The sequence below is a fragment of the Glandiceps talaboti genome, chromosome 16, assembly GCF_964340395.1.
Source record: "Glandiceps talaboti chromosome 16, keGlaTala1.1, whole genome shotgun sequence".
Lineage (NCBI taxonomy): Eukaryota > Metazoa > Hemichordata > Enteropneusta > Spengelidae > Glandiceps > Glandiceps talaboti.
The window spans coordinates 3,224,528-3,368,706 of record NC_135564.1 but is presented as its reverse complement, the minus strand read 5'-3'; the positions used below and the strand labels follow the sequence as shown (position 1 = coordinate 3,368,706).

At 34.3% G+C, this 144,179-nt stretch overlaps 2 protein-coding genes across 3 annotated transcripts in view; one reads left to right on the top strand and one right to left on the bottom strand.

Moving 5' to 3' along the window:
- The window catches only part of LOC144447671 (molybdenum cofactor sulfurase-like), a 28,221-nt gene extending 3,218 nt beyond the window's left edge, over positions 1 to 25,003 (bottom strand). Inside the window, exons 1-10 of the mRNA XM_078137748.1 lie at positions 24,895 to 25,003; positions 17,621 to 17,777; positions 14,244 to 14,891; positions 10,840 to 10,916; positions 8,326 to 8,525; positions 6,468 to 6,584; positions 5,423 to 5,893; positions 3,880 to 4,042; positions 2,125 to 2,221; positions 1,245 to 1,363 (exon numbers count right to left, since the gene is read on the bottom strand). Of these exons, the coding sequence (XP_077993874.1) occupies positions 1,245 to 1,363; positions 2,125 to 2,221; positions 3,880 to 4,042; positions 5,423 to 5,893; positions 6,468 to 6,584; positions 8,326 to 8,525; positions 10,840 to 10,916; positions 14,244 to 14,891; positions 17,621 to 17,777; positions 24,895 to 25,003 (2,158 nt within the window). The remainder of the gene's footprint in view (positions 1 to 1,244; positions 1,364 to 2,124; positions 2,222 to 3,879; positions 4,043 to 5,422; positions 5,894 to 6,467; positions 6,585 to 8,325; positions 8,526 to 10,839; positions 10,917 to 14,243; positions 14,892 to 17,620; positions 17,778 to 24,894) is intronic.
- A 6,342-nt stretch (positions 25,004 to 31,345) lies between these two features.
- LOC144447812 (poly(rC)-binding protein 3-like) lies at positions 31,346 to 139,476 on the top strand. 2 transcript variants are annotated; one of them, XM_078137902.1, is made up of 17 exons: positions 31,346 to 31,439; positions 31,719 to 31,757; positions 53,002 to 53,112; positions 76,262 to 76,330; positions 110,660 to 110,794; positions 115,169 to 115,192; positions 116,665 to 116,697; positions 117,144 to 117,260; positions 120,297 to 120,425; positions 122,778 to 122,906; positions 123,747 to 123,833; positions 125,446 to 125,487; positions 126,164 to 126,236; positions 126,936 to 127,021; positions 127,758 to 127,807; positions 131,339 to 131,458; positions 134,606 to 139,476. In XM_078137902.1, exons 5-17 carry the CDS (start codon positions 110,714 to 110,716, stop codon positions 134,640 to 134,642), a joined length of 1,008 nt encoding a protein of 335 aa, XP_077994028.1. In that variant the 5' UTR covers positions 31,346 to 31,439; positions 31,719 to 31,757; positions 53,002 to 53,112; positions 76,262 to 76,330; positions 110,660 to 110,713; the 3' UTR covers positions 134,643 to 139,476. The 2 variants fall into 2 exon arrangements, with proteins under 2 accessions (XP_077994028.1, XP_077994027.1); XM_078137901.1 differs by having other exon boundaries at positions 132,962 to 139,476.
- Positions 139,477 to 144,179: the final 4,703 nt, after the last annotated feature.

Below are 144,179 nucleotides of genomic sequence, written 5' to 3'. Positions count from 1 at the left end.
ATCCTTGACACCATATATGAGAACTAGTTTGCGCACTAACAACATTTTGTAATCTAAGTTCATGATGTAGCTAATTTTAAAAGTAGCTAGTCAAATGTGAAAAGTAGGTTGCAATATCTATGGATGAGCCCATGAATGAATCTGCCCATCAATGGAAATATATTGGTTGACAAAGAATTTTTTAATCAAATTCTTGATAAAGTAGCCAGCAAAATGTTTCCAAGTAGTCAGTTGTTTTTGCTGCTACCAGCTCCGGGCTACATCGCTGCTATATTTAGTCAGAAATTTTCTACATTGATGATTATTTTTCATCACCATCATCATCATCATCATCATCATCATCATCATCATCATCACCATCATCATCATCACCACCACCACCACCACCACCACCACCACCACCATCATCATTATCATCATCATATAATGTGTACAGGATGCCATTGACATTTCAACTATTGAAATATTACACATTACTGAAATCTTGTGACTGCAAAAGTAAACCTTTAATCTGCACACAGTGGACTTGTTAGCCAATCTGATGAGCTGGGTTGATCACATGACTCATCACTAAAATCACCTCCACAGTGAGTGGATGAAAAAAATCTGAATTCACACAATTTTAACAGTGCATTTCAATAGTGAAAATTTCAATGTTGATATGAATGCATGATAAATATGTGTTGTATTGTCATATATACTGGTATATACAAAATGAAATGTGTATTGATTTTGCATGCATTGAAAAGTTTACAAAAGCAATATTAATATCAGTAGTGTACACAGACAGCTTACTTTAACATAATACTAGATATGCAGTCAGTATATGTAACAAAATACTTCCACTTCAAAAAAAAAAAACTTTCCTAGTAAAATATTTTTGATAAAACATGGCCCAAAGTAATGAAAAAGTCACGTAACTAGAAGAACAAATGATAAAATTGATGATAACCGGCAAATATACCCAGACGCAATTTAATTTCAACATGTAAACAGATACTTCTATTGACACAAGTCTTCATTTTCTCTATCCATAAATTCAATATAACATATCTCTGATAACTTTCATTTTGGGGTCACTGAATTTCAGGTTATAATGATAACAGTTTTCATAAAAACAAAATTCCATTAACTTTCCTTTGACAGAAATAAAATACAAATGGAATATTTGAATGGTGGCATTATTACCATAGATCAAATCTCAAGATAAAGTCCTCCATCTTGGAATTGATCGATTTACTTACTAGATTTTAATTTGGATATTCTGTTGTGTTCCATATCTTGTTGGATCAGTCGGCATGATCGTTGTAAAATGGATGACACCCACTCGGCTGCCAGACTACCACAATCCATTCCATGGACTCTGAATGTAGAAAATGACTATTGTAACAAAGTGAAACTTGAATGGCACAAAAGTCTACAGAAGTTTGAAAATTGAAATCTGTGAAAAAAATAACTGCATTCAGTTGATGTTATACTTAAAGAGGAACTGTCTAGAATTTTATAATTTTAAATAATTATTCACATATTACCTCAAGTTCCTAAAGAGCATTGTTGTAAAACAATCAACTATTACTGTTAACAGTCAAGAGTCAAATTCTACCAAAAATTTGAAACTGAAATTCCTTGGGGGGGGGGGGGGGGGGGGGGTCAAGAGAAATAAAGATAACATGGATGAATGATTTCCAGAGTTTGTCAGAATTAAGAGTTATTGCAGTAGTATATTATGCTTCTTGCAATATTTGCTACTTTTCTTACAAAATAAACTATTAAAAGCCAGTGGAAAAGAGCAAAGTTGTGGATAATATCACTTTAATACCTCTAGATTTGAAAGGTTTACACTTTCTCTATAAATCATTTTTTCCTTAAGTACATCACTAATCCTGGAGAAAAGGGTAAACTGAATTTTTCAAAAGAACTGACATTTTTGAACTCCAGACAGTTAATCCTACAAGACAAAGGTACAACTTTGTCATAATAACATTTCCATTACCCTCTCCATTCTTTCATCTACACCCTCACTAGTCTACAAGACATGAGATATCATTTCACCCTATAGCACTGAGAAGCCGATTTTGGGCAAAACGACAGTATCTTACAGTTTGTCTACGCTATCACCCTCACCTGTCTCCACAGACTTTACTTTGACAGGCTGAGAACTCCCTAGCCTCTTCACTTTCTGCAGCATGTATAAATATTGGTATTCTTAGAGGGTCCATCCCTGCAAGATAAATTGAACAAGCTGATAACTTAACACCTCTGATGGCTAAGAATAGCCGAAGTACCCCCCTAAGGGCTAAATATATTGACACTTCCTTACTCACTGTCACTGCTAATCATGTACATGTAAGTGCACAAATTATGGTTGTCTCTGCATTTCTTGTGAGAAGTGTGTCACACTCCTTGTTTGTCAGCTCATTATGACTCTTCAAATTCTTTGGGGAGGGCACAATGCAGTCTGGAAGAGTGTCCCCTCTAATGATAGCCAAATTATGTTGTTGTGGGTCAAAGTGATAAACACTAGCACTTCTTGTGAGTCACCACATAGGGAAGAGATAGGGGAACACCAAATTTTGGTGTGTCACTAAAAATTGTGTGCGTCAGTGGCGCGTCAAATTGGCTTCAAGGGCACACTGGTCTTGAAAGACACTAGGTATGCACAGCTATAGTTTTCAATTGATTACACCAATTTTATATTGGGTATTAAAACCAATCATTTCACCAACAATATAAGTATGTACTCTGAAACCCCTCAAATATTACATACTAATGTCACCTTCATTTTACCAATTTACCTATACAAAATATATAGTGTTTACCACATGTAAATATTTCAAAAGTTTAGAATATTTGTGAGCAATATCACTTTAAAATGTTTAGAAAATGTCTAAAAATTACAGTATATAAACAACTTATTATATAAATATGTCATAAACAACAGAACTATGCTGAATTGCTAACACTCAGTTAACATCACCAATTTCAGTTCTTTTTCGATGAAGTTTGTTCATAATTTTCACTCCATAATTTTGCCTAGAATGTCTATCACCAGAAATGACACATGAAACAATAAGCAACATTATAACCTAATATTAAAATTTTCATCAAGACAACTGACACGTGTACACAAGCTGTAAACCTATGTTGAAACATTTAACTTTGTCAAGCTGTCGTCAGAAGGCACACTCGGCTGCCATGTACATTCAACATCTGTATACTCAAAATTGAATGTCTTGATAAATTATCAACTTTACGGAGGTTGTGATGTCACTTTTTTTCTCATGCATGCTCAGTCTCTAAGGTACAACATGTCATGCCACATCTATCAGCTGGTACTCACAGGGTTGGTCAATGTGTGATTGTGCTGTGTCACAGCATAACCTCACATACTAATACTCAGCGTACACACTAGTTTTGTCATTGTGCATAGATTCCATTTGTAAATGAAAGTAGACAAAATAAACAGAATGAAGAACTTTTTTTTTCTGGACTTTAGCTTGTGAGCTTCAAAATTCAGGTTACTGAACCCATTCCCTGTATGCAATATGGAACAAAGTAAATAGAACAGGAGAATTCGTGAGCTTTAAAATTCAGGTTATTGAACCCATACCTGTTCCATTCCCTTATGGAACAAAATAAACAAAACGAAGAACTCTTTATTCTGGACTTAAGTTGGTGAGTTTTAAAATTCAGGTTACTGAACCTGTTCCCTTTATGCAACAGAACAACATTTTTGCTTGGCGTTAGGAAGTCGTCTCTAATTGACAACAGTGCCAGGTTACCTAGCTATAAAGTTAACTTAATTCAACAAACAAACAATCTCCATCAGTGTTATTCCCAATTCATGTTTAAATTTGACACTACATTACATGTTTGTACCTTTAGCTTGAAGAATTAACTGTCTGGAGTTCAAGTCAACTTTAGGTTTGATTAAACACATTTTCAGTTCTCTCTTCTGACTCAAACAAACTCCGTTCTCGTTTACTATCATCCAAGATCTATCATACAGCAATCCCCGGGGTCCGCACTGCCATTCTGTTACCTAGGAAACAAGGACAAATCGCAAATGTCAGTTTCATCAAAGTGTTCATGATGACTTATCCGTTATCTGTTTAGGGGTTCTCACACAAAGGCTTGACATTTCAGTTAACTATTATACACAAGCAATATCAAAGGTTTGATTGACATTTTCACCATAATAACACTTGAAATTTGAACACAGATTTATGCTATGTCTATCGCTGTCAAAATCTGGAATATAATATTAGATATTACATTTCATTTAATAACACGCTGATGGCAATATCAAAGACAATGATGATGTTTTTATACATAACAGTCTTCCTCCAGTTTTATATATTCAGTATCACTTCCAATATAATTAAACGGAGAGCATGTGCATCGAAACTGAATAATTTTCCATATCACAACTTTGCCAAAATATGGCAAGTGTGCTTATTGATATTTATTCGTTCGGTGACTTTTTCTCAACATCTTTACAATTTTTTAGTAGAAAATAATGTTTTCACTATCAATTTATGTGATTATGTGATTCAAATGATGTTTCTGTGCCACTACATAGGGTATACAATAAAACCATTATGGTCCAGATATGGGTATCATGGAGCTCGGTTTTGGGGAGCTCTTAAAGTTGAGCCCTAATCTCAGCTGTACAACCTCAGTTCACAAAACTCATATCTGGGTCATAAAGATAATTATATTATGCTGTTTTATGAAATAAACAAAAACTGAAACCAGAAATCATGATAATGTGTTCAAAGACAGAAGTGATTTTAAAGGTATCCTATATCAGATATTATACCATGCACGCACCAAGATGAACAAAAAATATGGCATATATACTCTAGTCATTCTATCTCATGACAACGTGTGTCTACTCATTGTTCTGCTGTGTTTGAAATATGAGTCAAAATGCTCAAGACTGCCAATACTTTCCCATATTTAAAAAAAATATTACTGGCATAATTATATTATTCTCCAATATTTTTCTTCATTCAGCCGGAAAATACTTGTGACCTAAGGGTTGTCACTACTCGTCTAGGGAGTCGTAGTGACAAGGGCCCCTTATGTCACTTTACTTGTATTTCCCTTGGCTGAAAAATATTGGGGAATAATATCTAATTGTCCTTGCCAATTTATTTATATTAGAAATTCAAATCATACTACCATGCAATAATACAATCACACCCAACTTTCCACTTCCATAATCTATTATTATATTAGACTCAATATTAAATATTTTACACAAACTCAATATTCAAGTCATTAAAGTGAAACAAGTACTTAATTCAAAACAAATATTGCAATATATTTTTACCTAGAAAGCCATAGTGATAATGTCTCCTGTCATGTGTAATACTCACATGATGATTTTTGTGACTAAATCAAATTGACTGCTTACCTCCATAGCAGCACATGATTTGATAGGATATAAACAGATATTGGTGACTTTAATAGTTGTATTCTTATCACTGTTCATCATATTCTCTTGGAGTAGCAGTTCTTGTGTGGGGAAATATTCTTTATTTTCCATATTTTCAGAAGTGACTTTTTCTACTTCTAGTTCACAAGATTCCATGCTTTTTCCTCGTGGAAAATTACCAGATGCTTGTTCCTCCTCATTTCCTCCACTATCTTCAGTTTCCAAGGCAACAAGAGTTTTTCTGATGATCTCCATGTTGGATATTTCATTATTTTCTGATGGTACCGGACAGGGAACATTTTGGCAGTCTTTGACAATGAAACACTCTTCAATCAAATCTAAGAATCTTGTAGCGTCTTGATATGTGGACATGTAGCCGAAAGATATGCGTACAGAACCTGTTGGATGGCCATCTATGAGATCAAAGTCATCACCACAAATATGTCCAGCCTGGAAACAGAGATGAATGCATTGAAAGACCACAAAGATATAAAAGCTAGTACTTGAGCCAAATTCATGTCTTACATTTTTATCTAAACATTACATAAAACTTGAATAGTTTCCTTTTCATGTTAATTTGTGTCTTGAAGTAAGTACAGAATCATCTTATAGCATAATTTTTGAGCGAGAATCAGTATTTTAAAATGTTGGGTTCATCTTAAACCATATATGTTGGAGACCATAAAATAATGCTATTCACAAAGTTATAAAATTATTGTGAATAATCCTAAACAATCAACCCAGCTATATAATTGAGGACCTGGTAGGACAGGGGCTGCTATGTGAAGGATATCATTCTATGCAAGCTTACAGAGGCTGCAATGGGTTGTATGCTCCAAAGGGAGTTGAAGTTATCTAAGGCTTTTGTGTCATTATGGGTCCATACTGAGGCTAATACACTGTAATAGTACAGTACTGTGATTATGACATCCAATATGGAATGGGAGTGCTTTAAATATGAATACCATTACTATTACCACAACTCATACAAATCAAATGTCTAAGCTTTGACCATGTTCCTCACCTCAAAGTTCTCTTTCAGTTCATCAGTACTCATACCAAGAAACCTCTGACATGCACCAGTGTTGCAAAAACAACCAGTCCTTAGATGAATATCATGCAGACTTGCTAATTTATCAACCTGTAACCATGACAACAGAATGAATACATTATCAGATAATAATTAATATATACATGATGTGATAATTTGGTGAATAATGACAATCATTATTTCTTCCATTAATTCTTACCTTGTAATCTAGCACTATCACATGTTCTACACTACATATAGTACATTATACCATGCACAAGCAAAGTTGAACAAAAAATATGGAATTTATACCCTGGTTGTTCTATGTCACGACAATGTGCAGCTATGTCACAACAACGTGTGTCTACATCACTGGTTCTGCTATATTCAAAGAGTCAAAACGTTCAAAATTGCCATTACTTTCCCTGATTTTTACTTTGATTTTACTGGCTCTGGTATGTTATTTGCCACCAGAAAATTCTTGTGACCTTAGGTCGCTCGTATTTTCCTTGGCTGAACGAAGAAAAATGTTGGGAATAACATCTAAATGTATTTGTCTAAGTTCACTGAAATGGCAAGTACTGTAAAGTGTACACTGTAAAATCAACCATTTTGACACTAAATCTTAGAACCCTGGTAAACAGAGACATACAGTGAGTTGGACAAACTATATAAAATATCTATACATCACTGAATAATGTGTGTTCATATGTGTCACATTGCGAGTGAAATATTTGACAACTGGTATGTGGGTGTATTTGTCTGTGTGTAGCAGGGTATATGTGTTTGAATTACTATTGTGTGTGTGTGTGTGTGTGTGTGTGTGTGTGTGTGTGTGTGTGCGTGCGTGTGCGTGCGTGTGTGCATGCATACGTGTGTGTGTGTGTGTGTGTGTGTGTCTGTGTGTGTGTGTGTGTGTGTGTGTGTGTGTGTGTGTGTGTGTGTGTGTGTGTGCGCGCGTGCGTGTGCATGTGCATGGTTGAAGGGAAAAATTGAAGGAGAGGACATCCAATGATGAGGTGATCTGATGGCATCAAGGAAGTTACCAAATTGAGGCTGAAAGATCTCAGAACTATGGCACTGAATAAAACTAGTTGGTATGGCTTTATATAAAGGAGGGTCAGCCATGATTGAAAATGGTCAACTGACTGATTTTATGTGTCAATATACGTGTCTCCCCAAATGTCACCAAGTTTATGCATCAGCCCATGTCTGTGTGTGGTTATGTGTGTTGGTGACATGTGGTTATGGGTATGTGGTGCCTATTTGTTTGGGTATACATGTATGAGTCAATGTGTGCAACTGGGGCATATACCGGTATGTTGTGTGTAAAGATTAAAAGTGAAAGCATGAGTGCGGCATGTCTTTGTGTACGTGTATCTGTTCATGCAGGCATATCTTTGTGTGTGTGTGTGTGTGTGTGTGTGTGTGTGTGTGTGTGTGTGTGTGTGTGTCTGTGTGTCTGTGTGTCTGTTCATGCAGGCATATCTTTGTTTGTGTGCATGTAGTGTGTCTGCATATACGTTTGTGTATGTACCCATTTCCTTGATCATGTACATGAGTGTGTGACAATGAATATCTATGGACACACATTCATCATGCAATGGTTAATCAGACACATATCCAGTATAAGATACTTTTACTGCTAAAGTTTGTCATTAATGTTATATTTTGCACATTTTTATTCTATAATTATCTGTCCATTTCAGTTTTTAGTACAAACCATCAACACTTTGCCTAAAAGTGTCATCATAACTCAATCCCATCCCTCGTGTGACACATTACAGACAAAAATACAGCACACACAGGATGTTCACAACATATGTAGCTTCATTGTCATGGTAACACTTACTTCAGCATAGCCAACATAATCCCCATTGGGCTTAATGATATTAAAATTAATGATTGGTCCCTGAGTTGATTTATCCGTGAAATCTGTATCGTGATAGAGCTTGGCAACAGGAGCACCGTTACCATGGTGATAAGAAGCCATCTTCTGGAAGACATAACTTGCTATTGTAAAGACATGATCTGAGATGGCAGCCATACCTCCTGTAATGATGAAAGGTGAATAAAATTAGATGGATGTTACATTAAAAAATAAAATTTTGATAACGCTTGCATATGACAAGAATAATGTTTATTTCACAAGATTTCATATACTTGTAGGCACAAACTAAAATATGCATTAGTCAAAATTAAAATTGCACTGCATCCACAAAATAGGAGAGACTTTAAAGTATCCAGATGTTTAACAGAAACGTCATGGTGCATGGTTGAAATAGCCAGGTGAACAGAGAAAACACACAGGAATACAAGGAAAACATCCAGAGGTACGGAAGAAACTTCAGAGTGCACATTTTAATTTTCCTGGTGAACTGATGAAACAGCCAAGTATATAAGAAAGAAAAATCTGGTGTATGGTGAAAATTAAGATCCAGGTGAACAGAGGAAAAACTCAGAGGTACAATGGGCACACCCAGGTGTACAGTGGCAACATCCAGGTGTACAGTGGCAACATATATATATACACTGGAGACCCACCGATGAAGAGGAGCTCAGTCTCTTAAAAATATTTGGGTTAGTACTGTATGGTTCATGATATTATTTATATACAGAACCTCAGTGTAAAGTTTTATATATATATATATATATATATATATATATATATATATATATATATATATATATATATATATATATATATATATATATATATATATATATATATATATATATATATATATATATATATATATATATATATATATATCGCCATCTATCAAAATCGTTTTTTGACATTTTTTGTATATCTACAAGAACTTGACCTTATCTGAAAGTATCTATGTAATAATATACTTATCCTCTCTACATAAATGCAAAAATAATGACGCTTTTCTAGAGAAGGTAAATCAACAAAAAAACTTCATTTTCATTCAATACATCCGGTACCTTGTTCATTTCTTATAGAACCAAATGTGTTTTCAAAAAGGTGACAATAGGATGTAAGTTGAATCAGTTAGAGCTGACAAGCCAGCCTTAACTTAAGGGTCACATCTTTCATTCCTAACACTGATTGACATGCAACAAATTGCCATATTTTCTGACTTTTTGTTCAACACTGAATTATCAACGTTGGTTGTTAAAATTTCACTGCTGTGTTTTTCAGTGAGTCCACAAAACAGTTCTAAATGACATCAATCAACTATTTTGTAGTGATGCACTAAAAACGAGCTGTCAATCACTTTTTTACACGGATAAATCTAATTACTGCAAGGAATTTGATATTTTGGAGGACATTTCTGTGTATTATCAGTGTCTTCATTAGGAACTCTTTACAAGAAGCGACTATAATGAAACCATACAAGTACATATAGATCCAATTATAACGAAACCACAAGTACATATATGCTCAATCCTAATAGTATAAACTGGAGAAGAGAACACACGAACTATCACTTCACTCTCAGAACCATCAAATACAATGTAACCTCTATTTTCAATTGGTTTTGTTACAAGCTTTGAGACGATTGACTTTGATACAACTACTACATGCAGCAATGAACTTCCTATTTCCTTCTGTCTCAAAAACAGTTTACAAGTAGAGTCTTTAAAATATTCTTTCACTGTGCAAACAAGAGGTGACTAACAAGTTCTGAAAATAAGCTGTAACACATACACTGTATTACAATTGTGTGTGTTAATGTATACAAAATGATACAATGTATCTAAACATCAGTTATAATTGTTCTTATAGCCTGATTAGTATCTAATGGTTGTCAGATGCCCCCTCAAAGAGTATGTGTATTGAAATGGTCCATTACTGGTAAACTGAAACAAGCAAATGGCATTCAAAAAGCTACTGTGCCAATAGTATATGATAGTATGTGTTCTAATTAGATGCTAGTCCCCAATATTGTTCTTCGTTCAGCCAAGGAAAAATACGAGTGACCTAAGAGGCCTTTGTCACTATGAGTCGCTAGACAAGCAGTGACAACCCTTGAGTCACAAGTATTTTCTGGCTGAATGAAGAAAAAGATTGGAGAATAACATAATTATACCAGCACCAGTACCAGTAATATCAAAGGAAAATGTGTGAAAGTAATGGCAATTTTGAATGTTTTGACTTATTTTTTGAACACAGCAGAACCAGTTGATATAGAAATGTGTTGTCATATGACACAGACATGCGTTGTCATGACGTAGAACGACCAGAGTATATATATACCATATTTTTTGTTCAACTTGGCTTGTGCTTGGTATAATCTCTGTAATCATGTGAGTTTTAATGTCTGATTGGATCTGTTTGATGATGGGACGAGTGGACAGTTGAGAGCTTTCAACCAAAGTATGTATTCTAATTTACCTGTTAGTCTAGTCAAGACATCAAAACCATGTCGTAAAGCAATTATATCCAGAAAAGCCACTGTGCCATCCTCAAATCTGGAAGGGAACAAATACAGAAAATAAGTTATGTGAATTTACGATGGTATATTTAGCAATTGACAACTTATTGTGGTCTTCTCTACAAAACGGTTGAGTCAGCAGAAATTTGCATGACACTGCCCTGTTTTATTACAATGTAAATCTATCTATTTCATTTTTAAGATATTACTGTGTAATCATACCCTGAGTACAACCCTGTTTCTATTATTTCATTAATTTATCATCAGCTGGTAAACAAGTTTCACCAAATATTTTTGTCAGAAAACAGTCTTGTAGGATACAATACCGATAGGAAATAAAATAACAGAAAAGTTTGTTTCGTAGTCAGTAAGTCTTGCAGCATGATTTTAACATTATGCTTCACTTCAATTGTCAACAGAGAAACTTGAAACTTTCTCTCTGTTACATTGAACTTATCAAACACCACAGCCAATAGGATTTCGCAGTTTGTTACCCAGTCGTCATCTTTAAAACCCCAATATTTGAATCCCACACTCTCAGATTACTACTATCTTCTCAATGGAGCCATAAGGATTTAGTCTAGCTCTAAACTGGTCCAGTGTATTATGTATTAAAAACTTCATTACACTTTTCCAGTCTAGTCAAGACGGTTGTTCGAACACATATATCTGTTCTCCCCAACCATGTTCACATAAACATGATGACATCATTGCGTCCCACGTGATTTTAGTTTAAACAGACTGGAGGTGGAGTTCTGGTTGGACATTAGCATATCAGTGCGGTCCTAGAAACGTTAGAAAAATAAAAAACACTGCTGTATCAAATGAATATTAATGAGCGATGGCGACAGCCTGTCAGTTTGTGATGGATTATTACTGATATGTGCCCTTTGCCCTTCCCTCACTCCAGGGGAGCACCACAATTTAACACCTTTTGTAACGGCCTTGACTAGACTGTTTAGAGATAGACTATAAGGATTAGATAGAATCATTCCTTTGTTCTGGATCAACTTTTTCAAAAGCTCTACCAGACAACTGTTTTTTATATCCAAATTTCAATTGTTTCAACATGGATATTCTACTATGGCAATGTACATCCTTACATGATCAAGGTCCAAAGTAGACAGATCAAAAATGTCACATTATTTCAAACAAACCATTCCAAAGTAACTACATTTAACTGGTTTTAATATACATCTTAGTAGCCAAGGCCACTTGTGTATAGAAAATGTTGTACCTGCAAATGTAAATGAAGTAAAGGGATAAAACCACTAATTGAGTATAAAACTGGCTATGATTCCTACACTGGCATCCCCTTTTTTGATAGTTCCCATACATGTCAAAACTTGAAAGCCTTTGCTCAGAAACTTGAACCAATACAGACATCACAACTAAATAGTCACTGGTTTATATCCAGACATTCTATGGAACTTTGAAGTGGTTTTTATACATTCTACTGATAACAATTGTTTGATGTTACATACAACAAGTTAAGACTGTTTAAATCTACAAAATGTCTGTTTAGGGATTAGATTGTAATGTGACCTAAAATTAGACAGACTAGACATTTACATCAAGCCAGTAACAAAATGTTTGATTTGTATCAGTCTAATTGTCTGGTTATCATCTTTTGGCCATTAGTATCCCCCCATTTATGAACCAAACATATGCCCCTGTACAGAAAGAAAAAAATGGCAGAGATAAAACAATGGAATCTTTTAAGAGCAGACCAGATGTGAACACACATCGCAAAGTGGAAAATGAGAGATTGAATAATGGTAAAACCATGGTAGATAAACAAAAAACCATTAAAAAGTCTGAGATGACATTTGGTATTGATGAGACGTTACAATTCACTTTTAGTTAATACATCAATCATGTGTAATGATCTACATTACATGCGTCAACCAAGTAATGGACGTCTTTTGCGATTTCGTTTTTTATCTTTAGTTTACTCGTGAATGTGGGATTATATGCAAACATGTCAATGGTACTTACTACATAGAAGAAGCTATTGAAACATGAAATATACCAAATTGTCCAAGTATCATATTTGATGTGTATTTGCTAGTAAGGACAGTAACGAGATAAAATCTACCTAAGTTTTAGAATTGTGTTTAATACTAAGGCCAAATAAAAAAAGTTGTTTGGTTCCGGTTACCAGACCCCACCTAGTTTTTCATGCCGACCCTAAACTTTTTTTTTTACGTATTCAAGAAAAATAATTATAAAATCGCAAAAATCGTGAAGTCTCACAAGAAATAGTGCGTGCAGAAACTGACATCAACTTAAAAAGACAATATAAAACTATTCTTCCAATCTGTAATGGCTGTACATCTGATAGGAAGAAATAAACAACACAGAGACCATTTGGAAAACAATGGAAAACCTGAACTAGACACTCACACAGAAAAAAATCTATAATAACATAAATTTTAAAATCTACCTACCCCACCTATTTTAAACTTGAATGTAATCATAAAACTATAACGGTGTAACATATGGAAAACCATGCAAGTTTTACTTTGCTTCAAAATGCTAGTCTTCATTTGAATTTCAACAGTTTAATTAGTCTAAGACAGAGTTTTGACTTGGGGTTTGGTACACTACTCTAAACAAAAAATATTGCCATTACAAGTGTACAACAACACTGCAGCAACCTTAGTCTGGATGCCAAGGTGGTATGGAATCATCTCTAAAGAGACATCTCAAGATTCGATGAAGGAGATCACTAGACTAAAACAACCTAAACCATGCGCAGGTGGAGACACAATCAGATATATGCTAGCTCTAACTTTTCCAGACTCAGCAAAATTATACAAGCTAATAGGTTGTAGAAATGTGCAGCTGCCAGAACTCAACTTTTCTTCACAACATTTAAGAAATGTTTACTGTTAGCTCACGGCAAATCAACTTTGCTGCCCCATGCTTTGGGCACATGGGATTACGTTCCTAAGACCAGCTGAATAGGTTTGATAAGAAACTTTAGTCTTGAAAGAATCGCTCATATCTCAACACAGAAATTATATTTAAAAACATAACTTTTCAACCGAAGATGATTCTCCACCAAAGTTTCTTTAAAACATTTGATCACAGTATATTTTTTTTACCATAAAAGTGGTGTTCCATTCCTAATTTAAGGTGGATCTGAGCTTGCAAAGTATGGAATACACTTCGATACTTTGTTAAAAGAATCTTGGTATCACCACTGACTATTTTCTACTGTTGTCAAATTTGCACTTCTCATGTAACGACTTTCATATGGCAAAGTATAAAATTTCAGAAAAAAAGTTTGTGTTTTATCACCCAGTACATCAATATTGACCTTTGAACTCTGTATGTTTGTACTTTAAAGTAATCTTACTTGTCGTGCAGTACTGTTCTTGGTTCGTGAAATCTCTCTCTACTGATAGAGACCAGCACTGTACCACCTCCAAAGTAAGACTTAGTCAACATATCTGATGATTCGTTTCTTACAATCAAGGCACCAAGACCAGTGGGGAAGCCAAACATCTTGTAGAATGAAATGGTCACAAAATCAGCTTTGCAGCTTCTTAAATCTAATGGTGATGTCGTCACAAGAGATGCAGCATCTAAAACTACAAACCAGTTACCATGGCAACCGTTAGGCTTGAAATGTCGATTTTTGACCAATTTTGTCCACTCTAAAGGATTTTTGCGACCAGAAAAATTACACTGTGCAGCATATGCAAACAGACAGTTAGGTACATCTTGGTATGTTGGTTGCCTTGGCGAGTTGTGTTGCTCTGATTGCAACGATGTTGCAAATTCCTCTAAAGTCTGACAAATGATTTTGGCTCCTTTCTCTGCAGCAATCTCCCTCATACCAATTACAGATGTATGGTTGTCTTCTAGGTAACACAGGCAACTAGCATCACCATGGCGACTGGACCAGTCAAAACTTTCAGCCAATAACTTCAGAGAACCAGTGCAGCCAGATGTAAATATAACAGAATGCGTCTCTGGGGTTACATTGAAATATTGCAGTACCCTGTGGAGGAGTAAAAAGATAGAATTTTATTATAAAATATGCAATCATGATTTTATTCCAACATTCAAATGAAATACTACATAACATTGAAATTTGCAAAAGCGAAAAGTCCACACCTTCAGATTTCAAAATTTTCACCATTCTGAAGTTCTAGGTTGGTCACTTTACTCAAATAATTTATTTTTTTTGTTTGTGTCTGTTTAAAACTGTATGATATGTCTGCAATGGTACTTCATTACTATCCTCTATCAGTGAATTATTACAACAGCAAGAAGTGTCATCGCAAATACATGTATCCCTAACAGGCTATATTCAAAGCAGGTGAGAATCTACCTGAGCTCCTCTGCAAGTTTACTGGGGTTTTTTGATAAACACACATCACATTAATGTCAGTACACCAGAGTTTTTTTATCTTTAGATTTCACATAATCTCAAATTTTTATATCAGATTTCGTGAGATTGTGTGTTTGGTTTTAGTTTTATATGATATGTTCACAGTTAGCAATTATTTTCTCTTTCTAAGAAACATCAAGGTAATGAGAGGCTTGCTATTTCTATCTGATATCAAATTTCAACTGATTTCAACATTTAGAAGATTGCAGTCAATATGGCCGACTCTCTCTCTCTCTCTCATTAAATCACAAGATAATCATTAACAGTAATTTGTGTCTCAATCACAGTAAGATTACATTTGGGTCACTTTTATGTCATCTTTATATAGAATTCACTTTTTGGGAGTTATAAAACCAATCAAGGAACACAGATATGAACATATTTCCGTCCTATTTTTGTCAAACCTACACCAGCTGTAACTGGTGAGTATTATTTTTTCAATCATACAACCAGCAATACATTCACTGAAAATTGTTTAAAATATCACTAATTAATCATTGTATATGTTAATCATGGGTTGACTGTATCCATAAGTTGTACAGCAATGGTGATTTGCTTTGTGGTGCTTATTTTAGGGTGCAGACCCATAATCAATTTGATTTATTTTACCATATTATGTGTACAGCTACATGACTACATGAAATTCAAAATAAACAATTTGGAATTTCTCAGGGTCAGAGGTCAAGGGCAACTGACTGACACAGAACACACATCACTTTATATATCTACTATCTACTTGTGTAAGGGCATAGACCCTACACAAAAGGGTCTATGGTAAGGGGAGGCTTAACTCAAAACTTCCAGTCACTTTAGTAGTTTTGGAGGGTATTTTCAATAACTTTTCAATTTTTTAAAAAGTACATGACCATGTAGATGTGTGTCACCTGAAACAACCAATCCTGGTTTCCACAAATCTCTGTATTGTCACTTTTACTTACTTCAGATATATCACATATGGGTTGGCAGGGCTGTATCCTTCAATACTAATGATTGACACCTGTGAGCGTCATGATACATTTATATTCAATGTCCATTTGATGTAAACCTGTACCACATAACCCCAGGATGGACTTGGAGCACACAGCTGGGGGCACACAGTGGCTAATTGTTGTGGAATCTTTGCAATGCATTTTGTCGTTCTATATTCAATGACATTAGCAATGATTGAAAGTTCTACAATACAACCCACAATCAAATCATGGATACTAGTTTTGGGTACAAACCTGGAAATTAAAATTTTACACAAACCCTCCATTCAGTATGAAATAGGGTTACTATAAGCCAGTTTATGGCACTTTTGCTTTAATCTGTTATCTTTCCTTTATAGAGCAAGAGTTATCAGAGTCAGTCATTCAGCACTGTTAGGTTTTCATACACACAATTTTGAAAAAAAAACTATCCTCAAAGCAATGGTCTTCTGAGGATATTTTGATCAGAATAGTATTTCAAAAGGATAGGGAACACATATATCCATGGAATTATTCACATGGAAAAGATTAGCTTGAAGATATATGTCAGTTTTTAACAAAACCGGAACCAAAACTCTGATAACTGGAACCAATAACTTTCTGTAAAAGAGATTATGTCCCTTTTACTGCCTCATAAGTGTCCACATTGGCTATTACTTTCACAAATCAGATTTGTAAAATGAAACACTCTGTACAAATGTACAATAACTACTGTTTAGGATTTATGAAGTAGCTGACCATTCTGTTTGTATTCAACATAACTACCAGGATGAGAGCCTCTTCATGTCACATGTTGATGTGGACCACCCATGAAGTGTTCATATTATCAAGTGATTGGTAGTGACATGTTTAAATCAACCATTTCTAATTCTGTTTTCTTAACCTTCCAGTTGACTTTCTCAAGTTTTATTCCCTGTACAAGTAATATAATTGACATGTGTATTACTGCTTGCTTATTTTCTCATACTGAGCCTTCAGAGTGTGTGGTTGGTAGGAACATATGAAAAAATGCAAACTTGAAGAAAGGGTTCTCACCATATCACCAAGGGAGTGCTGGTAGACCCTTTGTTTTACAATTCAGATCATACCCATATCTTTCCCTTGTTAAAACCCTCCAAACACTCACAATACTTTTTAAAGTTACAAACCCCTCAAGAACTGTATCATCTCTACATACATGTTAAAATTAACCCCTATGTTTACATACCCTCACCCCTAATATATTTTACATACTACCCTCCTAAGTGTTACAACTACTCCAAATCAAATCACTTCCGGTGTGCCCTCCATAAGTATCATAACTCCCTTAATACTTAAACTTTTACACTCCATAAGTATTATCCCCCCCCCCCCTCCCCTCACATTTACCTGTATCTGATTTGTTCTATAGTATCCGTGGTAAGCCGACTGCTAGCACTGTGACTGTGTGGATTGCCATAGATGTTCTCAGACAAATCCTTGTGGTAGGCATTCAACTGACTTTGTGCATACAGTGTTGTCCCCGCATGGTCCAAATATGTTACCCCTAGAAATCAAAAGAAACAAGAAAAATATATGACGTTATTTTTTAATAATTCCAAGCATGGTACAATGTTCTTTGACAATGAACTTTTGACAGATTACTCAGTTGTCATGAAAACACAGTTTGCAGTGAAAGTTTTTGTGTCCTATCAAATTGACCCAATCAAAACAAAAACATTTCTGTTTTAAGTGTCATATATGTCATTGATCTTTCATGCTAAGATATCAAGAAGCACAACTGCTCAAACTGTAGATTCTTGTTGTACCATATGAGGGCAGTCTTCAAGAGGGGTTGTGACCATGAGGTTTTCTTTTGACTGACCACATGGAGAGTTCTATTGATAAGACAAATTGAGGGATAACACCCCTCTGACCTTGATATGATGTCAAATTGAGGGGTAACAACCCTCCTCATCTACAATACCATGTCAAATTGAGGGGTAACAACCCTCCTCATCTAGAATACCATGTCAAATTGAGGGGTAACAACCCTCCTCATCTACAATACCATGTCAAATTGAGGGGTAACAACCCTCCTCATCTACAATACCATGTCAAATTGAGGGGTAACAACCCTCCTCATCTACAATACCATGTCAAAATGAGGGGTAACAGCCCTTCTCATCTAGAATACCATGTCAAATTGAGGGGTAACAACCCTCCTCATCTACAATACCATGTCAAATTGAGGGGTAACAACCCTCCTCATCTACAATACCATGTCAAATTGAGGGGTAACAACCCTCCTCATCTACAATACCATGTCAAATTGAGGGGTAACAACCCTCCTCATCTACAATACCATGTCAAATTGAGGGGTAACAACCCTCCTCATCTACAATACCATGTCAAATTGAGGGCTCACACTCCATCTGATGTAGAATATCATTACACAATTAAAATACCTGTAAAATGCTCAATGACAAGTTCAATTTACCAATATATCAATTATTGATAAGTTTCCTGTTTTTCATAGAAAAAATAAAGATTGACAATAGAATGACACAAAGGGATCTACTTTATGATAAATCCTTATCACATCGACATACTTTGAAAAAAAAATTCATTCCCAGGGAGCCTGTTCATGGCTGCATACAAAACCCCTGTTTCCTGTAGGCTATAATAACTGCAAATTAGGCATTCCCTATTCGTGTCTTTCATTCCGTTGAGAATTTTGGTGATGCATGTAACACTAAAATAAAGGCAATTATACTTTGTCAAAAATCCTTGTAAGTTGTTAATTACTATGGAACATGAAAATTTCACAACAAAGCTATTTTTTGCCTATATTTTGATCTCTCTAAATATCATTAATGAAATCCCACTGGAAGTAGCCTTTAGGATGACTCTCAATAACGCCTATGGCAATTAACAAGATCAAAAAAAGATAAGTATAGATTTTCAAAAGGAAAACAAATTATGAGACTTTTTGTCTAGAAATTGACTCTTTTGATAAAATGTACCATTTACATAAACTTCCAATTAGCCGTATATGACAACTAAAAATAATAATTATTATTATTATTAATCCAGTGAAAAAAGCTTTTATCAGAGTTTTTATATACAATTCAATCACCTGATAATACACAGAAAACTAGTACTCCCTGTACTATCTTTATAATTGATATCATAAACAGGCAAAATTGTACACATTCAAACAAAAATATATGGGATTTATACTTTGGTTATTCTACATCAATGTCATTCATTCAGTGATATTCAAGTTATGCAAATCATCATTACTTTTCCCAATTTTTCATAAATTATGCTAGTGCAAATATAATTACATTATTCCCCAATATTTTTTTTCAGTCGGCCGAAAAACACTCAAAAATCAAAAGGTTTTTTTTATGTGCATTTTTTCTGCAATCCTCATATTATTCATAATATTTGGGCATACCCAAAAATTCAGTCATCGAATTCTTCATTTATTTGCCTAACTGCTACAGATCTCACAATTAGTCAAATCGAGATGAGTAGATATGTTTATAACCACAATACAATAACATGTGTAATGAAACAAAACAAAACAAAGATAAAATTTAAGATTTTCAGATCTGGCCCATATCCCTTTAACATTGTTGGTCATTGCTCTCGTTTCAGAGAACTTTGACATGGCTATGCAAATGGACAAATAGCAGTGGACAGTAGATTTTCAATCATTGGGAAATATTTTCACTGTCCCCTGTCAGTCAACATAGAGTTTTGAACTCCTGACCTATACTAATACATTGTGTAGATGTATTTACATTCCACTTAATGCAATTACATCTGTACAGAATTACATGGTACTTGGAAAATTTATACTGAGATGATGTCACGCAAGACGTACATGAGATACATTAGGATGGCCTTATTCTTATCCTACTATCTTCAAAATCTTTCAAACGATAAGTTGGTTCGTTGGTAAAAAAAAGGAAAGAAAAGAAAAAACCATGTAAGTCTGTGTGTACATTTTGGTAATGGTTTTAATTCAGTATTGTAATTTTGACAGTCTTGATGCCTAGAAATGATCATTAGAGTTGGAAGTACACGACAATCACTTGCTTTAATAGCTTGCACAGCAGCCGCACAACGGCCGTGTAGTGACTCAATGACTAGTATGCATGCGCGTCCTATATACTATGCGATTTTGTTTGGGTGGTCTTACCCAAGGATGCGTTGCGGTGCAATGACTATGCATGCGCATTCTATATGTCATACGCATTCTTCATGCGGAGGGCACTATCTACAATATCATTGCGAGGCAGCCCAGGCAGCCGGTCACAAATGAATCTACCCTGTGCAAGCTTATGGGCTTTACTTAGTTATGATATTATCAAATTTTCACCAAGATATGTACTTGTGGTGGTGTTGTTATCTTAGGCCTAACAAAAAAAATTGTGTGGTTCCGATTACGTTCAATTTCAGAATAGGTGGGGTAGGTAGATTATTTATTTTATTTTTTATATATACATGTATATTTTTTTCATATGTGAGTGTCTAATTCAATATTCAATATATTGTGTATATGTGTTTACATTCTACCAATAAGTCTGTACAGAATTATGACAGAACCCCATGACACGTGAGTGCAAGTGTGGCATACTTGGGAGTATAATTTTGCATGAGTACTTGAGGTGCTTTCTATGGCCATACATTTGTGAGTGCAGCAAGTGAAAATGCTGCAGAAAACAATGCAGGCACTCGTGTAAATACCCCTTTAAGTACCCACACTGGCACTCACGTGGCATAGAATTCTGTTATTATTACATATCTCTATCCCAAAAGCAAACTGTTATAAAATAATATTGTGCGATCACATGCTTTCGTGTACAACAAATGATTGTGTCCTCATTTGCATATCATTTGCATTCATGTATTCAATAATATTTTTGGTATTGCGCTGCAGCAAATACCACTAGAATGTATTTATTGTATGCTCCCCAGGGAGTTGAAATATAAAGGGCTGTTGCGCTGCTATAGATCCAAGCCAGGGGTAATAATTGTAAAGCGCTTTGAACACAGAGTGGGAAAGCGCTATATAAAAACCAACATTACTATTAATGATTATTATGGCACTGATGCAAGTAATCTCTAGTACATATGTAATAATACATGGTACTTGGAGAATCATGGTGAGATAATAATGAATGAAACATTGAAATGAATAACAGCACCCACAACAATTGATGGCTGACATGATATTTGATAGCCCACTTTATGAACTACATTGCTGATTAAAATATAATTTTGGAGAAGAAATAATCTTTTTTTATTTTCTTCTTTTCATTTGTACTCAGCCTAGTGCTTTTTCTCTGTGTCTACTTTTGTATTTACAGTGAGTTTCCAGAGCAAGCAAAGTGTAAACAGGAAAGAGAATGCAAAGGAAAAACACGGATGAAGTGAAATACCAAATATAGAATAGAATAGAATCTTTATTGCATATAGAACAAACTGAGTCACATCTGATTAATTGTCAACAATGTGTGCTGATCTCCAGATATAACACAAAACATTGCATGACAACAAAACACAATGTGCAAGTCTGTGACATAAACCATGTCTGCATGTCAATGACACAATCAAATTAAACTTTACAACTCTTGTGAATTTTAATCAAAAGTTAACTACCCCCTAGACAACATATCTACTTGTTTTGACTTTAGTATTAAAGTTAAGGCAGCAAAAATGACAGTTTGCAGGTCAGTCACATAGGTTTTGTTGAGATATTCCTGGCAGGCATTCAACTGACAATACATGTATCTGAATCTAAACACACACACAGTGTCTTGTCTTGTTCTTCAGCTAATTTGCATATCCTGACCAGATAATATATTAATTAATGTTTGCAATTGAGTTTTTCTTTAAAACATGAAGCACAAGGATACATTTTGAATGATTCCAACTAACATTATATGTTTTCTACCTCAAATGGCAACTCTATATCTTGATAATACTATTCAGATATATCATGTATTTCATATGTTACTAATATGTGTTCAATAAAATCACCAACCAGGGCTTGAAATCATTACATAATCAGTAGTAGCCTGAGTAGGCTACTAGCTACAAATTATGGTAGCCACATGACAAGAATTGGTAGTCTGTGGACACTGGCCTACTGTTTATTTCAAGCCCTGTATACATTGCTTTTTTGAATAAATTAATCCTCTTTTCCCCTACCAGGGGGTATTTGTTTGTGCACAACTAAAAACAAATTGGGAGAAAGAAGATTAAATAGCTATATTTCTGAAGATGACAAGTCCATAAACACCTAGAACATACATGAGATCATTATTTAGATTGGGTATAATTTGTATCATGTGATATAATATATAAAGACTATTTTAAAAATTGAGGAGATCTGAAACTTATAACCTTCTTCTATTTTCTCTCTTCTTTTAAAAAAAAAAGTTATTTGGATCAAGTCTCAAAATGTTCAGGCAGGGAGAAAATATTATATTAATGATCTTAAATTTTGTTTATGAAAGCTAACTAGTAGTCAACCCTCTCCATGAAAACAATTGTTATAAGAGGTAGTCTGAATGCTAATGTGGTTTCTAACTAAACCACCAGTGGAGGTGTAAATCATAACGATATTGTATAGGAACTAGACTAAGACTATCTAGGTGTGATGCCAACATGGTTTCTAACTAAACCACCAGTGGAGGTGTAAATCATAATTATATTGTATAGGAACTAGACTATATAAGAGGGCATAGAGACCAGATACTAGTACACCACTTGTAGTTGTTATTGGGAATGAAATATTTCAGCTGTGATGATTCTTTTGATAATGTTTCCATACAATTACAGGTTCTGTAAATGTGATTTTTAGTGTAAAATTTCAGTTTATCATGAGGTGCTAACTGTAAGAAATTCCAAGAGGGCTTGACACACTATTATATTTCATTCAGGGAGAACAGTGGACTATAAGTACAACAGAACCAAATGATATGTGACTCAGCATAATCAGGATATTTATATGAGTGTTTGTGGTATTCTCAGTGGTTATACTACTTCAAACAAATTATCTTGTGAATATTGTCCAGGCCAGACTGCTTGTTTGCATAAAGCTATGCAATAATGATTTCGGTATTGTACTGTGATGCAAATACCATAGCTATGCGTGTACACACACACACACACACACACACACACACACACACACACACACACACACACACACACACACACACACACACACACACACACACACACACAGATACAATCAGTGGTACAACGGTATGATGCACTTTCACTTCTGATGACAACATTACTACTCATTTGCATATATAGTCCTCTATGTGCAAAAACACTGCATGTTCTCAATAAACAAAATGCTCATGTCATGTTATTGTTTCCCACTGTACTGAATCTAATGCAGAATTTCTAGTTACCAAAACATCATTGTTGGTTGTTTTTTCAAATGAACTACTAGTATTAAAAATATCAGCTGTGCATGGACAATCGACCAGTTATACAACACAGACAAACAATTTACTGTTCAATTGTTCTACATGTGGATATTTAGCATTAGAAATATGATACGTTATAAATAACTGTGTAAAACAGATTTTAAAAAATTAATCTCTGTGAAAAAGTAAGGCCATGTAGTATGGCTACAATTTCATGTGGTATGAACTGAGGCTGGTTTGAGAAAATAATGTCTTCTCTAATATGTTGTTATGGAACTCGATTTTTTCCTTTTATTTCAGTTTTGACAATGGAAAGGGGTGAGTGAAAACCGAATGAATGACACGGAAGTGCTGTCACAATGCAAACAAGTTTCTACCTGCCCAACTCTTACCTAAACGGAAATAGACGATGCATACTTTTATAACATGTCCTAGTAACAAATGCGATTATGTATGAAAAATGAAATAGGTGAAAGTCTTACATGAAACATTCGATCTGGATGGAAAGGTTTTTTGCGAGTTAAAATATTGACATGTAACGATTTAAAGGTTAATACGACCTTCACATTTACACATAGACCCTACACGAAACGTGTATACTCTATTTAATATTTACTGGGGACAATTCAACAAGTTATTTTTCTATCTTGGTGAGTAAACTGACATGACATTGACAATAAATCAGAGCAGATCGCGAAAGTGAAGACAAATCAAACTTGTTGATAAAGCCAAGGGATACGTACGAAACTAGTCGAAGGTTGAAATCGTTTGTGTACTCAACTTACACTGAAAAACAATGACTCTACTGTAACATTACAAAAGACCAGCAACAATGACAAAGCCGAACAATGACAAATGCATACAATTTTCTTCCGATAAAACTAGTAACTGTTACGTTACATACTGTATCCGATTGGACTTTCATCCCAATACTTTGGGTACTCCAACATTCATTGTACATAGCTTTATGGAAAATCTTGTCATACAACAGAAATTTCAAAATATTCATTGATATGTATGTAATAAAACAGAATCCATAATTTACAGCATATGTAAGCTTTTAAAACTTTTTTCCATGATATATTACATTTCAAGCTCACGACTTCATTGAGTGACTACATGTTCGAACGATCGGTACACTACTGCGCAGAGCTGAATGCATTCGCAGTTCGTAAACTTACGGTACAAACACTTTACACCACACACAATCAGATTTTTTACCGTCTAGTCTTGCAAATTCCGTTCTTCTTATATGTTCGATTGTCCCTTTATAACCGTAATGTTGCCAATCAAACTCAATCCCCGAGGAGTCTTCTTTCCTGCCTGCCATTTTGACCGAATAACCTTTTGACCCCGAGTCAGGTGATTTCGATCAGCTGACTAGTTTGTTTGTCAACAGAAATGTCAGAATTACACGTGCTTGAAGGGAGTTGTCCCCATTTGCCAGGACTAAACACCTGTAAGATATATGATGTGATCTGTTGATTGTTATTCGTTTGTGTTCATTTGTTACAGTGATCGGTTGGTTTGTGTATTTCAAATGTTGGAATAAATATTGCCAAAGAACCACAGTCACTTGTGGGCTAGGCGCTTGCTGAGAGTCAATTCATGGCTGTGTTAGTACAAACTAAAATTTAAGTAGCTTTTTCAGAACATTCATAAAACATCGCCCCCTGTAACTGAAACAGGTTTACATTAACATTAACATTTATTCGAACACATAATAATTCACGAAGGAAACATTAAAGGTTATAAAGCTCTGATGAAATAAAGAAAAGAAAAGAAAATTGGGGTAAAAATTGTTATTTGAGAGATAAGAAAAAGAAAAGAAAGTCTATTGCATCAAATTGAAAGATGCTAATTAATTAAATGAACAACCCAGTGACTATTTTCAGAGGCCGGTTTTAATATCAAAACCAGTAACATATTTTAATAACTAACTTAGTACAGTGCGATACTGTCTACCCAAAGCAGACCTTTTAAAGCATGATTTCATAATAAGGAAGTGTCTTGAATGAAAAGTAAATCGACCTCCGCATTCAAGTCACGAGAAATGCAGGATGGGAATGTAACTGACAAACTGTAAACTAATGTGATGGGGATGTTGTATTACTCCTGAAGGTCGCACCATTCGCTACCACAGGAACTTGTAGTATTGCTTTGTAAAAGCCTTGTTGATATTGCAGTATTACATGGTATTATTCAGAAAAGAAACATTATTGGGCTATGAAGTTGACGTACCCATAGACTAAATGTATATGATAATGCATATGATCAAGATATCGACTTTCTCCATATATATAAGCATCTTGCTGACGTTTTGAATTTCAATGTCTACATTTGCAACTAGTCAGCTGCAGTAGTACTGTTATTAAAAGGTGTTACTAGTATACAATGTAGGTCCAAGTCATCTCTTTTCTTATGTTTTCAACAAGATTCAAGTATAATTCATACTAACGGTAAAATTAGACAGTTACCTAATAGGTTGTACATCTTTAAAAACTACAACTATCTCAAGCAGATACCATTCTCGCAAACGAGAGCTGTTATTTCTTCCGCGACATTGCGACATAACGGTGTGTCTAGGACAATGTGTCGTGAAATACGACGATGACAAAGATGTGAAAATCTTATAGTCCATACACTGTCCGCCGGGATTCTCTTACGCTGGATTGGGGGCTGTAGGGGGGGGGGGCACTGTACAATATCACAGGGGCGTGTAATATTTCTTAGATTGTTGTTTTCCTAGTCTACAGGCTAAATATAACAACCTTTTGACTATATATTCTTACCTGTAAGGAAATAGTGTTGTTTCTACTAGTACAGATATTGATACATTTCTAGCAGTAGGATTCATACAATATTTTCTTAAGAAAATGGCAATCTAAGCAATAATAATCACGCACACTCCAACTAGTATATAGTGCACTGTAGTAAATTGTAAAAAAAAAAATATAGTACATACCACCTGTTTCGTGACCACTTCTCTCCAATTGCCGCCACTTCGTCATTTTTCGTCTCAATGGACTGTTGTCGTGTACCAGTAAATTGATATTCTGAATACACTGGACAATGTTCAAAGCTAATCGCAGTTTCCATATATCTTTTCTGTTGAATATTTAATTATTAACTAATTATCAACACATCAAAAGATAACTTTGGCAAGAGCGATATCATCAATGGCAAATACTATACATCATTTGAAATTTTCTGTTTCGATTGGTAAATGGGTCAATCATTATAATTACTGAGATGTTATACTTTTCGGGGAGGGCAGTGGGAGGGAGGGGAGGGTGGGAGGGAAGGTGGTTTAATGCAAAACCAACATAGAAAGAAGATGACGAAGCATTCATTGTCACACCCCTTGTAAACTAAAATAGATAGTGATATGACTGCCACAACTGGTCACGCACGAAATTGAACTCCCTTGGGCCCCAGCTAGCAATGCAACATCCACATTTTCGACTCTTTAGTAGATTTTGTCCACGTTTGTCTGTTCATAAATGGCAGATAAACTGCAACGTGCGTGTTGGATAATATACATAGCTTTTCTTTATTTTTCTTTAGTGGTGGTTATAGATGGGGTAACTTTAATTTCGTCACAATTTGGAGGATTTGGCAACACATGTACAGTCTGTAGAAAGGAGAAATTACTCGCAGAAACTGAATCTTATAAGGAAACTATAGACTACATTTGTAGTTCCATCTGCAAAACATGGCCATTGACAAACAGTACGAAAATACCAGCCAAAGATATGTCTGTCTGTCTGTCTGTCTGTCTGTCTGTCTGTCTGTCTGTCTGTCTGTCTGTCTGTCTGTCTGTCTGTCTGTCTGTCTCTATCTATCTATCCCATCTATCTATCTATCTATCTATCTATCTATCTATCTATCTATCTATCTATCTATCTATCTATCTATCTATCTATCTATCTACCTACCTACCTACCTACCTACCTACCTACCTACCTAGCTAGCTAGCTAGCTAGCTAGCTATCCATCAATCTACCCGTGTATCTGTTTATTATCCGTCTATTTAAAGTTGTCTCTATATCTCTGTCTGTCTGTCTGTCTGTCTGTCTGTCTGTCTGTCTGTCTGTCTGTCTGTCTTTCTGGGTTTTTTTATATCTTTTTCCTGGACTATACGCAAACTTGGTCTACAATTTCTGTGAAGCTATAATAATTGTGCATATGTTTTACGTGTACTAGGTAGGACTAACACAGATGGCGAGACTATAAAATGATAGAACGCCAGCATAGCGAGAGCAGAATGGGAAAAAATCAATTTAATTTTCAATTTACTGATTTCATGGCCTTTGAATAGACGATGTCTTATGAGATTATCGTAAGTACAAAAACAATTGAAGATTATACTTCGACCATATGTGTGCTTTATTTTACAAAACACAATGCATGAATGATATCGTGGAGAATGGAGCTCAAACCAGTAAATATGCTATGTGAAGGGTAATCATGATAGCAACGTACAACTTAAATGCCCAGATCGTATTGGGGTTAACATTTTCATGAGAGAAACATTCTGGCAGAGGTAGCGAAAAAATTTGGCCCAGAACAAAAAGAATTACATAGTGTTCATCATTCTCATAGCCCAACTGATACAACAATACTAGTGCGAGGACCTGGGATTGAATCGCTACAGAACAAAGTCACGGCGTTAGTTTATGCTTCATACCATTACATATATTTATTATGAGTTTATACGTATTTGATTATTTGTTATCGCAGATTAGAAATCAACTATTATCGCATAGTAGTAGTAGTAGTAGTACAATTTATTTGAAAACAGATAAAGTAGTCAGGAAACAAAACTAGGTGATTTCCACTTGGGCACATGTTACTGTATCAATCAAAAACTTACATACAATCAGAATAAGTGGAAAGAAACAATCAAGAAAATGAAAACCACAATTTCAAGAGAAAATTGAGACAAAACAACCCAGTAATATTCTTGAAGTCATCTTCTCTAATGGCGTGTGTATTAAAAGTATTACATGTAATTGTTTGTTTGTTTGATAGACTGTTTCACCTAACAGTGACCCATATACTGTAATTTCATGAATTCACTATGTCAGTTTCTTATATGAAACATCTATCTAATATTTCCTACATAAACCTGACTGACGCGTGTTTAACGAATACGATTAAAGAATCACAGTTGTAACGTTAACTGGTTACCGACTTTTGAATAACAGACAAAGAACTTGAGACAGTTCTCTTTCTTTGTCTGTGCATAGACAATAAAAAAAGTCCCCACTTCTTTTGTCTACTTACGAGTACTTAGACCATTAGGACCTTTCTTTGTCTGTGTTGAGACTATTGTAGTGTTACTTGGTGGTCTGAGCTTGTGTCGTTCTCAAAAGTGGGCGAATTTGAATGTTTGTACAATTTACACTATTTTGATTAAAAGTTCTGTAGAGGTTTCCGGAATTGTATAATTGGTCCCAGAAGGAAGACGTGGTAGTATTTTATTTCAAAACATTCTAGGATTTTCCCTAATCTGCAAATCGATGTACAGTTCTGAGTCCACCAAAACACATACAGGAGGTGTCTTCCTTGTCTATGAACAAAACAAACTACAACGTTGAGTTACTGTACATATATGCTACATATCCATCGAAAATCAAATCTGGTTCATTAACATACAACTTACAGACTTATTAATGGGAGACTTACTTTGTTAACAGAAATGTAACAATAAGTAATAATATACTCGGTTATATACAACTCTAGCTAAATTGTATACTATAGCAGCATTAGTTTTGAGTTTGATTTTGTTTGTTTCTCAAGTTGTTTTTAGCTTTTTAGTTATTTTTCGTTCAACGAAAACTAATGTTAATTTTGCGTTTAAACTCCGGAACTAAAAAAACTCAAAAAGAAAATCGAAACTACGCTACAATTATTGCAACTAGGTAAACTGTAGGAGTATGTTCATAGTTGCATATCTGTTATACCCTATGACCAGACTTGTAATTTCACATCAAATTTACGTGTATAGTTTTATACAATTCGCAAGACAAGTTTCAATATAAACACGTGCACGTATTTCGCAATCCGTAGTGTAAATTAGGTATACATCAAATATTGGTTCCATTATGTAAATATTATTTAGTTACAAGCCCATTCACAAGCCTACAAGCTACTGTGGACAAACTTTTATAGGTGTACAGGTGAAGACTACTGATGCAGATTCTCTAATTGAGATATTTGCAAGTATTATCATGATACCCGAAAGTTTGGAACAGCTCGGCACGGTTCTAAAAATACATTGCTCGGTGTTCACAACCAGTACCCAAGAGACCAAATATTACATGTGTAACCCGGGGTGTATCAGATCTGGTGCAAGTCTACCAGGTGTGTTCAACTGTCCGCACAATATATAAATATATGTTCAGACATGACAGAGCAATACCCACTGGCACACATGTAATTCGTTAACATGTTATGATTATGCAACATAATTTCTTTCTTCCTCAATATTTTCTATCTACAACTTTCAATTTAATTTTGATTTGCTGTATATGTTATTTTTATTTGAGTTTTGTAACCGTCTCACTGTCTCAGGAACTGTTACATGTTCAAATAGATTAGCTGTAGCGACGATGCATGATCTAGCGACGATGCATGATTTACAATATTGTAAAAACCGTGTATATTGTCAGGTTTAAACATTAAAATACAAATAAAACAAAATATGATAATGAAATATATGATTTCAAAGAAGAATCTAGACTTGAAAACGTGTTAGATTTATATTGACCGTTTTGATAATATTTGTTCAGTAGTTTTCAAAATGACACCTTAGGGAAATGCTATATTATATGCATTTTTCATCCTCGGGATCAAGACATTTACATGTACTTGTACTTGTTTACCTTCATGTTTTCTATGGATGCTGATGAAAACATCGAATATGAACAATTACAAGGAAATACCATAACAGACCCCATGCGAAACTATCTTTCAAGGCAACAATCTGTGTCAGTCAGGTTTGTTTTTTTCTGCAAGTGCGAAGAGCACAGACAAACGTGTTCCACCTTTCCTTTATCGTTCCAAAATCACAAGTATGTGTGAAGATTCCAAGACAATGGATTGTCATCCTTTCTGTCTTCGAGGAATCGGGATATTTTCACACGTATTTGTGTTTCTACGCAACCTTGTGTCAACACTTGCACAAGCTTACCCTCAGCGCGAACACTGGACTGACCTTCCTGATGTAAATGAGACGGAGAAATGTACTACCAAATGAACAAATTAATGAAGGTTAAGTGCTTATATTACAATAAGCTTTCATAAGACAGAGAAGTTTTCTGGGATATTTTATATAGATGTGTTTTTCAGTTTTGTTACTGATTTTGTGATGATAAATCTGAGAGTGCGCAGTATTAACACAGTCAGCTCCAAATTTGATATACCTCCGCATACACAAACAAGTTCTGAAAGTGCTGTCATAATATTCACCGATTTCTTGTAATTTTCACTTAAAATATGCCGTGTAATTTCTAAAAGAGTAATCAAACGACAAATTCGCGCGATCCCAACCAGCCATGTTGAGTTTCGAGATCACCGACACAAGCCAAGGCGGAGGAATATAAACAGAGTTCACTTAGTAGTGCGCCCTATGGTAGATTTCTCATCAATGCTGTTCCTTTCTCACCCCGAAGACCTTCCCCGAATAAATCAGCTCGAAGCTCTCAGCTGTCCAGCGATACCCACTGCAACCAAACAGATAGCTGACTCCAAAGAGCAAGGTAAGCACTAAGAGAAACCAGCTTCCATTATGTGTATTCGCAGTGTGTTTTACGTTTAATGATATGAGCGAGATTGTTAATTTTTAAATCACACGCCGTTTTTCTTTCTCCGTTTCATTCAATTGACCGTCGAGTAGCGTTTAGCGGTGCTATGATTTGTAAGCGTGTGTGATCGTTGATGAGTGACCAGCGCAGCGCTTTGTACCGTTGCCAGTACCCGCAGTAAACCAGTCCGTTTTTTTTCTATTATTTCTCTCTCTATTCTTACTTTTTCGGTAGACGTTGGTACCACTATATTCGAAATAAAGGGACCAGCAGGTAAATAAAATTACATCATTTTCATATGTAGCTGGTAGTTGTTATAGATGTAACGTTATTGTCTCAGCACACAGTGTGCTGTTGAACGGTGATTATTATGCGTGTAAACTGATACGATTGAATTGCATGCCACGCGTAGTAGCTTTTTCCACGCACTTCTTACATACTCTCATCAGTCATAACACACATAGATGTTATCGCACTTCACAAAAAAAGAAAACTAGATATATCATGCCGTTCTTTTTATTTTTGTATATAATGTATTAGTACTAATAGAAGCAGCAGTAGAAATAACCTAGTGATGACGTGATTGCGTCGTCCACTGAAACAGTGTCCATCCAATCATACACGTTACCAAGCATCCAACGGCGACAACTTACGCTGCATCATACATGACATATTAATATTTCATACCCCTACAACCAGTTCGCCAGACTCAGACTTATAAATATAGAAAGAAAAGGAAATGTCTAATTTTGAAAAAAGAAAAGGCAAACAAGCAATGGCGGCATATATATTATTTATTGATGGTTGGCATATGGGTTAATGTTCGGAAACGACTATCATAAATTGTAGAGAGGTTTTAGTGAAATTTTCAAAACGTTGTAATTAAGAACTTGCCAGCCATTAACATTAAATATTGAATAACTCTGATGAGGAAAATCAGTGAAGTGTAACCAGTATACGTTAGCTTATATTATTTAGATCTGGTGTTAATTAAAAGTGTCTGTAAACACACTGTACTGGATTTCCAGCTTTTGTTGAAAATAAAATCATTGCGAATGCATAGAGGAAAGAAAATTATTCAGTATGATGTGATGTGGCAACCAAGCGCTCACAGCTGTGCCCTGCGTACTCAGTGATGTGAATGGCTATTGAATACATAGGGAAAACGCAAGCAATACAATGCCATTGTTGCATGCCACCAACAAAAGACGAACATGCTGTTTTTCTTTGGCAATATTGATCTTGTACTCTGGAAAAAGTGAACAAATATTTAAGCTTCTGAGTGCAGATCATTTAAAAAAAAAAAGAAGCCTGCAATAATTAAATGATCACGTCCTGTAATTAATTCCATACAAATTATTCAATACGTCATGATTAATACGACATTCCAAGAAATTTAATTTTGAAAATCTTACCACAAATTAATTCAGCATGTTATTTTATTAATTTTGCAAAGTAGAATAATCGATTGGAAATTAGTTTGTCTTTGTATTTCTAAAAATAGAGGCCATCAGGGATATAATACTCATTAACTTGTGTCTTTTGAGCTGAAACGCTTATCAGTAAGTAGTAGAGAAATTTACCATCCCTGATGAAATTGACACAGGAAATTATTTAGATTCCTGTATGATCAAAATGTCAGGAAACGTTTATGTATTATTTACATTTTGAAGAATAGCAAAAAAAATATGTAATTTAGATATTAGTCTTTTAAACCAGGTCATTTTGTAAAATCACATGTAAGGAAATGTTGTTTTTTAACTGATTGAGATATTATGATTTTAATTCTGAATTTATAAATTAAATGAGGCCAGTGTATTTCATGCTAACAGAATATTAATTGTCTTGGTTATCGTAACCATGACAACATTTTTGATCTGTTCAAATGTGTGAAATAAATGTAGAGAAATTTTATCAATTCAGTGTACTTCAATATGGTACACTAGACTAGAGAAAATCGTCCATTGTTGGGATTTTTAGAAAAAAAATATTTTGCCTCACTTGATGTACAGGCTGTACACATTCATCTCTAGCTATTAAATACATTTACTAAAGGGATGAAGAGGATTATAATAGGAGACATTTCATTGGTTAAAATGAGGGGTTTAGAAAGAGGTGAGCTTATTGGTCAATATCATTTGTTTTTGTCCTTTACAGGATCAGACAGATGTTAGGTCTAGTGTTTGCCAGTCAATAACTGTGTGCGTGTCAATAATATGGACAAAGCTTACATTTTATTAAATTCCTCTGGTTCTCAAATAGATTTAGAAGAAAAAGATACATTGAGAAATAATGTTAACATTGTTTGTTGACAAAACATAGTTGAAATGCCATATTGGGTGGCAATGTACAGACAACTAGGCATTTCCATCATATAAGTAATTTCGAGGTATTTCAACTTTTTGATCGGATGATTTAAAAAATTTTGAGCAAAATTTTGTGACAAGTTTTGATTTATTTTACCATGGCTATATTTAGTAATATGATGGCTTAAAAATATAATATTTAGTTTCCATATACTGGTAATATTAATGTGAGTCTGTTTTTGTTTGTTTTGTACTTGACCTTTTGTATCAGCAGGAGTACATATTCATAGTCATACCAGTATTTTACGAGACCCATAATTCCCAATAATACATTAAAAAGATTGCATTCTAATATTATGTGGACAGCAATGACCTTGGATTCCCAGCAGTATTTAAGTACATTTGGTATGTTTCTAGTTTTATCCTGCTGTAGTATTAGTAATTGTATAAACAGTAGCAACAGTGGAACTGAAAATAAATGAAGTAATAAAAATATTTGAGGAACTAGATATGTGTCTAACCGAGGCGTTCTAATTTAAAGCAGGACTGGACTTGTCTGGATATTTTAAGGTATGCAGGGATTTATTCAAAGTTGAGCTTTATTAGATTATTTTTGGCGAGGTCAGGATAGGATTTGTATGAGAGAAAAGTGTTTAATTTATGTGTTGTAGTGATATTGTCGGTTAAAGTGCACTGACATGTGACATGGGTAATTGTATTCATAACATATGCACTGACGTCAGAATACTTCTTTTTGATATCCTACTTTCAAAAAAAAATATACCAGAATGGATGTATCGCTGCTTGAAGTATTTGTACATTCCATTCATCTGCAACTTGCTCTTTGAAATCCCTCCCTTGCTTTAATTTAGAAATTAAATGAATCCAATAGTGAACCTTTCAAATATCATTTTCATTCGTTTGCCTGAGCTATATTCTTTGACCCCCTAACTTGTGTACAAATTGGCCAACCATACCCCCAAGGTATGTGCAAATTGGATAAATGTGCAAGAAAAGAGTCAAAGACTGGGACATGTTGCCATTAGCGATGTGAAAAGGACGGCTATTTAATTTCTGAGTGGAACAATAGAAGATGTCATTTAGAATATTGTCCCTGGGGTCATTTAAGGGATGCAATATTTACGCAGGTCAACAGCTGAGAATTAATCACAGAAAATCCAGTTGCGAAATTCAATAAATGGGTCACTTTTAAACGAAAGCACACATTTCTACATGTAATGTCAAGAAGAGTATATTCCACAATTTACATATATAGACCAAAAATCTGCATTTCTATTATTTTATCTGTTTTGTTATAAATTGTGTAATACTAATACTGTCTAGATTTGCCATTTATAAATCACTGTGTCAATATATATACTTGCATTTATTTGTTTAATTAAATGTCACAAGGTCACGAAATGGACATTATTAATCCCAAAGCTTGTTGATTGCATTGACTCAAAATAAACGTTTATTTTATTGCTATGAATTGTCTGCCATTGAAGTATTAAACAAAAAGTTTGTACCTTTGATATTTAAAAGAAACGATTTAGAAATTATGTCAACTGGTTTTCAGTTGGTTTGACATTCAAGTAGTCATAGCAACATTATCTCTGAGATATTGTTCAGTACTTATTCTTGAGAGGCAGCTGGTTACATCGATTGCAAGAAATGTGTTGTTTTGTGATCAAACAGTTTAAAGTTCCGCTGAATGGAATCAACATAAAACTGTAATTTACTTCTGACTGACTTACGGTGTTTTGTGTAGTCTGTCTACTTGCTGAATCTGTGACTCCACTATCCTCATTCACTGTATGAATAGTGAAAGAGTGTAGCAGGGTCACAGACCCATTGAGTAGACAGGCTACTTAATGTGGTACAAAATGACTTAATGTATGATATTCAGAACTATTGCAAATTTGAATTTTGTACTGAGAATGTTTGATTAATGATTAGGTTATTGCACCATGTTTGATTCCTCAACCAATCAAAATTGAGGTTGCAGACTTTGTCAGTTTCACTCATTAGAATATGATGTTCTTTATACTGGAAACATGGAAATTTTCACTAAAGATTTATTTTCGCTTATTTCTCTGGAATACAAAAACACAAAAAACAAGTAGTGACTAAAATGCACAATGCACATTTGAGAACTAGCTGAAAAGTGGAAAACAGCAAAATTATCTAGTGGCGGAAGTTACACAATATAAGTATTCCTACCATATGGCAATGTATTTTAAATGGCAAAACTTGTAAATATGCAAATCTTGACTACAAAACCAAATCCTGATTTCAAATGTAGAACCTGAAAGTGAAGTGTCGGCTAAACTTGTCTGTTTGGCATTCAAGGGTATTTGTATACATTATTGTCATTTCCAGATTCCTATGCAAAAATATGTATTTATTATTTATTGATTGATTTTTTATAATTTTTTTTTTTTGGGGGGGGGGGGGGGTGGGGGGGGTGAAAGAAGGTGTTTAGGAAATTGTAATATTTGGATTTCTAATTTATATGGAAGAGTGGGGTATCAAGCTACCAGTTGTTGTATATGACTGGATTTTAAATAATCATGGAATCATATAATTAGATTTGCATCAATAGGATTCTGATTACAAAGTATAAGGTACTTCAAATATATTGCAGACAAAATTATCTGAAGTTGTATATTTCGTTGGACAGTACACACTTATGAACAACTTTCCAGCAAGTGATGTAGTAGTTATTCTTTTGTCAAATCTCATTTCCAAAGTATGGCTAATCCCTTGATATGCCAAAAAATATAGATTATTTGATTTCTTCCCTTCTCAGTGATTTGCAGTAAATAGAACTGATAATAAACATATCTACTTTAGAAGTAAATATTGAGCCTGTAGAGTATTTTGTGATCTCCGGGATTTCGTTTCAGTATCCATGAAAATGGTGAGAATAAGTCCCATGTGAAAATGAAGTTTTCCTAAGTAGTAGCAGATTGTGGAATACTGAAGGGTTAGCATTGTATGGTAGTTTTGGGAAAAGCACAATAAAACAAGTTTTAATGGCTACAGAATGTGTAATAATGGATGGAAAGTCTCCTTTCTAATGTCTGCCAGCTTTGTCATGGTACATTTAGCCTGCACACATGCAGCCTGTGGAGCCATTAGAAGTTAACTCATAACATCCATTAATGTTTAGCCTTGTATATTTCACTGTCACAGTCTGGGAGAATAGTTGTTCGGGTTTTCATTCTTAAACATAGGAGGTATAAGGGTTTGTCAGTACAGGTTAAAATATACAATGGCAATGCAGCAGTGATGGGCTGAGGAAGTACACATATTACGCAGGTAGTTGTACTTTTAGACCAATGGACAAGTAATTTAATTAGAGCATGAAGTATGTTCTGTTCCAGTTTGTAGTTTATGCATGGTATGGAAGGGTACATACAAGCAGAGCAATAAAATGGGACAACAAAAGTGCATATACTGGACACTTTGAAATCTTAGACAAAACACAGAACAGGCATTTTCGCTGGTGCTTATAAGTATGTTCTGGTTGAAATTATACACACAAGGTCATCAGAAGAGATAGGTTGAAATGGTATATGTACAGTGGCAGGGAAAATACGAAAGTTGCATGTACGTAGAGGAGAGTTTAGACAAACTACTAAACAGTCAATCATGTTGGCATGAAGGGTATGCTTCCATGCCTGTGTTGTTTAAAAGTGTTTTAAAAAAACAGAATTACCAGACAGAGTTGATAGGACTTGTTTGGCCACTAGAGAGGGAAGCCATCATGTACATGTACACATGCAAGATGTGTACATCTTTGTAGTCTGCCACCCACTAGGAAAGCAATCAGAAACCCTCCTAAGGTCACATCAGGAGTGGTCACTATGGTAACTGAAGGTCATAAGTAGAGGAGAACAGAGGATGGGCCATGTTAACTGGTCTCACAAAGGTCACTCTAATCATCAAAATGTGAAGCCTATATGTAAGCATAGCCTTGGGGGTCTTATCACGAACCAGTTTAAGTTGTGGTCTATTTCATAATAAATCAGTTTTCCAATATGCCATCAATTTCAAGAGAAAGATAAAGAAAATTTATACTGGCTACTCACAGGGAGTTACACCACTGACTAGATATCATTGATGATATACAAGTCTATTATAACATAGTATAGGTCATCGTGTGGCAAGGGGTTCATGGTTTATCATAAAGTGTGAGTAAAACTGACAACACAAATAAACCTTTTTGTGTTTTGGTGATACCAGTACAGCAATTTGAGAATACCCAATAAAAGATTATGTGGACATCAATGTATGTTTCCATATGGTATTACAAACTCATCATCCAAGTCATTCCAAATTCTATTTCAGTGAAACATATTATTTTTTAAAGAAAGAAATGACCTCTACCACAGATTCTAATCTTTGGTTTATTTGACCTGTGTTTTCTCTTCTTCATAGAACAGTCAACCGACTCAGAGAGATTAGCTTGATGCATTCCACACAGACAAAACACATCAAAATAAAAAATGAATAGTGAGCACAGAAATAAGATACATCATGAAAAATATTCTATAGTAATTTGTCTTAGGCCAAATAAAATAAAATAGTGTGTTTCCAATAACTAAACTGACCCTAGTTAAGCCCCTACCGTAAAAAAGTTTTTTTTGCATGCAGGCAGGTAAAATGGAAACAATTTAATTCTGTTTCTGTGTACATCTTCATGCCTTTGCCTCATCTAAAAATTATCGGAAACAAACATTTTTGTGTATTTGGCCTTGTGTAAAATGGATAGTCTTTGTGGTGGTATGAAAAATTATAAATACAAATTCAAATTTCATTATTCTGTTTCCTATGTGACATCTGTTCATTTGGAATTAACATTTTGTGATATTGTTCAGATAGATTCAGAGGTAATTGTGCAGATGATTTGATTAAATCAGGGGCTAAGAATAAATGAAAATATTAAATCTTTTATGTTATCAGTGAAAAGACTACACCAGGCAGCTTAGGTTATGAAAGAATGATATTTTAAATTCTACCAAAATCTCTGAAGATTTGGTTTTATACTATGTAGTGCATTGGGTATTGAAAAGTTAATCTTCATTCTGGATGGTATTGCAAGGAAATTATGAAATCAACATAGAAATATCTTTACTTTAAAATCTGAAATAATGAAATCGACAAATTATGAAATTAACATATATTATTAAGTTAGTTATGAAAAAAAAATTGATAAAAGTTATGATGTCAAGTTGAGAAATAATGAAATTAACATACATGAGATGCAGTAAATGATGAAATCAACATACATCATGTAGATGCAGTAAGTGACGAAATCAGCATCACTCAGTAAAACTTTAAATGACCCTTGGTATGTTCTTTGTTCATGAACACAACAAATGAACAATGATAAATACTGTGTGAACTCTATGAGAAAATAGAAGATAGTTGATTTCCTTGCAAACATGACGATGAACCCCAATATCAAAAGGATCGGAAGGAAATGTCCATATAGCCAAAGTTGGGAGAAATTTTATGAACTTCGATTTTCAGTAAAATTCATCCCAGAGGCACTAGGGTGCATATTCTACAATACAATGTAACTGTAAATAGCAGTCATTTAGAAAGTACTTGTTATCTTCACATGGATTACAACTTCTAAGTTATAAAGACAAAAGAGTGAAGCCCACACAAAGTAAAAGTGAGGAATGTCAAATAGTTTTACAAAGTTTAACAAGCTGGGTGGCAAACGTTTATTTGTGGGTAGCCAGTGTTATTGTGAAAGTATATGTACCGTCTATGCAGGAAATCAGTAGGCTTATATTAAAACAGTCCCTGCATATGTTTAAAATGACCTCTATGACATGATAAAGAGATAACTCTGATGTTTATTTCACTAATTCTACTCCGCCCCCATTGTGTGATGACATAGTTCATGTGTAATACAATAGATAGGGTGTGTCAAATTCCTAGAAATAATCCCTTAATTATGGAGATAGATGAGTTGAGGTTGAGAGTACCCTTTACAAAAGAAAATAGCTGACTTGTATTTTGCTAAAAATGGCATTTTGAACATGGGGCAATTAGAATAGTAACAAAAATGTCAGAGAGGAACGAGGGGACTCTCCGGTTTCAGTCCAGTGTTTTTACATACAACAGAGGTAATGTTACTTCATGCATCATTAACAAAGGTGAACAAATAACTTGCTGCAAGCCTTATGCCTACCTGGATTAGTAGGTCAGTTGGCTGACAAAAAACTGAAAAACTTTTGGTGCACATAAATTGAATTTATAATGTTCTGTTCAGATTAGGATTGGGAGTTAGGTGTAAAAGAAAGGGTTTCACTGGAAGAGCTGAAGAACAAGTAGGTCCTGAGAAGGAGTGATCCTATGCTCCGCTGCTAAGGTAGTACTAATGTGAGACCCTGGGATTGAAACCCTGGCCTTTAATTACTAATGTGAGACCCTGGGATTTAAACCCTGGCCTTTAATTACTGACTACAAATGCTGACAAATACAAAGTTAGTTCAGTGCTTTTACTGGGATTGTACCTCATCATAATTTCGTTACTCGCAAAAGCAGACCCTGTTTTAAAGTGAATACTTTTCCAGAAATGTGATGAAATGATATTTGGAGGTCTAGTTACCTCAAAATGTTAATAAAATCTACAACTGAAGAATGATAAAAAAGTTGAATTTTTCCTAAATTGAAAATAGAAATCAAAAGTAGGGTCAAACTGAACATCACCCTTATGTATATATCTAGTTGATATTAAACCAAACTCAGTCAGCACCAGGCAGGTTCGAACCCAGACTGCAGTAGTAAGAGGCGTACAAGCTACATGTAACTGGCTTAGGTACTGATGACCCTATTATGAAAATAAGAATTTCTGAAATGTCGGGGTTCATAGATGCTTTTCAGCTTTGATTTAATCTGTGTTCTTCACCATATTTAAAGCGACAGAAAAGATTTTTTCAGCAGAAAAAGTGTTCAGTGTTTTGTTAGATACATGTATGTAATTAAGTAGCATAGTTACCATCGACTCGTAGAAATTCATATCATGTTCGATAGTGTAGGCATTTATAGTAGCAAATCGGTTGACAACAGAATTGGTATTCACTTCTGATTGTAAAACCATTAGTGTGTTTCACCAAACCAGCTGCTTCTCCTACGCCACTATTTCTGTTAAAACAGCCACAAATTAAGTGATCTCCTTCTGGAGCAAATGGATAACTTGCATTACAAGTTTCCGATCTTGAAGAGCCTGATTTTCCCTGTTATAAATTTTAGATGGACATAGTATGAATAAATGATGAGAACTGCAGATGAGTTCTTTCATTCGTAACTAACTTGTAGGATGTTGTGAAACCATGGCAACATAATATGTAAATTAAAAAAAATTGAACCCTAAGTAAATTTTGGGAAAATTAAGCTACTGTGTACTATAAACTATGGATGTTTTGTGAGCTGATATATGTACATGTGGAAAATATGAAGTTTATTTGAAAATGATCAAAACAAATTTGCGGTGTGAATTGTACATTGTCAGTTTTGCTATGCTGGCTAGAAAATATGTAGTCCTACAAATTAATGAAGTAACATTTGGGTCAGTACAGATGAAAAAAATTCATATTTTAGGAAAATTTAGAAATATAATAAAGAAATCCTGGGCTACAACAAAGTTTGGCTCAACATCATTGCTAAAGTTAGATTGATACACATTAACAATGATATGATATGAAATATATTTGCTCCTGACCCAGCTAGTCAATTTTACCAATGTAAATTTTATGTAGTGAGTCATGTATTGAACTGACCATTTGTGATATGGTATGCATATTATAATGCAAATTTTATGAATGTTAATGAATCATATGTGACTGGTAATGATCTGACCACCCAGACACTTTATGCAAATTGCAATGTTGGTTTTGTGCATGTTAATGAGTTACATATGACTGGTAATGATCTGACCACCCGTGATACCTTATGCAAATTACAATGTAAGTTTATGCATGTTAATGAGTTATATATGACTGGTAATGATCTGATCACCTGTGATGCCTTATGCAAATTACAATGATGGCTTTATGCATTTTAATAAGTTATATATGACAGGTAATGATCTCATCACCTGTGATACCTTATGCAAATGCCGATGTAAGTTTATGCATCTTAATGAGTTATATATGAGTTTATGGTGATGACCTGACCACCTGTGATTTGGTATGCAAATTACAATGTAAATTGTAGCAGTTTAATGGGTCATATATGACTGGTAATGATCTGACCACCTGTGATTTGGTATGCAATTTACCATGTAAATTATACAGGTTTACTTGGTCGTACATATATATGACTTTGGTAATGATCTTGCCACCTGAGCTAGGAAAGATATTAGTCATTGAGTGAGAACAAGTTCACAGGGAATTAACATTCAAGTGGCACATTGCTGATGGTTCAATGTTGTACAAAATTCTGTTTGCATATCAAGGGCTCTGTTTCCTAATTGTGTTTTGAAATGAAATTCATGCAATGGATACAAACTGTGATGGACTATTTCATGTACATAGATTCATTGCAGTGTGTTTTTCTCTCTTTGAAAAGGGAGAAAAGTATTTTATGTGGAATTTGTTTGTTTTCTTGTTTGCTTATAAATGCATGACTACTGAGGTCCTTCATGTAACCCTGGGCAACAATTAGTAGTCGTGATATCTGACATCTCTATTGTGTTAAGTCTTCAGTTAGATGCCGCTGTGCTCTCTCTAGAGAAACTGTATTCTGTAAGTGTCTGTGCATGGAACTCATTCAGTTGAAGAAAAATGTGTCTGATAGCTAAATCTGTCATCTCGATTGCCATGCTTACGTTTAATGTACAACTGGTTTGTGTCTGCATTATGAATAGTGTCTCTGTTCTCTAGTTGCTATGACTGCCTCGTTTGGGTCTGAAAAAAATAAAAATTCAGTTTAAAAAACCTCCATGTTTTTGAAAGTCAGAGAGTGTGTAGAATGTGCATGAATTACTTAGATGTTATTCCCCAGTATATTTCTTTGTCAGCTAAGGAAAATACGAGTGACCTAAGGGGGCTTTGTCACTACTAGTCGCTAGATGAGTAGTGACAAAACCCATTGGTGATGAGTGTTTTCTGGCTGAATGAATAAATATATTGGAAAATAACATAATCATACCATCAGAACCATCATGTAGACACATGTAATGTCATGACATAAACATGCCTTGTCATGACATAGAACAATAGTATATATTCCATATTTTTTGTTCAAATCGGCTCGTGTATCAAATTGACTTTAGAGAGATTATTGGCCTTCATTGAGTTACCTTGCAAACATAATTTACTATCTAAAGTTATTGGAAACTTTTAATAACAATTCCTTGATCTGTTTTGTAAGGGTTCAGGAATCATTGTTCTTATATATTGCAATATAAATTTAGGTGTTGGTGTATATAATTCACTTTCTTTGTACCTCGTCCTTTGTCATTAGAAAATGAAATGGTGCCAAGAAATGACTCTAATTGATATCTTTGTTAACGAGTCCTTTCAATAAAAAATGACAAGTTTTATTGAGCTATAAGTCCACTTAGGTGATGAAATTTAACAGGTCAGCAAACCATGTCCTTGTGTTTATAGTTCTATTCATGGATCAATGAATGACCTTGTTTGTCTTCTGGGATGTAAATTCCATCTTCTTTGTTTGTGTATACTTGAAGAGTCCATTCATTCAACTTTTTTCTCTGACCAATTTCTTAGAGTCACTCAACCCTTGGTGTTGGTGCAGTGGTTTGTAAATCCAGTAGAACTGATTTTTTCCTGGGTGTTTTATAAGATTCTTTACAAAATCATCCTTATGACATATGTTTACATACTTTGGTTCGCAATTTCACCTTGCCTCAGAAATTCTGACCTGTTTTACATTATAATGCAAACAATGGCCCTTAAGTACTAAAACTGCTATAAAAGCAGCCAGTGACTAGTTATATTATTTCTTTGGTAATCTGTAAGCTTGAGGTTTCCATCAGATACTTATCCTGTCTGTCCAAATTTATATTATATCCATGCCTTGATTTGCTTGAGTGATTGTCACCTTACATGCAGAGTCAGAACAACGCCTCTAGCTATAATGTTCTGTTTTTTGTCGTCTTGTTTTGTGCCACTGTCCTATCAAAGAAGGTGATCTCGGTAGCATAGTATACCCATTCTTGTTCTATATTGATTTATATTGTTTAAATTATCAACATTGCCAAAAAGGGAGTGTGAAAAGTTATAGTGTTTGGTGATATTCATTATCTCGTTGAAAGTATACCTTGTTGCTGAGAGCCCCGTCACATCAAAAGAGAAATTTGTTAGTGGAGTCATCAATCAAACAAGAAGAAAGGGGATTCTTTCCAACTGAATGGTTCCAAAAACAAGAGGTGTTACCCCACCTCACAATACCATGTGGCCACTTTCTCCTTTGTTCACCATATCAAATACTTTATGTACAGACATTGCCTAGTTGCAATAGTCAATAATATAAGCACGTATTGCAGACAGTTCGTTCTTTTATAAAACAAGTGAGCAACCAAATTATATGCTTGTGCTCTTAGACAAATGTGTGAAATGAATGAATGTTGATGATCATTGGCAAGTAAGGTCATAGTTGAAGATTTCCGAAAGGTAAGCTAAATTGTCCGGGCTTTTGTTGTCGGATTACAGCTTTCTTGAATGGTAGGATTTATTGTTGTGTATTGAACTGTAAAACGGAATGTTAAAGACGACACACAGAGATAGTGCGATCACCAATACAGTTATTGTACATCGCCGAACAAAGGCGAATGGGGACAGCAGATAGTCAAAACGTACATGTGCTTAGAAGGTCACTGCTAACCAGTTACATATTGATTTATGATCAGAAGGGTATTGTAAAAGGGATCAGAAGTTTCATTTTGTGGTGATTTGAGGCCAAGGTTGGTTGAAGAAGTAATCTGACAAGGTACAGTTGAATACTAGTATGTTGATCCTGTGAATGTGTGCCCAGGTAACAATCTTCTTTATTGAGTATTTGCTTACAAATGGTGACCAGAGGTTTTATAAATGGAGGGTATTACAAGTTATTTGCTCTATCTGTATTGTCAGTAATTCTGTCTTGTGATCGTAGGCTAATTAACTTTGTGTAGTTCACTTAGTTGCAATAATAATGTCCTGATAAGACTTCAAAGTGTCACAGGAACATGTATGGCATGTTATTTTGTGAGAGGTTTTGATAGGGTATTGTTGGGTGATGGTCAACAGGCTATGTACACACAAGTGTTTGGTCTTTGTAGATCAATTTGTACAATAGCAACTATAGGAGTGATCTAACTCTTCACCAAAATTTCAGTTTGAAGACTTTAGTTATGTGAAAAATTTGAAATAATAACGATTTAATAATGTAACCAGATTTAGTTAAGGTATTAGTCAACATACAAGTAAGATTTGTGTAGAAATACTACAAAATTTCCGTGCTGCGTTTGAACCATATGAAGGTAACAGTTCGTATCTCAAAGATTCAAGCACATACACATGTAATACCCATGTTCAGTATCTGTCATTTGGGCCTATTTCTGCTTTGCTGTTCAGGGGAGAGAACAGTCCAGAAAAAGTGCAGCTTTCTTTGAATCTCAACAAAAATGTTGAATTTGAAGGATTGGGGAATGATTCATGTAAAAATCTAGTCATGGTTTCTAACTAAGTAGAGGTGTATACGATATAGGAACTACATGTAGCTAGACTGAGTGGAGGTGTAAATGGTAATGATACTGTATAGGAACTAGACTAAGTGGAGGTGTAAATGGTAATGATACTGTATAGGAACTAGACTAAGTGGAGGTGTAAATGGTAACGATACTGTATAGGAACTAGAGTGTGAGTGGAGGTGTAAATGGTGAAGATACTGTATAGGAACTAGACTGTGAGTGGAGGTGTAAATGGTGAAGATACTGTATAGGAACTAGACTGTGAGTGGAGGTGTAAATGGTGAAGATACTGTATAGGAACTAGACTGTGAGTGGAGGTGTAAATGGTAACGATACTGTATAGGAACTAGACTGTGAGTGGAGGTGTAAATGGTAATGATACTGTATAGGAACTAGACTAGTAAAAATCAGGTGAACCTGAAAGTGAAAAATAAAGCTGAAGAACACATAACATTGAAATTGTAATGTAAATGTGAAGACAACAAAATATTGATTTTAGAAAAAAATAGAAATACAGAAGAGCACTCAGAGATTTTATAGATACACTAGTGGTAGTAACTCACCTAGCATACCCTATGTAGTAAGTGTGTCCTAGTTTGTAAAAGTCAGAGCTAATCTGAAACGCTACACCTCAACATATATGTGTGTTACCTATACCCACACACTGGAGGTTGTCTTAGGTGATTATAACACCTTATAGATAAAATACATGCAATTTGTATTAATCAGGTATTTCTTCACCCATCACAACTCCTTCAAGTTCAAGGCCTGTTGACCTGTTTTATAGAGTCAAATATTTGACATTTTGTACCTTTCCATGTTACATGTGAAGTCTGTACAGTGTTTTTTCCTCATGTAGTGAGATACACCTCTAGGTGAGTTCCCCACATTCCTACTAGGGTCCTTCCACTGAAATTCTGGTCTGGTAGAAATGTCAAGGATAAACAAAATATTTGTGTTACCAATACTACTACTGGTGATGGACAAGCTTCAACTGAGCTAGCATGTATAACATGACCTAGTAATTCTCTGGTATAGCGTACATACATGTATGTATGTATGTATGTACATATGTATGATACTCATACTCTGAGGACCTACCTGTGAGAATAATATGTGTTTACTATCACAGAGTTATAAATGTGATATATTATGTTGTTTATATACAAAGGGTTTGTTGATTATATATATACTAGTTTCATTGGCTGGTTTTAGCCCAAAGCATATCAAGTCCTGTACAGCTTCTTCAGTGCATACAGAATAGCCTTGGAAAGTAGAGTTGGTTCAATGTGCAGCTTTCTCACTCATAATTTATGAAAATGGCTGAGAAATTTTGGTTTGTTCTTCAAAAAAAAGATTTTTAGTGTTTGACTGTATAGCGTAATCATGTGTGTGTCTAACTATGCACATGACCAGAAAACATGATTTTACAATGGTTTTAAATGAAAAATGTGTTCCTTGGTTGCAAATTGTTGTGTCATCTAAAATAATTGTCAGTTTGTTTGATATCTTTGAGTTTAAGTTGTCTAACAGACCTCTCTGTCTATACTCACACTTTGCACGAGTTTGAAATTTCTTGTTTTCAAAATGGCAATCAAAAATGTCTGTCAGGCACAAGGTTGAAAATCTCTGTAATCGCGGCTTAGTTTGGAATCCATGCTTATTTACTACAGGGAGAATTGTTACCTTTGTATCTTAGTGTAGAACCACAACGCCAATGTTTCAATTTGAGACTTGTAAATTGTCAAATATTTGAATTCTATTGAGGGTTGTTTCTTGCAAGTATGTGTCTTACAAATTTTGAGTACCAATCATAGCCCAGAAACTTGGCTGTGTGGCAAGTCAAACTGGCGCATGTTCGGGCTAACGACACAAGCTGGATAGCCAAGTCTCTTTCAATGGTTCTGTAGAAAAGTTGTTGTAATGTGCATGTAGCCCAGAGACTTGACTATCGAACAATGCTGTTTGGCCCAGAATATAATATGGCCAAAAAGCATTAGTATTTTCGAGCTATATAGTCAAGTTGCAGGGCTGTGTGAATGTGATGTGTTGTTTGTGGATCTTGGAGGTTGCTATGCTGTGAAGTTACCAGTAGCCAAAGGAACAACCAGTTCAGTCAGGTCAAGTGCTGGTACAAGCATAAACATATCCCTATCATACATTTTTTGTATAATACAATACATTGTTTGGTGATAGTGATATCATTGCATTCACCTTCCCATGGTGTTTGACAAACCTTGTCTGTGTGCATGCAGCGATGTGACCCTACACTTATTCATGAAGAATGCTATACCGAAAACTCAGATTTCATGCACATGTACCTAAAACTCTGATTTTGTAACATGTATGGAAAGTAAATTCTGGTTTAGTAATTTCTGTAATTACTGCACTATAATTAAAATGGGTGTAAGGAGCTGTCACATTTCATAAATTATCCTGTTTAAGAAGTGTGGTAAGTCAATATGTTGACTACACTGTGTATGTTTACTTTACCCACTCACTTAAAAGTGTATATTTGAGAGTTAATAGAGGGTTGGTCAACCGTTCCTTGTAGACAAACTATCTCCTTGTAGGCTTGAGAGAGAGAGCGACAAACTGTTTACGACATTTTAGCACAATGTTGCAACCAGGCAATGCATAAACACCAACTTGATACCCATGTTAAAAGTACCAGTAGACAGTACGATATATGGTGTTGTTCAGCCTATCAGGCTTCTCAAGTGAGTGCTGGCTGATAGCGTGGCACATGAATGTCTGTATATCTTACAGACTAAAGTACCAGCAGTCATTTATAATGGACGTCTGTGTATGCTGGCACCATGTACTTGATCGATTTTCGCTGATGTTTCATAAACTTTTATGGACACTTGCAAGTTTAATGCCACTTTTCAACACATGTATATTACATGAACTTGATAGGTAGTTATATATATGTAAATGGTAGTATACAAACTGTGGTAGTGAGAAAGGTCATGTTTAACACTGCAAAATGTTGTTGTCTCAGTAAAATACGGTTGTAAATTTGATTTAGAGATTTAAGCTTAACCCCTTCAATACTGAAAACATTCCCGCCAAAATTGTTTGGACAAAATTCTTGTTTTATGTAAGTAAGTTTTTGGCATATATCAACTTCATTTTAGACTGGAATTTAAGATATGTTACTTCCTAATAAAGTAATATTATTGTAATTATGAAAATATTCATATAAATTGGGTCCCCATATTATTTAAAACTCGTCTCTAGTCATGAAAGGGTTAATCACGTAATCAGGGAGTATGCAGGTTTATGGAAATTGAGTTGAGAGCACAGATTCCCAATATAGCTGTAACCTATAAAATGCATATATAAATTCCCCGTCACTATAGCCAACATAATGGATATATACCGGTAAATCTGGACAAAAAACGGTATGCGATTTGTTGTTGCTGATTTCGAACTGAATAATTTTGGTGATAAAATTTGCTTTTCTCAGTTTTGTTTTTTAGTATATACACGACTTCCCAGAGATCCTAGGGCTTCCGTACATTTATCCCTCTGTATAATGGCTAACTATAATAGTACAGGAAATATTAGAATTCATCATACTTGCACCTACTGTGCATGTCACCAAGGTCCATAGTACCGGTATCTTGAATCATTAGGTGCGCTGTGTTAGCAAACAGACTCAAACAGAATAACAAGTACTAATAACAATGTTCCATAAAACAAAATGATGAAAAAATTGGTATGAATTACTCATATTTTTCTTGTGATATAATCATCAATTTAAAATTAATTTTGTTATTATTACGACATGGGAAAGCAACCGTTAATTTATGTGTTTTGATCTAGTTTTATGCTTGCTGTGATTTCATTTCAAAACTATAATTGTGTATCATGAATAATAGAATCTAAGAAATTTAAAATGAAATTTTTTCAGTAAACAGTGCCAGAGAGAAAATGACGAAACACCCTTGAGGAATATAAGTATTGGAAAACACACTATATAATATAGCCGTGGTTATTTTTAACATCTACCATTGCATTTCAATTGTTCACACTTTCCTAGTTTTGTTATCAATAAATCTGCAATCAAGCAAAGAGGCTGAAAACTAAGCCATTTTAAGTCTCAACGAGATTGCATGAATTAAATTCATATAGCATCCAACTTAACCTATGATGAATATAGTAATAACACCATGGGGGTCCCCCAACCATACTTAAGTGGATTCTACAGAAAATCATGGAAACTGCAAAATGAAATTTAATTTGTGGCAGCCATACTGGTGTCCAAAAATGCCATAATTACCACTTAAGCTTGTCACATTAATCCAGTTTCCATGACGACCATACAAAAGAAATCGATAAGGGTGCATTTGCTGCCTGCATTAAAATTATAGATTCGATTAATATACTGTATTATTGACAATTGCAATGCAGTATTGACTAGTTGTTTAACAAAGTAGGAAGATCTTGTCTAACCTAGTATGCCTTTCTATTGACAGTTGAACGATGGAATTTCTTTGAAATGACGTGTGTGTTGGTATGGTATTGTGACGATGAAAACTGAAATATGTCACGATTGGCATCATTACTATATACATGTGATTCTTTTCAAATCCTAGAAATTATGTTTTTTAACATATATTGTTCATGTTTCTTTTCAAGACTTGAATCAAAAGAGTATTTGTGAAATACAAAGGTTGTGAGATCATTGACTGTTGGTCAATTAATATGAGATGGTTTTTGTAAAATAAAGGTGTTGTCATCTCTATGAAGCATTGTGTCTGTATACGATTTCCTCCCACTAATCCATTCTGGCATTGATGCTATTGCCAACATCGTCATTTTCTTTCCATCTTCACCAACATCCTCTTCTTCCTCATCATCATCAGCTGCATGATCATCATCATCATCATTGTCCTCTACCTCATCATCATCATCATCATCATAGTCATCATCATCATCATCATCATCATCATCATCATCATCATCATCATCATTATTGTTATTGTTATTATTAATTATTTCATCACCGTCATACTATCATCATCATTATCATTATCATCAACGTCATCATTACCACCACCACCATCACCACCACCACCACCACCACCTTCACCATCACCATCACCATCATTATCATCATTAATATTTTCATCATCATTACCAGTATGATGATGTTACAATCAATCAGTTACTGCATTCCTTATAGATACATGTATTTAACTATACAGCTATAAACTACATCAAATCAATTACGTCTAACATTGTACATTATATCGTTAAACATGTATTTGTGAATATCAGAAAACATAGCCAATTAATATGACTGTGCATACTTCATAATACATGGTTTATATCTTAGATTCTAAAATATCATTTCTCTTAATTAATTCCTGGATGTGTGTAATTTATGTGTAGGTTTCAGTCAGTTCTAGGAATGTATCATAGTCTTATGTTGATTCAAGGCAAAGTTGATATGATATATGTACACTTGTGTAAATGATATGTACAAATACACAAAGATACATGTATGCAGAACTGTATATCAGGATGTTTGATATGCACAGAAGCTGTGTACTTTTTTGTGACATACACAGAAGCTGTGTACTTATATTACTTTTATTAATATTAGTGCGACTTGCAGAAGCTGTGTACTTTTTAGTGACATGTACAGAAGCTGTGTTCATGTATCTATATCATATATGTATTGATCACTATGATATACAGGTGTGTAATGTATGTACCGGGGTATATATGACATGTTCATATATACAGAAACTGTGTACATATACTTACATGTAAATATGTTACATTGTACATATATGATATACCATGGAAGTATATACTTCCATGCATTTACAAAAGCTGTGTACTTTTGTATGACGTGCAGAATCTGTATTTCTGACATACACAAAAGCTGTGTACTTACATGTTCATATATGGGCATAGAAGCTGTGGATTTACATGTAATATTATATATATATATGCAAAATTTTGTGCACTGAACTTGTGTAACATTAAGTTCAATATAGTGCACAGAATGAATTTTTATTTAGTATGTATATATGTATACTTTTACATATCCTTTCTAAAATACCAGGATTTCAATTCATATGGAGATAGCAATGTTAGGAGGGAGCTGTTGATATGGACTTCCAACAACAGCAAAAAAAATTTTATAAATAAAAATAAGACTACTTCATGTTGACTACCAGTTTCGTATGAACTTGATACGAGTTGTGACATTAAACATCACTGTACAGTTATATTGATATCCTGATCACCTCTGTATTGTTGACCAGTAGACCATGGCGTATTAATTATATACATATTATATATTATGTTTGAATATGAATCAGTCTGCATGCTATAGCAGCAATATTGATGAAGTGTTTGTTATATTGTTATTTTAATTACTTAACCATATGGTGTCTTTCTCCCATCATTAATTCCTTTGTACCACCCATAAAATGATAATTCTATAACAATGGCGTATATTTTTCTAATTTATTTTCTATTGCCTGGCACTCTGACCTCCTCATTGTTGTATCGGCATCACAGCTGTGAAATTTACGTAATATCTTTTTTATATTAAATTTTTAGAATTTATATTGCAATTCTGGTTGGTTTTTGGGTGTGCGTGTTTAATATTAGATAAATGCTTGCTATTTATTTTGTTGTACCCTGGCAACGGAATTTCATATCGTTGGTTGCCATCAAAGATTTTATCTTATTGTTAATTATGAATGTGCTGTATTTTTTGATTATCATGGATGGTTGGTTGGAAAAGGAACAGTGATCAGTTTTAAAAAATGGCATAGAGGGTGTTAATTATCAGAAACACGTATATATTGGGAAAGATATTTATTTATTTTCTGCATCCCTTTTATATCAGGGGCTCACTAAAAACAACAAGATATAATATCTGTAAACTTTGATGTACGCATACTGGATTATTAACAGCCACTATAAGCAATAAGTATTGGCTTGTTTAAGTGAACTAGTGAGTGCATATGTCCTCTAGGTGGATGCCAGTATCTGATACATGCAACAGAATATCAGTCATTATAGTCATATATATATAGCACCATGTAAATGAAATCTGATCAATACTCTGAAATATGGAAGAAAATCACCCCTTGTAGCAGTACATGTATATAGCATTGATATGAATTAATTAACATTGTAATATATTACATTGTACCATTGCATTGTGTACTTCATTAATCTCACCTGTATTATATGTAAATTGAGTTCTAAAAACAAGATGGCTGAATGTTGTGTTTGCAATGAACAAAACAAAATATAATATACAAAATGAACATTTTGAAAAAAAAACCAACAACATGGATTTTTGTGGATTTGTAAATTGACACTATTTGCTTTTTCTGTTGAAATTTTGGACAGAATTGGCATTATAGGGCAGTAAGATCAAATATTATGATTATGATTTTTTGTGAATTTTTATATTGAGTATTTTTTTTGTTTGTTTTTTTGTTCACAGGAATCTGATAAGAAAGTGCTGACTCAGCAGTTATCCAGATAATTCTATCCAAGATTCTTTACCAGTCAGGATCCGAAGATCTGAGACTCCAGAGGTTTATCTACAATTCAGGTATCTATATTGTACATGGGTATAATATAATCCCTTAAGTCACCGCAAGATCTTCCTATATTTTTTAGGTATTTAATGAGCCGCCTCCTTGCGAATGTAGGTGTTTGCATACGTTTAAGTAGGCATGCCCAGAATGCCTTTGAATTAAAAGAATTTACAAGCACTTCAACAAAACTTTATGTGCGGCAGCAACTCAAGTCAATAATGGCTGAGGTTAAGAATTTCAAAAAGCCATAACACTGGGACAAGAAATTTATGTGGTGGACTTTAGAACTGTAATGTGCTAATTCTGTATGTGAACAGACAAGACAGAGAAGTGGGCAGTGTTGATACAAGTTTTCGAAGACTGGTGACTGCGTTCTAGTTTTTGGTCGGCTTGCTGTATACAAATGTTATGTTGCTTCTGTGTCAGTGCATTTAACCCTGTTATGCTGCAGGGTGCAGTCAGTAACGTACTCAACTACTGACCCGTAGAAAGAATTCTCACTGAGTCGCTATTGTTCATTTAACAGTCTTAAACGAAAGGTCAGTACTGTTCACTTGCAGCCACTTCTACTAGTGCAGAAAGAAAGCTTCAACAATCTCCAGGTTAGAAAAACTCTACAGAATGGCAAACATCTTTTGTGGTGTTGTGGATGACTTTATGTCTTCACATTCCACAAAATGAAAATATAGGGCATAATATCATATGTGTGTGTTTAAATTAACTGGGTGTGGTTCACCTTACATGTACATGACCAACATAAATTTGGTGTTGAAAATTACAAGTATGTATGACAAACAGCCAACTGTAAATAGTATGTAGGAATAGTTTGTAATTTTCAAAAAACAATCTACAGTAATTTCAGAAAGGTGTACAAAAAATTAACAATACAGGTAAATCTGATGAGTGAGGTTTACTGATTAACAGATAGTAAAATAAGACTGTAAACAACAGCCTTGAATCAAGGTCAACTCTTTCCTAAAATCAGATCCTGTCTACATAGCGTGAAAATTACAACGACTGTACAAGCATGTCAAATCAAAATACTTGGTCAATTTGTTTTGGGTGATGTACATACATTATTTGGTTAGGCAGAGCAAACATTGCGAATATATCTACAGTACCAAAGGATAACCTATGAGTAACACAAAATATGGGTCAACAGGGGAGTAGTTGTAATCTTGTATGTATCTATACTTTATTGTTTATCTGTTTACATTTCATTGACCCTGTACAGTAATCTAGAAGGGTAAACAATCGTGTTTTAGATTTACAGATTTCAATCAGAGAACTGAATTCAATTTATTATTTTCAATCAGTGCACTATTGGAACTTGGTCGTATGATGGATCTGTTACGTTTCTGAGTAACAATTCTATGTGCAGCTATGTGATGTTGTACAGTAGGTGTGCTAAGGTCAGAGGTTGCCACAGATCTTGCCTATTCTGTTCAATGGCAACATTTTGATAAGATTACAGAATCACACACATGTAAATAAACAATGTACACAGTGTGTTGACATTTGGTGTTATTATGGTTTCCAGTGTTTGTATTGACAGTGCTTTAGAGCTGATTTTAATGGGTCATGACTGAAACTCCAGTTTAAAACCCTTTCATTCCTAGAGACGACATTGGAATAAATAGAAACTTGATTGTAAGAACATTTTCTAAAATTTAAGAATATTACTTCATTGGGAAGTAATATTTCTTGAATTCTGATCTAAAATAAAGTTGATCTTTTTCCAAAAATTACTGAGAAACAAGAATTTTTGTTCAAAAATTTTGGCGTGAAAGTTTCTAGTTCTGAAAGGGTTAACAACAACTCCAAATCTTAGGTAGTCCTGCTGCTAGACCCCTTTGGCTATTCTGCTGAGGTGTAAAAACAATGTGTGTGGTTCCGATTACATTCAATTTTAGAATAGGTGGGGTAGGTGGATTTTTTATTTTAATTTTTTTTTTCATATGTGAGTGTCTAGTTCAGGTAGTTATGTTTTCCATTGTTTTCCACGGTCCCTGTGTTATTGGTTTCTTCTCATCAGATGTACAGCCATTACAAATTGGAAGAACAGTTGTCTTTTTAAGTTGATGTCAGTTTCTGCATCCACTATTTCTTTCAAGAATTCACGATTTTTATGATTTTAATATTTCTTCTCTGGGATACCCAAAAAAAGGTTTAGGATCAGCAGTGAAAAACTAGGTGGGGTCGGGTAACCGGGACCAAATGACTTTTTTAATTAGGCCTTACCTTTCTGTGAAGGCGACCGATGGTCATTTCCACCCTCATATCTATGAGAAGAAAGCCCAAGGCCTATCAGCTAGACTAAATCTTAGGCTGCAAGGTAAAATATGTTATATGTCATTCAGTCTTTGAACCTACAGGCTTCTCTTACTGATGCTTTTAGACTATGGCACTTCAAATGAAATACTGTATAATAAAAATTTTATACAGAAAGTCAAAGATTTTTGTTGAAGCTTCACTTGGAATTCGCTTGCAAGAAATTTTTTGATGCTCTGATTAGAATTTTTTATTAGTATGAACCTATGGAGTCTATTACATGTAACATTCATTCTCACAAAATACACTGTGTTGTTCAACCTTTAACCAATCTTATACTGAACATATACAGACTACAATTTACAATTCATGATGTAAAAATTGAATCTGAAAATATTGAACTCATCAAATTTTGGTAGAAAATATGTTGGGCGTTGGGACAATGTTGAAATTTTATCTTATAACCTTATCAGTTTATTAGTTTGGTCAGAGAATTGGTTATTTTGATAGTTTCATTTCGATGTATGTTTCCTTACACTTCATGGATTTAGGCTCAAGATATAGTAATATTAGTAATATTGATGTAATCTCATTGTGAACAATGTCTGGTGAGGTCATAGCACCAACCTGAATGTCAAAGGTCAAATCGTTCTTGATACCTGGGTGATAATATTGAAGCAGTGCCAATCAAATTACACACACTTCGTAGCTAAATCCTCAGCAAATGTTATAGTATTGAACTTGAATTGAAGCCTTCAGGTACTCACACATCAGAGAGTTTAAAATATTATCTCCTAGTTGTTGGATTGCATTTGTATCTCATGCCCCAATAGACATCTTGTCAAATGATGTAATGGTAATAGTACAGGATAGAATGCTATCAAAGGAATAAATGAAATCTCTACATATGCAAGATACCTACATGTTGTAAGTGATATTACTAGATTTATATCAACTTTAGATCAACAGTAGCTGTAGCTTATACTGGTATTAACTGTACGCTGACAATTATTACATGAAATGTTACCATGGCAACATACACATTAGTCTTACTGCTAGACCCCTTGGGCTATTCTCTGCTCACTGTGAAGATGACCAAAGGTCGCTAGTGAGGGCGATAGCCTGAATTTCAGAAGAAAGCCAGAGGTCTAGCAGGTAGACTACATTCACATTTGAAAAAAAATTGTACTGATGAATTTCTTTTCCTGAAATCTTGTGTCTAGAAGCTTTTTTAAGCAATGGACATGAAGTAGTTGTAGTCTTAATATGAGGTCTGACGTCAGTGGATGTTTCATCCTTACAGCGGCAAAAAACAACAACACAATTTATGGAGCAATACGTGTAGAAACATAGTGACATAAGCATGTGGTGACACATATGCACGCACATATAATCCATATGTCAAACTGAAAACCTTTGGTATAATTTTAAGCGTATCATAAGTATGCACATAAACCACAAATACGTCATCATTAATACTCTAAATTTTATCCAGTTTGACGTGAAACATGATAGGTCTAAATTGGATTCGTATAATACTCAAACGACATGTTTGAGGCTAATATTAACATTAATAACAAACATAACATAATTTCCCTTGATAGATGTAAATCACTTCGTTTTATGATTTCTATTTTAAATTATTCATAATAGAATCACTAGAAAGTAATACTCTGAACTTAGAGTGATATTTGTTTATTATTAAGTTACCCTTAGTAATATTTATTTTTCAATCATATTTGTTTTTTTCATGAATGTGCATTCATATTTAAAACTAATATTGGTATGTAATATTAATCTACTATTAGTAGTAGGTAAGTTAGTCTAGTGCGGTCCTTCACCAAATCTTGAGATCTCTCTTTAGAGATGATCCCATACGACTTTGGCATCCAGGAGATAGATAGTAAAGAGTGGAATTTATTTTCCCCATCAAAAAATTGTGTAATAAGGTTTAGAAAATGATAATTTATTGTTTGGACATGTTTCTTTGAGTCTTTATTAGTTTACAGTGTAGCCCAGAGACCTGTCTTGGGTTTACTATCGCACAGGCTTTCCAACCTCAGCAAGTCTGTGGGCATATGGAGATGTTATCCAGGCCTTTCCAAAATTTGCCATGGTGGTGCTCTACTTCCTGTCTGTGTGTACTTTGGGGGTATACATGGTATAGGTTACTCAGTTAATCATAGAGCACTGCTGCTTTCCATGATGTCTGAACAATACGAAAAAAAAACATCCCTGATTTACACTTCTATAGAATACCAAGGGACAAAGCTCTCTTGAAATGATACAAAGGGGTGATGATACCCCCAATTTGAGCGAGGGCGCTGTTTTACAATTTCCTGTTTGTAGTCTGCAATGGCCTATTAAGGGATATTAAAGGTTTGTAACACAGGACAGCAAGGTCATCATTTGTTTTCTACAAATTGAATTGCAAATGATTCAAAAAATCATCCTTGTTATAAAATTTTGCAAAGTATTATTCTAGATCACAACCATATTTCCCCTACTCTATGACAGAGGTTTGAAAACGGTAGCAAAAAAAACTTACAACATTTCTACCCACTATCCAGTAATCTAGAACTGCATATGTGTATTCCAAAACACTTTAGTCTCTGTCTGTTAAATGGATAGTGTAAGAATAGAAAAACATGGATTTCAATCTAAAATTAGCTTGGCAGCAAATAAAATGATTTATTTGAGTACAGAAATGGTGTTACTGGGCCAGCTTAATAGGTAGTGCAGTGGAAGTCGCTTTGATTCATACCACATGTACAAAATCTACATTCCACACTAAGACCTTTATGTAACCGATGTCATCCTTATTTCTGCTCATACCACACATACTTGAGAAAATCTTAGTCGGTTCTTATTACATAACATAAGTCTCGGATTAACCCTAGCGTGAACTTTCCTGATTCAGTCACCGAAATGCTGGTACGCATCAGTTATTTTTTAGTTAGGGAATACTAAAATAGCGTGCTTTTCTAGGTGTCCATGCACCCGTTCCTGGAAAGGGGAACATGGATACGTACTTTCATGCTAAGCTTTGGTTGTTGTCATGGTAACAAAGACGTCATGGTGAAATGAGAACTTTGTATCCTCAAAGGTTGATTCATGTTAATGGACAAAGTGTTCTGATATCATATTTTCCAATAATGTTGGCCACCATAAATGATTTATTTTTATAAGACAAAATTAACAATTAATGAGATTAGCGTGGCTAAGCGTTGCAGCTGTGGGAAAAGGCCAAGAATGTTCAAAATTTAGTATGTTGATGGCCTGAAACCATATGTAGATGTGATAAAACTTCAAGTTGTGATAGTCACATCCTCGGTGCAAAAATGGTGAAAACATGATTTGATACAGAATGTGTAGTAATAGTTTAAGGACTGATAAAAAAAAAATGTAAAAAAACCCCCAAAAAACCTTTTTTGATATCGAGAATATATTGTTCATGGTTGGTTCCAAGAATCAATAGATCAATGTCTGTCCTATTTTAAAAAAAATATATTCTGTGAATTTTTAGTAGTAACGGTAGCAATGATTACGAGAAATGTTTTTGTGTGATTATCAATTTCAAATTTGAATCTACCCAGGAACATTTAATGTATGCTACATTTCTGTAGCATATTATTTTGTATTGTGATTTTAAAAAATGAGCCGACATGTGTCAACCCAAACAGAATTGAAACCATTGTCACGAGAGGACTTATTGAGTAGAAGTGTTATAGCATAACGTGTCAGCTTGTATTTTGTCCCGCTAAGTGTCATTCATGTCATTTGCATAGCAATGTGAAACCATCCCATAATATTATGAACTTGTATGTATATGAACCTGATTGTAAATTTCTTGTGGAGGAGTAGCTTTTATGATTCAGGCATTACTTTCACTTATGGGATAGCAAGTGGTTACATAAGTGACCAACGACTGGACCTTTCAGACTGTTGAGGAGTTGTAGTTCAGCAAACAGAGTCAGAAGCATTGTAGTGTCAAGAGTCATCAGGAGTAACCTTATACTTAGAATGGTATGTCTAGCGTTAATCCCCAGGAGCTAGTGAACAGCTAAACTAAACACAGAATGTTCAGTAAGATATGTATTCAGGTAAACTCTGACTTGGTTCGTGTTATGACTAAAAACAGTCAACATTTTGAGGCTATAGTTTGGTTTCAGGGTACATGTATCAATAAATAGACAAGGAAAGCTATAAAAGAAACCATACACCTAAAACCTTTGTCAAAAAGAAACACCCTATAGAACTATACTTACTAGAAAGTGTTTGTTTTAAACGCAGTGAACTGATATGTGTTTGCCGCTAATACTTTCAATGGGTTGTTCAGAAGATTTGTGTTTTACCAATGGGCTATTGGAGTTTATCACCAACCATTACAAAATACACATATCTGGTTTTATACACAAACAAAGACCCTTCTCTGCCTTACAGTTGTTCACAAGTACTGTAATTGGTGATACAAGAGGCTGGTTGAAATCTAATCCATGGCTGGCATGTCAGCTGTGGATGGCTGTAACCACACTAATAAGGGAATGGAGGCAAACCATTCATATTACATCTCCAATTAGATTGGACACACGTAAAGGAGTCAGCATTCAAAGGCCCTAGTGAATTCTCGTCATGAACTGTACACATTAATAACATTGTTGTTAAGTGCTTCCAATAGAAATTCAACATTCCATCACAAAAACACAATAAGACAGAAAAGCAAGTGCTAAAATTACATTTTCAGACAAAAGAAAGATAAGAACCCATTAAGGTGACTGCAGATATATATTATCTATTCAGGGTTTATTTTTGTAGTGCTTTCTTGGGGGAAGAGAAATCACTTGACATGCGATTGATGCGGCATCGTCGTTGTATGCGCTACATTTTCTTGATGTGTACACATTTTAATAGTGGTCCTTAATTTAGTTCCATATGGATGGAGAAAATATGTTCATTTCCATCAAAAGTAAATTACACCCCCAGAAAAAAATGGTTTGGCTTTATTTGCATAACAACAGAAATAATTGTAATATATTCACTGTTCTCCCTGTGAATAATGGTACAGCTAGGTTAATTTGAATATCAAAAAAAGAAATGTATAAATTTAATTAGGTAATCAGGTAGAACCACTTCTAAAGGGGGGGAGGCAGGCATACAAGGTAAGTTTGAAATAAAATTGAAAGAAGTAAGAAATCATATATTTCTTGTGAAAAATGAAATGTGTAAGACATTTCATCATTATTTGAGACTTGGAGTATCAAAATGGTGTGTGTGTGTGTGTCTGTGTGTGTGTGTGTGTGAAGGTGTGTGTGAAGGTGGGGAGGGAGGGGGTATTGAATTATATTCATTAGAATGAAAACAAAATTAGAAGAAAAGAAACATTCTCCTTTGTAGATTAGTTTACAAATATAGTCACTTTATAAAAGTAAGGTCGAAAATATTGCAATATTTTGATTTGTCTAGCACACTACATATATCTAATCCGTAATCCTGCACTCTGTCAGCAAGTCTTAGTACACACAGCCTAAATGCTTTTCAATCTCACAGACAACAATATCTTAGAAAAAATTATTCTTGTAGCAAAATAGTAAGATTATTCTTAGCAATGTTGAAATTTGAACGGTGTGATATTTATGTATTTGACATTTGAGATGAGAGATGGATTATAATCTAGAGTCAGGCTAATATGTTAGTATGTCTATTCGAATCCACTGTGGTGTATACAGTGTAATGTATACCCCTTACTTAAAGACTGACACCAAAGATAGAATGTTCATCTCCAGTAGCTCTTTATGTTTCTAATAAGGACATGAACCTATTGATTCTTTTGTTACACCCAGTCTGAGCGTTACATTAGGTACTGAGGATTATACATGTACATAACATATTCATATTTAGATTAAAACATCAACACTGAAATTAGGAAAACTATCAAGTTATGTCCAGCTGGATCAAGTTATTGTATGAATTTGAGGTTTACATTTGAATGTGCATTTAATCACAGAAGTATGGTTGAAGAGGGGACTGGGAGGCGAGGGGGGGGGGGGGGAAGAAGCTGCCGCAAAAGTGCATGAGGATGGGTGCCAGCCAACCTGATAAATTCCTTGTTCGAAATGTCTCACATGTGACCTGTAACAGCCAGGATTATAGAAGAAATTGCTTTCTGAAATTGTGATATCTCATGAAATAATAATGACTACAGCATGGACGAGGCTTCTTGGAAGTTTTTTCTCAGGTAGATTTATATAAAAGTTTGCTTTATTATATTGCTGACTCTTCCATGCTCAAGTGTAGTATATTCCAGAGTTCGGATACAGTACATTATATGTACACGACGTTCAGTGTTCTCCACAGGACAGATGGCAAGGATGGCTAATTTACATAATCATTTACATAACATGATAATTTGCATAATTATCAGCATATAATATGATCTTCATGTCTTCAACATTGAAACATACTCTTGACATATTTATATTTAATAACATGTAGTTTGGGATCAGCCATTTCTCTTCATGTGAAAGTATTATATAGTATAGTGGTAAGGATGGTGTTAGCATTTTGCTTTCTCTATAGTGGGGAGAACGTGTGAATTGTGCCATGGATGCATTTTCATGACATATAATGATATATTCCCAGTGAAGTATCATGGTACTGTACATGTATCTACCATATCTCTGACTCAAATCTGAAGAGAGATACCAGAATGTTTCAGTATTCTCCTTTAAATTTGAAGTCTGCCCTCTAAAATTCAAGTCACATGATGCTAGTTCTGTTAGGTTGAATAGCATTTATCAGGTGATTATCTCAGCGGCTGACAGCCAATCAGGTTTCATTTGAAAATTGTTCCACAAATTAAATTAATTGTTTTGCAGGTTAATAAATTAAGCAATTTTGAAGCCAGTGACAATATCATTTTTAGACAAATTAATGAAATGCTTTGTGTCTTCCTAAAATAATTAATCCCGGATAGAAAATATGATATTTTGTAATATGTATCTCAAGAGCATAATGAACGTCCATTTTTTTCATGCTAACTCTAAATCATGATTTCATGATTAAACAAAAACATCCAAGTTTACTAAAATATAATGATTACATGTAAACCGTTATTAATGTGAAATATTTAGCCTATACTGAAAATTAATAAAAAAGAAACAAAACAAAAATGAAAATGATATGTGTTTCAGGCTTTATAGAGAATTGAGTTCGTGACTATGATTTGTTGAAGAATGATAGAAACATAGTGTAACGCTATAAATATACCATGTCCATTATTTTTGTGGATATAAAATGTAATTCTCCCTATCAAAATTATGGAGAAGATGAGTAGTAGTCGTTCTGATGATTCTAAAATATCAAAGTTCAAATGCAAAGACAAATTTTGCCTTGTACTAGTTCTGGTTTTGGCTTTATTGCTCATGCGTGCAGACAAGTGAAGTAAAATAAAGAAAATGCATGTTTTTTTTTCTTGTTTAGAATGGCAATAATACGATGAATCCACTAGACATTAGAACATCAATACAGAACACTTGATTGGTCACTGAACTGGAAATGTTAATTCTATTAGAAATTATCTGCGGTGCTTTGAACAGTACGATTTTTTAGACAAAGAGAAAATGTATGTGTATGTCATATTTGAACGTCAAGACTTAAATGTAGCGTAAGATCAATGGAAAGACATTTACTGTGTAAATAATACATAGAAATTATGTTAGTATTGGAATTTTGCCTAATTTCAGAAAAAGTAGTAGGTCACTCGATATATTTCTATTTTCGTTTTAGTCCTTGTACAGTACAGTATTGATTATCTTGTAGTATCAATAACTGGATGTTTAGTTTGAGGATACTGTATGTACGTGCTCAATTATGTGTGATGTTCAGGGAACTGGTTGGTTGAACTTTTCGTTGGGTTTGATTATACCTGGGGTGATTGTCAAATTGTGAAAGTGAGGGTATTTTACATGCACCAAACACAAGCCAGATTGAAAACGTTGAAACAAAAATACGGTTTTTATACTGTAGATGTACTGCATCACAACAACTCGTATCTATGTCACTGGTTCTGCAGTGCTTAGATTATCCCAGCATCAATTTAATGTTCCAAATCACCATTATTTTTCTAAATTTGTCATAAAATTGGCTTGAGGTAGTCTAGTTCCTATACGGTATCGTACGTCCGTGTGAGAGACCACATTGTCATCCAGTCTATGCTTGAGGAGGTATAAATGTATTCCCCAGTTTACGTCATTCAGCCGGAAAATACTTGTGACCCATGTATTTGTTACTACAAGTCTAGCGAGTCGTGAGTGATAGTGATAAGGCCCTTGGGTCACTCAGTGAAACTTAAAAAAATATTGGGGAGTAATATCTAGTTCAACAGGATATAGAGAGAGGAAGGGAGGGGGAGGGAGAGAGTGAGTTTAAGTCAACCTATATTTACAGTTGTTGTCTTACTGGAATGGCGGCATATTATCAGTGTCCGACATAATTATTATATTTTAGTTGTGTTTGTTAATTGTGAATCAATGTTTTAATCATTACAATTTGTATAATGATATAAAATGTAGTATTTCATTACATGTAGGAATCTGTATTTAGAAGCATTTTCAGGTTTATGTAAAATTTGACTGGAAGACACTATTGGTGCCTTGAGTAGGTACTAGTATTTACTACTATAAATCTCTGCTAATGATGCAAAATGATCTCCCAAATGTATTTTTACTGTCTGCAACACCAAAAGGTAAAAAGCAGCCCATTGTACATGTGCTACAATGACCTTTCCGTCTTCAGATTTGAACATGCTATAATATTTCTTCAAAGCTTATGTACGAAATTTCATTTGTGTGTGGTTTTTTGTTGTTTTTTGTTTTTGTTTTTTTTGGGTGGAGATGGGTGGGTGTACAGTGTTCATGTGCATCATTTTTCTGTTTGTACATACACATACTTTTGTTTTACACATTTGCTATCGCTGTTTACTCTTTCCACTCTACTAGCCAAGTAGAATAAAGTTTGCTGCTTGACATGTTTTGGAGGGTTTTGTGCCAACTTTACTACGTCACGTCTTTTATGACTTGTGACCAGAAGAACACTAAAACAAGTTACTATAAATTCAGTCTACTGGGGTAGTGCTATCTGATACAGGATCTTTCTTTACTTTGATACCACACCTAAACATCTAGACCAGTATACATGTAAATCAGACCATAGTATGGAAAATATGTCAAAGAATTACAAGATTACACCAAATAAAAAAATGTGTGGTTCCGATTACGCTCAATTTTGGAATTAGTTCTTGCGAGACTTCAAGATTTTCGCGATTTTATTATTATTTAAGTGATGCGCACGCTGACCAGAAATAAATATTTTTTTTATCTAATGGCAATATATTGGTTTAATATCTGTTATGGAATATACACACATATATAGCTTGTAAAAATTGGTGGTTACATAAAAACATACACTCTATGTGTGTTATCTTGTCTGTAGAATTAGAAATAAACACAGTTCAAGAGATAGGCAAAGCTGTTAAACAGAGAACGATATTTTCTGGTAGATTTCCTGAACAATTACTGGTTTCTGATGTCAGCTTATAACGCAGTAAAACTTTACTTAGAAATATCCGGCTATAATTTCAATCTCTGCTGATTAATCCCCTAGCCATTATCATGATTTTCAAATCGACAATCGCAATTCCCCGGGGATGAGAAAAAAAAGGAATAAAATCATTTATCGGTGACCAATGTACAAGTAAATGTCATCGTAACTGATGTAGAAAGATCAATGACAGTTTAAAGTCGGAGAAGGAGTAAATGTCAAAGTGGCGAATGATTAATTGTTTCTCTACTAATATTTATCTTCAACCTAGCCATTGGAAAGACAGCTGCTTCAAAGCTTTCTTTTCGTTTTCTTTTCAATATGCATGAGTACTTTAAAATCAATTTGGTCAAAACCTTAATGGATATGTTACGAGAGTTGAATGTCCATATCTTGGACCATTGTGCGTGTATCCATGGTGATGTGGATTTTGTCAGGAATCAGCAGTAACACAAAAATAAAGCTGTGATAATACATTTCCATAAAAATGGGTAAAATTAAGACATTTTCACTAAAGATGGAAGTGAAAGATGACTTTGTTATAATGTCACAACGAAATCATGAATGTTAATTACTCCACTGGTCAAGTTAAAGATGATGAATCAACAACAACTAAAAATTAAAACCTTTTCTTAATGCATTCCCTAAAAATGTGTAAAATGATTGATGTTTCAAGTCTAGATATTTTTTCTAAAGATGGCAGTTATGATGAAAGGATGAAAGATATAGATCAGAGTGAAAAGAGAAGTTTAGAGAGAAAGACAAAATGGAGAGAGAAAAATAAAGGGAGAGAGAAAGACGGACAGAGACAGACAGATAGAAAGCACGAGACAGTGATAGAGAGAGAGACAGAAAGAGACAGAGACAGAGATAGACAGACAGAGACAGAGAGAGACAGGCAGACAAACAGATACAGAGACAGACAGACAGAATAACTGAACATGAAACTTGCATCTTGAAGATATGAATCAATTATAACGTTCAAGAAATGATAACTTATAATGATTATATTAGATTTGTAACTTCAAAACATCAATTATGCAAGTAGCAATTTATTTCATAAAGTAGATGTAAAGTATAAGATAAACATCGTAAATTTCAACTTTTCCACATTTGTAATTCTTAATGGCAAACTTTAATTCTCATTATCTTCTTTGAGAGTAGTTCATCAAATCTAAGTGCGGTGCAAGACAAAGAGGTTTGCCAGCAATACCAAAGAAGACTCATCTCTTGACCACGATGTGGCAAAGATTTAAAAAAAATGAATTTTATTAATGAGATATGGATTATCATGTTGAAACCAAGTCAAGACCTTGTCAGTTTCCATGACAACAGGTGAAGTTTTGTCATTTTGAACCCATTATGGTCTATTTTAGAAGGCGACCTACGTAATCTATTTTCCTTGATGATTCTTATATCTCCGTGATCACATTTATGAGAGAGAAATCTCCACTGATTAACTTTGATTAGATCTATCAAGTGGAAGGCAAACAAATTGCTCCTGGATTGGCTGTACACCTAAAAGCCATCTCCTTCAACATCCTGTTATCCCCAACGTTAATCGAAAAGTTGTGCCACTTATTTCATAGATATGACTGACAGTTCAAAGACAGCAATAAAATAGAACTAAAAAAATGCAGATCTGGCAAGATATTGAAAGAAATCTACAGGAGAGTTGTAATCTTAGATTGTAATTCCAATTTGATGGATCTTTTGGTCGTAAATTGCCCCTTCTTGGCTTCCTAAAGTTTATCTTCTACAATTTACCAAAGATAGCATAAGTCATATATTAGGTTTATTTTGTGCAATTGCGTCATGATGATCTCATATTGTGGAAATTACTTGAGTTTTAGTCAAGTACTTTTGGTAAGATCACTTCTTTCATTTGTAATCAGGGAGAAATAGTCTACGTAAGCTGGTACTAATATATTTTAGTTTAGAATTGTAGTTACTTTCTGATCTCAAAGTAGGTGTACGGGATGAGATTTGGCATAGTAAAACATTCTCACTTTTTTTTCATTAAAGGAAAATCTAGTAAGACTTATGCTTGCTTTTAGTGTACTTGTATTGGTTACTTCTGCCAACTTGCAAACTCATTGCATTTCTCAAGACAAACAAAGAGAACAGGATATTAAAATGTGATGTTATCAACTGAGGTTGCCCATAAGCCCTCGCACAATATAGCCGACTTGAATACAAGTCAAGTACAGTATGCCTTTTTTTGCAAGATTTGAAAGTTAAATAATTTACACAGGTACAACTTTATCCCCCAAATATATAAGTTGATAGCAGTAATCAATAGAAGTGTACTAAAGGTAGAAATAAGTCTGACTGGACTTTTCATCTAAGTTGATAGCAGTTATCAATACAAATGTACTAAAGACAGAAATAAGTCTGACTGGGCAAAGTGTGTCTCAACACAGAATTGTTTGTCAAAATTACTAAAAACATGACAAATAACTTTCATGCCCTCACAGCAACACAAAGTATAATGTTTATGTCAGGAAATCAACAACTAAAATGAGGAAAACAAGACAGGTTTGGCACTAATTTCTCTATATCTACATTGATTATGCATTCATGGCATACGATAGTTATTTTAAAAACAGGCTCCACTGTTATCATGATATGCGCCATTAAAACAATTTACATGATTGGTATGCATAGATGAGTTCTTGGTCTACCATTTCACTTTTGGACAATCTCAGAGAATATCAGCAGGCAGAGATTGTGGTACGAAAAATGAGAGTTGAATGTTAAAGTGGTTCATGTCCCTCTAAGGAAATGGTCTAGGAATCAAACTAAAGATGGTGATATGTTTGAAACACGATTACATAGCTAGCTGATCCCTTTTCGGATCAGTTTGATCTGACAGATACTCCTGGGAAAATTACATAAATGTACATGATTTTGTTAGTGAAGTTGAAGATATAAAAAAGTTAGCTTCTTTGGAAATGTTAGATTGTGATCTGAGATCCAAAGTACCAATGATTATCTCATTTGCATGTAATTTGCATTGCAAATGACTTAAACCCAGGAATTATTTGTGATCTTACTTTGGTAAAAACTTTTTCCTTGAACATCACTGCAAGTTCAACATGTTTGTCTTTTTCCGACATAAAACGTTGAAAGTCTATAGAATTCTTGTATCTGTAATAAAGCGAGAAATGAAACAAGAACAGCAAGATAACAGAAAACAGATTGCTCTAAGGCTAGATTCATTGCTGTTTGCATTCTACATTGATGTTAACTTTTGCAGACCTGATTTGTTACAACAAGAATTTGTCACAGAATGGATTGACTACAGTATTAATCATTCCGTTAATGCATCAACCACGCAATGTGAGGTACTGCATACAACGACAAATCAACAGTGTGGGTTGACCACAACAAATATTTCAGGCTATGTTAAGGCAGACTTCAAAAGATAATATATGATTAATTGTTCACCACCAGTAGTTCCAAGTTGAGTCATTCCAAAAAAATTATCATCAAATGAAATTTGATCAGGATGGAAAAAAGCAACAACAGAGCATAGAATGTTACACCATTGTCTACACTACAACAGGAAAAGCAGTATGGTCTGGTTCTAATTTTTTGTACAAACCATTTTCCAAATCAATTACCCTATGAATCATTGATGTAGAATGAATTTGGTAACTAGTAAGGCAAAACACCCACTTGGTTTGAGAATTGACATTCTAATTTCACTGGGAAAACGATTCCTCACAGATATTCCCTCACCTTTTCACACGGATGATTTTCAGATCAGTAGAGTAGCTTTGGAGAATATTCTTGTTTTACTCAGAAATTTATAGCTGTGTATCTTTTCTGTAATGGACTGTAGAGTCTAGATTTTACCAACTTTACCTTTCCAAATGCAAGCGTCAGGTTAAAAAATGCCAAGGTTTTCACCAAACATAAATTATTTACTACAAAAATCATATAACATCAAATGAACATTTCACACTTTCTACAGCTTTGAGATTTAAACTCGGCAAATAGCTTCTACTATTTGATACCCCAGTTGTGGTTTATCATTTGAAGAAATAACATATGCATCTAATTTTATCATGGAATTTCAGTTTCTGTTCAAACAAAACAGAAAGAAAAATAGAGATTTGGGTTATGGTCAGTTACAGACTCATGGAATGTTTGCAAATTCTTCGTAGTCACAGTATAGTAACATCATGGACAAAATAAGCCATTATGACTGTATTACTGGAATCTAATGTATGCATTTCCCGATGTCACTATTTCAACAGGTAAAAGACTGCAGAATGATTGTCCCAAAATTGTGCAGTAGCATTATCAACTTTTTGCTTTTATAATCATAAAATTTAGTATTATCTGATAGTAATTATGGAAATACTAGATTGTTTGTATTTGCAGATGAAAGTCAATTCCACCATTTTGGCAATAACGTTTGATTCAAAGAGATAAAAATTATTCAAAATGTGGGGAAATTTGGAATGAACAGTGAGACATTCTGACTTTTGATTTGGTAAAGTGTGCAAATTTTGAGTGAAAAATGAGAGATATTCTTACTTTGTTCATGTACATCACTGCCAGGAGAGGTGAGCATAAAGGGAGAAGGAATAAACTATCAAATTTCATTTTGTGTTCCTTTTCAATAATAGTACACGTATGAAATTACATACAATTCAGAACGATTTCACCAATATTCTTTGAGTTGACAGCTGAATAGTTGTTACGTGAAAGGTCAACAAAGGTCAAGGTCATAGTCTTGATTTGAATGTTAACATTTCATAAGCTTTTTTGAAACTTTTCATCCATTCTAAAATGTCATCTTAAATTGTTTTAATATCTCCCAAAATATTTTGCCGTAATAAAGAGATAGCTTGATTTATCATTAGCTAGTGAACTTTTTTTTGCCCGGAAATTCAAAGATTTCTCAGGGTTGTTTTTAAAATTTGCATAAAAAGCCCCCAAAACTGCATGTCTTTCAGAAATGGCAGGCAAGTACTGATCATATGAGTGGCTATATAGATGTCACTAATGGAAATTTCTACTCACAGATTCAAAAAAATTTCTTTGAAGCAAAATCCAAAATTTGATATGAAATTTTAATTTTAATTTAATGTAGATTTGGTATAAATGTCATTTCATTTTTTTGTACCAAAATGTGGCGCATAATGAATTTTGCTAATTTTGAAATTAAAATTGTTTCTTTAGAAAGTATTCATTAGTCATAATATCTGGTAATGTTTGACGTTTTACCTTAAGTTACGATTATGTAAAATCCTGTACCATAGTACATCAAATATAGTTGGCGTAGTGTTATGTAGTGTTTAAACACGTTTGGTTTATGCAGGACAAAATTTTCTGTTATTTACTGAACTTTTGTTATTTTTGTTCTCATTAACGTATGCTATGAAAGGATAATTCTAATACTAACCCCATATACCATATGTCTCTATCGGATATATTAAGAAAAATACAAAGAAACGCCGGCTTGTAGTTGTTTTCAAAAAATTACCTTCGAAATTGAAGTCCACATCAGTTGCCATGGTAACTATGGAGTTCTTCCTCTTCATTTAACACAAGAGAGCCTGGAGTATTGGAAATAGTCTGAAAAAGGAGGACTAGGAAAGTGAAAATGATGCCTTGAGTTCTAAAGAGGACGGTGTCAGATGTCTGAAAGAAAAATATATAAAGTAGAATTGTATACCTTAGCGAAGGGAAAGGTATTAAGAGATGGGGTTATAGCCATGTTATATTACACATGTACAGTACCACAAGATGAGAATTTCGTGAACATGTCTGACGGGAGTAATTTTGGTAAATACCAAGTAATAGCTTATAAGTATATGACAATACCTATACATTATAAATATTTTGCAAGGCGCATATTATGATATACATTGGGTATATGACCTTTGACCTTTGTTGATAGATATAAAAGTGAATAGTGATCTGAAAGGAGAAAATTATCTCGTTAAGATTATTATTCCACATTAATTCAAAATCAAAACACATAACTAAAAAAATGTAGGAGTATTTTATATAAACCATCATACTTATCAAAGTTTCTTTTAGTGTAATGATGAATTAGACTCAGCTGTCAGCAGTCTTGCCTTTCACTTACAACTGTAATATATAAATACACATACATTTATATTACGTCATACAGTATGTACGGAGATAAACCCTTCTTTATGGCAAGGCTTTCCACTCAAAGAATGAGAAGTACAAAATGTAAGTTTGACTTTCGATTTACTTCTCATCTTTTCATTGTTTTTGAATGTATGGAAAAAGGGGAAGGGGAAGCAGAGAGACAAGAGTAGATGAGATAGAATGAGAGGGACAGAGTGGGGGAGGGGGTTTAAGAGATGAGATAAGAAAAAGAGGTCTAGGAGTTGGGGAAGAAGTTAGGAAGAACGAGGGGTAGGATTGAGTGAAACAGAACAGTGGGAAATGACAAAGACTTTATTTATACATAGAAATAAGAACTAGTACTAGAATATCGTTGAGGTCAACTTATTTGCTGAAGGAACATACATGTAGTAAATGTATACTGAAGTGTGTGCACACTTGGGCCACGGCAAAACATTTAGCAAGCTGGTACAGTACTGAACATATATTAGTAATGATACAGTATTTTGTAAATTAAAAAAAAAATTGCCTTCAGGATTTCTGTACACTTATGTAAAACATAACCTTGGGGTAGGTTATACCATATTGTGTATTGTAGGAGTTGGGTTATACCATTATTGTATATCGTAGGGGTATGGTTATACATGTACAGGTACCATATTATGGATCCTAGGAGTTGGGTTATACCATTATTGTGGATCCTAGGGGTTGGGTTATACCAGTATTGTGGATCCTCGGGGTTCAGTTATACTGTTATGGTGGATATTGCATGCTTTTGTGTGGTTTCTAAATGGTACAAAATTTGACATGTTTTGTAAGAGAAATTCTGATATTTGAGACTTGGCAAATATACTTCTTTAAATTGTGTGGTGAAACTAGTTAATATACTCCTAGCCAAAGAATAAAGAATGGTTTCAAACGAAGTGATGTTATTGTTGAAAATGAGAATCTGAGATTGGAGTGTTCACTGATCTACGGAGATTACAGAGATTCACTGCATTGTGTAAAATATTGTTCCTGAAGAATAAAACAAATGAGTTGGGTCAGTAAGGTTAACAGGCTTATGTTGCTTACAAATTTGTTAAATAAGTGAAACGTGGCTCAAATAACGATTCGGATGTCATTGGACCTTGTCCAAGCTAGTCTGACAGATGTTAAATTTGGATGTTGCGTGTACACGATGTATTTCATAGGTGTGACTGTGCATTCCAGCTAATTTCTAGTTTGAACTCTTACTGCATAGTTAGATTACTTAATTACATAATTCGATAACATAGATATTGTATTATGTATTTGAAATGTTTTCATCAGACTTCATATTGTAGAAATGTGGAAATTAAGGGTATATTAAAATTTGTAAGTTTATACATGTAGAGCATACTGAGTTACTAAGTCTATTAACAACATTTCATTTGGTTGGTTTACCGTGATTTTATTACAGTCTCATATCCAAGAAATTATACATTTTGTCAAATGCATTACACAATATTTTATATTGTCAACATGACAATTTGGAGTCCAGATTTAGTAGACTTACTTGGGCTAGTTTTACTTTCAATTTTTGAGATATTTTTTATCTCTTGTCCAAAAAAAACGCACATCTTTCATTTTAATCTGACTTCAAAGCTCTGCAAATCAGCAGATAACCATAATTGATCAATTTGTTTACATTTATATTTTAGTAATGATGCAAAATGAAAAAATAATAATATAATTTTAGATGACATGGATTTGAGATGGATTTATCATTTTCTAGGATTGAAGAGGTTCAGTTACACAGATCTGAAAAGTAAGTTTTAACGGATTTAAAAAAGTACAACATGGTAATACCATCGGATTACTAAAAATAGTTCTGAAAAGATGAAATTGTAGCTGGGTTGATAAGATCATGTTTTTATACAACATATAACTGATTGTCAAGTGGCCAAATATCCTGAATGTCAAAGAGAATTAACTCATGGTAATTGTCAAAAAACCTTGCTGGTGGCCCTTTTCATCTTGACTCCTAAGTCATTAAAGGTCTTTTCCTGTTGTGGTATTATGATGTTCATAGTGGCTTTAACCTCTGCACAATATTAATCCAATTAGACTAGCCTGGTCATAGCTGTCGGTATTGTGTATAAAAACCAGCTATACGTAGAGTGTAGTATCAAATTGAAAAGATGTGTATTGTAAGCGAGGCCACTAATGGACTTACTTGTTTTGTGTGTATCACCAATCGGAAGCAGGAAAATTACAGGTTTTAGTTGCTTTGCTCTTACATTTCCTAGACCAGCTCATTTATTACTTTTGAAATTAGTGACTTTGTTTCGGCTTTTGGATGGAAAGGCGTAAACTCAAAAACTACACACAGCAGATTCGTGTGCAATTTGGAATGATTCCTAGAATTTCTAGGAAGATGAAGGTTTATGCAAGAGATGACGTAAGAAGTATGATTTTGTGATGAAGTTGATGAAATTGATACAAAATTTTGTGCAGATGTTTGCAAAGTATATTGGTTATTTCTTGTATTGTATCTGAAAGGATATCAGTATTGTCAATTTTGCTGCAATGTCAGTTGTAATATTCTTTATAAACATTTTGTAATTTTCTTGTTCAATAAATCAAATAATTTTTAGAATTTTTGAAGACCGAATTGACAACTTGTCAATCATTCTTTATCAATAAGGGATAGAGTCTTAGATTGTGATATCACATTTCCAATAACTTCAAATACAGATTTTCTGATAACTCCTCAAGATCATGGGTGAGTAGTGTCTCACTGCCAAGATTCCAGCTACAAATGACAGGTTGAAAGATGTCGTCAGACATGGAAACATCCATCTTCTGATTAAGCCAACATTTCAACTGATTCTTCTCATACTTTACCCTAGTATAGGTTGTGTGATATGTCACTGTGGATTTAATCGTGTGTTTTCTCTTTAAAGAAACTGATGTTTATGTCAAATTAATGAATGTTGTTTGTTCACTGTGTACATGTTACGTTCCCAAGTCCAATCTTCACATCAATGGCTTATTGATGTTCCAGTTGTGCCAGTATGGTGATGTGTACACGTTATGTTCCCAAGTCCAATCTTAACATCAATAGCTTGTTGATGTTCTAGTTGAGCCAGTATGTTGATGTCGCAATAAATTGTTGTTTTTTTCACCTCATTCATAGTCTAAATAATTTTACCACTAAATCGCCATAGTGTTCATATTTAATATAAATCAATGTGAGAGCATACAATTTTTGCAAAATGTGTGTTACTTGCATGTAAAACAAAAGTTTTTCTGAATACTACCAAAATGAACCCGTAGTTTTGTCCCAATATACCTATTTCCACAAGTGCATATATTTATTTGGCTATTATAAGAATAGAGCTAAACATTCTAAAACAGTAGTTTTTGCAGCTTGAATAGAGTTTTGCTTTAAATTCAAGTTCGATACCAAAATAGTATGTATCCAACAATTATAGCCTCATAGTTTTATACAACATTAAAAAAGTGAATAGTGTGTTATCAAGCTGCAAAGCCAAAACATGCAAATAGCTTTGTAAACTTTCTGCAACAATCACGTAAATTTCTGTTCCAATTGTTGTTTTTGCAGTTTGTAAACTTTTTACATGTTTTTTAGTATCGAATGAAGGGAAGAATTTTGTTAACACAGGTTACTATTTAGGGATCATGTCATAGGTCATAGGTCATAGGTCATAGGTCATAGGTCATAGATGTCATGACATGATATAAACCTCTCTATTCCAATTTTTTGTTGGATCAATGTTTGCAAAGCATTCTGGGAAAGTGTGTTCCATCTTATACTGGTACTTGTGGACACAAACGAGACTGATTGATATGGGGGATTTTAATTACATATTTATGTAACTGAATTGTACAGTCAGTCACCATGGTAATGGGTAAAGTTGTCGTATGAGAAACCTTGCAAGGAAGTCAAAACTCTCAAGTCGCTGTTAATTGCAATGTTTTGTTCAAGCTGGCAGGTGAATAAAGTTTTCCAGAGTGTTCCCAAGTTCTCTGTGTTTTGTCTATTTTTCCCTTCCCAAAAATGTTAGGAGAAATGTGGGGAAATGGTAAAATGTTATGGAGAATTGAATTGCCAGATTGAATCTTCTTACTGTTCTTCAACAAAAACAAGGAGTGTATATTATGCAATCACGTAAATAATAATTAATCTTTGTATAATACTATCTGATTACTGATCACATTACTACTGGACTGTTTTGTTTATTCTTTATCTCTTTTCTCCAGTGCAATTTCTCTTGCTGAATTTGTGTTTGTGTTTAGTTTAAAAATAAGCATGATGAAAGTTTCCAATTCATTTACTCTCTGAGATCAAATTGTAAGTGAGAAAAGTAGCAGGTGTTCGCTTTTTATGAAAGTAGAGCAAGTGGAGTGAGTGTGTGTGTGTGTGTCAGACGGTGAAAGTAAATGAGCTGGTCTCATTTCCCAGTACCAACTTTTCAATTCTGACGTATACTGATATGTTTTGTAAAGTAAATAATCCATTATTTTGCTTTTGTGCAAAGTATCTCAATGGAAATATTATTGAAAAATGAATTCATTTCAGTGAAATCAACATATGTACATTTGTCACCATAATTAGCTCTATCTATATTTTATGTTCTCTTATGTACTATTACATGATTTGGTTCCTTTTGTTTGTATATATCATCATTTTAACCTCACTTTGTTTATTCATAAAACCACTTATTGCGAATTCATTGAATAATAAATGAGGCAATCGTCCAGGAATCAGTGTCTTCTTATCCCACTGAATGCCATAATGGAAAAATATCTGGTCACAGTCGGATAAATAAATGCGCTTTTGTCATAAACGTCATAAAACTTCAGTCAGTCACCGCCTAACAGGAAATTAGTGGCTGCAGACGCTTATATTTGAGCAGTCACCGTGGTTACAATGTCTCCAAGAGTTCTGGTGGCCAAGCGGTTATCCATTATATCAATAAATAATTAATAAGTGAAATGACTGTCCAAGTAATATATGTCTTTGTGTCCATTAACCTATCAGGAAGCCCAGAATTGAAAAAAAAAATTGATGTATAAGACCAGCTTTGAGAACATTCTTAACAGACAGTACCAGGTAACAGCTGCTGTTGAGACGACTAACAGAGTTGAAGTGACATTCGCAGTCTTACCTCGTTTTTTTTTTCCTTCCAGACTTTGAACCAACCAATTCCCGTACCAATCCCTTCCACCACTGCTGAACTGGTCCACCACGCTTTCCAGGTAAAGAATGAATCCTATCTCATTCAGATCTGAAATCCTTTCATATATTGTCGTATTCTGTTTAGATAACTTTTTTTTTTGCAGGTGTTGATTTTTAGTATAAATTTTCCCACTGTGTGTATATTACATACTTCAAATGTATTTTGAGAGTCATTAGTAGTAGAATCCACACAAAAATATAATTCCAGAGGAATCGTATTTCAAGTGACAATCACTCATTTTTCTCATCAAATATATTCTGAATTGAACCTTTTTTTTTTTACCAATATTTAAGTATATAACAATGAATTTTGTATCCAAGGAAACGGGAACCGTAATGTTTAAGGCATTAGATTTGTCAGGTGCAGCCAACGAAACTCTTCGAACACAATATTTCGCTTGGGTAAGGGGGATTGAGGAAAGATGTCGGCAATGCATGAAGTAAATTTAGAAGAGGGGAAATTGATAAAAAATTTAATGTCATATTCAGCGTTATTTATTGGTGATTTTTATGGCAAATATAATTTGGAGAGAAGATGAAACTGAATACTTGAGAGAGGACTGTGGGGAATGTGCTGATACATGTATATGGGGAGGGGAGGGGGAAAAGGGAGATGGACACATGATATTGAGCAATGAACAAGTAGATTCAGTGGAAAGGCATGACATGAAATGCTGCCTTGTGAGGGTAAATACGAACTGCTTTCACCCTTCCCTTTAATCAGCAATATAACTAAAGCCAGTGTCCACATAGTTCATTCACTTTTTTAGGGGCTTTTTTTGAATGAATTCAGAAAATTGATTCAATGGCTGTCTTGATTTGTATAATTCTGTCCTTGCATTACTCCCATACATAAATGTAGCCGCAAGAAATCATAACCAGTATAGTATAGTATGTCCCAAATTGTGCAATTTGTTGAGTCTTAGCAAATGCGTAACCGTTATACTGTACACTAGTCCCATGCAAAGTTAGTCTGGAATCTATGCTCTCCATGTGTCTGTAAGTGAGAGTTTTGAAAGAATAGCTGTTAGTCAGGAAACCCTTTTGTCATGACAGTTTGAGAACAGCTGTGGTCGGTGCAAAGCTAGCGCAAATATGCAAGATGGAGTTGAAGCTAATGTGCAATATGTATGATACGTCAAACATTGAACGTGACTGACTGACTTGCTGGAGTGAGGTACTTTGCACTAAACAAATGTCATGAAATGATAATGACTGTGGTTGAAGAAACAGAGCACCATAATTTGCCTTTCATTTGAAAACAAATGCATGTATGACAGGAAGATGTATTTGTATTTCAGGAAGTTATGGAATATAAGTTTTAAAGCAGAAATAATAGAAAGCGATTCATGGAGTGCGATGACATGATTACAATGCCTTCAGGGTGTATGTGAATGTCAATGTGTTGTTATGAATAGTTGTGAAAGTACATCAGTGTTTATTTATGAATGTATACATATGCACGTGTGTGTGTGTGTGTGTGTGTGTGTGTGTGTGTGTGTGTGAGTATGTATGTATGTATGTATGTATGTATGTATGTATGTATGTATGTATGTATGTATGTATGTATGTATGTATGTATGTATGTATGTATGTATGTATGTATGTATGTATGTATGTATGTATGTATGTATGTATGTATGTGCATCTGTGTACATGTATGTGTACTAATACATGTATAAATAAATAAATAAATGGATGGATGTACTTTTCTCTTCATCTAATCTACTAATTCCTATGTATGGTCTGTGTTTTCTACATAAATGTATCATTATAGTGATTGAGTTGGTAATCTAAATCAGCGTATTTGGGTAATATTCACTTCATTTCATGGTGCGATAATTAATGGTCATTAGTACTTATGGAGGTGTGAATCAATGCACCCCCCCAAGATAATTACATCAGTACCCACTGAGTACTCACTAATTGCAGTAACAAGGAACCCCCTGAGACAAAACTTTGTCTTACTACTGGGTTTTCATTTTAATGATGATACCTATTAGAATGAGTAAAGATATAATTGCATTGTTAATTCTCTTCGGTGGGTCACTTCATAAAATCTGTGCATGCAGGGATAGGGATTCTAAGTGGATGAAAATATCATCAATAGTTGTAGTGATTTATTAATGAAGTTAGTCAGCGGAGAAAATGTGTGCTGCTCAAAAGGTCAGAGTCAAATGAAACGCTCCAGTGCTTATTGAATTTTTATGAAATGATGGTTTTAGTACTATGACAACAGAACTGTAGTTTAGTCATGCATATCAGTGTCAGAGTATTGAACTAGTTCAGACTAATAAATACTACAGTGGCAACCAAGCTTTCGTGTACTAAGGTAGATACAAACTAAAACTATTATAATAATGATAATAATAAATATATAAATATAATAATGGTTTATTTCCAAGCGTTGTGACCTAATGGTCAAATTACGATTGTTACATTACTTTTTAAAACACATGAAGGACAACGATACTGCTGGTAACTAAAAAGTGTGAAGTAACATTACAATTTAATACAAATTACAATGATGAGACACACTAGAGACGTTGTAGTACAATATGGTAGATTATACAAGTCTCTGCCTCTGTTATGTGGATATAATCACCCTGTAATCAACATTGTGTCTATATTGGAAGTCCCCAAAAATGTATGCTGCAAGATCTTGGAAGTCATCAGAAAGGCCACCCTACTGTGAGTACAATAAAGCAAACATCCATTCAATAGCTTATATCAGTGTATAGCTTATAAATCAACAATAGTTTTAGTTTGTAGTCGGCCAAAACTCTGATTGCCACTGTCATATCCATTATCATGGCCAGAATGAAATAGCAATTGTGCTGTTGCTCGGAGATACTGTCAGAGATTGAATTGAACAATGTTGTACAATACATAAAAATACATACAAAAACAGGATTTTAAATCAAGTAGAACTTAAAAAAGACAAACTGACATATATACACGTGAACAAATACAAACATTTTATTTGGTGCTTGATTGCACTGTCACCATGTATGGGGTCTGTCAAAGTATAACCCAAGTAAGAATGTTCATGAATAATAAGTCAATGTTTTAGATTCTGTATGATGAGTAAACAAACATTACTATGGCTCAAGAATTATGCTTTTTTCATTAGAGTAGAAAATTATTTTTTGACAGACTTGGCGTCAACATGGAATTATTATTGTGAAATTTGGGTCAGTTTCTTAGGTTATGGAGATATAATTATAACATGTATTGACTACATATAAAATCAATCTGTAATCCACGTACATCAATCAATTGCGTAATTTGGTATCAGGAAAGCCTGGTTGTACTTGTTTTATAGTGTAGAAGAACTGGGTGAATACCAAGGTTGATTTAGGTATCTACAAAGCTGTTAGTAAAGGACAGATTATGTAATCTGGATTAGATTGTTGTGTTTGAAATTTGTTCAAATCGGATCTATCTTATTTATGGAATGTATTTAGGTTGTTTAATGTATCAGGGTTGATAGAAGGGAATTCTAACATAATTGCTTGTGAGGGTTAATAATCTTTGTTGGGAGATTGGGTGGGCTCATGAAACAATCATGGTGGAGGGGGGGGGGGGGGTCTAAAATAATTATAAAGTGACTTGTAAAACAATTATGATGGAAGGATGGACTCAAAATTGAGGTGAGAATCATCAAATTATCCTGAGGGTAGACTCATAAAAATGGTCATGAGTGGAAGACTTGTAAATAATTGTTGGGAGGGGGTACTTCTAAAAAACACTCATATACATACAAGGGCTCTTAAAACAGTTGTACACAGGAATTGAATTCCATGTCAGTTAGACTTATTTGAAATCCTTACTCCTATTTACATACACATGTATCAATATTACATTGTCAGACAAACAAACAGCTGGGATGTCACAAATTTTAAAAAGTAGCATGTGAAGTGTGAAAAATACAAAAATGTAAGTGGTGATATTTACCAGTGATAACCATGAATCTGCCAAATTATCAGTGGAAATATAGTGGTTGAAACATAATAATTTATAAACAAGTAGACAAGAAGGAATTGCGGAGTAGTTGGTTTGGGTTTGCTGGCTACTGCCCCTTGTCTACATCCCTGAGTAGCTGGTTTGGGTTTGCTGGCTACCACCCCTCGTCTACATCCCTGAGTAGCTGGTTTGGGTTTGCTGGCTACCACCCCTCGTCTACATCCCTGAGTAGCTGGTTTGGGTTTGCTGGCTACCACCCCTTGTCTATATCCCTGAGTAGCTGGTTTGGGTTTGCTGGCTACCACCCCTCGTCTACATCCCTGAGTAGCTGGTTTGGGTTTGCTGACTACCACCCCTCGTCTACATCCCTGAGTAGCTGGTTTGGGTTTGCTGGCTACCACCCCTTGTCTATATCCCTGAGTAGCTGGTTTGGGTTTGCTGGCTACCACCCCTCGTCTACATCCCTGAACAGACACACAGACAGGTAGGACTTGAACACACTTGCTGTAAAGTTTTCAAATTATAATTAGCTACAGTATGATTGAAAGTACCTCATGCTTGTCTTAGAGGAATGATTGACGAGATGATTATAGTAAACTCATGTTCATAAATATTAGTTGCTGTCACGGTTATAAAACCAAGGACTAACATACTTTGCTTTAACAAACGTAGCAATGCACCAAGGAATTTGTACCAATATATCCATCAGTTATTGATTTACAACTCTCAATTCATCGACCAAAACATGTTAAAACTACTCATCATAGCCATTTAGACTCTGTCTGAACATATAAAAAGGCAATGCGACTACTGAACAGTGAGTTATTTTCCAACAAAAGGGCACTTATACTTACAGGTCGAGTAACACAGAAACTGTTTTATTCTAATATTGACATATATTGACGTACAAGTTGTGAAATGTACATGCAACATATGGTGTTATGGAGGGTTTTCTATTCGTCCTTCCTTTCATCTAGAATGACTGTTTTATAGTAGTTTGTAAATGTCACATCAGATGTCTTATCAATGTTTCCAATACTTAGCCTCGCTGATGCCAAACATCGATAAAAAACGACTATATGTGCGAGAGCATTAGAGAGATTTGTTTTTTTAGACGGCAATCGGTGCAGCCCAGTGCTAATGGACATTTTGCTAATGACCACTGCATTTCAATTTCATTTCACAATCTACTGGACCCCTTAACAAGGAAAATTTGCCAGATACCGCAATCTTTTTTGAGTTCAGATGAACACAAACACCCCTCTTAAAATAGTAGAACAATCTAGGTAGACTCTTCTAAAGCTGATATGCTGGAGATTTTATCTTGTATGAACTACGTTTTCCTATATGTATTTTTTTTTATGTACATGGGGATTTATGATGTGTACAATTGAAATGAAGAGATAGCTTTGAAAGCTGTCCCACCTTTTGTGAAAGTTGGTGTACAATTGATAATAAAAATATAATAGTTGTATCACTACAACCTAACAGTTCAATTACTTGCATTTCATGTGCAAACACCCCTTTATTGAAATGGAACATTCCATTGAATCAGCAGAGGTAGCATCTGATTTTTGTTTTCATTATGAAGTGCACACCTCAGAGAGGCATCGCTGTTTGAAATTTTACCACTAGCGACTCAGCAGGATTCAAACAGAGCCGTAAATTGGTTTAATTAGGTCCCTCCTGTGAGTTCAGAGGAAATTATCAATTCCCAGTGGGTTGAGGACAGGAAAAATCTCAGGTAATGTTTCATTTATCAGTAATGCATATTATATCCATGAGGTGTAACGAAGCACACAGCTTTACAGAGTGTACTTCAGTTTGACCAGTATTTCAAAGAATATTATACATAATATTAATATTGAATGTTACATTGTAAATGCAGTACTTTACATTTTCATAATTTTTTTTTTAATTTGAAAATTTATTGAAATTTCAAAATTTTCCCCGATACTGTTTGTATAATTGTGAATGGTAGTCAAAGAACAGTTTGTTGTAATTCACAACTGTATTTTCTTGGTTAATGAATTTTTCCTACGTTGTTGTGTTTTTTCATTTTTTTATTAAATGTATTAATCAGGATGTTATGAAATAAAAAAATCAGAAATCTGAATATTGCTTCGGACAAAATTCATTTTGTTTCAAAGTTAGTGGGTTTAGGATAATAATGAACATTCTCCAAGTGATATTAGTTGTGATGATGTGATGAAAAACATAGTATTGTCGCCAAAAAAGTTGCTTTCATGTTTTGTTGACGCTGTTATTTTGAGCTAGTTTAAATCTCCTATTGATTAGTATTGACAACCAGTCTTTGTCTCTAAGAGCAAAGCTTGCGTTACCTGCTGGCATCATAATGATATTTTTTCGCCACCCAAGTGAATTGGGAATCACAGTTACCATGGCAATTACAGAGTGTTGGAAGAGATTCAATCATAATTGTTGTGACATTTACAGTACCAAGGTTCAGCTAGACTAACTAGACTAGAGTACAGATGTGAACCTTGTAACAATCACAAGTGACAACATCTCTAATGATTCTCATTTTTCATGTCAATATTAGTGTTTTGCAAAAGACTTTACATCGAAAAAACAATGATTTTATACTATACTTTAAAACGTTGGTTTTGTCTTTGGGATTGATAAAGGAATATATATATTTTATTGTTTATTGCGTTTGGACAATGTACATGTAATATAAGTGCATATGTATTATCTCCTTGACATGCCGTGGATTGATTGGATCAATTCTTAAAGTAGGAACGAACATATCAGTCATTATTTCAATTCATTACTATAAAACACCACCATTGGTATTCAATGTAAGGCCCATTTATACTTGACACTTGTTTGTGTATGTACACCCACATCTATATTTGCAATAGCCCAATTCATTTACGCAAGTGCCTCAGGCTGAATGAATTTGCATATCGATGACTCAATTTGCATACTTTCATTCTGGTATAATGTTATTTGCTTAATTGCTTTCAAGGAAATCATATTCAGAGCATGGTAGCAAATTCTTTTATTATATGTTGTAACCCACTTTTGAAAGTCATTCCATTTATGTTCTTATTTTAGGCTTTTGCATTTTGAATGTGAAAAACCAAAGTCTGTATTTTGTAACTTGATATTTATAAATTGCTTTGATAGACTATAAATAGAAACAACTTTCTGTTTTAATACCTGATGTTGCCAGACAGCATATCTTTGCTTTTATATTTTTTAAATGAACTCTTCTCATAAAACTGTTCCAAATCTATTTTTATCGCTATTGTATCAGATGCATAACTAGACTTGCATATTGATGAGTTAATTTGCATAACCAGTTGATGAAATATGCATGATCAGACCAGACCAGTACTTGTTCAGAAATATACTAGTAGTACCTATAAGAGTTTGATACAAGGCTATACATAACCTTTCTGTCCTTGTCACCCTTGTCACCAGTGTCTGATCGTATCCATATACCACAACTCTGTGAAATTGAAAATTTACGATATAAAGTTTTGATTACGAGGCACCACGAAAGATGAATATGTTACTTGTCTAAGCCCAATAACTATCATGATTCTAAATTTTATTGTAAAAATTTACTCAAACGACCAAGAGATGCTTTTTGATATGAAAATTTTGAATGCCCTAGGAAAGATAAATCTGCTGTGTTTCCATGGAAACCAGTGCAGGGACCTGCATTTACCTGTGGCTGTCTGACGAGTATCTGTGTTTGATGTGATGCAAGGTGGTGTTATCAGGAAAAGCATGAAAGAGTCTCCAGGCGCTATCCATTGACGTAATTGAAGATACAAATATCCCTCTTAAAATATGAAATTTTTGTTCACAGTTTTCTGACAAACACACCTGGGAAAATATAAATACTGTAAATTAGTTGAATATATAAGAAAACTTGCACACATGCGAGTCTATAATGTGGAGAATTTTTTGAAGAAAAAAACCCACCCACACAAAAATGATGAATTGAATATTACACTGAAATAACCAGTTTACTGAAGACACAAGAAATCAGCAACTTTAGAAAGAGGTAATTATTGCAACATGTATGGTCGGTTTGAATAAGGGAATGAACCTTTTAAGCAAATTGTCCTTAGTAATATCCGATAAGGAAAGCAAATTTAGCAACTTTTCTGTCGGTGTGTTTAGTTAACAAGAAGGATGAGCAAGAGATCACTGTGTTACATGTATTACCCTATTAGCTTGTGATAGCAATGAGCCGCACTGTGACATTGACCTCTGACATGGTCACAAGGTAAAGGTCAACATGGCTGCTGTTGTCATTTACAATATTATTGTCTTGTTAAAAAATCTCATGGAAATGTTAGGTTCCACTACTACATTTAATTCCTAAATATGATTTACTCATTTCTGAATACTTGTATTCATTGTGTATGCTAGTATTATGATTAAAAACATGCTATTCCTGCCCAAGCCCCATTTTGTAGGTGTTTATGTTAAACATGTGTTATGTTGCACATTTTAGGCAATCGTCTCTTCTCATTTTCCAGGGCTTTTGCAAAAAGCAACTACACAGATAAATATAATTTTGTCAACATGAAATGTTAAATACTGCCCTCAAGTGGTTAAGCTTTTGTTAGTCATTGTGCAGCACTCTATAGTATAGAGAGGTCTGGATAAGGTAAAGAAAATTGGTTGCAAGGTACAATTTGTTTTGAATATAAGAACGGATTAATATTTGATATGCAAGACATACCTGGGTCCCTGGAGTACTTCCTTCACTTCTTGGCTTTTGTTACTGGCGCCCCAAACACCATCGTTTTTGTACATGTCGAAAATCACTGTAATGTTCAGAGTTAGCTGCTGGAAGTCAAAATAATAGTATACAGCTCCATATATTAATGCAGTTTTCTTTTAAAGTTTGGTAACCATGGTTAAAAACCCGAAAATCTAGTAAAATTTGTATTTTTCTTTATCTTGTGCCATAATTTTGGTGAGGAACCCTGCTAAAAGTATCTAGGTATAAACTTTATCTATTGTGCTTCCAAAATACCCTGCTGTTTAACTTTGTCGGATGGGTACAACCACCCAGAATTCTATGAATGTTTGTTGTTGATGCAAGTGGTGAAACACATAAAAGTGGCATTTTTTGTTATCTTGTACCATAATTTTAGTGAATAACTGTGCTCACTGGGGAATATACCTACTTTTACCTGTACTAGAAATACCCTGCTGTTGATTTAGAATTCTGTTGATATTGTGTGAAACAGTCACAATCCAATCAGTTGTAGCTTAAGCCTTCAATTCACTAAATTTGTGTGTTGTCAATGTATGCGAGCAGACACACTTCGCAAAGTTACCTCAGTTGCGGTAACTTCCCGTAGTCTGCAGAGAAGTAGAGTTACAATGGTCAGATGGGTACAACCACCCAGAATTCTATGAATGTTTGTTGACTGTGGTCCTTATCAGGTCCTTATCAGTAACAGCATGACAGTTGTTTACAAGAAAACCATTGATTTGTTGATCATTCTTCTTGACCCTTGGTGGATTAACTCCCCTGTGGTATGTTGTTATCAGACTAGGACAGCCATTATAACCATCACTTGACCTCATAATGGTGGCAGTTATGGCAGTACAAGTATTTTCATCTGTCCTGGTGAACAGTGTAAGATTTTTATCAACTCTTTGGATACTAATGTGTTGGTTATCAGTGAGGTCCTCTACTTCAGTTATTGTTTGACCTTATGATGATGTTAATAGCAGTGAATAAGTATTTCTGTCTGTCTGTCTGTCTGTCTGTCTGTCTGTCTGTCTGTCTGTCTGTCTGTCTGTCTGTCTGTCTGTCTGTCTGTGTGGTTTCTGATGTGACTTTCTTGTCAGAGCAAGATTTTCATGTGCCATTACTTGCTTTAGAGTTTCTTATCAAAGCTATAACGCTAACCCGTTTTGACAACATGACATATGTCAGAGAGAGAGAGAGAGAGAGAGAGAGAGAGAGAGAGAGAGAGAGAGAGAGAGAGAGAGAGAGAGAGAGAGAGAGAGAGAGAGAGAGAGAGAGAGAGAGAGAGACAGACAGACAGACAGACAGATACAGACAGACAGATACAGACAGACAGATACAGACAGACAGACAGCACAGAAACTGACTCAACATACTGGCTTGACAACTCTGGTGAATGACATTTTGGATTGGGGAGTACATTTTTTGTACCTGGTAGAACACAGTGGCATAAAGTCTGTATAAGTTAGGCCACATGTCTTTTTGGCTAAATTCAGTATACATGTACATAATGTACATACATAATGCATACTAAAGCCAAGATGATTTAGTTCATAAAACAATAAAGATCATGTCAAATTGAACTTGTTCACAGAGAATGTAGACTGTACTCCTGTCATCATGTAAGAAAATGAATTTGACTGATGTGTTGTAGGACCAGGGTCTCTTCAGATCACATACTTCTATGTCATTACATACTAAGTACCATCATTTTAAAATCATAAATCGTCCTCCCCAGACATACTATTCAGAAATCTAAAGCTGAAACTCGATCAGAAAGGATGAAATTCGATCAGAAAGGATGAAATTCAATACTTCATCATCAAATTTCAATACTTGCAATCTTATTTTGTAAATTGAGTCAATTGCAGAGGCGGTTCTCAGAAATGTGTTGAATGTACAGCGATATCTTGTATTGTACATTATTATTGATGGACCACTTAGACCAAGGGACTCTGGGACCATTGTCAGATTGACTTTTAAAAGGAACTCTTCAAGATAAAACTCTGAAAAGGGCAAAGAATTCGTCAAATACATCTGCGATCAGCACAAAAGATGCTTTCTAATAAGAGTTCTTGAGATTCTGTAATTGCTTCCACTTGAAATCGGTGTACAAATAAAAGTTTGTCTGATGAAAAGATGAAAAATTTACTGTTTTACAGATTCTAATTTCTCAATATCTAGATATTCATTACTGATTACATTCAAAATTTTCCTTTTTAGACACAGATAAGAACAAATCTGTTTACAGAAAAATTCCAACTTTCTAAAATGTAGATATTCATCTTTGAAAACAAGTAGTATCCTGTCTTCTAAATTCTTTTAGTTTGGTGGTGCCACCCGTGGGGAAGGGGAGGAGAGTGGTTTGAACCATTTTAGTCTCGTTTGATAAAGACAAATTTTTATTTTTATGGAATTTTTATTGTGCCCTTAAATACAAATATTTCTTTAAAAAAAATGTCAAATTGAGAAATGGAATAATTTTCATTATACACAAATATGGTACATGGCACTAAAGTACATGTTAAGTGAACCAAGGGCTTTGTACTCTCAGTAATAAGATCTACCGGTATGACCGTGGATAAAAAATATCAAACTGTTGCCTTAAATTGAAAGATAAAAATAGCCCACTGTACTACTTATATGTCCACAAGTACTTTTCTTCATCATCGTTCCATTCACAGTCTTACTTCATCATACTTCAGAAAATCTCTAAGGCTAACCTTTCAAATGTTCAATATTAAGTTTTGTTGCCACCAAGAAAGTATGTACAATCGCTGAATGATGTCAATAACAGAGTTCTCATTTGCTTCCCATCATTTCATGAAATGCGTTATGTCAAATACAAATAGTGACTGTACTTCATTCTGTATACAATCTTATTCATATGACAACCTTTGGTCTATTTTGCTCTACTCTTTGTTGTAGATGTGTTGGAAGCAATTAATACCAAGTGTAGGTTACGGGTATAATAATTTGACTCCACTAAATGTATTATTTCAGAACATATATGAATGATTCTTTTTGCAACTTGAATGGGTGTTGCGGTCACCAATATGATGGTGATGATGAAGAGTTGCAACAGAATGTATTATATTTCAAAGGTAAAACTGTTCGGGCTGTACTTCTGCAGTATATGTCACTGAAGTGTAACAGTGCTGTAACAGGGATGTGACAACAAAGGAGTTACAGCAATGTGACAGTAGTGTATCAGTTATGGAACAAGAAAGTTACAGTGCTGAACCAATAGATCTCTAGTTACACTGCTGCTACAGCCCTGCAACAACCCAGTTATGTAACAGCATTGTAAACATTTGGCTGTTTAACTCTCTGGCAAGACTGGACAGAGGAAAAGAGTGAAGGCACTACACAAATTATTCAAATAAAACCCATCAACATTATAAAATATAAGTAAAAACATTTCTTACCATACAATTTACAAATGTACACTTACTCTTTAATAGATATGATATCTATATTGTCTTTTAAAATTAAAAACGATATTGATTTCTAGTATGTGAAGCCGAACATTTAATTAAATGACGTTACATCAAATACTATGACAGAACTTATTGATGTCAAGTGCAAATGTGGCATCCTCAAGGTATTAGCACAAGTGCTTTCACTGTTCTCTGTTGTACTTTCACAAATGTAGCAAGTGAAAGTGCAGCCAGAAATATTGCAAGTACGAGTGCAAATACCCATGAGTATACGTACTGGCACTCACATGACATGTATACATTGTAGTTCAGTTGTTATTTCATGTTTTCTAAAACAGCAAATTTCTGTGAAAATCATTTGTGCAATCATGAGATTTGCACAAAGAACGATTGATTGCTCATTTGCATATCATTTGCATGTAGATATGTAAAATGATTTCACTATTGTACAATGTACTGCTGTGCAATATTACTAGTGTGTACATGCACCAGTGCAAGTAATCACCGCTACATATGTAGTAATTCACATGCTTAATGTAGTTTAGACAGACATAGTCCTACAACATCTGTTTGAGGACAAATTCTTGTATGTGTGGAATGCTTAGAAATGATTAGGCAATCTGAATGTGTAAATAAATGATACATCAAAAATCCACTCTCAGAGAAACAGTTTTGAAATTAATGAACCATAACATGCTTTTCAATTACATGCAATGAAACAATAGTTCCTGAGATAACGTCCCTGATGATTTAAATTCAATTTGTCGATTATAATTAACTATGGAAACTCATGAATCGGGAAACAAAATAAGTAAAAAAATAACTTGAAATTAATAAACCATAATGCACGTTTTGAAACTGTTTTGTTAAATATAATGATTTCTTGTAATATCGTACACTCTGAAAAGTCAAACGAAACAAATAATATATGAGATAATATATGAAATAAGGTCCATTATGTTGGGAATTCCATTTGTTGTTTATCATGCAGTTATGGAAACTCTCAAAATTAATGAAATGGTAACAAGATATTTAAAATGACATGAAATTAACAAACCATAATGTACATTTCATAGTTTGGTATTAGATTTATTGTACCATGTTATGTATACTGCTACACAAATATGTTTACCCACAGGTGATTCAATACTGTTCAGGGTGTGAAATATTACAAGTCATTATATCTTAACAAAACAGTTTCAAAAGACATTCTAGTTGTAGCATTAACATGAAGTGAAACAATATAGTGTCTGAGATTGCATCCGCTATGACGTCAATTTCATTTGCTTCATTTCGCGCTCTCATGAAAATCAATACAAGTCATTTTCATCATTCAATATTTTAATTCATAACTGCTGTCACTTGTCTAGTGATGAAAGATGACAATGCTGGCACAGATTAATTAGGCTAAGTGACAAGGAACGGATTGTTGTATTGTATGCGACATGAGATGATCGATATGTGAATCTTCTGCTGTTACAATCACGTTTTGTTAACTGTGTACGTTACATGTCAAATATGTTGTGTATTCCTCACAGGTATTGTTATATACATCTGAAATTAAGTCCATAAATTGGTCTACGTGTACTTTCAGTTCTGACTAAGATGATGTGGTTTTTTTAGAATTCAATAATGGTCATGAGCAGCAGAGAATCTGTGTATGTCATATTTGATTTAATATTTTGATAAAATACATGATGGCAAACACTTCGCAGAGTGGATTACATTGGGATCAGTTGAGTCTATTGTTGAGTGATTTCTTTTAAACTGTAATATGTTGATGTCCAAAATTATTATGACTTATCGCATTGATTTGAGGATAAAACCTCGCTGAATTATTGATGTGTTTGTACCTGTAGTGTAGAGAGTTATTCCTCAAAGTATATTGTACACCATTGATAATAAAATGAGTTTAAATATGAGTCCTGTAAGAATTTGACATATCACAGAGATGGCCATATTTACTGTACCCGTGTGTGTGGGAATTGAGTTGTGAGGAATGTACAGATGGGTTCAAGTTTGATGGATTCTCTCTCTACAGGTTAGCGGTAAGAAAACTTAGAAAGACTGATGAGAACGTACTGTGTTGTATGTAATATATCTGCCATATACTGTATTACTTGAGGGTATTGTTTTCAGTCATGAAATGCACTTGTAGGCCATAGAGCTAGGGGGTCCTGTACTTGTAGGCCATAGAGCTAGGGGGTCCTGCACTTATAGGCCATAGAGCTAGGGGGTCCTGCATTTTGACAAAATAAATAGTTGATAGTGAAAAAAGAACAGCATACTTGTGTTACAGAAGCAAAAATCTTGTCTCTCAAAAGAAATGATTAATTGTAACTGTATAGCCCTACACGGTATGGTTAATTTCGGGACCAAGATATTCAACTTCTAGAAAACAATCTGCCAATGATAATTGCACTTACTAAATTCTGTGACCAATATATTCAATTTTCCCTCCAAAAATAGAATGAGGAATATTTATTGACAGGTACTATGACAGTGTATATATTGTGACTAAAAAAATCGAAATTCTCTCCTAAAAATTTATCAAGAAATATGTACTTCATTATTCATCTTGCCTGCTATACTGTGACTAAAGAGGTAGAATGCCATTTACATTTTGTCACCAACATTCAATTTTTGTCAAAAATGACCAAGAAAAGAATCCACATATCTTCTAAAAAATGAGGAGTAAGCAGATAAATTTTGTGTATACACTTTTTTGTTGTCTTTGCCTATTTCCTGATAAAATTTAAAATACTACAAAAACCGTTGTTGTACATGTACTAAAATGGTGACATATTTCACATTACATGTAATTAGTACACCAAGTGATTGACCTGTAAATGTAACCGCAAAATCAATCTTTGATTTCACATGAAGAATTGTTGATGGAATAATTAAATGCCCACTTGTATGTGCCACTTAAACTTTCTCTTCTAAAGCCTTTTCTTCAAGAACATGTTTATTGCATTACATGATGTGTCATGTAAGTGAGAGTAATCAATCTAGCAAAGAATGGAATTGAAGTAACTAATTCCTGAGATCTGGAGTATGGCGATAGCTGCCAATAGAATCATTAAAGTGAGCTCCTGAATTCATCAACGTTATACCGATGTAGTAGGTGACTTGTTACTTAGTGTGGCAATGGACCATATCATAGCCGTGTAATTTCAACAGTGTTTCCTCATATTTTCACAAGCGTGTAGTTTCAAGTTGTTTTCTCATATTTTCAAATTCTGTATTCGTTTGTTGAAAGGATGACTGAAGTGTGATCATGAAAATAATTTTAGCATATTTTGAAATACAGAACGCTTTGCAGTTTGCAATAATTTTACAAGTTGAAATCTTATATCAAGCATAATAAACAAAGTGGAATCCTGGCCGTGGTAATGCGAGATTGGTGTTCCCTCAAGGTTTTATAGTGGATCAAAATGGCCATCATATAGAGTTTTCTTGAATCTTCATGTATAAAATTTTCCATTACAATATTTAACATAGTAAGGGAAGTGAACTCTTTAAACTTTTGCCGTTACTTGTTCAAGAAAACTCAACCCTATTCTCAGTTAAAATCAATTAAAAAAATTCTAGGGTAACCACAGAAATATTTGAGCTAGAACTCAAATTATACCAAAAATGTAATCATTTTAGAATCCAATATGGCTGCCAAATACTGTGTTAACCGAAAAATAAAATTGACGATTTCCTCGTAAACAAGATGGCAAGCCCCAAATTTCTTTTATTATTTCAAAAGCACCTTGAATGCACATTTCTTTCAGAATGGTTTTAAAATTTTTGTAAAATGTGACATTGATTTTGGATAGATTGGATTTGGATAGTATGTTTTTCTAGATAATTAATGAGTATTAGACACATAGACGTCATCTTGTTAGTACATGGAGATTTATGGAATACAGTGTTTAAACAAAGATGGCTAATTCTTTATGTTTGACACTAAGTAGATCTCACAATTTAGAATTTCAATAAAAATATTGAATAACAGATCTAGAAATGATAGGCTGTATAGAAATGTATGATTGATGTTATTTGATCAGTTGGAATAGGATTATTTCAGATAATATTGGAGAACTAATATTTTTTACATGTATGGAAATTCCGTTTTTGAAAATGTCAGGAATATATACAATGTAAGTATAGAGGAGTGTTTAGAAGTGTAGCTGATCAAAGTTAACATGTTCTGAATTATTCCTTATCCAGAGTTGTACTTAAGTAAGGTTGTACAATTCATCAAACTTCTTCAAAATCTTAAATTTTTCTAAAAAAAAGGAGAGAGAAAATCAGCTTTACCTGATGAAATTTCCCCTCTCAGTACATCAATTTTGAAAACTCTGTAATAAAAAAAGTTGCTCTCGTCTGGTTGTAAAATTTACTGAAGTTCTCAAAATATTTATATTTTTTGTAACACAAGAAAAGAGTATGTTTTACGTAACAAGATTTCCCCTCGTCAAGTACACATGTTGTTAAAACTGAGAACAGAAAGTGATAAAGTTGGGTTTGGGTGTAGTAGATAGATATAGGGCACATTCCTGTCATGTGTTCTAAAATTTATCGTTGGCCATTATGGTTTTATATAGTGTGTAATAAGTTGTTGGCTGTGAATTATGTGCACGTAATAGAATTGTTTGTGTCACATTTCCAAAGTGGTCATTACGACGAGTTATTACGGAGAACAACTACTGCTACAATTGATTTCGATGCAAAGTAAGACAGCGTCACCCTTTGTCAAACTCAGAAGATCTGTCAAGCTTGTTGGCTATAGTCATGTCACTGTCTATATCTCAGGCTTGCCTTTCAAACCACAAAGTTTACGTGAGACCATGACAATTCTCGGGCTAGTTGGCTGATATATGAATATTAGGAAATGAAAATGTTCATAAAGTTTACCAGGTTTTTGTGTCATCGTTTTGAAGTTAGGGTCTACTCTTCCAGAAATTAAAAATTGCTTAAATTAAGCCCTGTTGATGTTCATGACAATTGCTACATAAGAATAAAAAAAATTTGACTTGACAATTTGGATTGGAGATGTTTGGTGTCAGAGGTTAAAGGTTGATGTTAGCTCCATTTCTAAATCACACTGTTTTGAAAGTACAAACTACTGAGTATGTGTATGCCATTCATCTGTAAGTATAAAAAAAAAGATCTGACAGCATCATCCTGTCCAAGGCAGCTGTTTTTATCTTGTCGTTTAATTTCCTATTCTATTTTAAGTTTGTCAGCACTGAACCACTTCCCGCTATCACATATGAAATTCTTTGACACTGATTGAGACAGGCCCCTGTGATATTGCTTGTCAGAGACAGTGATAAGGTATAAAGAAAGTCATAAAGTGTTATGTGATGTATCAATTCATGATGACGTTATTGTCTTATCAACCACTGCAGTAATAGTGTTTGTTGAGAGTTTTTCCCCCAAAGGAATGTCGTAGGGTGCACGCTTTGATAAGCTAGTGAAAAATCTCACCATCAAAGTACATCTCAAGGCTAATCAATTTGAAATGTCAAAGTCAGGGCAACCAAGCCTTGATTACAGTCATGTGGGGATCTTGCTGTCAGAATCTAGACTAAGTAAACCTTGTATATGAATAGTTTACACTTTCCAGTTAATCTATTCCGTGTTGTGTTTTCTGTACTCATATTAATTTCTGCGTCGGATTTCATGTTCCCTGTAACTTTCTAAGAGAAAAAAATAACAGAAAAAAAAGACAGTAATGTCAGTAAGATAGATTTTGCAGAAAAAAATATTTATTTTTACCTACCAAGTAAATAAAATCCTCATAAAAGCACTTTTGATTCATTCAAATTATTTAAAACCAGAAAATTTTATTTTATTTTTCATTTTTATTTATTTTTTATTTTTTATTTTTCATTGGGGGGGGGGGGGGGGGGGTTATTGTATGTGCAATATTTGTTTATTGAGGGTACTTGAATCTTGTGAATGTGGTTATTGAAGTTTGGCAAAAGGTTTTGAAAATTTGAAATACTAGACAATTTAGGAAATGTCAGGTATACTTTAATTGGTAGACAATGCAAGGGAAGAGTAGGTCCTTCTTGTATATATTTCATTTGTATGGCCTACCATGTTGTTTACATCTCTCACTAAAGAGCTGAATATAGAAATATAACAGCTTGTAAAATGTGCTAGCTGGACCTATTTTCATGTAAAAAGCTTATGTGCATACGTATTCAGCTACAACATATGACAACAGTATTGCTTTCAAATTATTTGTAACTCCACCCAAAAATATTGTATGTACAAAATTATATATATATAAAGTATTTAATAACAATAAAACATTACAAAGAGAAAAAAAAAGTATTTAATTTGTTCCCAATCATGAAATTGTAAAATTTCAGACGAGATAAGCATGGAAAAAATCCCCATTTAATTACTGTATTTTCAGAAAAAGTCTTGTTTCACATGAAATTTTATACTAAAATCCTGTGTAATAGAGCTGTTTTCCTTGCCTAAAGAAAAGCACCAAATAAAGGTTACATGATAGTAATATTTTGCAATAAAGAGTAGCTGATATTGGGATGATGCAGTCGATAATGATATCAGTTACAACAAATGAAACCTGGATTTTGTACCTGATAACGATTTCTATGACGCTAGCTGAAACAGAGGTTAAAAAACTTAACAGTAAAATTTTGATGAATTGTACATTGTAGTCTGGTTGCGAAGTACCCAAGGTAACAAAGGAGGGAAATAACACAGAGTTTGTATAAATTTTCATATCATGTACTGTAAATTTGGTTTGAGAACCCCTGTGGAATAAATTGGATCAAATACCTGAAGAACTCGGTTAGGTTTGAACTACTTTGCCGTAAATAACAGCTGTTGGAAAACTGGTGTCACATAGTATCCTTAGCAGATATTCATCACAAATGTAGGACATATAGGTGGACGATGAATATATGTCCTACATTTTTCTCAGACTTTTTGTTGTCTTCACATTTCCAATTCACTTATTGATATCTGAAAATGAGTTTGTTATTCTTTGCAATATGATGATACCTTCTATGGCTGCATGGTTTTTGTCCAACTTCATCTCATATAGTGTTTCATTTCTTATTGTGAACACTAGAGGGCACTGTATCACATAGATAAGATAAAAAAGCACCCATTTACTTTGCAGTGTAAAGTATTAAAGCTAAAAATAGGGAATTTTTCCTATAGATTCATTTTGCATCATCATCACTCACATTTAGAAATACGCCAATCAATTATTGTTTTCATTGAATAGTGTATGATAAAAAAGAAACATTTTTCCAAACACAAACTCAGAAATATTTTGTATGTGTTATTCATGACTGCTTGGATTCATCATACTAACCAGTTGGGAGGATGGTGTAATTGACACTAAGTACAATGTAATTCTATAGAAAGATGGACACAAATTCGATGAATACAAAGACAAATCTGAATCCAAATGAATTATATAGGGTAAGAATCTCATCAGTATACATGTATATGTCACACTTCAAGATTTAAACCTGGGGATTTTTCGTGATATGTTTACGTGCAACAACTTAAGGTTTGTTTTGACTTTCTGTGTAAGAACTCAATGAAGATAATTTTATTAATAGCTCCCATATGTTAGCCATGTATTTTTCATTTCAATACCAGGTTTGAATGTGTGTGTGCTGGGGGATTTATCTCTACAAATATTTGGTTATCTCTTAAGTTGTAAAAAGTACCTTATGGTGGTCTTGTATCATTGTGGAATTTGCTTTGATTATCCAAAGCATGTCTTTGCCAACAAACCCATTACTTTAATCTTTGGACACAAGAAAGATAGCCTGGTGTACTTGTAGGTTTATGTAGAATGTGTGTATGTTGACGAGGAGTTTAAAACTGGTTTCGTTTGTTGACATTTTTAGAGAGTTTTATGTTCTCTTACCAAAAAATAATCGAAATATTGAAGTGCTTAAATGTATATAACATAGATTAAGATAAATTTACTATTCAAAATTATGTAATTAATGCCTCTATTATGACATTGTAGTCTGTAAACAGCAATATTAACTGAAGTCAAAAGTAACAGAGATTGAACAAAAATTATGATTGATTTCCCAGACACGTATCAATCAATTCTAGTAAATCCTTCACAGGCTGTGCAACATGCAAATCTAGAGTTATGACGATATTCAATGACGGTGCATATAAAAATCATCTGACTGCATATCATCCTGCCAAGGTTTCCACCCCTGCCAGAAAGTGGAATCTTCTAGTGGTATTTCACAAAGGCAATAGAAATTTTTGTAGCATTATAAAGAGATACATGTGATTTGTGTGAGATTTAGTTAAGTTTTGTGCCTGGCTGGCTGTACTTCATCCCAACCTATGCTCTCTGTCACCGTGAGTATACCATTTACATCAATTGTATTTAGCTTTACAAGAATCAGATAACATGTTTCATTTTTCCTCCCCTGAGATGTTCAGTACATAGTTAATGATGAAAATATAGTTGCCTGAACCATAGCTAACAACTGGATTTATGTACAGACTCAGCTGCTTGTAACTATTTTCCCAATAGCCAGCACAATATTGTGTGCCGTGGGACCAGTACAGTGTGAAACATTAACAGCATTGTTTTGGTAGATTGTTTTGAATTCTATCAATAAATTCTTAATATATCTTTATGTTTTTTGCAACAAAAAATTGATAATTTCATCTTTGTCAATGATATCTTCGTATGATGACTGAAAGCAAGTTTTAACTGAAATTGAGAATCTCTGCACACAGATGAAGTCTGAATCTTCACTGTTACCAACATTTAACCATGATTCTGGAAGGAAAGCCAACAGAACATCTACAAAAAACACTTACAGGTTTTGTTATTGAGAAATAGTTAGATGTAACCCACTTCATGTACTGTTATCAGCTAAAACGAACACGTCTCTCGGTTAGCTCTTTCTTTGCATTGTAATCAAATTATGTGGTAAAATTTCAAACTGCTATGTTTTCGTCATCTGTGTTGAATTTTACCACAATATTGATGAGAAGAGATGAAGCTAGGTTGCATGCCAATGAAATGAACAGCTGCGACTCTTTCTGATGTTATATGTTATCACATGGAGATTATACACCGTCTTAATTTTGTCACACTGTTTCATAGCTGCCGTGATTCCCAATAAAATTGATATGTTGGGAATTTTGGCAAACTGCCAAGTGTTTTTTCATGTTCGTACGTACTTGGTGTTTGCCACTCTAATATATTTAAGTCATTATTTCATTAATATTTTTGTTGTGATGGAAAATGTAATGATTGTGTTTTTGAGACCACAATACATATTTAAACGTGTTTCAAAATGGCTTCGTTTTCTCTGAAGAGCTGAACTCTGATTGTCTGTCATACATTTTTCATTATATTACATAAATCTCTGCATGTACCTGAAAAGCAATAATATGGAGACTGAGTAATGCATTCATGAAATATCGTGTAAAACCATACGTTTTGGTTCACATAGAAAAAATACCTGACAGTGTACATTTTCAAAATTATGGCTTGGTGTTGTCGGTCATAAAAATGTCTCTGTGGGCATTAAGATCATGCATTATGTAACAACATTATGGCAGCTAAAAATAAACACAAGCTCTGGCTTTGTGTGTTTTCATGGTCATTCTTTTGTTGTTTGGTAGATTTTTGTGAAAAATGACAAATTCTTGAAAATTTAGATGAAAAGAAAAAAAGTGCAGGTAAATTTGTTTTTTGTGTCCACTGACTCCAGATAGTGTTTCATACCCACAATTATCATCATTTTCATTGTCAAGATTGTATTGTGGATTGGTAGCTAGATTTTCAATAGAGATGTGGTGAAAGGTACAAAAATCCATCAAAATTTGTTGCATTTTGTGCCCAGACTAGTGCCACATGCCCACAAATGTCAAATTCTCATTTTGAGGCTCAGATCATAAGCCGCCAATCCATAAATGTATTGATTTTTTATATTTTGTAAGATGTGAGCTGAGCACCTTTGACCTTTTCTTTCAAATTTAATCATTACATACAATGTACATAATCATTGGCTCTTTGGGTTATGTTCCGACATCGCAGTACTGCAATTTATATTTTTGTATCATAAAATCAAATTTACCAGGGTTGTAAACAGGGTGGTGAATTTTTTTTATTCAGGAATGAATTGAAAGGAATCAATGGATGACAATGAATGATGGGAAGTTGATTAGATTTGTGATTTATACTTAGCTCTATTGTTCTAATCATTGATTTTTTACACAGAAAATACTTCTTAGTTGTCAATTTTCACACAATATTGTTGTCAAAGGTTTTAATTTTAAAACGTGCTGCACTTCATTTAACAGTCAGTAAGGGATGTAGCTATGGATGAGCCTGGTTGAGTGGATAAGTAGTCCAATTTCAAGGTTCAATGATTATATTATTTTCATCCAATTCCTACCAAGATTACATTATGATTTGTAATCCCAACATGAACTTTACTACTGTATTTAGGATTATCTTTTCATATTTTTATCTTTCACTGGATGACACAGATAATTGATTGTCAAATTTGCATGTCAAATGCAAAAGATTTGAGGCAGGATGTCAGAAGCATGCTCAGAGGTGTGTAGTTTATGAATAGTGTCAAAGGTCAAAGTTACTTTCCATGAAATGTTCTCAAATGAGGTGTGGGATGATTTGACTATTCAGGAATTACACATCAAGAGTCAAAGATACAAATTTAAGGTGAAATGTCCGGTCTCAGAGTTCAATCCATTCAAAAGGTTAAAAGATGAGGTACAAGATGACTAGGTCAAAGGTTATATGTCAAGTGTAGTCATGGATACAAATTTAGAATTCAATGCATTGAAAGGTTAAAAGGTGAGGTACAAGATGACTAGGTCAAAGGTTACAGGTCAAGTGTAGTCATGGGTACAAAGTTAGGGTGAAAGGTCAGATGTCAAGAGTTCAATGCATTGAAAGGTTGAAAGGTGAGGTCCAGGATGAACTAAGGTTATTGAAAGGTTAAGTGTCAGGAATTAATTGGTAATAATAATGCTAAGGTGAAAGGTCAAGTGTCAGGAGTTCAGATTGGGATTAAAAGATAGGAATAGAGGGTCAAAGAGTTATAGTAACTGACAATGTTCATACATAACAAATTTCAGGATATGGTATGGTTTGGTTGAAAGAAGCATTTATTTTATGAACAACCTAGTGAACTTTGACCTAGTAATAATTGCCAGTCATAATATGGTTTATGCCAATATAGATGTTCAGTTGCAAAACTTGCCCTAGTCAGTTTTGAGTTCAGGAAAATTTTCACTGTACTAAATAAATAGGCCACACATTCATATTTTACATATTTTAAATTGTACTGATTGATTGTGAAATGAATATAGAGAGATTTTTAGTTAACAGTTAATTTTTCAATTTCCTTTCACCACCGTTGTCAGACAACTTAAAAAAAAAAGTGTGAGCCATGATTTCTAGGTTAAGGTCACAGGCATTTCATCTCATGAATACATCTCAGGTGATTGCAAAGTTCAAAGGTGACAAATGTTGAAACGTTAACATTTCAGGCTATTATAAATAGCTTCAGCAGCTAGGTTGCTGAGTATATGTACTGTCAAGTCAAGGTTATCCTCTAATATGAATTGTAAATGTAAGAAAATGTTGACAAATTCACCAACTAAATGTGTAATTTTGAATACAAGTGATCATAAATGGAAGACTAAAAGTGAAGAATGTTCAGAATTTGAGGAATGAGATGGTAAAAAGTACGAAAAATTAAAAATTGACAAATTTTGCTTGATATTGAAAATACTATATAATCTGGATTTCATCAGTTTTCTGTTGTTGTTCCCTTAGATTGTGATGCATCATGAAAGAAAACATTGTTACATAAACCCTCATTCTTTTATTTTCAAGAAATTATACAGCCAAGCCTAGAACTCAACAATAGACATGACATTACACTTCTCACAAATAATGGCATTCAATGTTGTAAAATGAAAACATTGTTAAAGACAATACCAAGCTATAAATTGTCCAACATCAATAAAATAAAGTTGGCAACTTGGCATGCATAGTGATTAAATCTAATCCCTGACCCAGCTGAGTAAAATCCATCTGTCACAAGAAATTAGCTGTTACTATCCTTTCTATCCAGTGGTGGTGTAGAACAGTTGTGGAATTTAAAGAGAAATGAATCAGTGTGTAGAAGTTTGATATCAAAGTGATTGTAAAGATTTGAATGTTCATTAATTACTTTCAATACAACTTTTCTTCTCTGAAATTGTCACATTTTGGTGTGTGTGTGTGTGTGTGTGTGTGTGTGTGTGTGTGTGTGTGTGTGTGTATGTGTGTGTATGTGTGTGTGTGTGTGTGTGTGTGTGTGTATGTGTGTGTGTGTGTGTGTTTACATTTATATTATTAAGTGAAACAAACATGATGACAGACAAGTTTGTGAACAACAGTAACCATGGTTATGAAATACAATTTTGAGAGTGCAGGTATAGATGTCTTACATGTGTATTAATTGATTTAGAAGAAGAAATTTGTGAATATATTCATTGTGCTTAGCACAATATGTATTGCAATTGAATATTATATTATACAGATCGTAAATGGTGTTTATAGGTATTCTTGTGTGGGTGTATACATGTGCATATCAAAGTAGCTGTGTGTATGTCTATACTGTATGTGCAAGCACGTTTTTGTGTGTGCAGGTACTGCTGCAGTGTGTTGTGTGCATGCATGTGTATGCACATTTTTGTGTGTCTCTATATTCATCCTGTAGTGATCAAGTCAACCTCATACCACCATCCAATTGAGGACATCAATATGTTGATCTAGATTCCATATATTTCCTGTATGGTTACCCACTGTTCCCCTCGGGTTAATTTGGTGCACCAGTTCCAGCAGAGGTCATTACACTAACAGGCCGCCAATGAATTTCTGGTTTAACGGAAGTGTCATTTGATAGCATGACTGTTCAAGACATTTTAGTATTTCATGATCCAATTAGCACTGCATAGACAGTGTGAAATTGCATTTAACGCTATCTGCAAGCATTGTTTATTTTTCCAAATTTGATGTTGATTCCCCCAAATTCTTACACCATTCCTTTATATGACACTGCTAGTGTTTGTTTTGAAATTCCACTTTTGTTTATCTGATTGTCTAATTGTAAACCTGCACTAACTGTAAATACTGAGTATCAGTTGTTGATCAGACAACCAACAATATTATTCAGTGAAAATTATTGAAATACCAATAATTAGATATTGTACATGTAAATTAGAGGTTGATTTCATCCATCAGTAGCGAAATCATGATTGTATTGGGTTGTTGATTCGTGGGTGTGAACTAAAAAAATAATTAGATTGGATTTCTTGTACCATATTACGTATACAACTACACAAATACAATTACCCACAGGTGATAAAAAATCATTTCAGTTGCAGAGTAGTACACCCGTAACTAAAATGTTTAGCTGTGAATACTGAGGATAGAATTTTACTTTATGATTGTAAACAGTTTTGATTTTGGCTGTGATTATAAATCCCTGTGTAGACTAGTGATACACATAATATATACGTTTATGAAAATATGGCTGAAATTTGAAGTGTAGTATAATATATCTTGTGGAACCACTGTCGTACATTATCACAGTTTTCAGATGTAAAGATTTTTGTAGCAGTTAAAATTGAGTTCACTACAGACTAAAGTAATTGAACATTGCAGAATAAAAAAATGAATTGATGGTAGAAAAAAAGCCAACAGCAATCTGAAAGGATCTCTTCCCTTGTTCTTAATATTCACAAAGAAATTGTGTTAATGCATTTATTTCAAACTGTGCACAATGATCCTGTTTTCATAATTACATTTTCTTTTTTGTACAAAGTTGTATTCAGTGTATTTGTGTCATAATTCAACGAATGAATGAATGAATACAAACTTAGTGAAATCTTTTCTTTACTTTTCACTTTTGAATTTGTTCTCACACAATCAATGCATTTATTGTACACATCAGAATATCATATAATGCTGCAGTGAAAATTAATGTGTTATGTGTATTTTGCCATACTGTGTAAACAAATGTTCATAAACTTCATAATGCTTGTTTACTCTAGTTGTAATCATGCTGTAGATAGTGGATTGATGCCTGCAGTCAAAGTTCACAATGTAACACATTAAATTTTTTAGGAGTTATAGCAAACCTTTCATTGATAGAATTTGATGCTTCTTTAGGTCTCTTTATTGTCACTGGTTCCATTGTTGTGTTGTAAAGTCATCATGTCTTGTTCATGTTGGAACAAAAGTATATTCTTTGACTCATACTAGTAGTAGAATTGGTATGACCGTGTTTGCATACTGTATGTCCATTCAGTCTGTGTTTTACGACTGCAAGCTGTAACTCAGCCAGGAATGTGCATGGGGTAAATTGAGAAACCCCATTAAATTCAAAACTGGATAGGGTGAGGTAGTGATACAGGTTCAAGGCAGATAGCAGTAGCTAGGTCTGGAGGTCTGACCGTGCTCTTATCTGCATAATAGAATAGCGTGTGTGAGTGCGTGTCATGCAGACGGTTTGATTGAGTTTTGTTTTGATAGTGAACATATTCGCTTTCAACGGAGCAACTACCATATGACTGCTCTGATAGAGCTGTAATCAGTAACTCCCTTCCGATTGGTTGTCAGCATATTGATACATCAGTGTAGTGAATCTCTCTAGGCATCCCAAGTTCCAATGATCTCTGTGTGACTGCATTTCAGCCAGCTCTAGGTAAGTAGGGAAACAGACTTCTATCAAAGACGAATGCTTTTTGCCTCATCCTCAGAAGTATTAGTATACACAGTTATCAAGGCCTTCTCTCACTTATTTAAGATGAGTGGCTGTTGGCTAGCAAGGTGCTTTTACTGTGTGTGCCTCTGGACAACACTCATTTAATGGATGGTCTTGAAGACCATGGGAGTTGAGTTTAGAGACAGCTTTGATGTGTTGGGCGTGAGTTTGTCTTGAGAAGACATCATGTATGTGTTGTATGTGTTGAAATTTTTGCTCTCTATTTACAAAGCTTAGATTTCATATCAAAGCTTCAAGGCGATAACTATATTGTGAACGTTATTTTGTCAGTTGAAATATGCCAAGTATGGTGACCTCCATGGTGTCTATGGGTATACATATCATGATAGTATGTTTGTTTGGATGATTGGAAAGCCGCCAGAATTTTTCCCAACTTTCCTTCTAATCCAGGACAATCTGACAGTAATGGTGTTTGTGTGATGTTGTTATGACATCATATATAAATATGTCAATATTTCCAAGTAATGTGTCATTTTATACATTTTTATCTGAACTGTTTATGCATTACAATCTTAACCTTCAGTTGTTTCTCATATTACAATCAATTACCAGTGTTATTTTATAAGATGTGAAAAGCAATAAGAAACTGAAAGAACTAACAGTAAAATTATCTTTCTGATCATACACATATACATATATTTATATATATAAAGGTTTCATACAGAGAGATATGAAATGTTTTTTATGGAAGCAGATGAAAATGATGATTATGCTTCGATTTGAAATCTGATAACAAATTGATAAAATCACAAATATGAGAATGAATGATCTAACTTGTTTGTAGCAATTACTTACCCAATAGTTGATAAGTTGATTGATTAGTTTTCTGAAAATGAGACTGTCATAGTCCTGTTTCATGTTATTAAATTGAAATAACTCATTTCTTTCTGTCCAGTTAACAATACAATGAAAGTCGGCATACCTTTTAATTTGTCACAATATCTATAATTCACAGACAACATCAACCTGCATTAAATTTTAACTGAGATGATGATAATTATTACACACTTTTTATTCCCAAATAATTACTGTCTGCTTCAGAGTCATCCAAGCGTAACACTAGAATACTTTACTGTCCTCTTGAGATTCAGACAAGCCTGATGGATAGTGCGATGATAGTGTTTTGACAAGTATAGTTGTAATACAAATTTATCATTTTGTTGAATTGTTTGCATTAAGCACCTTGGCCATTGTTGTGTTTTAGTAATGTTTTGTAGGGTTCTCACCATCTTTACATCAAGGTGTGCCACCTAGGTTACTTGTCAAAATCACCTATGCCACCTATTTTAGTTGTCAAAATTACCTGTTCTACTGGACAGGAGAATGGGTTATGCAATGGCTGTGAATGGAAGTGTATCAACATTTGTTATGATTGGCAAGTTATTTCATAATTTTGTAGACAGAGCTAAGAAGATATTATTTAAAAATATATAGATGTAAGTGAGTAATTTCTTTGTCTTATGTAGGAAAACAGTCAAGCGATAATATTGGATTAAAATTTTGATCCAAACACAAACTTGAAAATTGTCATCTGGAATTTTCAAGTAGTGTTTTGATCAAAAGTAAGGTTGATAAGCTAATTATCAAACCAGCATCCTACAAAATATACAATTTTTTGACACATGGTAATCCAAGCGCCATACCTGATTATCGACTGTTTACATTGTGAGCATAAAGGTATTTTTTAAAAGCCAAGATACAAGGTACCATAAATGCATGTGTAACAGTAAAACTCTGGGGCTATAATTTGTGAGATCACAGAAGTTGACCTTTCACTGAAGTTGCACTCCTGGTGCTGAAACTGTTCTGCTACTGATAAAGTACATGTACAGATTCCAAGTAGTGGAATTTGTGTTGCTGCCTAGGAGTTGTTCAGGTTCATCAGCTTGTGAATTAGTCCTATCAAAGGGGTGGATCGGAATTATCACAGACATGTCACTGTGTATAAACAAGTAATGAACTGTGTCAGTTCTGAAAAAAAACGTAATTTGTTGTAGTGGCTGGTGCATTAGTAGTTCTTAGATTGTACAACAACTATATTGTCCAAAACAAACTTATAGCAAGAATTTCATCATGGGTGGGAAAAATTCCAGCAAATGTCAGCGTTATTGTGTAGATGGAGTGAACTTTTAAAAACTGCTTTGTTTTTAGAGAATTTTTAAGAAAAATTGTCTTGAGGTGAATGGCTGATGAAACAGCCGTAAGGTCATTGAAGGATGACCTCTTCCATGTAATCTGAGTGCTCAACTGAACAACCCTATTACTTTTCCTGCTGGAAGGCTGAAATCCAAACTGCATTGCTTCCTTCGATTTATGAAATCCGTCATCAAAATAAACTTGCTCTGATGAACTCCGACGACTGTTCCTCATATAAAAGACAAGAGAAGACGAGTAGTAACAAGACATGGTGTGACTCATAACTTCTGTCTTACTTTGGGTTGTGTTTCAAGTTCTTCAAAACCAGACAGTAGTCTCAGTTGGCCATGGACAGCCATTTTAATTCACTTGTTTAGTGATATCCCCTCGAGGACACCAAATTGATTTATGAACACATTCACTATTTAGTGGAGTCACTGGGTTCTTGACTTGAGTCGCGTTCTGTTGTGTGCCTGTATATATTATGAAGTCAAATTTTTCACAGATTATGTATGCTACAAGTGTGTGCAATTCATTGTGTCCAGAAGGTAGCTTAGTGTTCCATGTGAAGCAGTATCCATGAATCAAAATAAAAAAGCCATGTTGTAGACAGTACATGTCTTCTTTGGACCACACATGCCATCAGTGACTAATTCAATATCGTTGTTACCTTGTACTATATCATGAATCAAAGTTTAAAGAAGAGCATTGTTCCAGACAATGTTCCCTTTAAACCACATACCAACAGTGACTCTAACTCTATATCTTCATTGTCTTGTTACTATGGGTTTATACAACCCCATTTGACAATCCTTAAATTGTAAATTTTACTTTGTAATAGAACAGTGGATTCCTTCATGCAAATAGCAGAATACATTTTCAAATCACATGTTGAGTCCACATGTGCTGAGAAATGTCAGTTCTTGATTACTACTGTTGTGTTCAGCCAAATGAAATCCTTTTAAATCATCTGCAAGAGTAAAGAAAACCAGGTTTGCTATAATAGACAGGGATCACTGCACTCCTGATGTAAACAAAGTTTATGCTGGTCATTTCTACTACGTGGCATTATTATAACAAAGTTCTGGAAAGTGTGTTGTGATTTCACTGCGATACAATATCACGTTCCAAAACTTCTATGGATTACTCGTGGCTACATAAGTGATTGGGCTGATGAATTTTGCCAGTGGATAGATCGTGTACCATGTAAGGTTTAACATTAATCAGAGACATGTAGTTTCAGATTTGCAAGTCTGCATATATGCACTAAGTGGAACCTTTCCTTACTGATATCCCCTGTGTTCAACATTAGCAAATAAGTACAACTATATGCAGTTAATTCCGTAACCCTGTATGAGACAAACGATACCTATTTGGGAAGGACACTTTTTTTCTGATCAGGATTAATACATGTTTCTGGAAAAAAAATTCACAGTTTAATTTTGCATAATTTTCTTTGAGGAAATTGAAAATTTGACAAAATACATGCATTCCATGTGAATTCTTCTTTGGTTGGTATAACATATATTTTTATCTTAATGGGGATTGAAGAGCATTCCAATCCTTTATCACAATCTGGACATAGTAAAAGACATCATTAGATTAATGACATAGACCAGTTCATGGTCAATAGGGATAATTTGTATACTATGTTCCTTGTATTGCCATACCCTGATGAACAACAGATACAGCCAGTTGATACCTAAACATCATAACACTATAGTAAACCTTTGCAATCATCCCATCTATCGTACATTTGTTGGGATGGTCATACCCAGACATATAACAGATACAGTCAGTTGATACATAAACATAACACCATAGTAAGTCATATCTTACAAACATCCGTTATCTCATGAAACAGAAACATTTAGCTCTAGCTAGTCTGATTTTGGTTCCTTTCCCATGTATTCTGTGTCAGTTTGCTTTGTCCCAGTTTCAAAAATATTCTGAGGGTTCGGTCGAAAAGTGCATATAGCAAAGCAGACTCACAGACCTGTGAAGTGATGTAAGCAGGCCAAGTGAAATCAAACATGATGATTCAAGTATGGAAGCAACAACAGATGAGAGCAAGTTCTCCCAAATTAGCTTTTATGTGTGTGAATTGCTTCTTCGAAACATGTGAGTGTAAAGTTACTCATTACGGAGCTTTCGTAGTACCTGGAAGCCTCCCTGAACTGTAACATTCAGATTAGATGTTCAGAGCCTGCAAGAGAACATATTATATGTGTTATCAATGCTATACTTTTAGTAGGTGTATTTATATCAGTAAAGGTGAATATTCCACCCACAATGTAGGTGTTTGCTTCACACAATTCTAGACTCAGTTTCCCCTAGGCAGATTTGTTTCAAGGACTTTTAGACATTTGGGTTGAATGAAATGTTAATGCTAGAATGGTTTTATATAAGATTTCCACAAACAAGAATTGATAATATGTCAAAAGCCCATTGTAATACACCCCTAACAATACTGAGGCGTGGGATTTGCTTCCAAGAGATTTTTTGACTGAGAAGAAATTACATCAGTAAGAATTTACATATTCTTTTCTTTTGGATTAAAAGACTGAGATATAAATTTTAATCACAGTTATTAATATTGCCAAGTTTTAGAAACTTGGTAATGAGTAGAAATATTTGGTAGTTGATAATGAATGCCAAGTGTCACACACTTACATGGTCAAGATTGAGTGGTAATAAACTTTGGGAATTGATGTAACTGAGAATTCATTTGTTTATTAAAACGTAAACCCTTTCTATTTAGTATCATATCGAGACCCAGACTTGAAAATCATGATTTTGATAAAGCAACACTTGGAGAGGTAAAAACAATGAATATGAAAAAAATACATTTCAGAGACATAATTTAGTGATTATATACAGTTGTAGTTGTATTGTGACATTTAGATAACCGACAACATAGTTATAAGATATTGCACATTTAGTAAGATACAAATTTTTGTCATGATTTATTGGGTGCATAGTAGCAAAAATCACTGGCTGAAATGTATCGTTTCAACTCCAACTGATATATAGACTGTATAAGACATAACAGACTTACTGAAATATGGCAAACACATGCACCCAGTTACTGTGATACTAGACACTGAAGGTTTGTATGACCAAGTCACTTTTGGTAATCATTCAATATGGATATGAACTTCCTGTCTTTCAGCAGCCTTGAAAATGATACTGTGAAACATGTACACTGCATTGTACCACAAGCATTTCAGTCACATGTCTAAATTTGTTAGTTGATATTAAACTTTCAGGTTTTATAAAGTGAATGAGTGTGACTGGGTCAGAGTGTTAGCTACTATATACTTTATTGCAGTTATGCTAACATTTTGTGACAATACTGAGTTCCAAATTTGAAAACCTGTGTAAATTGGAAGTATAGAGCTAATATTTGATGGATTACAGGAAACCAGATGCCTTTCCCATCAAGGAAATGTCAGATACCCATACCCAGGTGTTCATTATGATTTTGTAGTCCTGCCCAAAAGATGGTGCCATCTGAAATTGGGATATTTCATATAATTTATGACTACTTTTTAGATAGTTCAGGGTTAATCATAGAAAAGCAGTGATTTTTTCTGTCAACTAATTTACATTTAGTAAGATTGCAGTTATGAGTGAATAGTCTTGCATAGAAAGGGTGCCATCTGAAATTATGATGTTTCTTGAATAGATTTCTATGTAATAACTTTTACAAAATTACTTTAAACTTTTAAAGGGAACTTTATGGTTGCCTATGAGATAGAAAAAACATCAAGAAATAGTTATCTTGATAATTAGACTCACCCTTCTGGTTTGTAGTGAGCAGGAAGCAAGTGGTGATTATTACAATTTTTGGACAGTTACCTACCTTGTTGTGTAACAATGTAACATTACCAGTAGTTGATGTACGAGGTAACCAATCACAGTATTGAACACAACTACACATAATTATCTGACAAATAAAAACACTACCATAGATTCAATAAAATGTCTTGCAGCCATATAGTGGCATATATATATGCGTAATTAAAACTTAGGAGGGAAGTTGTGCCATTAGGCTCAGGATGGATTCTTTTTAATGAGTTCCTAGTTCTTGTAATTGGTATCCAAGGTTTCCAAGCCTGGCAGGAAACAGTGCAGAAGGCTACATAAGTGATAAGGTTTACATATATTCAAACTTTACTGAATATTAGAGAGTCTGGAATCTAACAAAAGGTTGAAGAATTTTACATTTTTGAAATATCTGTTTTTTCATGCGAGGAGATTAATGTAAAGACCATGTACATTTAATAGAGTGTTTCATCTTTTGGGAAGTAGTGTCGTCAAATATTCAGAAAAGTTAAATGTTTACATTGATATTGATAGTAGTTGTTGGAATTACATGTACAAGCTTTAAGAAGATACAGCAAATTAATTGTTATGGGTTGTAGTTGTCCTCCTGTGTGCCTGTCTCCCTGCCTGTATACATGCATATGTGTGTTTTTGTATGTGATGTGTATGATTGTTCATGTTTGTATGTATTATGCTGAATGCTTAGATGAACAGTACATCAGATGTTGTGAAGTGCAATATAACCAAGAATTAATACAAAGCGACATAAGCTATTATTCCCCAGCAAGGATATCACACTAACACGGTATATAGGGCCTTTATTTGGAGAATCTCAACTTTAAAATCATCTTGAATCATGCAAAATGTGCATATTTAAGACTAATCACTTTTTTATGAGTATTTCTGTAATAGCTATATGCTTTTAGTAGTTTTGTTTTCTGTTTTCACTCTGTGTTGCACCTGGGACCAATTGAGACTACAACACAGTAGACTCATCTATTTACATGTTTCTCTCAAGGCATTCTGTTCACATCTTACTTCAGAGTTGACCAATTTCTAAAAGTGACTGAAAATTTCCCTGAAATTGGGCAGGAGAAAATGATGTGTATTTATCCTTATATACAAGTGCAGTTTACAGGAAGTATCCCTTGGCTGTTGAAATAACTGTTTTGATAAATACATCCTCCAAATGGATGACGTATGTTGCATATCAATCAAAGTCTCAAGTCCCTTGCCACAATGTATTTTTCTTTTTCAGTTATTGGTCACCATAAATTATAAAACTATTATTCAAAGTGCCCAGAAGCACTTTTGTGAATCATATATCATATACCATGCTAATAAACTATTTCCTGTCTCTTCTTGCTCTTCCAGGTTGCCAAGGGAAACTACACTGCCGATTTTCTCATGCTTCATTAACTTGTTTCTATGGCAACAGAGGAACATAATAAGATGGCAAACGAAGGCCCAGCAGTTACGCTTACCATACGACTCATTATGCAGGGAAAGGTCAGTATTTATACCAAAATAATATTCTTGTATTTAAGCAGTCAATGAACAAATAGAATGATGTGCTCAACTGCAGCATATAGGCAATCAGATTCAACTTTCTCTCTTCTCTAAGAATGTTTCCACGGGAGTGAATCACTTCAGGAATAAATTTATTAACATGGGATGTATCAACTGTTTACCTTTCAAGTAAACATTCTCAATGCATATGAAACATTCAGTGCAGATAGATTTGACATGTAGTGTGGAGTCAAAGGTGAAAGGTCAAATTGAATCTGATGACATAACAAAGCTCACTCTAGAGTATTGATTGGCATACAGAAGAAAGGTACACACCACAAGTGTGAATAACTAGTATTTTGAAAGAACTTATTCCTTAAATAGTCTGCTAAAGAGTGTTTTCTGACGTTAATGTTGACTTTATTTTCCTGATAATAGACCCAAAATATGGAAAATGGTGCCTATAGAATGATAAACACCTTTGCAATAAAATCCTCATAGTGGTGTACATGATTAATGATTTGTACTTTTGGCGTAGTAGTGGACATATTGTTTTGAAAATAGAATGATAAATCACGATAAAAAATGTCCAGATGTAGTAACAAAGCATGGCCATGTTATCAACGTCAAATAGTACTGCATAGTGCGTCAGACATCTGCCGTTCATGTACAGATGACCTGTTCAAACAAATATGCAGTATGGTGAATGGTATTACAAAATATCGTCAGGCATACATACCGGAGAATTAACGTTTGTTGATGGTGTCAGTATTGGCATTCTTTTCCCAGACAAACTATGCTGGGCAGGGTTTGCATGTTGGTTTATGTCTAAACAGTCATTCATGAATTCTCAAAGCAATCTTTTGGGATATATTTTGTTTTTACTATAAATACTTTAAGAAAGTAGTTGTCGGTTCTACACTATAATAAGTAGGCAAGCTGCCATGTAAGATATCCAGTATGTTCTGCCATCCTATCAGCACCACTTAAAAGAGAAACCTGAATTGCATATGGCCAAACGATACAAAGGCTTAAAGTGTAGCTGCCACACTGAAATTTTTTTTGGACAGGACCAGAATTTTGCCAAAATGCAGGTGTCAGCTAGCTAGAACCTGGCTCATTCATTCCTTTTCACTTAGTGAATACTTCCTTCTGTCAGTCTTAATAGTGATACATAGCTTCCGTGTAATATAGCTGAAGATAAATCACACGACATGAAATTCCATCTGAAAATAATATTGTCCTATCCTAATCTCTTCTTTTCAAGTGAGACTGACTCATTACTAAATTTTTGGCCATAGTCTGAAAAAATTGAAAGACAAATATTCATTGAAAGTACCATAAAATGATAAGGTAAATTGAACAGAAAATATGGTCGTTTAGGACAGTTCATATTATGGTCTGTATGGTTTGTGTCGATCTGTATCAGTGTGTACGTCATTAGTGATCGTAAACTAGAGAGAACATTTTTTTCTGAAAAGATAGCAGTTTAATATTTGTTGTAAATCTTTTGTAAATTGCAATATGGTTACAGGCTGTTCACTTGTAAAATGTTCATCCAAATCTGTCTCCCACAAATCATGTTGGAAACAAATATTGAGTATTGGAATTCTGAGTCTTCCACTTGACAATATCCTGCTTTTGTTATTGTTTAACAGATTTTCATTAAAATTTCAGTATTCTAATATCATAAAGGAATCTTTATAAATAGTATGACTGTTTATTGTAGAGCTGGCTGTGATTTCATTGATGGTAGACCTGATTTATCGTCTTTCATTCACATTTGTTTTCATTTTTGATGGAAATTTCTTTTTGTCATAAAATATCTCGATTATTTATTCATCCATTCATTTATCATCAAATTATTAATTCTGTGTCAGAATTGTCCTAAATAAAATCATTTCAAATGAAATAGAATGTGAAAGAGAAATATCTTTGTATATTTTTTGTGAGTCATGTATGTGTTCAGAGATTAAAAATCTCATGAAATATTCACACACAAAACAGACTGAACAGCAGTAATACTGCTGGATTTTATAATCTGTTTATACAGTATGTTGCTATGTGAACAATCCCCTTGCAAATTGAGAGGTGGCACACATGCATGCACACACACACACACACACACACACACACACACACACACACACACACACAAACAAACATATATATATATATATATATATATATATATATATATATATATATATATATATATATATATATATATATATATATATATATATATATATATATATATAGTAGTCTTCAAGAGAAAAGAATTTGCCATGTAACAAACAATTAAACAATATGGCTGACAAGTATAATGATTGACTCCATTGTACAAAATGAAATGTTTGGGTGTGTTTAATGATAGAAACAATTTACTAAAGATATTTACTCTAATTGATTAATTTAGATGATTCTGACCAAATGCAACAGGAGTTGTATTATATATACTCTTTGATTTAGCTTAGTGGAATTGATCAATTCAAATCTTTAGTAACCGGTAGTCTTGGTAACCCTTCATTTTTATGTTCAAGGGAAATATGTACACGTAAAGTAAACAATCTGTTTTGAACATATACAGTCTAGTTTTAATGGTGAAATTTGATCAACAGTGCATACAGTGTTATCAAACTTGTCTATCAGACTGCATGTATTGACAAACTATGACATTGCCAAAGTCTCTTGGCTAAAGCATCGTGGACTCAGTTAGCCTTTGTTCCATCTTGTCTGGTATTGCAATACTAAACAGAATGATGTGGAGTAACTTTGAATATACAGCCAGAGGGTTCCAGGCTACGACTCGTCAACCTGAAAGTCATCCTAGATCTGTCATACAAGTTACATACTTTCTACTGAGTGTACCTTGTAAGCATAGTCAGGCTACAGACCTAGAAGTATAATACTAGAAAATTCTAAAGGCCAATAGTTTAGTAGTGCTTGTCACTTGCACACGTTCAGAGAGATATTGTCTACAGATACATGTTGTATCATGAATGTTCTGAAATTCGATAAATTCAGCCATTTATTAAAATTTTTTTACAAGGCTTTTCAAATTTTTTGGGAAAGGGGTTTTCATATTCATATTATCACTTGTCAGCTAGTTCAGATTTGTATTCATGAAGAACTATATTACTGTGGCTGTGTTTGTCGCCTATTTTCTGTTTCAATTTGTGAAAGAGAGACTTGGAAGAGTATAAATATCAACTACCTCCATTGAAATTGAATGGCTGATCCCCAAGAGAAGCACAGATTAGGCTGCCAATTGTGTGTTTTTAGACTATAAAATTTGGTTTTCCTTCAAAACGATAAATGAAAACAAACAAAGAATTAGTTTCTGGATTGAAAGAAATGTAGCAAGGGTTGATGAAATACTCAGTTTACCGTACTTGTTATATATTTGAAGTGTTTGGGATTTTGTGAAATCGCAGGGCATATCTGCTGAGAGAATACCCCCGGGTAATTAGAATCATTGGCGGCCATATTGTTTGAAATGTCAGCTAGATGTAGAGAAAGGTCAAATAGTTATATGTTTTCAATTGAAGCAGTCAACCTGCTCCGAGTTGTGATTTTGAATCTGAATGTTAGAATCTGAGATATCTAAGTGCATTAGAAATGCGTCATCCGACATCTGTCACTGGTCATGGGGTAGCGTTTACGTAGCTGGTAGGTAGGGTGTAAATACAGCAATGTAATGTGAACTGTGATGGTAACAAGTGTTTGCTATTTTGATAAGAAGCTGTCACTGTGATGGACAGAGAGTAGGATAATTATCTACTGTTAAAGAAAATAAAAAAACTGACTTAGTATAGTAGAAAGTTAATGTGTTGTAAACTGATGAATCCAGTGACACTGAATGTATTTGATTTATTTTGATCAACATTTTAAATTCTGTCTGTCTGTCTGTCTGTCTGTCTGTCTGTCTGTCTGTCTGTCTGTCTGTCTGTCACCTTCACTAGTCTACTGGGAACCCAAAGATTTAAATGGAAATAATATTAGACTTATATGTAAATCTATTTATATAAGAGCACTATAGTATTTATTTATTTGTATTTTTTTTTATTGCCAATGTGTTTATTTTAACTTATTCATTTTCCTCACTTGATATGTAAAATCTTTTCGACCTCTGGCAAATAAATAAATAATAACTGAGTAATATTGATTTATTCTTGGATAATAACACACTTCAAACATTTTAGTAGAAATATTATATAATATTTGATCTTCCTCAGGAGAATCTTGTATCACTTTAATAATATTTGCAAATCAATGTTGATCGGACTTAACTAGATGTATGCCACAGAGTATAAGACTTACAAAGAAAAAGTGTTTGACTAAAATTTGTTTTATTTTCTTGTTCGTTTACAGGAGGTTGGAAGTATCATAGGAAAAGTAAGTATTGTCTGTGAAGTGTTTGGTAGACTTCATTTTGATCCATTAAGTTATGACTTATTTTTGTCAATTACATTATTAAAATGAAATCTTTGGTTACTCTATAAGTCTGTTTTTATGTTCATGATTTGAATTATGATGTGAAATGGCCAACTCAGTACGTACTATAAATGTTTACATTGAGACATAAAAATCACAACCTGTAAAACAAATTAAGATACCTTAGTGGCAATTTATTTTGACGGATCAATATAAGAGGAATTATGAATATGAAAACAGAGTTGACATGTCCTAGATTAACTGCAGGCAATACCACAGTTATTGCTTGTACCTAGAAGTGGAACAGAAGTGCAAATTTGTACGAAATAACTCGCAGTTAGATTTTTGACATGACATTTGTTTATTCCGATTAACTTTGAAGACAGTTGTATTACTAGTCTGTAAGATACGGTGTTTGTGCCACACCACCAGCAATTACTCACATGATGGTTTAGAGCCTGATCCGGCTGAAAACGCACAAAGTACTAGTATCTTACAGTCTATTGTATTACCTGTGGAAGTGTAACAGTTAGATTCATGTGTTCAGTGTAATGCTATAGTATTAGTGTGTGAATATATCGTTTGTGAAAACACCATTATGGTAATAGGTGCATATGGGTATAGATAAGTACTTGAGGCTGTGGACATTCTTTGTTGTTTTGATACCTTTAAATAATCGAACTTGGAGATTATTCCTATTTATTTTAGTCAACAAAGATATGAATAATGTAAGGAGTTTGTTAAAAGAAGCTAAAGGCTTGGTTATCTGGCTTGAAAGTGTCATTTGCTACCCTCAGAGACTTGGCTATCTGACTTGACAATGTCGTTCACCAGAACGCATCAGCTAGGCAAGTCTTTAGGGTAAAAGAAGGTAGCAAAGACACATAACAAAATCCTTGTTTTCTGCCAGTGATATTTGAACACAGCCACTGATACATTTTAATCATACATCATAATAACACATTTTGTATTGTGAGAGTTCAACATTGTGCAATAGTTTAGTCCCTACAGATATCTAACAAACTGTTCAACATACAAAATGAATGCGAAATCCAGTATTGAATCTAATATTTCAGCACAGCTTGTGCAGTGTATGAGTTTCAATGTACTCTTACGTATTCATGAATTGTACCTAAAAGTTTATGAGTACCACAATTATGAAAATATATCATCTTTCTTAGCCGAAAGCAACAAATATTTTCTGACATGGTGTACATGACTAAATGTGTATATGTAGAATGAAATTCTTAATATGGCAACATATTCTATTATTACCATGGTAGATTAGCCCCAAGCAAGTCTAAAATTACATGATATCAGATTTTTATAGTCAGAAAACTAACAAAAGACTGTTCAAAAAATAATCTTTTACCATATCAAGAACAAAGGAGGTACTGTGATTTATCAAATATTTTCTTTTCCTTTGTTTACAGAAAGGAGAAACCATCAAGAGATTCCGAGAAGAGGTAAGGACGACTACATATTATACATAAAAATGTTGTCAAATTTGTGAATATTTTTAGAAGGACTGCAGTTAATCAGTATCAAGACAGTCACATTAATTGTTGATTATCTGGACCTATGAATACTGAAACAGTCGACTGAACAAAAACACTTTTTGATGCCCAAGTTTTTAAATAGTCTGCAATAATGTCTCCCCCCCCCCCCCCCCCCCCCCCCCCCCGAAAATACAACATTTTGTGTTTAATTTAGAGATTTTTGTGCAAATCCAATGTCAACCTTAGTCCTGCTTGTAGGAATGGGTTGTTTTTTTTTGGTCAAGTGTACATTATGCTGGTTAAAGGTAATATATGGTACAGTATGAGTGATTTACTTATACGCCTTATTACACTTTCTGTTGTCTCCAACTTATCTTGACTAATAGTTTGTATTATCTTTCCTCCACTTCCAGAGTGGCGCAAGAATTAACATATCAGATGGGTCATGTCCAGAACGAATCGTCACAGTGACAGGGTCAACAGAGGCAATAAACAATGCATTTGACAAGATAACCAGAAAATTTGAAGAGGTAAGAAACAACAAACAAATAGAAGGCCGAGTAAGTTGTGACACACTATTAAACCTTAAACTAGGCTTTCTTTGAAATAGCAATGTAATCTTAAAAATATTTTATGTGAATATTTGATCTCTCCCAATCACTTAGAACTCTGTGTATAGTACAACAGTGTTTTGAGCTGGTATAGATGGTGTTTATATTTCAGAATATTGGAATGTGGTGATTTTGATATTTTCAGTAAATATTTTCAATTAGAAAGTACATTATGTCTAGTGTGAACATGGTGACTTGAAATAAGGTCAAAGGTCAGATCAGATGTTGAAAACCTGACATCAATACTGTGTTCATCATGGATGTAAGAAGTGCATGTGTGAGTTGCAAGTCTCAGCTGTTTCTCTCATTCTAATGGAATGGTAGTGACATTATACTGTGTAATAATGACGCCACCATTTACCCTGTGAAAAGTACAGGAAGGTAGTCTTCTCGTAAAACGTATCGTAGTAATCAGTGTTTATTTAAACCATATTTATCCCTACAGCGTAAATTTTTTTCTGATTATATTTCCAAAAACAGTGATTCAACCAAATTTTCCGCATTTCCTGGCCTGATTCTGTAATACATTGTTCGTATATTTCATATCCAGTCAATAACTGTGAGGGGTTTTTGGTTGCCATGGGGACAACTATTCATAAATGGCATCACCTTGTTAAAAATGATTGGATTAAAAAAACCACAGCTGTGATTGTGACATAAAAGAAACACATCAGGACGAGGACATTCATGCTACTAAAAATGTTTTTACTGTAGTTTCCTTTCTTGTGTAAACGTTCCTCTAAGCCAGCCGATAACACTGAGTGCTCCCGCATTTTCTAAAGAGTATATTTTCATTATCACTCACAGCGATGGTTTGTTGGTTTGTGTTATCAGTATTTTAGTTGGAGAGCTTGATGTGCCAATGTCAATTTCAGATGCGTGCGTCATCATGGTGTATACCACCGCTTAGAAATATAAACCAGAGGTCATGACCTTTTCCAATTAGGGGCCCTACAGGGTAGTATTTAATTGGGAACTCAGCCAACAATTTGCTGTTTTACGCATTTGATATTTCTACTATGCTGATTATAAATATGAGGATAGTTTATACAGTGAAGACATAAACTGTCAAATGTTATCCACAAAAATATTGCAAATTTTACAGAAACGACTCAATCAAAGTTGTTAGTGTTAGAAGCAGCGGTGTGATTGAGCGAGTTACACAGAAACAAAATGTGTAATAAAAGCAACACAAGTATGATACATTGTACTTAGCGTTAAATTGATTGTGTAAGTAATACCTTATTTACCACCAAATGATTAATCACTTTTGGTACCAGATGTTTTTGGCAAATCGTAAAGAATAAATTTTACCGAAGATATCACAAATTTTATCGTCCCTAATACATATATCCATTTCAAAGAATTAATCATAGTAAAATAATCGACAATTGATACCAAAAGTCTCAAAAATACGACATTTTTTGTCATTTTAGTTGCAAAGGGATCTTTTATTTTGAAATCTGCAAAATTGCGAAGGAGCAGTCAAAATTTTTAATTGACGATTTTGTTTACTGTGCCAGAATGTTCTGCTTTGAAATAAATTCAAATACAATGACAAAACTTGTAAGGAACTACATTTTCTGTTTTGCAAGTTTCGACGTAAACATTTTCGACATATTGGAATTTAATATGTAGTGAACTCAATATCTGCTCTAATAAAAGAAATATCATTTATTGTGCCTTGTGGTTGTTGTCATTTATTCACAAAAGTTGGAAATATCAAATAGGATGTTTCAGTAGGGAGCGATTAATTCAATTGTTGCCATGACAACTGTCACATGTAGCCTGCTGTGTCTCGGGAAAGGTCGAATTAGATCAATATGTAACAGTGTGGATTACTGATAACTAGCTTGTGATGGAGTGCTGTGCTATATTCAAACTTTGTCACGATTGACGGAGTTACAGCCTGTAGCAGATGGCTGTGGATTGCATGATGTATTCGAAATGTCTCACCTCAGATTTATTCCCCCTTCATTTTTAGAAAGGAAGCTATAAGTCTCAAAAAAATGTAATATCCAGTAATGTTTTTGTTTTTTTCATGCCATTAATAAACAGTAAAATATCATTTGTTGAAACATTATTTTACATAAAATTGATATTGTAAGGCATAAAAAAAATTGGTTGGTTCCGATTACATTCAATTTAAAATAGGTGGGGTAGGTAGATTTTTAATTTTATTTTATTATATATTTTTTTCATGTGTGAGTGTCTGGTTCAGGTTTTCCATTGTTTTCCAAATGCTCTCTATGTTGTTTATTTCTTCCTATCAGATGTACAGCCATTACAGATTGAAAGAACAGTTTTATTTTGTCTTTTTAAGTTCATGTCAGTTTCCGCACCCACTATTTCTTGCAAGACTTTTGCGATTTTATTACTATTTTTCTCGAATACGTTAAAAAAACCCAACAGTTTAGGGTCGGCGTGAAAAACTAGGTGGGGTCAGGTAACCGGAACCAAACAACTTTTTTTATTTGGCCTAATACGACAACACTTAAATCATGAAGTCCATGACAATTAGGCATAGGCCATATACAAAATTTTGATCATGCTTGTTGCAGTATACCATAGGAAAACCAATATATGTAATAGCCCCAACAATGGAATTTGGGAATTTGAAGCTATCATTTTCACCTTAGATGGCAATGTATATCATGGTGACATTATCGGGAAAGGGGGGTGATGTGTATTAATGAAAAATACTCTATGATGCTGTGCATAGCAGACATCATTACAAAATTCTACATTAAAATTGTCTAGAATCGCAAACCATCTTTGGCTACGTGACTAGCAAAATTGAGAGAGGAAAATAATCGGTTTTCCATCGAGAGCTTTCAGCTGACACTACCATATGTGTATTTTGTTCAAATATCGATATCTCTAAAATCAATATGGCTGCTTTAAAATCTTAAATCAATGTTTCATCAATATTTTTCACTCTCTTTCTTTCTGTAGGATATATCAAATTCGATGTCCAATACAACAGCACCCAAACCCCCAGTTACGTTAAGATTAGTTGTTCCTGCCAGTCAGTGTGGGTCACTTATCGGAAAAGGTGGCTCCAAGATCAAAGAAATCAGGGAGGTGAGTAGAATTAAAATTAATTTATTTTTTAAAGTTTTTGTGCTGGGAATTGCTCCCAGTGATTTTCTGTTATGCAGACTTATACACACAATCACAGAAAATGCTACAGAGATCCATACAGGTTTGGGACTACGTGACAGGGCTATGTTGCACGCTCTATATCATGCTACTGTGGAACTGTCAAATCCACAGCTATCCCTGACTCACCCAGGCCCAGCAAACATAGCACATGTGGGCTCTGTTTGAGTAATCGTACCCGACTTTTCGAGTCATTACTCCCCCAAAGTCGCACTTGTCTTGTGAGTGAGACACGACTGAGTGATACACCCTACCCATTGAGGGGGAAAAAAAATTTTGAAAAAGAAAAGAAAAAGAATGAAAAAGTAGAATTTTACCTCAATTCCGAATGTCTGTTAACTCCCATAATGCCTTGAGAAAAAGATGCGTATCTCTGGTATAGTATACAAAGTATTTTGGCTTGACTTTCATCGTTATCATTATAGGGGCCATACAAAATACAGAACAGATTGAGGAAAGAATGCCAAACAAACATTCTAGTTGCATTTCACACAAGTAGTCAGAACTATACAATTTGATATTCTTGCCAAGTGTATTTTTTCCTCAGTCAGAGAAAATACTAGTGAACTATGGGCCTTGGTACGACTTTTTTCTGGCTGAATGAAAAAATTTATTTTGAGAATTACAAAAGCTATTAATGAAAATCAGGAAAAATTTGATGATTTTTTAACATAGCGGAGTTAGTGACATAGGTGCATGTTATGGAATGGCCAGGCCATAAATCTTGTATTTTCTGTTCAAATGTGTACTACTTGGCTTGAGTGAGGTATAAGGATCACGGTGCATGTTGTCACCTTTGGGTTCCCCCTTTTATCTTGGCGTTGCTTAGCTGTTCAAAAGGAATTGAAACTGAAAGATATTACACTTTGTGATATTTTCGATGTCTTTGAAAATTGTTTGGTGTCAGATTTGTGTACAGTGCATCGTGGGTAACTGAACTAGAAATCGATTAGTGAAAGTGAACTTCAATGTAACATGGGTCACAAACTAATTTTTTTGTAAAATCTCATATTTTCTCACAAATTGGGTGCATTCTGTGTTGTGGCATGTTAATGGTGAAGTGTTGTACTATTGCCCGTAGGTGACATGTAACAATATCACCTCCTGTAGATTGATTCTAAGTAATGGAATTGTGACTTGTACTTGTCTCAAAAGATTATCCGTGAAAAAAAGAAAATTTGATCAAATTTGACACTATTGTGTAAAATGTAGCTTATTAAATGTAAATCTAGTTAATTTGGATGGAGTATGTAAAGTCCTCCAAAAGATGTACAAATGAAACGCATGGTATCCTAAAATATAAAAACTGCCGAGATTAGAGGTTTTGTTGTAACTTGTGAGTAGCCAAAACAATTGGCTTTTTATAGCCTAGTTGTTATCACCGTCACAAAATTTTAGAAGGGAGACTTTAGTAACAATTGCAAGATCTGACGTCTAAATTTTATCACCGTTTTCCTAATATTATACAACATCTTGTAGTGAATGAAACTTTGACACGATGTATGTGTCAATTTCATGTTTGCTTTGTGTTCATTTCAAATTAAACTTCAAATGAATTGAATTAAGTGTCAACGGAAATGAATCAATGCTGTTACAGGACTCTTTAGATAAAATGATATCAAAGCTTATTGCTTTCAACCAGTTTATATATTTTCAGAGAGAGTGAGCTCTAATTAGATTGGGTTATTTTTATACATGAATATTTAAATCAGTCACTTTTTATGCGAACATCCTTTTGAACAAAATGGGCTGTTTTGGAATAAAAATTGAACAATGTACTTTGAATAGAATCTTTTGAGTCGTGTCTTAGATGAGATGTTTTTTTGAAATTCTCTACTATTTTTAGTCCGACAAAGCAAGTCTCACGTTGTTCCCTGGAAGGCTTGTATCTTCATGTCTTCAAGCAAAGATGATGGGAGTCATATAAACATGTGTGCTTCATGACATGTTGAAAGAAACAGACACATAGATCTTGAGAAATGAAACTCTACAAAGTCACATTTCCAGAAGGATGTTTTTAGCATATAAATCTCATATTTTGTGGAGTAGTAGAACATGTAGGCAAGTAGGTGCGATCTGTCAACACTTCCTGAGGAATGATCTTTAGCTTCATAATCAGTTAAGTCTCCGTTGGCATGACAACACTGCATCATTGTGACTGACAACTGAGTTCATTGCATCCTGAGACACATTTGTTGTGAGTCGTGATGTTTCCTGCCATCAGAGAATCAAAGTAGTTGATCATTTTTACTGTTATTTTTTTGTCAAATTTAGAATACTGGTGCGTCGGTACAGGTTGCAGGTGATATGTTACCAAACTCCACAGAAAGAGCAGTCACTATCTCAGGCACACCTGATGCAATAACAAAATGTGTGTATCAAATATGTTGTGTAATGTTGGAAGTAAGTCACCAATCACATCTTTTTTCCCAAAAAATCTTTTCTTTTTTTAAAAATTAAATTTGTTAATCTGTGGTCGTTGGTACATAACTATTAAAATTTCGTTTCAATTAGTCATGTATCAAATAGAAAATATAGTGTGCGACCAATATTATAATCAAATATAGGTTAGTTTCATATTACCAATGTTCCTTATGTCGCCTACCAGCACTAGTAGTCATGACGACAAAGATGTCTGCCATTTTGAAGAGTTGCATGACAACTGTTTATGGGAGTACTGTTGAATGCTATATTTTCAAGGGATTTCACTGAAAAGCTAGACATAATTTTCACTGATTTAGGAAGGTATCCATGGTAACTATGAATATCAAGGGATTTTAGCAAAAAACCACATCAGTGAAAATATATTCCAAGTGCAATGTAGTATTTCAGTATTGAATTGACTGAACTCAACCTGGTATTGAGATATAACTTATTAATGACGTAATTTGTCATACGTATCAAAAAATGTTCAGGAAATCTGTACTATGCAATTAGCTGTTCTAACAATGCCAGAAGACAATTGTATTGTTGTAGAAGACATGCATTGACGTTAACATTAAACTGAAATGTGGTTTTATTTTTAAGTATTTTCACTTTAGTAAAAAATTTCTACAACTCTAAATCTTTCATGGTATTTGTGAATAACATCGAAACTGAATGATTATTTGAGAGTAGTTCACTTCAGTAAAAGAAACAGGGAATAATTGCCATCCTGTATACATAAATTTATATTTATATTATTGTCATCTAGATATATATTGTCATCAAGTAATTGTGTCAAATCTCTGACTTGTTTTGCAGTCTCCACCTAAAGGAGCAACGATTCCATATCGACCCAAACCCGCAAATTCACCAGTAATTGTTGCAGACGGGCGAGTTGGCCATCCGGTAAATCATACTTTTAACTTTGGCTAAGACTTCTTTTTAGATAATGATTCAGTCAAAATTTTGGCCCTTAGCTTTGATGTTTTCAATCTTTCTCCAGTAACCCCATTGGCAACAAATGATATTTCATGCATTAATTTGTTGTCAGGAAGCAATTTCTCTTTCTTTGTCATTTACTTGCATATCAGGTATGATAAAAACTACCTCTCCTTTGTTTTAAACAAGATTCAAGCACCCCCTCCCCCTCACACACACACACACACACACACACACACACACACACACACACACACACACACACACACAGAATTTACTCCATATGAAGTTCAAGATCATTACCTTGATATTTTCTAAATCTGTTCTCTTTTAACATCAATTTGACTACTGGCTTTGTATATGACCTGTGATGTGGTTTATGTAGAGCGCCCTCTACATCAGATTTTGGTTATTACAAGCCTTCATCCCTAGAAGTACAAGAAGGACCTTCTGATTGACTTTTATTCCGTTCCTCCTTCCATTATTTTATGAAGTTTTGCCAGATAACATTATAGGAAACATTAAATTATCAAAAAAAAAGGGTAAAAAGTTAGTGGATGGTCTGATCAAAACTCAGATCAAAAGTCAAAAGGTTTATAACGTCCTGGCCAACTTTATAACCTTTTTAACAATTCATCATCTGATTTTATCAAAGAATGAAAATAATCAAGTCAAGGCTTACTACTATTTTCACATTTCACTAAAGCATTCAGAAAGCCATGTGGTGTAAGGCATAGGGGATATAGGTTGGGGTTGGGTTGGGTTGGGGAGTGAATAGACTACTAAAATATATGGTTTGTATATTGTTTCTGATATCTGCAGACAAGTATATGAGCCATGTGTTAAAAACCTTTTATATGAGTTGTATATTGGAAGTATTATATTTAGAAAAATGACCGAGAGTTATGGCTTTGACACGTTAACCTGTCCACTCCTTACCCCAGTGACACCAGGAGAGACAATGTGTGCATGAATTGCGTTGCTCGGAAGTACTTTGTCATTTCACCCTGTCTTGATCTATAAGATTAATGAGCTCATATCCAACCTCCACAATACAACGTAACTTGTTCCATATAAAGTTCTATTTCCTTGCTATACTTGTACTTTCTCTTGATGCACTTTCTAAAGGGTTATTTTGATGGGGTAGAGCACCCTCTATTGAACATGTTTGAATAAATATTATGGCCCTTTGTTCACAAGAAACCAGATAAAGTTTACTTAGTAATCACTTGTTACCAACTTGCCAAGATGGTGGTTTCCATACCACAGTCATTTCTTTCTGCACAGTAATTTCAAAGTGCCAAAGTCCGAAGAAAATATAGCCAGCACTTCGCACACCAAGATTTCATATTGTTTACTTTCCACTAAAAAAATCAACAAAAGTTTGGAATTTTATAATGGCTGTGTGTATATAACCTCTGACCTTCTGAAAAGGCCTCACTCTTCGTCCACATGGTGTTCATGGACACTGATAATCACACCAAAAGGACAACAATTGTTCAAAAAGGAGCACTTTTTTGATTCAGTATGAGTTTTTTTAGCTCATAGAAGAAATTGTTTGTGCGTTATTTTTCAACAGGCGTACTCAGTCCATGGAAACTATGCTGTTCCTTATCCTGATGTAAGTATACTTTCTGAATCAGCATGTTTGGTTTTTTGGAAAATCTTCGGTACATTTTTCTTCTTTTTTTTCCCCCATCAGTATTCAGTATTCCCATATTCAAGTATTACAATAGTTGATAGCATTTTTAGAAAGATCAGTTACCAAACTTGGAAAGGGTATCCATATGCACATAAAACACCTTCATTGTGGTTTTGATACATAGATTCATCTACACTAAGAAATCTGAATTTTTGGTTTGGTTCTTCTGCTTTGCGTAGCTTCTCCTGACACTTGTGACTGTCTCTCCTTACTTATACTAGCCTTAATCACCATCATTATGCATTAACATATCTGCCAGTACATGCCTGATTGGCATTTTATTTTCAGAATTTTGCATCCCAGTGTTTGTTCAGACTTGATCTGATTTGCTTGTGGTTTGGACTTGTTATTGACAACTGTTTTATTATTTTTTACAAATTTCTTTTATTATAGTTTTAGTATGTGTGTTTGCAGTGTTTTCTTATTGATTTTGTGTGTGTGTGTGTGTGTGTGTGTGTGTTGTGTGTGTGTGTGTGTGTGTGTGTGTGTGTTGTGTGTGTGCAACTATGTGTCTCATGTCAGACTCTGCCATTTTGTAACCATTGGTAACAGGGGTGGTGACATCAGTCTGATTGTTTGTTGTTTGTTTTTCCAGTTTACGAAGCTGCATCATCTTGCCATGCAGCACACCCCCTTTCTCCCTGGACAGACCCCCTTTACTCCTACAGGTATGTCCCCACTTTTCTTAGTATATCTCACCCTCTGTCTGCCCACCCCAACCCAACAAATAGCAGCTTCTTAGCTTGATTTGCCAACACCAATGTTTCCTAGTTTTGTAATTAGTCAGTCCTTTTCACACACGAAAAAAAAATGAAAAAAAATGACAGGAATTTGGAGGCTTAAATGTTAAGGTTAACCTAACCTTTATCCACCTTTGCATGTGACTTGACAACTTACCCATTTTTAGTCCTAATTAAACCAACTGTTGTGACAGCACTCTCTCAACTCAACTCAACTCATTCACATCATCCCAGTTTTCTTATGTGTGTGAAAATTTTTGTTTTATTTCATTATTTTGCTCATTTCAGATTTTTTTAGTTTAATCACATTCGCTGCTAAGTTTTCCTAGTGTGTTTTTTTGCTGAATAAATGTAGACTCCGAAAACGCTGAAAGAAGAAAGACAACAAATCAATTCTCTAGTACTTTTATCTTTATAAGGAGGGGTTTGGGAAGCTTGATTAAAGGGGAGGGGGTAAGACTACTTCAGACAACTTTTAGAAATTTTGCCAACAGGAGCCAGACATAATGGTTTTCTTTTTTAGCTGGATAGTTCAAAGGTCAAGGGTGCCCTATGGTTTGCCTTCTCACAGCAATTCTGGTACTGATAAGTCAGTTTTCTTTTTTATTTTCTGTTTTGCATCATTAGCTTTGGGTACACTATTTGGTGGGGCCAACGCCACTAACACAGCCGCAGCAGGCCAGGCCACTCATGAGATTTCAATACCCAATGACGTAAGTAGAACATTTCATATTTTTTCTTTCTCTTTCCTGTCTACTTTTGTAAAACTAAACCCAGGAGTTGCATGGTCTATGAATTAACTAGTGACTCTGTGTATGTATTTTAAAAACAAAGAAAATAAGTTTGTAATTTGAAGAGGTACATAATTTTGTTAAACTCGAACAAAACACATAGAATTGTACTTTACATACACACACATGTGTGCACGCATGCACACGCGCGCGCACACACACACACACACACACACACACGGACAAAACACAGAATTGTACTTTACACACACACACACAAAATACAGAATTGTACTTTACACACACACACACACATATACATTCTAATTAAGTTTGCATCTTGTAAAATTTTAAAACGTATAAATCAAAGTATATGATAAGTATTATTAACATGACAAAAGTTAGTGTATATTTGCATATATTTAAATATGTAAGTGATGTATTTATTTGAATAGAATATTTGAATGCATGAAAATGATCATTGTTATCTCTGTTCAGAAAGATATGACATAAAGATTGAAAACCACCCTGTGCTTAGTCGTAATATAGGACGGGATTTGCCTAACTCCTCATACATACACAGCCTTGCCTAACTCTGATTATAAGGTTACCTAACTGTGCTTGAGTGTAGTAGCACAGTAATGGATTGGTGGTTTATAAACAAGAAAGATGAATATTCAGATGAATGCTAATTTCTCTCTTTATCATTTGTCCACAGTTAATTGGTTGTGTCATTGGTCGAGGTGGATCAAAGATAAATGAAATTAGGTAAGACATGTCTGTTAGTTTGTTATCTCATGCTGTATAACCTTCATAATGAACTCTTTCTGATGTATAGACTTTTGAAATGAACTTGACTTGGGTTTGTAATCTGTCACTTCTGACTTTAAACATACATACTTTGATATAATGAATGTGGCACTATTAAGAACAAGTACATTATGCGTGTCTCCTAGCTGTTCATAATGGAAGAGTGTAAATTTTATGAATAAAAAACTTTCCCATTCACAAACCATTCATTATCATGAAATGATAGAGAAATATTAGCTATGTGAATATTTGATACTTTCTTATTACGAACAGTCCATTGTCTCAGTGTGTTCATATGAATGGAGTGATATCAGCATAATAAAACAGACCTCAGTATTCTGAACACTTGACTCTGCTGTTCATAAAAAGAAAGGTATCAGCATCATTACAATCAAGTCTTTATTATTATGAACACTATTCCATTATCCAGACCTGTCCATCACAGTAAAATGAGGATAACTTCGTTCAAAGGGTTGTTTTCCCAGGGTTTTTTTAACGACAAGTGGGCCACCCCTGTTTATAATTTCCTAATAAATAGCAAACTCAATGTCTAACAATCACTAGTTGTACAGGAATTTATTAGCGCTACACACAGACAAGGAAGTCAGTGCTCTGCACTTGCTTTGTATCTCTCTCTCTCTGCCCCATAGGCTTAAAAATCTCAGTAAGAGTCAAAAAAGTACAGTAACTCTGAAATGCAGTTATATTTGAAAAAGCAAACCTTTTGTAAATTTTGTGCAGAAATACTGTAATGTTGATGCATAGGTTATCATATATGATTTGTTTGGTGTCATGTTATATGATGTACATAGTGTTATTTCATCCCTAGAGGCTTTTCTAGCAATCCTTTAGCAAAGATAACAAAGAGAGAACTCAATACCCATATAACACAGCCAATACTAACACTATTTCAAGCGCACTTTCAATTTTTAAGATATTCTGAATTGCCTCTATAGCATGTTTCAGTTATTTCTGAGAAAAAAGACTTTCTACATATTGTACCAAACTAGTAGTGTTGTGGTTGCTATGGCGATAGACACTAGGACCCATTCTCCATATTGTGGTGTGCACCATATCAGGGATACTGTATTCACACCAACAATTGTGCCAGTTTCTTTGAAAATTTCATTGAATTTGTGACAAAATATGAAGTTGATGGTGTATATTGATTACGACTTGATCCGTAGACTGTCTCCTGAAATGAAGAAATAATCTTAAATCTGCCATAATTACCTACAACACAGAAAATTCTCCAGTGTAAAATTAAGTGCATACTATCCAGCATGTATATTACTTTACTTTGGCCATAATACAGACAATATTTTTATGTAATTATATTTAATTTCTACCCTTGTCGTTATTCCCTAGTGTGTTTGAGAAATAATATGTCCATTTCTGTCTTGTATATTAGTGATATTGTCATTTTAAAAGTTAGACTGGCAGGGGTTTGCAGTTTGTGCATGCACAAATCATGGAAATTTATATAATTTTAGATTTTTTCCTGGAAATTGCAGTTTGTAACTCATTATAGTAGTGATAAAGGAAAATAGAAACCTACGCTGCACCTGGCAGCCTTTGGCAAGCAGATTTGAAGGAACTTAATTTAATGTAACTCAATGAACAGCTACAGTTTGACAATATTTTATGAAAACATTGCCTGAAACATTATTTGAAGAGGGACAGATTTTTAACAAATTATGCTAATATAAGCGTTGCTCTGGGAATTTTCCGTTCATGTTTCATCAAAAGGTATTTTCAAGACTTTTATCAGTGTTGTAGGGAGTTGTATACTAATATAATGAGTCGTGGTGTTCAAATCTTATTCTCAGACCAGTGTATTCCACATAAAAAAGATGTAACAATAATGTATTCTGTACGAAACATATCATTCGTAGTTGATGACAGAATTCAGTTAAAGAGGCACAAACTTAGTTTATACGACTTTTGGCGTAATTTTTCCTGCATTTTCAAAAGATACTTAAAGTGTTGCACTTACTGAAGCATACTTAATCATCACTTGCAAATGAATGAATTCAAATCGCGTATTTAGATATAACTTAAACGATCCAGTGAGATAATTCTTTATATGTATAAAATATATTGAGGTACTGGTAATCCCAACTATGCAATAAACTGTTCTAACAATGCCAGTAGACAATTATAATGTTATAGAAGACATGTATCCACATTAACATTATACTTGAATAGTTTATCAAGGTCTATGTAAGTGTTTTCATTTGAGTAAAAAGTTTATAAAGATAACTTGTGTCACTTTAAATTAAAGGGAATGCCACGTCAGGAAATAAAGGCATTTTTAGTTCTGTAGAGCCATTTCATGATTTCATATCAAATGATATTTACTCAATTGCGAAGAAACTCCAAAATGGGAAACACGAAAACAAAATACTTTTTCACTTCTATTGACTCTGTTCGTTCAGTGGAACACCATTGCATCATGGGTGTTAGCAGGCATCAATATTTATTAGATACACATTTTAACATTCATGACTTTTAATTGGCATCAAGTGAAAATTATGTGATGTGAAATCATGAAATGACTCTCCAGAACCAAAAGTTTGTGAAAGTGCCTTAATATCCTGGAGTGGTGTTCACCTTTAATTGCACTGAATGCTATCATAGGCTAAACAGCAATGTTTACGTTTCCCAGATTGATGGCCTAATTACATAACCCAATGTTCTACTGTCTGATGTGAAATGAATGTGTCAATTAGTTTATCCCCTAAAGCACTGACAGAGACAAATAGTTACACTTGAAATAGCATATATGTCAGTTCTCCCCCCCCCCTCCCCCACATGCACACATGGGCCCACTTCTCAGCCAGTTACATAAATAATGAGTAATAGTGCCTGAAATAGAACATCTATATAATTATAAACAATGCAGATGTCATAATAATTATAATAATGTTATAATAATGGTTTCTTATATAGCGCTTTCCCACTCCGTGCTCAAATCGCTTTACAATTATTACCCCTGGCTCGGATCAGAACGGCACAACAGCCCTTTAGTCTTCCTCAACTCCACGGGGAGCATACAACCCATTTCATCTTCACAAGACTGATTCAGTGTGTTTATTAAATATGAGCCAACAATTATTACCCCAAATCCATCGTTGGTAAATTTAAGTAAACTGTGTATTACTGGACTGATTACGTCAGTTTCATCCTACATTGATTTGATTGTTGATTTCATTCACGCAATTATAGACACCGATGCTGCAGCTAGCTGGCAAAGCAAATCAATTGGAAGCAACTTAAACTTAATGTAACTCAATTTGACAATTTTTTATGAAGACATCGTTTGAAACATCCTTTGAAGAGAGAAGGATTTGTCATGAATACTGCAAATGTAGTTTGAGATTGTGTTGTCTCTCACAAAATTATTTGCTTGTTCATGATGTTACTAGATATGGTAGCTTAGTAAATAAAGTATTGACAAATATATGACTTGTAAATTTTGTACATTAGACAAATCTCAGGAGCCACAATCAAGATTGCAAATACTCAGGAGGGCACAACAGACAGAGCAGTTACAATTTCTGGTACTCCTGAATCGATCAGCATGGCACAGTATCTTATAAACACAAGGTAAGTTTGCCCTGGTCGGTCGTCAAACACCTTTTCACACCCGTCTTTCTTAAATGGTTGGTATAGTCCTAATACTTGTTCACTGAGGATGAGTGAACTTGACAGTAAGATGGGGGTGAACTGGCTAAGAGTTTGTTGTTGTTGTTGTTGTTGTTGTTGTTGTTGTTGAATTCATCAGCAGTTATTCCACACATCAGATATCATTCCTTTGAAGCATGTATAGAAAAACACAGAAAGAATTGTGGATTGCATTCTGGGAATGAAATCAATATCTGTGCAATGGTTGCTAAGGAACCTGATATGTGTAGAAAGGTGGGAGGTCAGTCATTTTGTTTTTTTTCAGTGTCTGTTGTACAGCTGATGTATTTCTGTGTTCCACCTTGTTTGTTTTATCAACGATTCAGTCCTTTCATTTGGACCGCAAACATTACTATATATACTCTGTCCAAATTATGAATGAAATTTATACCATATTATAATGTTTGAACATTTTAAAAAGACAAAATAGGTGAAATGCAGATAACACGATCAGTTATAAACAGACACTGTCTAGTATTGTCATCAGTGGTAAAACAATGAACTAGTTAGTGTTAATTGTACTTCTGTAGATGACCTTTGTTTCCAAAATATTCTTTCCCTTCTAGTTTGAAATGTCTTTTTTCCTTGGACTATCCTGTCTTCCTAACCGTTGTAAAGAGTCCTTGCCTCCTTTGTAATTTGTAAAAGGAAATTAACACAACTGATCTGCTGTTTATCCAAATCTTTTCTGTCACTCTAAAAAAACTATATTAACTTTTGCTAGCAGCTTTTATTGAAACCAACTAAAAATGACAGCTTCTCTGATGGTAGGGCCTATGAAAATAGATGAAAGGAATTTTGTGTAGAGTGAAGACACACCGACTTTCATATCTCTTCCCGACATTCTCATTTCATGTTGACCAGTATAAACAAAAATTTCATTGTTTCGTTTTTCATTTGCATGATGATCACGCATGTAATTTTTTTTTTTCAAAAATAAGAAATCTTATTATTTTTTTATATTTTTATTTTTACAATTTGTGTGTACTATATTATTTTTAAATCGTTAATTGTATGAAAGTTTTTTTTTTCAATATATTTTCCCCCAACATGACATCTCATCATATTGATTTTGGGATCTCGGAAGTTTTTCATATTTTTGTTATCATTTTTTTTTAGTTGAGTTTCCAATGGCATGTGTTTAGCACGTACTGTATTCATTGCACCAGCCATTCATATCTGAAAAAAGTCAACATTTTTAGTTGAATTTTGTCAATACTCCTAAAAAAAATGGGCCAACACATTATCATGATTAGTAAATGTCCATACACTGTGTATACCTATGTCCTAACCTAGCCCGAGTTCCTAATTTACAAACCATCTTTGTATTATTCCCTTCATTTCAACCCCTCTGACCTACCCTATGTCTCTAATCCCATATTCCTACAACCTAACCCTTCATCTTACCCCGTTTTCTCTACACAGTTTGGAACTGGCAAAAAGCCTAGCCCCCGAGCTTGCTGCAAAAACCAACTTCACCCCAACATCCACCCTGATGACTATGACTCCAACGACCCCTACTACCTCCCCAACCCCCCTGGCAATCCCGTTGTCGAACCTGCTGAAACCGATGCCGCTTCTCGGCCTGGAGGCTGCAAAGACAACGTTCTCTGCGAAAATACGTCCCAATGCCTCCATCAGTGGAGCCGGAGTAAAGAAAGTTGGCAGTAATAAATTTACACCGTACTAACCGTGACCAGAAGATGTTTGAGTGAGTCCATAGCTGACATCGCTTGGTTGCCACAAAGAAAAAGAGAGAGAGAGAAAACACGAACTGCATGTTGACCAAGTTGCATGTGTACCATGCGTAACGGACTGCCTGTCTTACATAGTTATTATTCCAAATAACTGCATGAATCAAAATATATAGTGTAAATCTGTTGATGCACCAACAGAGAGCTTAATGTTTATTTATTTATAACTTTTTTAGACCGGGAGAAATACTCGGTCAGTTATATCCTCAGTAGAACTATTTTATGAGCCTTACATTTTATCCACAAGAGGATAGATAGATTGGAAGTACTATTTCCTTACAACTCAAAACTGTAGAAACTCTGTGGCTATGACAACGTGAGGTCAAAGGTCAAATTGAGTTTTGCACGTCATTTTTAGCATGTACAGTACATTTATAGCAACAAGGCAGAGTAGTGTTTTCCAGGTCAAAGGTCACAGCATGAATATCTATAATTATTTATTAAATTGAAACAATGTTTTTTTGGTTTAAATTTAAGGTGATATATATGGGGCAATGAATTCAAAATGAATCCTTTTCCTGTTTATTTTTCACAAACGGGAAGTTAAGCAATCTCGAATACAGTACTTATTGGACGTTAATTCGATTGTGCACAATATAGTATTTTTCTTAAAAAGCAAGCGTATCTTTTTAGAGAGTGTAGTGGTAAAAAAAATGGAGAGCATAATGCCATGACTTGTACATTAGTGTTACTCTTGATGTAATATTGTATTGCTTAAACTTATACTTAAAAAAAAAAATAGGGACGAAATATTTTAGCTAAAAACAAAAAGAGTGGAATTTTTTTAGCTCTCATTATAATACTATAGTCCGATGCTCAGGAAAGGTTGAAGTTTTTGGCCAATGTGTTGTTTCCTCCAAATTGTCTGCCATATCCTGTTATATTTAAGTCCATAACAAAGTGTTCTAGATTATTCACTTATATGTAATGGCTTATTCATAGTCTTGCCAGAGATGAAGAAAAAAAACCAAAAAAAAACATAGGAGTTGATTATCCCATGTTGTATTCCATCCCAAACTATGTTGTAGTAATTGTAGTAGTGTTATGTTTTTGTGGGACCAATGTAGTTTGAGAAAATTTTGTCGCTAAATGTTGTGTAATATGTAGAAACATAGATGAAGTACGTATTAACGTTTTGTAGATACCAAATTACACGAACGGTTTTCGTCTTGTGTGAATATATAAGTATGAATATACGAACTGATTATTTCAGTTCACTTCCAAAGAAAGTGAAATTCATGACACCGAGGCTTAATGTATTCGGGAGATGTGTGTTAGTTTGAATTTCTCTTCTCCACATTTTTGTCTCTTCCAGGATAAGATCAGAAGTGAGTGGATTGGGAGCTATCTAAACCTGTCCCATCATGCATCAGGCCACCAATTGCCATCCTAGCCCATAATACTTACCAAATTGTTATCCCAAAGTTTAAGAGAAGTGTCCAAAGTGGGTGTTAACATAAAAAAAAAAGATATTTAAATGAAAAAAAATTATAAATTGCTGAATAATTTGGTGCAATCAGTGTTGTTGCTTATTGAGTATTACCAAGTTCTGTTCTGTTGAGATGATTTTCATAAAATTATTGTTAGTTTTGTCTAAAGGTGACATGTATGAGTTGTTGAGCAAAGTTAAGTTCAGACTGCATTTCTGATTTCATAGTAGTTTATACTCTGTACAGCTGTGTTTCTACGGCAACAACAAGTATGTCTGCCTGCCTCAGAAATATCAATAAGTTAAGTTTTGCTGAAATAGCAAAGACATTGTTAAAAGTCAAACATTTCTGTCATTGTGAGGTGTTTCTTTGCAAAATGGTTCCATTTTATCTCAAAAGGAAAAAGGAAAAGCAGAATTTTTGGGATGAACAACTTTTGGTGTTTGAATATGTTAGTTACCAAAAGTGTGAGGTTTTACGGTTCAACCTTCAGAATCTCCATATTTGTATCAAATGTCTTTTTTCCCTAAATTAAAATGGTAAAAAAATGCATTGGATATGTTTAGCTTACCAGACTGGCCCAACAACTCAAACATGCAAAAATCATTCACCTTTGACCTTAGGGACATTTGAAGTGCATTGTGGGACCAAGAATGCAATTGATGTAGTAGGAGTAGAATTTTAGCACAGATGATCTGAACTTGGTTGCTGTGGTTACAGATTGGACAGTAGATTTAAACAAAACAAAAAAAAAATTCAAGAGTCTTACAAAATACTGAATTCTATTTATTTATTTGGAAGTACTTAAACTCATTCAAGTTTATGTATTTAATATGTTGCTATTTTGCTGCATGTTTTTAGATCTGAGAGAGTAAGTATACTTTGAATATGTTGTTCACTTGTGAGTGGTTTGCAGTGCTGTGCTAATTTCCTGAAGAGTTGCCAACAGATTGTTGCTGATTGGTCAATAACCAGAAAAGGGTATCTTTTGAACCAATCACATTGTGCGTTGTACATCACAGCCTGTTTCTGATTGGTTGATAGCCAACGAGGGTTTCTCTTATGCCAGTCATATTGTGCTTCATATCATAGCCTGTTGCTGATTGGTTGAAAGCCAGTTGAGAGTTGCTCTGAAACCAATCATATTGTTTGTTGTATATCACTGCAAGTCAGCTCACTTGACGACGCTCGTTAGACCATCAAACAATGGTGAACTTTGTAAATGTGCAAAAACACAGTAACAACTCAGGATGTATTTTTTTCTTCTTGCCATTTTTGTGAACTATTTCTTGAATTTTCAGTGCTTGAACAGTTTTGGAATTCTGACTGTTCTCTTTGGTTCTTAAAGGTTTTAATATGCAACTCTGCATTGAAAATTAGAGCCATAGTAACGGTTACCATGGTCGCAAGGAGCAGGTATTGCAATTGGTCTCAAGACAGACTGCACTGAAATAAAACTATTTCGAATTTCAAAGGCGTGGTAACTGTTACCTTGGTAATAAGTTTTAATATAAAGTTGGTAAGTACAGGGGTAAAGTTTGGAATGACATAACATACAACAGTCTGTTATGTTGACCTAACAACTGTTACTATGGCACTGGTTATCATGGAAATCGGAGCTGTCACTTTGTTGAAGTTATAGTGAAAATGGTTTAAATGGCTGCTATTTTAGTCCCCACCCCCACCCCCACCAACTAAAGAGTGTAGAAACCTAACTTAAAAACAACGATGTATGTAAATTACACATACAAAATATTTGCAATATCATCAAATACAGTATTCAAAATATACTAAATCAAAACTATAGTGCTGACATTTTTACTGAATAATGAGAATTTTGAAGTAGTGATTCAACTACGCATCCAAGTTTTATAAAATTTTCTGTCAAGAAAAAAAATCTGAAACGGAGAGAGAGAAACATATATCAAATGAGGTAGTGAATCTTAGAATAAAAATCGGACATGAAATCTATCATGGCCGTAATTGTAACATTTCAGTAAAAGATTTGCAGTGCTTATTTATGAAAAGAGTGTTCTTACATATTTCAAGTTATTGTAGTTGATACAAAACAAATTGTATGACTTTGGGGTGTAGTATCAAAGCTACTATTATCCAGGGAGCTTGGTCTAGTTGTGTATATTTGAAATGAAATTCTATAATTCTGCAGTGTATAGTTGTAGATTTTTTTAACCTGACTTGATTGGGAAAATTGTGGACAAATTTATTTAGTATCAAATGCTGAGTTCTTCAAATAGTTAACCACCAAATGTATCGCAAAAAAAAATTGCATGACCAAAATTTAATTCACTGCCATTGGTCTGTTCTGATTTTAACATATATATTACCAATGATTGGAAACGTGGCATTTTTTTTTTCATTGAAGGGGTTATTTTGTTTTTTACATGAAATGTATTTTAATTCTAGCTGCTGTGTATTTATGATGGATTTGATGGGGTACAATTTCATGGTCAGAGGTCAGACATGAGGTATTCCTTGGTTATGTGTGAAGAGTGACTTGCATCATTTTATTTACCGAAATATGGGTAATCATTTATGTCAATTATTGTAAAATTGCAAAGATTCTTTTTGTGGCAATGACTGAATGTGCTCCTCTGTGAAGATCCAAGAGTGCACCAATTGATTTTCTAGAGTAGGAGTGGCTACTGTTACTCACTAGAGTAGGAGTGGCTACTGGTGAAACTTTCAAGTACTGAGAACTTACATAACTATGATATAGTGATGTGAAATTCCCAAGTGTGAAAAAGTGCATAATTCACTCCTACATGTTTGATAAGTTATGGCAAGAGTTTTGTTATTCATAGTTGCTGCTTCTGTAAGTAGAAAGATGGGAAGTTGCTTTCATACAAAAATAACATAACCAAGGACAACCATAAAGTGAAAGTCAAGTTTGGTGTGATCATTATTAAGAGCTGCATTTTGACTAGCACGTCATTGCAAAATAGAAAAAAATGGACGATCTATGTGAAAGGCTATCAATATTGTTCTTTTCACATGTCTGTATCATATATTGCAAAATAAAGTGTCATCGTTTATAGCGCCCTCTGGTGCCAGTGAAATGATAAAATCTCAGGATAAAGTGGCACTTTTTGTGTAGTGCCTTCTGAGGTGTTGTGAACACTTCTCAATTCTAAATTTGGACATCTATTGTGGTATTACATGAATGTGATAGAGTTGGCATGAAATGAACAATATTGAAGACAGCCTAGTATCTCCAAATATATCTGTTAATTTAGCATTTTCCTGTCACTAATATTTTGATGAGTAAGCAGTTAATTGTTTGAGCTTGCATTATCAGAAGGGCATGGCAGTCTGAATTTACACATCTTTATGTATTTATTTGCCTTGCCTTGCATTGTTCTGATCATCTTATTATTCCATATTTCTAGACTGAAATCAAAAATCAATGTTTTCAGAAGTCTTAATAATTGATTGGTTCTACGGAAGACAATTCTGGTACGATCTGCAGGACATGTGTTTGTTGGATATTTTGTTCAATTCTATTGAATCGATGAGATCATAGTGATAATATCAAAATACGTAGAAACTGCAGTTACTCCAAAGTAATCGTTTGGGCTCATAACTGATTCAGCTAGACTCTAGGATACATTGCATGTGTCAGCCTGCCCTCACTGGGTTGGCTGAAGTGTGAGGGCGTCCTCACAGCATTGGCTGATGTGTGAGGGCGCCTTGTCACAGCATACCATTCAGACTAAGGTTCAGAATGTGTGTTGAGAAAACTTGTGATATTTTACTATATCACAAAGTCAGAAAATTATTGAGAAAATCTCCAATTTATCAAATATGTAAATTTTGAGATATTTTTGGATTGAACATGAATCAGAATTGATGTATGTAATGTTGACTTAGGTGGGATATTAACCCCCCAAAAAATTTACCACTTCAAAATATGTTTAGGGTTTCTGGCAGCTTCTATCGCATCAAATAGTATCTGCTAAATTTTAAGTTTGCAAAATAAGAAAATGGGATGTAATATTTGCTGATTTGATTGTGAATTGACCAAATGAATTAAAAACCATTGCGTTTATAGCCTAAGTTATAATAACAAAAAACATGCAATTTGACTTAGAATAAGTCTTTTTCAGTTATTTCTGAAAAGATGGTATTTATTCATAAATTCTGGAAACAATTGTACCAGTTTACTACTTATATACAATACGTCCGAATCTTAAAGGATTTTTCATCAATTCGTATAAGGAATGACCAATCATGAATAAATTGAAAAAAAAAAAAATTAAAAATCTAAATAAAATTTGAGAGAGAATTAAGACATTTTAATACAAACTCCAACTACTTAGTGATAGCTACTTCTAAAATATATACTTAAGTTACCCCATATTAAGTTATCCTTACATGTGACGTTTTCTCTTCCGTTTTGTGTGGAAATATTTTTCATATTTTTTGAGTGTCGTGGGCATGAGTCTTTAATACCTGTTTCATATTTGTTATCCTGTTATTCCTAGAGAACTGTTTTCAAATTTTGAAATCAGCTGGTGACATACTGAGCATCCACTTTGGACACTGTTACACATCATAACCAACTGAAAATGAAAAAAAAAGCTTTAATTATAATGTATATTCATTCATCCTATGATATCTTAACGATTTTATTAATTTTATCTTATTTTATGTCGTTACTTAAACTTTTGAAGTATAACATTCTGTTTTATTCAGTACTGTGTTATATCTGTGAATTTTAACTGTAATAAAGGAATATTATAGACCATATTAACGTTTCTCTCTTTTATTTCAACCCATCACTCACTCACTCACTCACTCACTCACTCAATCAATCAATCAGTCAATATATATACGTATCTATCAATAAATCAATTAATTTATCTATCACCTCTCACTCAATCAATCACTCGATCAATCCATCAACCCCACATTCCAACAATCCATCAATTAATTGATTCATCCATCCATCAATTAACCACTCTATCCATCCATCCATCAATCAATCAATCACTTGCTCACTCAGTCAGTCAGTCAGTCATTCAATCCATCAACCAAACACTCAATCACCCAAGCAACCATTCCATCAATCAATCAATCAATCTTTATCAATCAAGCCATAAACTACTCAATATATCCATCCAACCAATCAATCCATTCATCCATCAATCAAGCCATAAACCACTCAATCAATATATCCATCCAACCAATCAGTCCATCTATCAACCACTCAATCAATATATCCATCCAACCATCAACCACTCAATCCATCAGTCCATCCATCAACCAATTAATAATAATAATAATAATCTTTATTTATATTGGATAGTTCTTTAAGCATTTAAATACTTGTCTCCCAAGAAGTCCAGTGAGGGCCATCCCTCATGGGTTCAGTGTTAATGCAGGAGGAAACCGGAGTACCCGGGGGGAAACTTGCATTATTCGGTAGAGTCAAACTGAACAACACTCTTCTTACTTACAGTGTGGTAAATTAATTGAACCCAGAATGGGGTTCAAACCCTGACCGCAGTGGTAAGAGGCAAGTGGTTTAACCACTCGGCCACCGACAACCCTTCTAATCAATCCATCCATCCAATAAATCAATCAATCCATCCATCCATCAACCAATCAATCCATCCCTCCATCCATCCATCCAACCATCCAATCAATCAACCACTTATTCCATCCAATCAATCAATCAATCCATCCCTCCATCCATCCATCCAACCATCCAATCAATCAACCACTTATTCCATCCAATCAATCAATCCATCAACCAATCAGAAGTTACAGCTGCAGGATTTAAAATGTTTACGTACTCATGTTGAACTTGACACTTGTGTGTAAACTTTGAATTCTGAAGTATTACATCAAGTGTCAATTAAGTGAAAAGGAATTCCAAAGCTGTGGTGTAACATGTTAAAAGGCGCATTAGTCTAGGAGTGAGTAAATAACCTCAAAGTACAACTCTACCAGCTGCAGATATAGTGGGGTGGAAAACAGGGCAATAAACTGTTCAAATATGATTGCTTGAAAAATGGCATACATGTGGTACAACTTGTCAAAAACTTGCTGAATAAAAAGAGTGAAGGACACATTAAGGTGTGTATGTGGGAAGATCCTGAAAGTTTACACCAAGTCATCAAGAACTTGCCATAAACGGAAGACCTGTGTAATAGGGTCCCAGTATAAATTATTCTGTGCTGGTAAAGAATGGAAAAATCTCCCAAAGTTCCTCAGTCATTTGACAAAAAATAGACTGCATTTGACAACGTTTTGAAACTGGTAACAGAGGAGACTGTAAGAAACCATGACTCAAACTTTCCTATATATTACATGAGTCTCACACATTGAAGGTGTAACCTGTTAATCAACAACAGAGCCTTCATATTTGCATATATGTAACTATTGCACGACTTGAATATCCAACATACACACAATGAAGCTATGTCATTCAGTCACTTCTATGGCTTTTATGGAATACAAGAAACGTTAAGTCGGTGTACATTCATACAACTCTACTCTTGGGCCTACACCTCTCTAAACCTCCCCCCCCCCTTTCCAAAACCCATGCACTGTATTGAACATATTTCGAGTAGATCCATGAAAAAACAAAAGAACCCAGTTGAGAAATATATGCCTGTGGGGGCGCCCTTTGAGGTTGAGCTGGCTTCATGTCTTGTCAAACAGGTAAGCTGTTTTCTTGTCCAAGGCAGATCTCTCAGGGTATTCGGAAAGCAGGCAGGTATATGTCATTTTTGGTTTAATGACATTTAGAGTACAATGTAGTGCATTGTTAGTTTTAAAATCAATTTATAAATTTCAAGGTCTTTTAAATTTTTCAGTTGGTTGAAAGACAGCAAATCAAAGATATACACATAGTATAACACAGTTATGACTTTCAAAGTCTGGAATTCTTATAATCTAACCTGTTTACTGTACTGTTGAGATGCATCATTAATAGCTGCAGGGTTGTTCCTTGTGAGGGCTAGGAAGTATGACCAGCTAACGATGTATCTCAATAGCACAGTAAACTGGCTAGCTTCTATCAGAATTTTTTTTACATGTATTCTTGGGTTAATATAGACCCACAGTTTGTATTTGAAAGGGTAAAAAATCTCTGCTATTCTGATACATGTGTATATGGAGGCACTTTGGCCAGTATTCCTCGGTTACTTGAGCCACTGTACCACTAAGTCTACGGTATCGTTGCGATTTACACCTCCACTCACAGGTTTAGTTAAAGACCACGTTGACATCTAGACTACTGTACCACAGACACAGATCAATGTTAATATTACTAGCGTATGTCAATCAGAAGTTTAAAAGGTCAACAGTCTCACAGTCAAACTATCTCTAGAATTCAACACTTGTGCTTCAGTGAGTGATAGAAGTATAGTCATTATATACAGATCAATTTGACAGATGTGATCCTATTTTTAGGAAATGTAAACACAAACACAAAGTGCCCATCAAGCCACACATGTAGTAGCTATAGTACCTTCCTCTTTGGCAAGAGTCCAGTTTACATGTGCATGTATTAGCCTTGTAACTGTGTGACCTAGGTCAGATAGGACAGCTTGGTTTCCATGATAAAGTAAACACCTCCTGGATTCATCTTGAGTGTGCTCAGCATGTTTAAAAGATCGACCATCACTGCTGTGTGGCAGAAAACAGCAGGAGTCAGAGTTGGACATCCACACCTTTTATAGTCTGTAAGGTATGCCATGATGGGGCGCCCTCACACATTGGTCAACCCCTCCCAGTGAGAGGAGGCTGGTGAGGGTGGAACGACACAACATATCTTACAGTCTACACCTTAGTTACTGCCCATTATGTAAAGATAAACATGTCCTACCTCAGGTAAAATACCACTTAGTTGTCTCTTTTCCTTGTCTATACCTAAATGCATGAGGAGGTCAATGTTTGTTGATTTCTGTTCTCTACGTTGGACTACAGAACCTACTGTCAAAGTGACTGTGCCAGAAGTCTAATCTGGATTCCAACTATGATCTACTAACCACAGTCGACCACAGTTGGAATCCAGACCACCAGAAGTCAAACCTGTAGCAATCAACTTTTGAAGTTACACTCACTGGGGTATGTGTTAAATTGTGGAACTTTTCATCATCAGTGTACAGTGTAATATTAAATGTAGCTCTGTATCAACTTTGTAAAATGACACCAAGAAAATAGAACTGGCTCCAAATATTTGTAGGTGCTCATTTGCCACTCTTTTTATAAACTATTGACAGTGATGGATCATGAAACAGTCTTGAATCTTTGTAAAATTAACAGAGATATTTTGACAGGCCTATCAATGTCTACAGGGCTGTATCAGCAATTGAAATAAATGAACCAAATCAAGAACCAAACCATCAATACAGTGCTGAATAGATTAACATATGTCATACCATACAATCTACCTCAGAAATACATGAACTGAAAGGTTCATTCATCATTATGGGCTTGAATCAAAGGGATTGACATACACACCATACAAATTCTTTCAGTCTATCAGAGAAACAGTAATTATCAAACATTACCAGCAAGTCTCAATACTAGACAGTAAGATATTAAGTCGTGGTGTTGTTCAGCCCTATCAGGCTAACCACACATGAAAGTCTGTATCTTACAGACTAGTCTAGTTTCATGACGGACAGTATACACACTTTTACTGTCTAGTCAAGGTGCCATGAAAGGTGTCAAGTGTGTTTGAATGTCAAGGTGAGCAAAGAACAAAAGGCGCATGTCAGTAGTAATCCATCACAAATTGACAGGCTGTTGTCATCGCTCATTAATACATTTGATACAACTGTTTTGACCATGTTTTGACTATCATGCAAATTTAGCACATACTAATGATATACAAATATCCAACTCCTCCTCCGGTTGTTTAAACTAAGATCACCTGGGGATGCAAGGATGTCATCATGTTTATATGAACCCTGTGGAGGGAGCACAGAATTATGTGCAATTGTTTGGGACCTTGACTAGACGGTTAAAAGTGTGTATACTGTCTGTCTTGGAACTAGACTAGTATCTTTAATACAGACTTAAGTCTCAATAAAGCTCACACCATTTATCAAATAAATCAAAACATACACGTACATTGTTGTTGGAGCTTTGTATTTATTTCCTACAATGTACATACATAAGGTGAAAATTCTACACTTTGTGTTGTCATGGAGACGTGATTTCAATCTTCCCAGAAATGATGCCACTTTTATCTATTTGACTAAACTAATATACAACTTAATTATTAGTATTTTTCTTCTGATTCATGATAATTTCACATAAAATCGTTTTTCGTATGTTTTTCATAAGGTTTCTATTTTCAGTATGCTGCATAACTTATCTATACATTTAGAAATAAACATATTTAACTTTTCAAATGATATTATGTTTTAATATGCTCAATCAAAAGAAAACCGAAAACATAATTTGTTTGGTAATATGGTA

Coding starts and splice junctions, on each gene's coding strand:
- LOC144447812 (XM_078137901.1), top strand. CDS start 110,714: ATGGCAACAGAGGAACATAATAAGATGGCAAACGAAGGCCCAGCAGTT. Junction 116,698..117,143: donor TCAAGAGATTCCGAGAAGAG/GTAAGGACGACT, acceptor CTCCACTTCCAG/AGTGGCGCAAGAATTAACAT. Junction 127,022..127,757: donor AGATTTCAATACCCAATGAC/GTAAGTAGAACA, acceptor ATTTGTCCACAG/TTAATTGGTTGTGTCATTGG.